We start from the raw sequence: 144,179 nt of genomic DNA, 5'->3' as shown, positions 1-144,179 counted from the left end.
CCTCCACCTCCTCTCCCTCTCTCTGCTTCCCCTCCCTGCTGGCGACATGTCTCCAAATCCTGGACCTTCACAGCTGATGCCTCCAATTAATTTTCCCTTCTATCAGCTCCACCTACTAGAAACTACCGCAATCTCAGCAACATAAAACCTGCTCCTTTGACCCCAACTCTGCCGTTCCATTTGCCTCTAGTGCTTTGGAACTCACAATCTATCTACAATAAGCTCCAATCTCTTTACCTTTCATAACGTTTCCTTCCTGGGCCTCACTGAAACATGGCTGACACCCTCCAACATGGCCTCACATGCTGTGCTGTGTTACGATGGCCTTCACTTTACCCATACACCTTGCCCTGGCAATAGTCATGTTGAAGGAGTGGGTCATCTTATTTCCAACAACTGCACCTTCAGCCCAATTCCACCTTTACCCTCCCTTGTCCCTTCTTCTTTAGAAGTGCTCTCTGTCCATATCTACTCTCTTTTCAACCTCCATTTGGCTGTCATATACCGACCCACAGGCCCGGCCACTGCCTTTATTTAACACTTCTCCACCTGGCTTCTTCATTTTCTCTCTGCTGACATTCCCACCATCAACATGGGTGACTTCAACATCCCCACCAGTCTGCAGCCTCCAAACTCCCGTCGCTCGCTTATTCCTTTGGTCCTACTGACTCAGTGGTCCTCTGTAGCAGGGCTGGACAGGGACTGAAATTCAGCCCTGGCATTTCCAAGAACACAGGTCTACTTCTTGTAACTTCTGTAAGCTTGCTCTCTATATAGTATAACTACTGTGTGATTTGTGCTTTAGACCTGCATAGCTGACAGTCACTGAATTATGGCCAATTTAGATGAGCCAATAATCGTGAAATGTGTTTGTAAGAGCCAGACTTCCTGGTTATTGGCTAATTTATCACATATTTGCAGCCACAATGATGCTTAATCTCTGTAGAAACCTCCAACAATGCTGTGCGCGATGTGAGGCTTCACAAATCTGCAGTCACATGAAGTCACATAGAGTTTTGTGAAAAACCTGGACAACCTCTTTAATGCTCTTGATCACTCCATCTAAAGAGGCCAAGAATCTAAGCTTCTGACATGTTCCTATCAAGCACCTCTCCATTTTAAAGAGCACCTCATAACATACACCCCATCCCCACCTGTTGTCTGGGGCTTCCATCCTTCCCAATCAAAAATACCAAAAAAAAGCTAAGTTTTTGTGCATAAAAAAGGGTGAGTTTTTTTTGTGGTTTCACACTGCAGCGCCCCAGAGTCCTAGTCGTTGCAGTAATGTCGCTCTTCCACCAGGGGGAGTGATCTTACGTCTGATGGTACTAAAGGAGTTCACCTTACCAGGTATCACAAGACACACACTACACTTCACACTCCAGTCCATCAGGGGGAGCCTTGCTTCTATCTATTAGGGCACTCCTCACATATGGGTAAAACTGGTGGGTTGGATAGGAAGTGAGTAAGAAGCTGCCTGGGTTTGACCCAGAGAGGACCTGTCAGGCAGACAGGGGGAAACGAGGAACATCTGAGCTGCAGACAGAGGGTCCCTGTCAGGGGTGGCATCCTGACAGAGGCCAAGCACGAGATAGAAAGCTACGGAGCTGCGCCTGCCCCACGTGCGACAGCATCCTAAGAAAGGACAAGAAAGGAATTGTATTGTGGAGAGTGAGAAACGAAGTCACAGCACAAGGAGATAATACCAGGAGGAGTTCTGCCCCAAGATCGGCAGCCTCCTTCTGAGGCGCGTAGCCGGTGGCCAGAACACCGAGGGAGTAATTGACTCTACGCATTACTTCAGAGACCGGCAGGACAGTCAATTCCAAGTTGGCTGCCCGACCTTAATACCTAAGAAGACACGGTGGCAAATTGTGGGGGTCGGGGCGTCTCTAGGGTCCCTACAAACAAGCCCCAGGCTATCCCAGTCATACAGGTTGTCCTATCCATACCATCTGGGGGACAGAGAGAGAGAGAGAACATCAGAAACATCTACGAGAGTTGTGAGGACTATCCCGTGGTGTTCAGCAGGGAAATACTACAAAACACAGGCGCTAGTAGGAAGGCTACTGATTTCCACCTGGATAAGGGAACTCTGGATGTGCCTTCGGACCGGCCGGATTCTGCCTGCCCTGTGATCAGTGCTCCAGACTGCGGACGCTGAAGCCTTCAGTAAAAGGTAAAGAGACTGCAACCTTGTGTCCTCGTTATTCACCGCGCCTACACCATCACCATCTACACTTCTGGGAAGCCCTGGGGACATACTTCACCTGTGGGAAGGTATACCATCTAGCTGCCATAACATCACCCCAGCGGACCCCTCAGCAGCGTCGGTCACCCTGACCGAATACCACAGGTGGCGTCACGAACACCGTACAAACTACACCTTTAATTGGGCGCCCCTCGAGGGGCCACAGACCGGGTCGGGCTACCGTGACATCCCCAGAACTGAGAAGGACCCGGTACCGAGTACTCCATTGCCCCTTAGGCTAGTTTCACACTAGCGTTAACTGCAATACGTCGCAAATGCGTCGTTTTGCCGAAAATACGCATCCAGCAAAAGTTCTTGCTGGATACGTTTTTTCGTCATAGACTAACATTAGCGACGCATTTGCAACGCATTGCAAAACGTCGCGTCCGTTTTGCAACGCTTGGGCGTGTGGTAGCGGACCGTCGGGAGAAAAAAACGTTACATGTAACGTTTTTTGCTCCCGACGGTCCGCTTTTTCCGACCGCGCATGCGCGGCCGGAACTCCGCCCCCACCTCCCCGCACTTCCCCGCACCTCACAATGGGGCAGCGGATGCGTGGGAAAAATGCATCCGCTGCCCCCGTTGTGCGGCGGAGACCACGCTAGCGTCGGGAACGGCGGCCCGACGCACAGCGACGGGTTGTTCCCGACGCTAGTGTGAAAGTAGCCTTACACGTGGGGGCGCTCCAATACGACACCTGATTCACCGCCAGTGATATTGTATGGCTTTATTCACCTGTTTTTTGCCCAGGTAACATCTAGTGAGAGGAGAGCGTTACTTGGGAAGATTCAGGGGGGTCCCTGTCAGGGGTGGGATCCTGACAGAGGCCTAGCGAAAGGACAGATCGTTACGGAGCCGTGCCTGCACCTCATTGCGGCGGCATCTTAAGAAAGGACACGAAGCGAAGTATATTGTGGAGAAGTGAGAAACGAGATCACAGCACAAAGGCGATAGAACCAGAAGGAGTCGTGCCCCGAGATCGGCAACATCCTTCTCAGGCGCGTAGCCGGCGGCCGGAACGCCGAGGAAGTAATAGATTCTACGCATTATTTTGAACTACGGCAGGGCAGTTAACTCTAGGTTGGCTGTCTCACCTTTTACACCTAATGAAGACAACGGAGGCAATTGTGGGAGAGGGGCGTCTCTAGGGTCCCTATAAAAGAACTCCAGGCCTACCCCATCATACGGGTGCGTCCTATCCATATCATCTGGGGGACGGAGAGAAAGAACAGAAACATACACGACAGTTGTGAGGACTATCCCGTGGTGCTCAGAAGGGAAGTACTACAACACCCAGGCGCTAGTAGGAAGGGTACTGATTTCCACCTGCAAAGAGAACTCTGGATGTGCCTTCGGACTGGCCGGTCTCAGCCAGCCCTGTTAGTAGTGTGTATGTGCCAAATGTGGGCACTCTAGCTTGTAAAATAAAGAGTTAAATGGCAGAAAAAATTGGCGTGGGCTCCCGCGCAATTTTCTCCACCAGAGTGGTAAAGCCAGTGACTGAGGGCAGATATTAATAGCCTAGAGAGGGTCCATGGTTATTGCCCCCCCCCCCCCGGCTAAAAACATCTGCCCCCAGCCACCCCAGAAAAGGCACATCTGGAAGATGCGCCTATTCTGGCACTTGGCCACTCTCTTCCCACACCCATGTAGTGGTGGGATATGGGGTAATGAAGGGCTAATGTCACCTTGCTATTGTAAGGTGACATTAAGCCAGATTAATAATGGAGAGGCGTCAATTATGACACCTATCCATTATTAATCCAATAGTACGAAATGGTTAATAAAACACACACACATTTTTTAATGAAATAAAGACACACGTTGTTGTAATATTTTATTATACTGGTAATCCACCTAATGACCCTCGTCCTGTAACAAAGGAAAAATAAAAACTCAACAATATCTCATACCTTCCGTCGCTCAGGTCTAGTCCCACGAAGTAAATCCATCTGAAGGGGTTAAATCATTTTACAGCCAGGAGCTGTGCTAAAGCAGTGCTCGTGGCTGTAAAACCCCCGGGAATGAATGGATTGCAGGGGAATGACCTGTAGTTACCTTGAGTTGTGGTGAGGCGCCCTCTGCTGGATGTCCTCATGAACTGGAGCCTGGTAAAACTTCCCACGCTCAAGTTCATATGAGGACATCCAGCAGAGGGCACCTCACCACGACACAAGGTAACTACAGGTCACCCTGCTTTCCATTCATTCCCGGGGGTTTTACAGGCAAGAGCACAGCTGCTTTAGCAGAGCTCCTGGCTGTAAAATGATTTAACCCCTTCAGATGGATTTACTTCGTGGGACTTGACCTGAGCAACGGAAGGTATGAGATATTGTTGTTTTTTTATTTTTCCTTTGTTACAGAACGAGGGTCTTCAGGTGGATTACAAGTATAATAAAATATTACAACAACCTGTGTCTTTATTTCATTAAAATACTTGTAAATAATGTGTGTGTGTGTTTTATTAACCATTTCGTACTATTGGATTAATAAAGGATAGGTGTCATATTTGACGCCTCTCCATTATTAATCTGGCTTAATGTCACCTTACAATAGCAAGGTGACATTAACCCTTCATTACCCCATATCCCACCGCTACACGGGAATGGGAAGAGAGAGGCCAAGTGCCAGAATAGGTGCATCTTCCAGATGTGCCTTTTCTGGGGTGGCTGGGGGCAGATGTTTTTAGCCAGGGGGGGCCAATGTTGTGAACTGTGTTTCTGGGCTCCCTCTGGTGGTCACTAACGGTATTGTGTTAGGCATGTCTTGTTGCAGGCCTGAGCTCCAGCTGTGTCGTTAAGCAGCGGGTGTTCCCTATTTAAGTCTCCTCCGGACTCAGTCTCTTGTGTTATGACCCCAATGGCAGAGGGTCTCAGAAATAATTACTAAGTCTGCAAACACAAAAAACCAGCTCATAGGGCAGTGGTAACTGAGCTGACCATATATCTAATCCTAGCACCACAAATAGCAGCAGCCGGGGAACGTGCCTACGTTGGTTCTAGACGTCTCGCGCCAGCCGGAGAACTAACTAACCCTAGAAGGGAAAAGAAAGACCTTTCTTGCCTCCAGAGAAAAGACCCCAAAAGTTGGATACAAGCCCCCAACAAATAATAATGGTGAGGTAAGAGGAAAAGACAAACGTAAGAATGAGCTAGGTATTTAGCAAAGAGAGGCCCACTAGCTAATAGCAGAATAAGTAAGATGACTTATATGGTCAGCAAAAACCCTATCAAAATATCCACGCTGGATATTCAAGAACCCCCGAACCGTCTAACGGCCCGGGGGGGAGAACACCAGCCCCCTAGAGCTTCCAGCAAAGTCAGGAGAATCACATTTAGTACAAGCTGGACAAAAATAAGAGCAAAGCAAAAAAACAAAAAACAAAGAAGCAGGACTTAGCCTAATTTAGCACGAACCAAGACCAGCAGACAGGAGCAAACAGAAAGGATCTGATTACAACGATGCCAGGCACTGGACTAAGGATCCAGGAAGCTTATATAGCAACACCCCTGGACTAACGACCCAGGTGGGTGCCAAACTGAGGAAAGACAATCCCAGAGTCATATCACAAGTAACCACAAGAGGGAGCCAAAAGGTCTAATTCACAACAGTACCCCCCCCTTAAGGAGGGGTCACCGAACCCTCACCAAGACCACCAGGGCGATCAGGATGAGCAGCGTGAAAGGCACGAACTAAATTGGCCGCATGCACATCAGAAGCAACCACCCAGGAATTATCCTCCTGACCATAGCCCTTCCACTTGACCAGATACTGAAGCCTCCATCTGGAGAGACGAGAATCCAAGATATTCTCCACCACGTACTCCAACTCGCCCTCAACCAACACCGGAGCAGGAGGCTCAACAGAAGGAACCACAGGTACAACATACCGCCGCAACAAAGACCTATGGAACACGTTGTGAATGGCAAACGACACCGGAAGATCCAAGCGAAAGGACACAGGATTAAGGATTTCCAATATCTTGTAAGGACCAATGAAGCGAGGCTTAAATTTAGGAGAGGAGACCTTCATAGGAACAAATCGAGAAGACAGCCATACCAAATCCCCAACACGAAGTCGGGGACCCACACCGCGGCGGCGGTTGGCAAAACGCTGAGCCTTCTCCTGTGACAAATTTAAGTTGTCCACCACATGATTCCAGATCTGCTGCAACCTATCCACCACAGAATCTACCCCAGGACCGTCAGAAGGCTCCACATGTCCCGAGGAAAAACGAGGATGGAAACCAGAGTTGCAGAAAAATGGCGAAACCAAAGTAGCGGAACTAGCCCGATTATTAAGGGCAAACTCAGCCAACGGCAAGAAAGTCACCCAATCATCCTGATCTGCCGAAACAAAACACCTCAAATAAGCCTCCAGAGTCTGATTAGTTCGCTCCGTTTGTCCATTAGTCTGAGGATGAAAGGCAGACGAAAACGACAAATCAATGCCCATCCTAGCACAAAAGGATCGCCAGAACCTGGAAACAAACTGGGATCCTCTGTCAGACACAATATTCTCAGGAATGCCGTGTAAACGAACCACATTCTGAAAGAACACAGGAACCAGATCGGAAGAGGAAGGCAGCTTAGGCAAAGGCACCAAATGGACCATTTTAGAAAAGCGATCACATACCACCCAGATGACAGACATGCCCTGAGACACCGGGAGATCTGAAATGAAATCCATGGAAATGTGTGTCTAAGGCCTCTTCGGGACAGGCAAGGGCAAGAGCAACCCGCTGGCACGAGAACAGCAAGGCTTAGCTCGAGCACAAGTCCCACAGGACTGCACAAATGACCGCACATCCCGTGACAAGGAAGGCCACCAAAAGGACCTAGCCACCAGATCTCTGGTGCCAAAAATTCCCGGATGCCCTGCCAACACCGAGGAATGAACCTCGGAAATGACTCTGCTGGTCCACTTATCAGGAACAAACAGTCTGTCAGGTGGACAAGAGTCAGGTCTACCAGCCTGAAATCTCTGCAAAACACGTCGCAAATCAGGAGAAATGGCCGACAAGATAACTCCCTCTTTAAGAATACCAACTGGTTCTGCGACTCCAGGAGAGTCAGGCACAAAGCTCCTTGACAGAGCATCAGCCTTCACATTCTTTGAACCTGGTAAATACGAGACCACAAAGTCAAAACGGGAGAAAAACAATGACCAGCGGGCCTGTCTAGGATTCAGGCGTTTAGCAGACTCGAGATACATCAAATTTTTGTGATCAGTCAAGACCACCACACGATGCTTAGCACCCTCGAGCCAATGACGCCACTCCTCAAATGCCCACTTCATGGCCAGCAACTCCCGATTGCCAACATCATAATTCCGCTCAGCAGGCGAAAACTTCCTAGAGAAGAAAGCACATGGTCTCATTACCGAGAAACCAGGGCCTCTCTGCGACAAAACGGTCCCTGCCCCAATCTCAGAAGCATCCACTTCGACCTGAAAGGGAAGTGAGACATCAGGCTGGCACAAAACAGGCGCCGAAGTAAACCGGCGCTTCAACTCTTGGAACGCCTCCACGGCTGCAGGAGCCCAGCTAGCAACATCAGAACCTTTCCTGGTCATATCCGTCAAAGGTTTAACAACGCTAGAAAAATTAGCGATAAAACGACGGTAGAAGTTAGCAAAACCCAAGAACTTCTGAAGACTCTTAACTGACGTGGGTTGAGTCCAATCATGAATAGCTCGGACCTTGACTGGGTCCATCTCCACAGCAGAAGGGGAAAAAATAAACCCCAAAAAGGGAACCTTCTGTACTCCAAAGAGACACTTTGAGCCCTTAACAAACAAAGCATTCTCACGCAAAACCTGAAACACCATCCTGACCTGCTCCACATGTGAGTCCCAATCTTCAGAGAAAACCAGAATATCATCCAGATAAACAATCATAAATTTATCCAGATACTTCCGGAAAATATCATGCATAAAGGACTGAAACACTGAGGGAGCATTAGAGAGCCCAAAAGGCATCACCAAGTACTCAAAATGACCTTCGGGCGTATTAAATGCTGTCTTCCATTCATCTCCTTGCTTAATGCGCACAAGGTTGTACGCACCACGAAGATCTATCTTGGTGAACCACTTGGCACCTTTAATCCGGGCAAACAAGTCCGACAACAGAGGCAAAGGATACTGAAATTTAACAGTGATTTTATTCAGAAGCCGATAGTCAATACAAGGTCTCAAATATCCGTCCTTCTTGGCCACAAAAAAGAATCCCGCACCAAGAGGGGAAGAGGATGGACGGATATGCCCCTTCTCCAGAGACTCCTTGATATATGAACGCATTGCGGCATGCTCAGATACAGACAGATTAAACAGTCTTCCCTTAGGAAATTTACTACCTGGAATCAAATCTATGGCGCAGTCACAGTCCCTATGAGGAGGCAGAGCACTGGACCTGGACTCACTGAATACATCCTGATAATCAGACAAATACTCAGGAACTTCCGAAGGAGTAGAGGAAGCAATAGACAGCGGCGGGGAATCAGCATGAATTCCCTGACAGCCCCAACTTGACACAGACATTGCCTTCCAATCCAAGACTGGATTGTGGGTCTGTAACCATGGCAGACCCAAAACGACCAAATCATGCATTTTATGCAGAACAAGAAAACGAATCACCTCCCGATGTTCAGGAGTCATGCACATGGTTACCTGCGTCCAAAACTGCGGTTTATTTTCCGCCAATGGCGTAGCATCAATACCTCTAAGAGGAATAGGATTTACCAACGGTTCAAGAACAAAACCACAGCGCTTGGCAAATGACAGATCCATAAGACTCAGGGCAGCACCTGAATCCACAAACGCCATAACAGGGTAAGAAGACAATGAGCAAATTAAAGTCACAGACAAAATAAATTTAGGTTGCAAATTACCAATGGCGACAGGACTAACAACCCTTGTTAGGCGTTTAGAGCATGCTGATATAACATGTTTAGAATCACCACAGTAAAAACACAACCCATTCTGACGTCTATGATTTTTCCGCTCATTTCTAGTCTGAATTCTATCACATTGCATTAAATCAGGTGTTTGTTCAGACAACACCACCAGAGGATTAGCGGTTTTGCGCTCCCGCAAACGCCGGTCAATTTGAATAGCCAGCGCCATGGAATCATTCAGACTTGTAGGAATGGGGAAACCCACCATCACATTCTTAATGGCTTCCAAAAGGCCATTTCTGAAATTTGCGGCCAGAACACACTCATTCCACTGAGTAAGCACGGACCATTTCCGAAATTTTTGGCAATACACTTCAGCTTCATCCTGACCCTGAGAAATAGCCAGCAAGGCTTTTTCTGCCTGAAATTCAAGATTGGGTTCCTCGTAAAGCAATCCGAGCGCCAGAAAAAACGCATCAATATTTGCCAATGCCAGATCTCCTGGCGCTAGCGAGAAAGCCCAATCCTGAGGGTCGCCCCGTAAAAAAGAGATAACAATTTTAACTTGCTGAGCTGAATCTCCAGATGAACGGGGTCTCAGAGACAGAAACAATTTACAATTATTCCTAAAATTCCTAAACTTAAATCGGTCTCCAGAAAACAGTTCAGGAATAGGTATTTTAGGTTCAGACATTGGACTACTGGTAACAAAATCTTGTATGCCCTGCACACGAGCAGCAAGCTGGTCTACACTTGTAATCAAGGTCTGGACATTCATGTCTGCAGCAAGCACAAGCCACTCAGAGATAAAGGGGAGGAAGAGAGGAAAAAACAAAAACAAAAAAAAACTCAGAATTTCCTTTCTTATTATCCCACTTCTGCAATGCATTAAACATTCAATGTTGGGCCTGGCATACTGTTATGACCCCAATGGCAGAGGGTCTCAGAAATAATTACTAAGTCTGCAAACACAAAAAACCAGCTCATAGGGCAGTGGTAACTGAGCTGACCATATATCTAATCCTAGCACCACAAATAGCAGCAGCCGGGGAACGTGCCTACGTTGGTTCTAGACGTCTCGCGCCAGCCGGAGAACTAACTAACCCTAGAAGGGAAAAGAAAGACCTTTCTTGCCTCCAGAGAAAAGACCCCAAAAGTTGGATACAAGCCCCCAACAAATAATAACGGTGAGGTAAGAGGAAAAGACAAACGTAAGAATGAGCTAGGTATTTAGCAAAGAGAGGCCCACTAGCTAATAGCAGAATAAGTAAGATGACTTATATGGTCAGCAAAAACCCTATCAAAATATCCACGCTGGATATTCAAGAACCCCCGAACCGTCTAACGGCCCGGGGGGAGAACACCAGCCCCCTAGAGCTTCCAGCAAAGTCAGGAATCACATTTAGTACAAGCTGGACAAAAATAAGAGCAAAGCAAAAAACCAAAAAACAAAGAAGCAGGACTTAGCTTAATTTAGCACGAACCAAGACCAGCAGACAGGAGCAAACAGAAAGGATCTGATTACAACGATGCCAGGCACTGGACTAAGGATCCAGGAAGCTTATATAGCAACACCCCTGGACCAACGACCCAGGTGGGTGCCAAACTGAGGAAAGACAATCCCAGAGTCATATCACAAGTAACCAGAAGAGGGAGCCAAAAGGTCTAATTCACAACACTCTTGCCTGGCATCATTGTATCCAGACCTATATGGTCTCCTCTGGATTCCTTTCAGTCTGTCTCATGCAAGAAAAGCTAAGTCCGTTTTGTATAATTTGGATCGTTTGCATTTTTCAGTGTCTTTGTCCAGCTTGCTTAATATTTGATTTTCTGGCTCGCTGGAAGCTCTAGGGGGCTGATATTCTCCCTCCGCACCGTCAGTCGGTGTGGGGGTTCTTGAATGTTCAGCATGGATGTTTTTGTAGGGTTTTCTGCTGACCGCATAGTCCACTATCTATTTTCTGTCTATCTAGACTAGTGGGCCTCACTTTGCTGAATCTAGTTCATCTCTACGTTTGTGTTTTCCTATTGCCTCACCGTTATTATTTGTTTGGGGCTTTCTATATCTTTGGGGTTCAATTTCTCTGGAGGCAAGTGAGGTCTTATTTTCCCTCTAGGGGTAGTCAGTTCTCCGTCTGGCTCGAGACGTCTAGAACCAACGTAGGCACGTTCACCGGCTGCTTCTAGTTGTGTGTGTTAGGATCAGGTATGCGGTTAGCCCAGTTTCCACCTCCCTAGAGCAGTATTTATGTTTTTGCTATCTTGCCGGAATATCAGAGATCCTCTACCACTGGGATCATAACAGTATGCCAGGCCGAAAGGAAATGTTTATTGCATCGCAGAAGCGGGATTAAAAAGAAGTTCTGAGGTTTTTTTTGTTTTTTTTTTGTTGCTGCAGTTTGCCTAGCTTCTTCCATCCCCTTTTTCTCTGAGTGGCTGGAACTCTGCTGCAGATATGAATGTCCAGACTCTGACTTCTAGTGTGGATCAGCTTGCTGCTAGGGTGCAAAGCATTCAGGATTTTGTTATCCATAGCCCTATGTCTGAACCAAAAATACCTATTCCTGAGCCGTTTTTTGGAGATAGATCTAAGTTCCTGAATTTTAGGAATAACTGCAAATTGTTTCTGTCTCTGAAACCTCGTTCCTCTGGTGATTCCGCTCAGCAAGTTAAGATTGTTATTTCCTTCTTGCGCGGCGACCCTCAAGATTGGGCCTTCTCTCTGGCGCCAGGAGATCCTGTCCTGCATTGGTGAATGTTGATGCGTTTTTCCTGGCGCTTGGTTTGCTTTATGAGGAGCCTAATCTTGAAAATCAGGCTGAAAAGATGTTGCTGGCTATCTCTCAGGGTCAGGACGAAGCTGAGTTATATTGTCAAAAATTTCGGAAATGGTCCGTGCTTACTCAATGGAATGAGTGTGCACTGGCCGCAAATTTCAGAAATGGTCTTTCTGAAGCCATTAAAGATGTGATGGTGGGGTTTCCTATCCCTACAGGTCTGAATGATTCAATGGCTCTGGCCATTCAAATTGATCGACGTTTGCGGGAGCGCAAATCTGTTAATCCTTTGGCGGTGCTGTCTGAACGGTCACCTGATTCTATGCAATGTGACAGAATTTTGACCAGAGCCGAGCGACAAAATCATAGACGTCAAAATGGGTTGTGTTTCTACTGTGGTGATTCAACACATGTTATCTCAGCATGCTCTAAACGCTTAAAAAAAATTGTTAATCCTGTCGCCATTGGTACTTTTCAGCCTAAGTTTATTTTGTCTGTGACTTTAATTTGTTCATTATCTTCTTACTCAGTTATGGCTTTTGTGGATTCTGGTGCTGCTTTAAGTCTGATGGATTTGTCGTTTGCCAAGTGCTGCGGTTTTGTCCTGGAGCCTTTGGAAAATCCTATTCCTCTTAGAGGAATTGATGCTATGCCATTGGCAGAGAATAAACCTCGGTATTGGACGCAAGTGACCATGTGCATGACTCCTGTACATCAGGAGGTGATTCGTTTTCTGGTACTGCATAAAATGCATGCTGTTGTCGTTTTGGGTCTGCCATGGTTACAGGCCCATAATCCAGTTTTAGATTGGAAAGCTATGACTGTGTCTAGTTGGGGGTGTCAGGGGATTCATGGCGATTCTCCGTTGGTGTCTATTGCTTCTTCTACTCCTTCTGAGATCCCTGAGTTTTTGTCAGACTTTCAGAATGTATTTAATGAGGCCAGGTCCAGTGCCCTTCCTCCTCATAGGGACTGTGATTGTGCTATAGATTTGATTCCTGGTAGTAAGTTTCCTAAGGGACGACTCTTTAATTTATCTGTGCCAGAGCATGCCGCGATGCGGAGTTATATAAAGGAGTCTTTGGAGAAGGGACATATTCGCCCATCCTCTTCTCCTCTTGGTGCAGGATTCTTTTTTGTGGGCAAGAAAGACGGGTCTTTGAGACCTTGTATAGATTATCGTCTTCTGAATAAGATCACGGTTAAATTTCAGTATCCTTTGCCATTGTTGTCTGATTTGTTTGCTCGGATTAAGGGATCCAGTTGGTTCACCAAGATAGATCTTCGTGGTGCGTATAACCTTGTGCGCATAAAGCAGGGAGATGAATGGAAAACGGCATTTATTACGCCCGAGGGTTATTTTGAGTACCTGGTGATGCCTTTTGGATTATCGAATGCCCCTTCTGTGTTTCAGTCCTTCATGCATGACATCTTCCGGAAATATCTGGATAAATTTATGATTATTTATCTGGATGATATTTTGGTTTTTTCTGATGATTGGGAGTCCCATGTGAACCAGGTCAGGATGGTGTTTCAGGTTCTGCGGGAGAATGCTCTATTTGTGAAGGGCTCAAAATGTATCTTTGGGGTACAGAAGGTTTCTTTTTTGGGTTTTATTTTTTCCCCTTCTACTGTGGAGATGGACCCAGTCAAGGTCCGTGCCATTCATGACTGGACTCAGCCCACGTCTGTTAAGAGCCTGCAGAAGTTCTTGGGCTTTGCTAATTTTTACCCTCGTTTTATCGCTAATTTTTCCAGCGTGGTTAAACCTTTGACGGATATGACCAAGAAGGGTTCTGATGTTGCTAATTGGTCTCCTGCGGCCGTGGAGGCCTTTCGGGAGCTGAAGCGTCGGTTTACTTCAGCGCCAGTCTTGTGCCAGCCGGATGTCTCTCTTCCCTTCCAGGTTGAAGTTGATGCTTCTGAGATTGGTGCAGGGGCTGTTTTGTCGCAAAAAAGTTCTGATGGCTCCGTGATGAAGCCATGCGCCTTCTTTTCAAGAAAATTTTCACCTGCTGAGCGGAACTATGATGTTGGTAATCGGGAGTTGTTGGCTATGAAGTGGGCATTTGAGGAGTGGCGACATTGGCTCGAGGGAGCTAGACATCGTGTGGTGGTCTTGACTGATCATAAAAATCTGATTTACCTCGAGTCTGCCAAGCGCCTGAATCCTAGACAGGCTCGTTGGTCGTTGTTTTTCTCCCGTTTTGACTTTGTGGTCTCGTACCTGCCTGGTTCGAAGAACGTGAAGGCTGATGCACTTTCTAGGAGTTTTGTGCCTGACTCTCCGGGAGTCTCAGAGCCGGCTGGTATTCTCAGAGAGGGAGTGATTTTGTCTGCCATTTCCCCAGATTTGCGATGAGTGCTGCAGAAATTTCAGGCTGATAGGCCTGATCGTTGCCCACCAGAGAGACTGTTTGTCCCTGACAGATGGACCAGCAGAGTTATTTCTGAGGTTCATTCTTCAGTGTTGGCGGGACATCCTGGGATTTTCGGTACCAGAGATTTGGTGGCTAGGTCCTTTTGGTGGCCTTCCTTGTCGCGGGATGTTCGTTCTTATGTGCAGTCCTGTGGGATTTGTGCTCGGGCTAAGCCTTGCTGTTCTCGTGCCAGCGGGTTGCTTTTGCCCTTGCCTATCCCAAAGAGGCCTTGGACGCACATTTCCATGGATTTCATTTCGGATCTTCCGGTATCTCGGAAGATGTCTGTCATCTGGGTGGTGTGCGATCGTTTTTCTAAAATGGTCCATTTGGTGCCCTTGCCTAAGTTGCCTTCCTCCTCTGATTTGGTCCCTTTGTTCTTCCAGAATGTGGTTCGTTTGCACGGCATCTCTGAGAATATTGTGTCTGACAGAGGATCCCAGTTTGTGTCCAGATTCTGGCGATCCTTTTGTGCTAAGATGGGTATTGATTTGTCTTTTTCGTCGGCTTTTCATCCTCAGACTAATGGCCAGACCGAGCGAACTAATCAGACGTTGGAGACTTATTTGAGATGTTTTGTTTCTGCTGATCAGGACGACTGGGTTACCTTTTTGCCACTGGCCGAGTTTGCCCTTAATAATCGGGCTAGTTCTGCCACTTTGGTTTCACCCTTTTTCTGCAACTCTGGTTTTCATCCTCGTTTCTCCTCGGGCCAGGTTGAACCTTCTGACTGTCTTGGGGTTGATTCTGTGGTGGATAGGTTGCAGCGGAATTGGAACCATGTGGTGGACAATTTGAAATTGTCACAAGACAAGGCCCAGCATTTTGCCACCCGCCGCCGTGGTGTGGGTCCCCGACTTCGTGTTGGGGATTTGGTTTGGTTGTCTTCTCGGCATGTTCCTTTGAAAGTCTCCTCTCCTAAGTTCAAGCCTCGCTTTATCGGTCCTTATAAGATTTTGGAAATCCTTAACCCGGTGTCTTTTCGCTTGGACCTTCCAACGTCATTTGCTATTCATAATGTGATCCATAGGTCCTTGTTGCGGCGGTACGTGGTGCCTATGGTTCCTGCTGTTGAGCCTCCTGCCCCAGTTTTGGTTGAGGGTGAGTTGGAGTACGTGGTGGAGAAGATTCTGGATTCTCGTATCTCTAGACGGAAACTCCAGTATTTAGTTAAGTGGAAAGGCTATGGTCAGGAGGATAATTCCTGGGTTGTCGCCTCTGATGTTCATGCGACTGATTTGGTTCATGCCTTTCACGCTGCTCATCCTGATCGCCCTGGGGGTCTTGGTGAGGGTTCGGTGACCCCTCCTCAAGGGGGGGGTACTGTTGTGAACTGTGTTTCTGGGCTCCCTCTGGTGGTCACTAACGGTATTGTGTTAGGCATGTCTTGTTGCAGGCCTGAGCTCCAGCTGTGTCGTTAAGCAGCGGGTGTTCCCTATTTAAGTCTCCTCCGGACTCAGTCTCTTGCCTGGCATCGTTGTATCCAGACCTATATGGTCTCCTCCGGATTCCTTTCAGTCTGTCTCATGCAAGAAAAGCTAAGTCCGTTTTGTATAATTTGGATCGTTTGCATTTTTCAGTGTCTTTGTCCAGCTTGCTTAATATTTGATTTTCTGGCTCGCTGGAAGCTCTAGGGGGCTGATATTCTCCCTCCGCACCGTCAGTCGGTGTGGGGGTTCTTGAATGTTCAGCGTGGATGTTTTTGTAGGGTTTTCTGCTGACCGCATAGTCCACTATCTATTTTCTGTCTATCTAGACTAGTGGGCCTCACTTTGCTGAATCTAGTTCATCTCTACGTTTGTGTTTTCCTCTTGCCTCACCGTTATTATTTGTTGGGGGCTTTCTATATCTTTGGGGTTCAATTTCTCTGGAGGCAAGTGAGGTCTTATTTTCCCTCTAGGGGTAGTCAGTTCTCCGTCTGGCTCGAGACGTCTAGAACCAACGTAGGCACGTTCACCGGCTGCTTCTAGTTGTGTGTGTTAGGATCAGGTATGCGGTTAGCCCAGTTTCCACCTCCCTAGAGCAGTATTTATGTTTTTGCTATCTTGCCGGAATATCAGAGATCCTCTACCACTGGGATCATAACAGGCCAATAACCATGGACCCTCTCTAGGCTATTAATATCTGCCCTCAGTCACTGGCTTTACCACTCTGGTGGACAAAATTGCGCGGGAGCCCACGCCAATTTTTTTCCGCCATTTAACCCTGTATTTTACAAGCTAGAGTGCCCACATTTTGCACATACACACTACTAACATTAGTGTGGAATATGCAAAAAAAAAGGGATATGAGATGGTTTACTGTATGTAAACCATGTCTCATATCATGTCTGGTTTGGGAATGAGAAATGAAAAGCCGGCAATTGAATTACCGGCTTTTCACATATCTCGCGCTGAATTAAATATAAACACAGAATATATATATATATATATATATATATATATGTGTCTCAATGACATATATATATATATATATATATATATATATATATATATATATACTGTATATGGAGCGGCCCCCAAACGCAGGGCAGCGGGGCACTCGGTACCGGGTCCCTCTGTCTCGGTTCTGGGGATGTCACGGTGGCCTGACCCGGTCCGTGGCCCTGTTAAGGGGAGCCCAATTAAAGATGTAGGTGATGGTGTAGGTCGCAGTAAATAACGAGGACACAGGGTTGCAGTCTCTTTACCTCTTTAGGCTACTTTCACACTTGCGTTTGTAGCAGCTGCGGAGGGCTGCGGACTTCCTCCGTGAAACCCCGCCCTCCGCCGCTAGCTCCGCCTATTTCTGCTTGCGGCCGGCATGCGGCCTGTGTACCTATATTTAACATTAGGTACGCAGGTCGTGCCGCAGTATGCGAATGCTTCCGCATGCGTCGTTTTGACGATGCAGAAAAAAAAAATTGCTACAAGCTGCGTCCTACGCTGGTCTCCGCATCGTCAAGCATGCGGAAGCATCCGCATACTGCGGCATGACCTGCGTACCTAATGTTAAATATATACCGGCCGCATGCAGAAATAGGCGGAGCTAGCGGCGGAGGGCGGGGCTTCACGGAGGAAGTCCGCAGCTGCTACAAACGCAAGTGTGAAACCGGCCTTACTGAAGGCTTCCGCCATTTAACCCTTTATTTTACAAGCTACAGCGCCCACATTTTGCACATACACACTACTAACATTAGTAGTGTGGAATATGCAAAAAAAAAGGGATATGAGATGGTTTACTGTATGTAAACCATGTCTCATATCATGTCGGGTTTGTGAAGGAGAAATGAAAAGCCGGCAATTGAATTACCGGCTTTTCTATAGAACACTGCTGCGTATTTCTCGCAAATCACACTGCTTGTCCGTGTGTAATCCGCATTTTTCTCGCCCCCATAGACTTTCATTGGCGATTTTTTTGCGCAATACGGTGACAAACACAGCATGCTGCGATTTTGTACGGCCGTAGAAGACCGTATAATACGGATCCGTAAAATACGGCTGATAGGAGCTGGGCCATAGAGATTCATTGGGCCGTGTGTTATGCATATTTTACGGGTGTATTTTCTGCGCTCATACGTCCGTAAAACTCGCCAGTGTGACGCCGGCCTTATATTGTAGGCAGGTTTCCTCTGTGAATCTTACAAATAGGCAAAAAAAAAATGTAAATACAGTTTTCCTCAATTATGTGTGCTATTAAATATGGCCTGACATTGTGAACAGTAGCATAAATTAAAAAGAATAAACTTTTCTAAAGTATATTATTAACACAATTATATTTGGGCAAAGTTTTCCCTTTAGTCCTTTATTTTTTTTTCTGAAATCTGATAAGAGAGGTATAAAAAAATGATATCTTATTACAATACATATAATTTTTGTGTTTTCTAAGTAACCATTTTATTATCTTAACCCTAACCCTTAACCATTACCCTAACATTAGCCCTGAGTCATTTCTAGGCTGCAGACTCAGGCACAAATACAAAGTTATAAAAGTTGAGTTCTTGGCTACAAATCGGTTTAAAGCAGATTATAAAGAAATAAAAATCAGTATAACACTATATAAAAACATATTTTATGTTCCATCGGCTTAAAGTTTCAGTTGTTGTTGTAAACAGTCCTGTATTTTCTGGGAATCCCTGGCCCAAAGGGGGTTGAATTCATGCAAACTCTACTCAAAAGTAGGTTTTCCGAGATTGATCATTCTTGGGAGAACCAGGGGAGAATTGAGGAGGGATTTAAATCCCTTCATGAATGTTGGAAACTACATGTGGTGTGTTTCAGGGATGGTTCTTGGGTATTAAAAGATTAGGGGCACAAGCCCAAAGATGTGTGCCTTCCAATCTATGCAGCTGAGTTTCTTTTGCTTGCTGTTTTTTTAGGGCCCTTGTAACCCTCTACACATATTTTTCATCCTACTGACCCTTATCATTACCATCCTTCTACCTATGTAATACCCGCTTTACTGTACATGCCGAGTAGCAAAATGCTTCCAAATACTGCACTTTAAATATGAGGATGTCATAACTATAGCTACCCACAAATTAATAGTGTCACACTGTAATGTGACACCTCAGTGACATTAATACATTAGTGTGCCATCAGATAGTAATAATGCCCCCTTACTGACATAAGTACAGTAATAGTGCCCCCTTACTGACATCAATACAGTAATAGTGCCCCCTTACTGACATCAATACAGTAATAGTGCCCCCTTACTGACATCAATACAGTAATAGTGCCCCCTTACTGACATCAATACAGTAATAGTGCCCCGTTACTGACATCAATACAGTAATAGTGCTCCTTTGTAATATCAATATAGTATTAGTGCCCCCTTGTGACATCAATGTAATAATAGTGTCGCTTTGGTGACATCAGCACAGTAATTGTGCCCTCTTTGTGACATCAATATAGTAATTGTGCCCCCTTGGTGACATCCGTATAATATTAGTGCCCCCTTGGTGATACCAACATGGTAATAATTCCCCCTTAATAGTGATGGGCGAACAGAACACAAATAAATACTTCTCCAGGAATATCAACCCCCAGCTGTTCTTTAGCTTGACTGGTTGTCAAAGATGGTTGTAAAAAAAACGTTGTGGGGACTCCTCTATTTTTGATAACCAGCAATGATAAAGCTGACAGATGAGGGTTGCAGAGCGCAGCTGTCAGCTTTGCCATGCTGGTTATCAAAAATACAACAGACCCCATGTCATTTTTTTTTTCTTATTTATAGCGCAGACGCCTGCTGATGAATACTACAATCAATGAGGCCTGCTCTTGCTGTTATCAGCGACAGCAGCCGATGCCTCTGTGGCTGTCAGTAAATTTTTTACTGCCACTGACAGTGCTGGCTCCATTTGTCATCTGACAGTGTGGTACTGCAGCTCTCTGACTGGCGGCAATGATCTTACCGCCCATCAGAGGTAGTGTTTGCTGCACTGTCATCTAGTTGATAACGTGGCAAAGAAGCTGATGTTCGGGCCCCCCATTCATCTGAATGGGGTTCGGGTTCAGGTACTGTTCTGGTACCCGAACCAAACTTTTTTTTAAGTGTTTGGCCAAACCTGCTGGACCTGAACATCCAGCGGTTTGCCCATTGCTACCCCTTAATGATATCAATAAAATAATAATGCCCTTTAATTACATTAATAAAGCAATAGTGTCCCTTCAATGACAATACTAAACTAATAGTGCCCCATTAGTGCCATCAACACAGTTATAGGGCTCTCTTATTGACATCAATAAATTAATTTTACCCAATTCATGACTTCAACACATTAATAGTTTCCTCTTGGTGACATCAACACAATAATAGTTCCCCCACTGATTACCATCAATAACGTTATAGTACCCCTTTATTAAAATCAGTATAGTAATAGTGCCCCCTTAGTGACATTAATCAGTAAGAGCCCCCTTAGTGACATCAGCACAGTAGTAGTGCCCCCTTAGTGACATCAACAGAGTGATAAAGCCCCTTTATGATACACTAACCTCTTTGCGTTGTTGACATGACTCCCCTGAATAAATGGATAAAAGTAATTTCAGGGTTATTGCACCTATAAAAAATAAAAATAAACCTGACATGACGGGGTGTGATTGGACGCCATCGACAGATACTGCACGTTGTTCTGAGACGAGATAATGATTAACATAGGACGCCTGCATAAAAGCTGTATTGTTGTATGTAGCACCCCGACAGCATGCACCCACCGATCATCACTATCTGTCTCCTGACACCACCTGGTAAGCTGCGCGATCTCTTGATGAATATGGAGAGATAAGCGGCACAGGTCCCTTCTGTTTGAGCTTTTTTTCTCTTGTATCACCGTCGACATGAGCTGTGGTGTGTAACATATGGATGGTGCGGAATTTTACAATACACACCTCAGCTGCTGCAGAACCTCAAAATATCCACTAACGAGCAAAAGGGTAACAATGTTTTCAACTTTTGACCTTCAGGCTCCACATCTCAGCTTCGAATGTGAGATTACCATCATTTTATAGACAATCATCTTGGATATCTCATACATAAATTTAACTTGCGGCTATTTAGCATAAGATTAGTTATGCAGATTCTTGTCACTGTATGATTACTGTTTTGCTCCTAAAAATCTAAATTTAGAATTGTGTTAGTATTTTGTAAATCCATCTTTGGCTTTCAGCTCAGCCTGAATCCTTCTGGGATGCTCTCGATCAGATTCAATCATGGCTCGCCTAAAATTTGATCCCAGGTCTCTTCTACACGTCCCCCATGTTGGTGCATACTGGTTGCCTCACTTGGGTATGTGTACAGCTTTTTCTCCAACTCTACCTACAAATGTTGGAATGGGTTGAGATCTGGGGATTGTGGGGACAATCCAACACCTCTACTTCATTGTCATTGATGCATTTCTTCACCAATGTTGACGTAGGCTTCATGTTGTAGTCCTGATGGAACACTATGTAATTCTTTCATACCCATAGTACTCGAGAGTACGAAGTAACTCATCTTGTAGGACACTCACATATAGCTCAGTATTGAGACCACCATCGATCCTGGTCAAGTATCCAACACCTTTGGCTTGGAAACAACTCCGTATCAAGAGGCTTCCTCCACCAAACTTCACAGTTCCTTCACTTTCTCGATCCATTAGCCCCATTTTTCCTTGTCTCTTCCAGACCCACCTACACCCATCAGAGCCATCTATTGACTTTCTTCTCATCGCTCCAAATCACCCTCTTCCATTCTTCTACTCTCCACTCTTCGTACTTCTTTTTGCAAACTCAAGTCAATGCTTAATTTTTGAAGTTGAGGCTTCTTTACCTTTTTTCGGGCCACCCAGACTTGTGTAACATATGTTGCACCCTGCTTGCATGGACGTCTGTGATCTCACTATTACAAGCCTCCTCCACTGTCATGTTGTCGCCCAGAACTGATAGACCTTGTGATGAGCCGACTTGTTGACTTCGATATTTTGCCTGGACGTCCACCTCTTGGCTTCTGAATGGATGGACAGATGTCATTTCGTATTCTTCCAGCTGTCATGACGCTCACATGAAGCAGTTTGGGCAATTTTCTTGACTGAGATACCGCTATCGATGAGCTGGATGATGTGGTTTCTCTTTTATTGGGAAATTTTCATGGCTTCTCCTTTATTTGAACCACTGACCTTTCACTTGGGAATCAGCCTAATAATACACTGAGCTATTAGGGAATGTGAGGACAGGTTGTACTTTGTGGTATACAGGAATTAAAAGGTTTTTCCACCACCAGAAGCAAAACAGCAACAATGCAGTGACAGGATAAGAATCTGCATAACTAATCATATGCAAAAAAAGCTGCAAGTCAAATTTATGCATGAGATATCCAAGAATATTTTCTATAACATGATGGTGGTCTCACAGTTGAAGCAGGAGTGAAAGAAGAGATATTGAACCTGAAAGTCAAAAGTTCAAAACATTGTAACCTTTTGCTCAGTGTATTTTAATTGTTGCATAACCTCATCTTACACCTCATCTGCTGCAGAACCTCATCATATACACCTCATCTGCTGCAGAACCTCATCATATACACCTCAGCTACTCCATAACCTCATCATATACACCTCAGCTACTTCATAACCTCATCATATACACCTCAGCTACTCCATAACCTCATCATATACACCTCAGCTACTCCATAACCTCATCATATACACCTCAGCTACTCCATAACCTCATCATATACACCTCAGCTACGCCATAACCTCATCATATACACCTCAGCTACTCCATAACCTCATCATATACACCTCAGCTACTCCACGACCCCTTCATATATATACCTCAGCTACTCCAAAACTGCATAATAGACAAAATAATATTTATGATTGGACTGGCAAATGCTGTGCCATCGTCATATATAAGAGTAGGGATTGGATATGGCGATCACTGTAGATTTTCTGTATTTCCCTTCCAGTGTCCGTCTTGGATCCTCAGAGGGATGGATGGACCAGAAAATATTATAAATCTGCATATAGTGACATGTTCTGTGTCGGGGATGAAAGTTACTGCAGAATGGAAATGAGACATCTGTCCGGTGAGCTCTGAAGTCACTCAGGTCCACGCTGCTGTCACGTGTCATGTTATCAGTCATTTAATTTAGTAATTTTAGAGAAATAAAAACTCAATTATCTAGATCTAGAGGGGAATCTGCTCCCATGTAAGATTGATAGATAATAGATAGATAATAGATAATAGATAGATAGATAATAGATATATAATAGATGTTAATAGATAGATAATAGATAGAGAGATAATAGATAATAGATAGATAATAGATAGATAGATGATAGATAAAAAGATAGATAGATAATAGATAGATAGATGATAGATAGATAATAGATAGATAGATAGATAGATAGATAGATAGATAGATAGATAGATAGATAGATAGATAGATAATAGATAATAATAGATACCGGTAGATAGTTAATTTAACATTGCCTTTTGTCCACTATTATTTTAGGAGAGGCACGTGATTCTCGACTCAAAACCCATTATTGTGTTTACTCAACTGAGGAGAATCATCTGGATCTGGATGAAAAGTCAAAGTATCAAACTGAGGTTTTCTGTGGGAGTGGAATCTCCTGGAGACTGAACTTTCCATCCTTGAATACAATGGGTTTTGCTATTTTATTTCTCCTTGTACTGGGACACTTTTAGTAACAATGCCTTTAATTTGCACTGAGACCCTCCTTAAACAGACGATGATGACAGCCCACTCCTCTGGAGTCCCACCATCATCCAGAGATGCCAGGAAATAAAGTGCTATTGTAGTGGCTTCTATGATGACATCGGTTGAGTACAGAGGAAGTCTCCTTCAACAATATTTTTATTTCCAATGCACCCTTAAACTTTAAGATGCCTTATTCAGTAGTCTAATACCTCCTCATCCACAGTATGAGAGTGATGGACCCCATCAGGTGATGGAGATGTGGGTTAAGCTGTTGATCACATCCATATTGGTTGTGTAAAGTTCAGAGACTCTCGTTTCTCAACCACTTCGCATGATGAGAGTAGAAGTTTCCAAACCAAGGCTGAAAAATGGATAGGATCCTTTCCATATTCCAAAAACATCTTGATTTGGTATTTTTATGAGATTATTCAGGGCTGTCACGACTCTATTGTCGGGTGTCCTGGGACCAGGGTTTCCTTCGCTGTCCCTAACACTAGGGGCACTTTAGCTTGCTCTGTTCCCCAGATTACTTCTGAAGGTGAAGAGGCCAGGGTCACATACCTTGACTTAGCTCTTGAATCCGCCTTCAGTCTGTACCCTTCCCCAACCCATGGACGAGGGGAGTAGTAGTATACCGTAGTACACCAACCAGACCAACAAGGTAATACGAACAGGGATAATGAAAAATACCAAACATACAAATATACTCACATAAACAGCAGAGGGATGCATCGGGGAGTGGAGGATGGGGTTAAACCAAAGTAGGAGCACAAAGAGAATTATCACACACTGAATATCTAGCAACAGTCACAGATAAATCCACCAAATGCCTTCTCCAGTAAGAACCAACAACAAACTCCAACAATGCAGCATAAGCCGTTCTGACATTGAGGGCTAGCCAGGACCCAGATTAAATAGGAGATGGGAGTGGCTAACAGTGAACAGCTGAGAGCCTTAATGCAGTAAAGCTTCCAGGAGCGCTCAACAAAGCAGATTAACCCCTGAACTGCTAAAAGAATTTTACACCATTTAACAAGAAGGTGAAGTGCTTCTAATCAGGTTAGGAGTAGGAGAAATTATACGCTCCTCTCTGTCATGGTAAACCCTTGACAAGGACATAGAGATTGTATGGATTGCACAGGGTCAAATGGATGGCTATCCTTGTTAGGTATGGGCATGGTGTGTCTACCAGAGCAGATCTGTTCCAAGTCATAGAGAGGGTGATGAATGGTGCACCCTACTCTATGTTATCCATAGGTCATCTTTACACCCCAAAACACACAAATACACACATACATCTAAGCCGCAACACATACACACACACACACAACATGCACACTTACAAATTGTGACACACACATTCTGACTGTGACACACACACACATGCATACTGAATGTGACACACACAAATACATGCAAACTGTGACCTACACATATACAGACTGTGACACTGAACAATGCAAAAGTTTTAGCTCTTGGAAGGGAAGAAGGAACAATTAAAAATGGCCCATCGGTATATTGTTGCCCAAAGGCCACATAAACCTGGTGCCAAAAAATAATATTGTCACACAGTGCACACACAAAAGATGAAAAATGGGATCTAAGAGTGTGTCTTCAGTGGCATACTTACCCTATCGCTAGTTGGGAACGGAATGATGTTTGAAGTTTTATATATAGAAACTCTGCACAATCCATTGTTATAACGTTTCTGGTTTGTATTTAATTGATGTTAATTATTTTTAATAAATATTATATATTTTTAAAAATGTTCTCTTGCTTCCTCATCTCTATTTTTGTGGCTGTGTAGTAGATGCCGCTTCTGATTGGCAGCTTTCTACCTATGCACAGTATGCACAGAAAGCTGCCAATCAGTGGTGTGGGCTCAGCATTTCCACTCTGCCTGCAGAGAATACTAGGAGTTGTAGTTCTATGACTGCTGTAGAAGCACGGTATTACCCTCCCCCACAGTAAAATCCTATTTGAGCTCCTGAAACAGCTGCACTCCGGTGCCCGTCTGGCAGTTTGCCCGTCTGTCAGTTTGCCCGTCTGTCAGTTTGCGCACAAACGTTGTCACATGATACAATGCATCAGGATTATTTTAGGAAATGGTCACAGGTCTCAGACCTTTCCCAACCGTGATCTTCCTGGTAATTCTTAGGAATACAACAGCTATATACATACACTATGTAAGCATTATTACATACCCTCCTCCTTCGTCTTTCTACTAAATCCCGGGTTATTATGGGATATCTCTGGTCTCTGGGTCAGCTCTGAGCTCACATCTCTGCCGGTAAGTGTTATGTGCAGATTGTAAATTAATAGATACAACTTGAATTTTTCACAAATGCTGAATATTATAGGGATTATTTCGCTCTAAAGGGAATTGTTACGTTGTTGCAATAGAAGTTTATTGTGTTTTTTGAGTTCGCAGATTTTAGTCTGTTCGCGTTCCGCAGTGTCATTTTCTTCTATAGCTACTTGTCCACCATCAGCAAGCTGCTGTTTATGTATTGTAGGGTTTTGTACACACTCAGCTGCGGTTGAGTTAGGTACATGAATCGGTTTCATTAAAATGTCCTGGCAGATTTATTAGAACTGCATAAACCGCTCAGCCTTTTCCGGCATAAAGTGGAAACAAATAGAAAATAAACAGTCTATATAGCACTGCAGGTACGCCTGCTCAGGTCAGTGTCCTTCAGCAAACACACTGGAGGCCTCCACTCACAGACAATGAACGAGACACTTGGCCTCCATTTTATCTGCCAAACCATGTGTAAGGAGTTAAAAGCACCAGAAGAGTCTGGGGGCGGTTACCTTCTCGGCTCTGTGCCCGGAACCTTTGAGCTGTGCCGCAGGTTCCCTAGGGGAGAGACTTGTAGACTGGGACAGGAGGGAAGCAGCCAGAGAGTGGAAAAGAGACGCATGCAGGAGAGAGAGCAGCTTGCAGAGCAGCGTGCAGAGCCGGGTGCAGCTGCGCTCCAGAAGAGAGAGAGAAAGAGACTGCCCAGAAAGACTGCATCTTGTAGAGAATGCCCAGAAAGACTGCATCTTGTAGAGACTGCCCAGAAAGACTGCATCGTGTAGAGACTGCCCAGAAAGACTGCATCCAGTGAGTACTTAAAGCGGACTCTGCTCTGACTTTAGGGGGGCGCTTTGAGACCCGTTGAGAGACTACTACACCCTGGCCCCTGACTCCTGGTACAGAGACTTAACAGTGCAGAGCCCCTGTTTTCCTGGTACAGAGACTTAACAGTGCAGAGCCCCTGTTTTCCTGGTACAGAGACTTAACAGTGCAGAGCCCCTTGTTTTCCTGGTACAGAGACAACCGTGCGGAGCCCTGATTTTCTGGTTGTGCTATAAAAGTTAAAGACTCAGAGCCTGTGCATACCACATTAACTCCCGAAACCCCAGGCAGCAGGCTCTCAGAGACTACTCTGCTCACGGACCACAGAGGGACGACAAGTGCCACTGATTCTCGGCGCCTACATTGGAGAAGACGACCCTCCAAGCAAGTCCTCATGAGACTGATAAGTGTTCTTTTCTCAAGAAATCCTGCTTAATTCTGTTTTATTGTTTAACTCCCGTATTCTTGCATTGTTTTATTGCTAGTTATTTTCCATTGCTTCCTCCCTGCGAGGAGAACCTAATTCCTGTTATTAAACCCCTCAACTGTTGGTCTGCCTGTTCCGTGGTGACATACTCAGTACCTGCACATTATTACATTTGGCGTGGTCGGCAGGATGTCACACGGTAGTGCGGATAGGGCAGACCAAGCAGCGGGGGAAGTTCCCAGGTCTAGCATTTCCCTGGGAGCCATGTTGAATAATTTGCCAAGGTTCACTGGGAACAATGTAATGTTGTGGAGTTGGACAGAGCGTATCCGGGGAATGATGCGGATGCACCCCATGACACCAGCCCTGGAGGCAGAAATTGCATTGATGGCTCTGGAGGGGGAGGCGCGGGATTCTGTCATGCATAGGTCCCCCCGGGAGAGAGATACCCTGGACAAAGTGCTGCGCATACTTGAGGAAACGCATGGGGACCCCACTGACGTAGGGGAACTTCGCATGCGACTGTTTCACCGGGTACAACGGGAGGGGGAGACCGTGACCCAATTCATGAACACCCTACAAGAGCTTCACACTGCTATCAGACGAAAGGACGGTGTAGGGGTAGGGTCAGTTGATGTGGTGCTCAGAGATCAGCTAGTGACAGGACTGCGTGACGCAATGATGAAACAGGCACTGCGAGAGCGCATGCGAGTAAAGCCAGACATGACTTTCTCTGAGGTTGGCAGTGAGGCGCGTGTGCGAGAACAAGAACAGGGAGTGATGGGGCTGGTAGGAAGTGTGCAGAGCGGGGAGGTAACCACCACCGCAGGCAATATTCCCCAGTGGGTGGAGGACCTGAGAATGGAGATTAGACAGGTCCGTGAAGAAATGGCGGCCTCCAGAAGAACTCTGGCAGAGGGGCCCGGCCCTCTGGTGCGAGACAGAGAAGCTGCCCCCCGAAGGGAGGGTGAAACTACCAGGAGGAGAAGCCCTCTTACATGCTACACTTGTGGAGAGTCCGGCCACATTGCTCGATGGTGTCCCCGGCGGAGCCGACCATCCCCTCATCCTCCTTTAAACTAGGTGGCTCTGGGCTTGAGGGGCGCCGCTCAGAGCGTGAAGAACAGAGGAGGAGGACTAAAAGTCCCCACAGCCTTGTTTCCACGTGCCCTCTGGTCTGGGCAGAAATCAATGGAAGAGCAGTGCGATGCTTGATAGACACCGGCTCACAAGTGACCACCATGCCTGAGAGATATTTCCGCCATCACTTCACAGAGGCGCTACGGCCCGAATGGGGTCCTGTGATCAAACTTATGGCGGCCAATCACTTGCCCATCCCGGTCGCAGGGGTGGTATGGATGAACATAGAGGTCTGCGGAAAAGACCTTGGGAGGAGAGGAGTGGTATTGGTGGATGGAGAGGTAGCTAAAAACCATACCGTGACCCTGGGCATGAATGTGTTAAAAGACCTCGGAAGCCTCATTTTCAACGAGTCCCCGGAACAGTTCCTACAACAATGGAGCGACCAAACTCCCCAGAGAAGGGTCTTCCAACAACTGATACGGACCGCCCAGGTCCGGGAAGCATACAGCGACGGAAAGGAACTCGGCAAAGTCGTCATCCCCGCCTCAGTCAATCGAGTGTTGCCCCCTGGGCAGACAGTGCTTCCCCTGCCTGTACGAGCTGGCATCCCGCTGGAGGGAGTCGAAGTCCAAATTGAGCCCAGCAGAGCCGACCAGCTGCCGTCAGGAATATTGGTCGCACGGTCCCTGGCTACCGTGCGGGATGGAACTGTCCTTGTGCGCTGCATCAATTTGGGGGAGACAGATATAACTTTGCCCCCTAGAAGCAGTCGCTCAAGTCCTGGGCCTTCCAGATGAATTGGTCCCCACTGAGGCGGTACAGCTGACAGCAAGGCCAGAAGATCCGTGGCTGGTGACCGTCAAGGCGGAGGCAGCTCCGGACCCCAGGTTAATGCAAGAAGGGCGCCAGATACTGGAACGCATGAGGGCGGAGCTCTCGGAACTTACTCCGCAGCAGGTACCTCAGGTAGAAGCTGTATTGGGGAAATTTCAGGATGCGTTCGCCAAAGATGAAGATGACTTTGGACGTACCATGGCCATTACCCACGAGATACCCACCGGGGATGCGGCGCCAATCCGGGAACGGTACCGCCAAATACCTCCACAGATGTACCAGGAGGTGAAGGGAATGCTGTCACACATGCTGAAGAAGGGAGTTATACGTGAGAGTCAGAGCCCGTGGGCTGCCCCTATCGTCTTGGTGAGAAAGAAAGACGGGTCCCTGCGGTTCTGTGTGGACTATCGGCGGCTCAATGCTTGCACAGTGCGGGACTCGTACCCACTGCCCAGGATAGAGGAGTCCCTGACGGCACTAGGGAATGCCAGATATTTCTCCACATTAGACTTGGCCAGCGGCTACTGGCAGGTGCCCATGTCTGAGCAAGACCGAGCCAAGACGGCCTTCATCCTTCCTATGGGACTGTATGAGTTTGACCGGATGCCCTTTGGCCTAGCAAACGCCCCAGGAACATTTCAGCGACTCATGGAGAGATGTCTGGGAGACCTGAACTTTGAAGCCACTTTGATCTACTTGGATGATATCATCGTCTTTGCCCCCACCTTTGAGGAGCATCTGCAGAGATTAGAGCAAGTTCTGAGTCGGCTACAGAAGTATGGCTTGAAAGTGAAACCCCAGAAATGTCACCTCTTCCGTACCGAGATTGAATACTTGGGACATGTTGTCTCCGCTGAAGGGGTGAGGCCTTCCCAGGAGAAGATCGCTGCAGTACAAGAGTGGCCAACTCCAAAAACGGTGAAAGATGTGCGTGCATTCCTGGGACTCACGGGATACTTCAGACGCTTTGTAAAAGACTTTACCCGCCTTGCTAATCCACTCCAGGAGTTGTTGAGGGGAGTGCCCTCTTGTGCCAAAAACAGGAACATACAGTGGGGGAAGCATCAGGAGGAGGCATTCTTGGCTTTGAAGAAGGCATTGACGGAGGCCCCCGTGCTGGCCTACGCTGACTTCACACAACCGTTCATCTTGCACACTGACGGGAGCCTGCAGGGCCTCGGGGCTGTACTGTCGCAGATGCAGGATGGGAAAGAGCGCGTCATCACATACGCCAGTCGGTCTCTGCATGACTCAGAAAGGAATCCAGAAAATTACAGTTCATTCAAGCTGGAGTTGTTGGCGCTGGTGTGCGCAATGACTGAGAAGTTCGCGGAATATCTGGCTGGCTCAGAAGTTCATGTACGCACCGATAACAATCCGTTGGCCTATCTCGAGAATGCCAAGTTAGGCGCCCTAGAACAACGTTGGGTAGCCCGAATGGCCAAGTTCCGATACAGAATTTCGTATAAAAGAGGAGCTGAGAATGTACATGCGGATGCCCTCTCTCGAGTAAACTATCGCAAACCAGCACCCAGCCAGGATGAAGAACTGGAAGATGTAGAGGTTCCAGGTTTTGGAAAGACTGCCAGGACGGTGGCAGCGGCGCGGGAAATTGAACAGGAAGAGGCCTGTGTGAATTTGCTGGAGCAGCCCCGCGATGAGTGGGTCCGAGTACAACAGGAGGATCCGGAGCTAGCTCAGTTGAGAAGGTGGGTCGTGTCTGAACAAATGCCCAATCAACGTGAGAGGAGGTCCATGTCACCTGAAGTACTGAAGATGCTACGCCAGTGGGAGAGGCTCGAGTTGCGGGATGGTATCCTGTACCGGAAGGTATTTCTGCAAACAGAACTCAGTCTTGTATGGCAGACAGTGATTCCCTCGTCCATGATAGACCAGGTGGCTAAAGGCCCCGTCTCACACAGCGACGCTGCAGCGATACAGACAACGATGCTGATCGCTGTGTGGTCGCTGTGTGGTCGCTGGGGAGCTGTCACACAGACAGCTCTCTCCAGCGACCAACGATCAGGGGAACGACTTCGGCATCGTTGAAACTGTCTTCAACGATGCCGAAGTCCCCCTGCAGCACCCGGGTAACCAGGGTAAACATCGGGTTACTAAGCGCAGGGCCGCGCTTAGTAACCCGATGTTTACCCTGGTTACCAGCGTAAATGTAAAAAAAAACAAACAGTACATACTCACCATCTGTTGCCCGTCAGGTCCCTTGGCGTCTGCTTCCTGCTCTGACTGAGCCGCCGTACAGTGAGAGCAGAGCGCAGCGGTGACGTCACTGCTGTGCTCTCACTTTACGGCGGCTCAGTCAGAGCAGGAAGCAGACGCCAAGGGACCTGACGGGCAACAGATGGTGAGTATGTACTGTTTGTTTTTTTTTACATTTACGCTGGTAACCACGGTAAACATCGGGTTACTAAGCGCGGCCCTGCGCTTAGTAACCCAATGTTTACCCTGGTTACCAGTGAAGACATCGCTGGATCGGTGTCACACACACCGATTCAGCGATGTCAGCGGGACCTCAACGACCAAAAAAAGGTCCAGGCCATTCTGACACGACCAGCGATCTCACAGCAGGGGCCTGATCGCTGGTACGTGTCACACATAGCGAGATCGCTACTGAGGTCGCTGTTGCGTCACAAAACTTGTGACTCAGCAGCGATCTCGCTAGCGATCTCGCTATGTGAGATGGGGCCTTAAGGAAGCACATGAGAAAGGAGCACACTTTGGGCCAGAAAAGACTTTCCAGTGGTTACAGCGCCTATTTTATCACCCCCACTTAAGGAACACTGTGGATAAAGTATGTCGGCAATGCAGAAGTTGTGAGCTGGTCAAACCACCAGAACAAAGAGCTCCCACAGAGACGGTGAGGTCTTCTGGCCCCATGGACCTACTGGCAATAGATTACTTGACAATTGGACCAGCACATCAAGGTTATGAGCATTGTTTAGTGATGATAGACCACTTTACTAAATTTGCCGTAGTGACGCCCACGCGGGACCAAACTGCCGAGTCTGCGGCTCACGCAATCTGCAAACACTTCATTCAGGTGTACGGGTGTCCCAAGCGCATCCATTCTGATCAAGGGGCCTGCTTCCTCGGAAGAGTGATGGAGGAGCTGCACCAGCTGTACAAAATAGATAAGTCCCGGACCACCCCTTATCATCCACAGGGGAATGGGGCTTGTGAAAGATTTAACCGCACTCTGATTCAAATGCTGAGGACTCTGGAGGAGGACCAGAAGGCGAAGTGGACTGAGTCCGTCCCTGAATTGGTGTGGGCATATAACAATCGTAAACACAGCACTACCGGATTCACCCCCTACTCTCTGTTCTTTGGCCGACCCGGGAAGGGACTGGCAGAGCTGGCGTTGGAACCCGAGGAGGACTACCCACGGACGGGGGTGTACTCCTGGGTTCAAGAACATCGTCGTCGGCTGCGGACAATTCAACGTCTAGTGCAGGACCGGCTACAAGAATTGGAGCATCCCCAGGTAGCTCCTAAAAAGGGGACAGCCCTGTGGCCTGGAGACCGAGTCTTAGTGAGGGAAAAGCGCCCACACAACAAACTGGAGTACCGATGGGAGAAAAGGCCGTACCGAGTGAAGCGGCGGCTCAGCAACGGGGGTCCCGTTTATGAGGTCCAGCCCGAAACGGAAGAAGGGACTCCCACCCGCACGCTGCACAGGAATATGTTGCGTCCATGTTTGTCTCGAGATCCTGAATCAGTCCAATTGGCTCCAGCACCCCCACCGGCTGCGCCAGTGATCAATGTAGATGTGGAAGATGAGGAAGACTTCGAATCTCCTCCAGTGAACCCAGGAACAGGGCTGGTGCCAGATTCTACCAACGTATTGGAGGAAGCCTTGACTCCTCCCACAGCAGCTGACACCACCGCCCCTGCTGGTTTTAGACGCTCTGAACATTCAACGGCTGGTGTACCCCCTGTTCGCTACAATCAGGATGAGTTCATCTGGCAGCAGATTGTGCAAGGACTAGAAGATTGCCAACAGGAGCTCCTGAAGATCTCGCCCGTGGAATGGCGAGCAGAAAGAGGGGGGGAATGTAAGGAGTTAAAAGCACCAGAAGAGTCTGGGGGCGGTTACCTTCTCGGCTCTGTGCCCGGAACCTTTGAGCTGTGCCGCAGGTTCCCTAGGGGAGAGACTTGTAGACTGGGACAGGAGGGAAGCAGCCAGAGAGCGGAAAAGAGACGCATGCAGGAGAGAGAGCAGCTTGCAGAGCAGCGTGCAGAGCCGGGTGCAGCTGCGCTCCAGAAGAGAGAGAGAAAGAGACTGCCCAGAAAGACTGCATCTTGTAGAGACTGCTCAGAAAGACTGCATCTTGTAGAGACTGCCCAGAAAGACTGCATCCAGTGAGTACTTAAAGCGGACTCTGCTGTGACTTTAAGGGGGCGCTTTGAGACCCGTTGAGAGACTACTACACCCTGGCCCCTGACTCCTGGTACAGAGACTTAACAGTGCAGAGCCCCTGTTTTCCTGGTACAGAGACTTAACAGTGCAGAGCCCCTTGTTTTCCTGGTACAGAGACAACCGTGCGGAGCCCTGATTTTCTGGTTGTGCTATAAAAGTTAAAGACTCAGAGCCTGTGCATACCACATTAACTCCCGAAACCCCAGGCAGCAGGCTCTCAGAGACTACTCTGCTCACGGACCACAGAGGGACGACAAGTGCCACTGATTCTTGGCGCCTACGTTGGAGAAGACGACCCTCCAAGCAAGTCCCCATGAGACTGATAAGTGTTCTTTTCTCAAGAAATCCTGCTTAATTCTGTTTTATTGTTTAACTCCCGTATTCTTGCATTGTTTTATTGCTAGTTATTTTCCATTGCTTCCTCCCTGCGAGGAGAACCTAATTCCTGTTATTAAACCCCTCAACTGTTGGTCTGCCTGTTCCGTGGTGACATACTCAGTACCTGCACGTTATTACACATGCCCCCTGGGTGGGGATATGTAGGCAGTCAGTACCACCCATCTCTTTCGACTGCTCATAAAAACCAGTTCTGAAACGCCCTATTAACTCTCACAGTCTGCTTTCCCGGACTTACATCACTAAAGCTACAAGCCTCTATGATACATATCTCCCCTCAAGGACCTGTCCTGTTGTCATCTTGTATTGTAGTATGTATTATGAAACTCTTAACATCACATGTAGTACACATATGTTTGGGTGAACTCAAACTGTAAAGTTAAGGGTCCATATCGAACCCCCACTGTTTGGGCACGGACCCCAAATACCGACTTCTCCAGGAAGTCCATCTTAGGCCATGTGCACACGTTGCGGATTTCTTGCAGAAATTTCCTGAAGAAAACCGGAAATTTTCTGCAAGAAATCCGCATTTTTTTTTTTGCGTTTTTTTTCCGTTTTTTTCGCGTTTTTTTAGCATTCTGCAAGCGTAATTAGCTTGCAGAATGCTAAAGTTTTCCAAGCGATCTGTAGCATCGCTTGGAAAACTGACTGACAAGTTGGTCACACTTGTCAAACATACTGTTTGACAAGTGTGACCAACTTTTTACTATAGATGCAGCTTATGCCGCATCTATAGTAAAAGATAGAATGTTTAAAAATAATAAAAAAAATAAAAAAATGCTTATACTCACCCAGACATCTCATCAGCGGCGTCCGTTCGTCTTCCTATAGCTGGTCTGTGCGCACAGGGCCTTAGGCCATGTGCACACGTTCAGGATTTTTAGCGTTTTTTTCGCGTTTTTTCGCTATAAAAACGTGATAAAAACGCGAAAAAAACGCTAACATATGCCTCCTATTATTTACAAGGTATTCCGCATTTTTTGTGCAAATGTTGCGATTTTTTCCGCGAAAAAATCGCATAGCGGAAAAAAAAGCAACATGTTCATTAAAAATGCGGAATTGCAGGGATTCCGCACACCTAGGAGTCCATTGATCTGCTTACTTCCCGCACGAGGCTGTGCACACCATGCGGGAAGTAAGCAGATTATGTGCGGTTGGTACCCAGGGTGGAGGAGAGGAGACTCTCCTCCACGCACTGGGCACCATATAAGTGGTCAAAAAATAAGAAATAAAATAAAAAATAGTCCTATACTCACCCTCGATGTCCCGCGCAGTGTTCCCGCCTCACCGCTGCACGCTGCCGTTCGGTTCCTGTAGCTGATGTGCGGCGAAGGACCTTGCCGATGACGTCACTGTCCTGTGATTGGTCGTGAGCGGTCATGTGACCGTGACATCACGGAAGGCCCTGTGCGCACAGACCAGCTATAGGAAGACGAACGGACGCCGCTGATGAGATGTCTGGGTGAGTATAAGCATTTTTTTATTTTTTTTATTATTTTTAAACATTCTATCTTTTACTATAGATGCTGCATAAGCAGCATCTATAGTAAAAAGTTGGTCACACTTGTCAAACAGTATGTTTGACAAGTGTGACCAACTTGTCAGTCAGTTTTCCAAGCGATGCTACAGATCGCTTGGAAAACTTTAGCATTCTGCAAGCTAATTACGCTTGCAGAATGCTAAAAAAACGCGAAAAAAACGGAAAAAAACCGCAAAAAAAAAAATGCGGATTTCTTGCAGAAAATTTCCGGTTTTCTTCAGGAAATTTCTGCAAGAAATCCGCAACGTGTGCACATGGCCTTACTGTTCGGGTTCTGCACACCAAACATTGAGTGTTTCCCACAATGTCATATGCATAACAGTGTGAAAAACACTAGTGGCTCGGATTGGCAGTAAGATCACCACGATCGGTCAGATAAATGGGGGCATGAACATCTGCTGTTTGTCAAGCTGTCATCTGCATGACAGAGCAGCAAACACTGCCTCTGATTTGCAGTAAGATTATTACTGCTGGATAGAGAGCTGCAGATCCCCCACTGTCAGATGACAGCGTGAGCTAGAAAGGTGAAAAGTTTACCTCTGGTCACAGAGGTGTCGGCTGATGTAAGTACTACTCCCATCAGCCTATGACTGCTGCTGCTAATAACAGCGAGAGCAGACGAGGCTGATAGTAGTATTCATCAGCCGGTATCTGTTCTATAAATAAAAGAATTAATAAAAAATGACTTAAGGTCTTTCTATTTTTGATAAACAGCATGGCAAAACTGACAGCTGCGGGCTGCATCCCTCAACTGTCAGCTTTATAATGTCTGGTTATCAAGAATAGAGGGGTCACCACACAGTTTGTTTAAATAATTTAAATAAATTATTTTAAAAATGGTGTGGGGTTCCCCCCATTTTTGACAACCAGCCAAGCTAAAGCAGATAGCTGGGGGCTGGTATTCTCAGGCTGGTAAGGGGCCATGGATATTGGCCCCCTAGGCTGAAAATAGCAGTCCGCAGCTGCCCAAGAAAAGGCGCATCAATTAGATGCTCCAATTTTGGTGCTTTACCATGCTCATATTTGTGGTGTTGATTTTCAGGTGACAACAAGCCCAGCAGTTATTAATGGAGAGGCCACATTGGTCATCCATTGTGCACCAAAGGTGATTTCTGAGCCAAACCTTCTCTCTCGCTCTTTCTCTCTCGTTCTCACTCTATCTCTTGCTCTCTCTATAACTCATTTTCTCTCTCACGCTCTCTCTAGTGCTCTCTCCCTATCTCATGCTCTTTTTTGCTCTCCTGCTCTTTTTCTCTATCTTTCACTCTATTGCTCTCTCACGCTCTCTCTCTTACTCTCTCAGTCGGTCTCTCTGTCTCTCACTCTCTCGCTTGCTTTCTCTTGCTCTCTTATGCTCTCCTCTCTAACTCTCTTGTTCTCTCACGCTCTCCCACCCTCTCTCTGTTTCACTCACTCTTACTCTCTCTCACTCTCACTCTCGCATTTTCTATTCTCTCACTCTCTCTTGCTTTCTCTAGCACTCTCTCACTCTCTTGTTCTCTCTTTTTCTGTCTCTCACTCTCTTGCTCTGTCACGTTCTCTCTCACTCTCTGTGTCTCTCTCGCTCTCTCATGCTTATTCCCTTTCACTCTCTTGTTCTCTAACATTCTGTCTCTTTCACTCACACTCTCTTTCTCACTCACTCTTACTCTCTTTCTCACTCACTCTCACTTTCTCTCTTGCTCAATCTAGCATCCCCTCACTCTCTCTTGCATTCCCTAGTGCTAGCTCACTCTCTTGTGCTCTTTTTCTGTCTTTCACTCTCTTGCTCTTTCACATTCTCTCTCTCTGTGCCTCTCTTTCTCTTTCTCACTCAATTGTTCTTTCACGCTCTCTGTTTCACTTACTCTTACTCTCTTTCTTGCTTTCTTTCTTGCTCATTCTCAGGTGTGGCAATTGTGGCCATACTGGTTGTCACCCAGCTTTCTCAGAGACAGAAATAACTAAGAATTGGTTAAATGTTCTATTTGACAGATGAGAAAGTCTCAAGAGCCTGTTTTTTTATTTATTTTTTTATGGAGGGATTTTTTAAAATTCTCTACATTTTTTGAAAGGTCCTTTTATTTTTTTTAGGGGTTGAGAAGCTCTTCAAATTCTGTATATTTTTTGAAGGGTCACTATATATATATATATATATATATATATATATATATATATATATATATATATATATATATATATATATATGTATATATATATACTATGTATATATATCTTTTTTGGAGGGGCTCTTTAAATTCTGTCCATTTTTTGAAAGGTCCCTTTATTTTTTTGGGGGAGTTGAGATGCTCTTTAAATTCTGTCCATTTTTATGAACGGTCCCTTTAAATGAATGAATTGTGTTCTGGGTAGGGCATGTTTGGGGCTCCATAGTCTTTAAACTTCTCGCATTTTTATGCTTCGGATTGTTCCAGGATCCTCCCTCCCATCAGACATCAGTCAGTCCTCCTCCTTCTTCTTCTGTCCTACATGCTGCACAGCGCCGCAGTCTGCGAAGCCCCCAAGATGGGATCCTTAATCTTAACGACCTGCATCCTTTCCACCCTGGTCTCTATGGGTAAGAGAACATCTATGAGATATTTAGTTGTTTTTTTTTTAATATAATGTCTAATTATATTATAAGCCCTTTAATTATCACCATCACCATCATCATCACAATCATCGTCATCACCAGAATCTTCGTGTTATCGATATTTTGCAAATATTTATATTTGTTGTTTATTCTACAGTTCCGTCATTTCTGACCTTTGGTTACATATGTCTCTGTCCTCTCTTCCCACCCCATGTGAATTTTCTTCCTCTCCTTGGTACAGATCCTCCCTGAATACATTGTATCTCCAGTATCCTGAGTCTGACATATTTTTAGCTTTTGCTGTGTGATCACAATTGCTGCTATTCCCCTGCAGATGCTCAGTGCAGTGAAGCTGCTAGGAAGCAGATCTGCAGTATCCTGCACCAAGCAGGGCTGGAAGGGGTGGGAGCACATTATGTCATTTTTTTTTATTGCCCACCATGATATAATTTCATGAATTTTTCTGGGATTTAATATTATTCAGACAATTGCAGATGTAGTAAAACCCAATGTATCAGTTACAACCTAGAACCTGCAGACGATACAATGTATCAGGGCTGTGTTTCATGGGACTGCAGGTAAATCTTCAGCTCTGCTACATCCAAGGAATCAAATTCCATTGGAATTTTTTCTTAGATATTCAGCTGCCTAAGGCCACGCCTCGCTTATGATTTATGACCCTCATCCTCCCAGTGGGCGCTATTAATATTCCTATATGCAGAAATATATTTTTTTTACATCATTTCAGTATCATTTAATTTATAAGTGTCTCTTTTGCTGGATGACCCCGTATTTTATCAACAGATCAATATGTAATGCTTCATTTCTCCTATGTTGGTGCTGCAGGGGAATTAAGCACTTGTTCCAGTTCCATCTGGCATATAGCAGCAAATCACCGGGGTGGGGAGAGGGCGGATCCCAGCACTAAGGGTGGGGGACATTCTAGCAAAAAAATCTACTATATAATTGTCTAAGGGTCACTTCCGTCTTTCTGCCTGTGTTTGTCACGGATATTCATTGGTCACGGCCTCTGTCTGTCATGGAAATCCAAGTCGCTGATTGGTCGTGGCAAAACACCCACGACCATTACCACGACTGGTCAGCGAAGGCCATAGTCTCGCAGCGAAATGGCCACTCCTTTACTGCCCTGCATTCAGCGCTGAGCGCTCACACAGGGTTAATGCCAGCGTTAACGGACCGCGGTGCAACGCACTCCGTTAACACAGCTATTAACCCTGTGTGACCAACTTTTTACTATTGATGCTGCATATGCAGCATCAATAGTAAAACGATCTAATGTTACAAATAATAATAATAAAAAAAGGTTATTCTCACCTTCCGACGTCGCACGCTGTCCTTGGCAGTGCAAGCAGCAGGTTCCTGTGCCAAGGATACTATGCTAGAAGGACCTGCCATGACGTCACGGTCATGTGACCGCGACGTCATCACAGGTCCTGTGCTCATACCAACCCTGGGACCGGAAGCTGCCGCGTGCACCGTACGCAGGCGCCAGGACTTCAATGGGCCTTCGGAAGGTGAGTATATGTTTATTTTTTATTTTAAGTCTTTTTTAACCACGCATATAGTGCCCACATTGCTATATACTATGTGGGCTGTGTTACATACTGCGTGGGCTCTGTTATATACTACATCTCTGTGCTATATACTATGTAGCTGGGCAATATACAACGTGACTGTGCAATATACAACGTGACTGTCCAATATACTACGTGGCTGTGCAATATACTATGTGGCTGTGTCGGTTCTGTTATATCCTGCGTTGACTGTGCAATATGCTACGTGGCTCTGTTATATACTACGTGGCTGTGCAATATACTATGTAGCTATGCAATATACTACGTGCCTCTACAATATACTACGTGGCTATGTTATATACTACGTGGCTCTGCTATATACTACGTCGCTGACCAATACACTACATAGCTGTGCAATACACTACGTGGCTGTTATATACTACGTGGCTGTGCAATATACTACGTGCCTGTGCAATATACTACGTGGCTCTACAATATACTGCGTGGCTATGTTATATACTACGTGGCTCTGCTACATACTACGTGGCTCTGCTACATACTACGTGGCTGACCAATATACTACATACCTGTGCAATACACTACGTGGCTATTTTATATACTACGTAGCTCTGCTATATACTATGTGGCTGTGTTACATACTACGTAGCTCTGTTATATACTACATAGCTATGTTATATACTACGTCAGTTGTGTTATATACTACGTCACTGTGCAATATAGTACGTAGCCTGTGCTATATACTACTTACATATTCTAGAATACCCGATACATTAGAATCGGGCCACCATCTAGTAACATATAATCAGCCTGATTTTAGGGTTTGTTCTATTTTTTTTCACAATGTAAAGCCCCTTTAATTGTCAATATCAATACATACATATGTTGTATGTCTCTAAGCAGATGTATACCATATGATTTGTATATACCAGAGGAACAAATCGATTTGAACGGAATGAAATTCACTTAAAATTTCACAAAAATATTTTTTTATTTTTTTTGCTTTTTTGATCCTTATTTTTGCTTTATTACTTTTAGATTCAGAAAGGAGTTAAACAATAATAAAAATATACATATCTTACTCACCTTATTTATCACCTACCTTAGCATTTCAGCTCACTGACTAATCCTCTGTTGGCTCGCTTCCTCCAATATCCCTTCCGTCTTCTCAATTTTCAATCTTCGGTGCCTACAGCACTAACTAGTCCTTTATTACCTTCATACATTTTTTTTTAACCTCTTCATTTTCTTAAATTCTGGGCTTTAATTGACATTAGAGCATAAAATATTATTTTCACTGGAAATTTGCAGCGAATAAATTTGCATAAATTATATTTTCTTGCCAAATTTAAAGCACAATAACTCCCCCATTGTTTGCGCAGGACACTGTCCTCTTCTTTTTCTTCCCTTATCAGTTATGAGATCTGATTTAATTTTGCAGGAATTAATTAATTGCAGACTATTGTTCTACAGATGCACAGCCGGGATAATGAATATATAAACCACATGAAGCTAATGTGTGCAGATGGAGCAGAGTTTATTGCTTCATTTAACCCATTGGGACTGAGCACTCGTTGGCTTTGTGATGAGAAGATGATGTGATGAGTCCCATCCCCCATGCGAACACTTAGCTCTGCTACATCTGGGAACACGACTTTGTTACTTTTCTTCCTGTATGAAAACGAGTTGTGTAACTAACAAAAAGTCCAAAAGTTCTGGTCCGAAAACTTCTGTGCATAAGATAAATATCATGATTAGCTGAACCATAAATCCAGCTCCTAAGAATAATCACAGAGCTACATGACACCTTTATGAATCACTGATTTATAGGGATTCTACGATTTAAGAAAGGGGTCAAGGAGCTGAGGGCCCCGATTATCAGCCAATCTGACCTCCCGCCGCATACACACAATGCCCCCTATGCAGTTTACCTTCCTTTTCACCATCGGTTCTGCGAGGACTCTCTTCTGAGGGTTTCTTGCAAAAAGAGACCGAATCCAGTTTCAACTCAAAACAAATGATTTCACTTGTTTCCATTCTCAGTACGTCCAGCTTAGTTACAGCAACATCATAGGGAAAATCACAGTACACATCCTTGTTTACTTTTGTGCTTTCCCTCACTTCTTCCAGAATGCCCCGGGTCGTACCGACTTGTCTGGTACTGCAGCATTCCTTCTGTCCAACTTGACTACATTCAGGATTTCCCCTGTCTGTTCCGCACCAGACATGAGGGCATCATCGCACGTAGTTAGCTGCCACATCTTGGTGCTGCCAAGCATTCCTTTGCTGCTGCAACCTTCGGTCCCCAAGCCCTGGATGACTGGGCTCCTATCTTGAACTTTAAGTGGTTAACTGAGTAGTCTGGGCTCTAAGGCCCTCCTGACCTGTCTGGGCTCCCTGGCCCTACTAACTCAAAGCAGGAAGCTCTCTATACCGCATAGAGTTGACCCCTACTAAGTTAACTGTTACCTATCCTAATCTAAGTATGTTAAAATGCCCCCCTCTAATGGGCTAACTTGAGTACTGCACTCTTCCTATATACAATGAACACATAGCAGCATTAAGGTATCTAACCTTATATATACAGAGTAGAACATTTACATTTAACAATATTTAACCAGGATGGGTGTGGATCTTAATACAGTTGGGGTAATCCTTGACACTGATCTCTCCTTCAAACCGCATATCCAAGCCCTTTCCACTTACTGCCGCATTCAACTCACAAATATTTCACGGATCTGTACATTCCTAAACCAAGAAACTACAAAAACCCTAGTCCATGCCCTCATCATCTCCCACCTCGACTACTGTAACCTCCTGCTCTGTGGCCTCCCCTCTAACACTCTCGCACCCCTCCAATCTATTCTAAACTCAGCTGCCTGACTAATCCACCTGTCCCCCCGCTATTCCCCGGCCTCTCCCCTCTGTCAATCCCTTCACTGGCTCCCCATTACCCAGAGACTCCAGTGCAAAAGCCTAACCATGACATACAAAGCCATCCACAACCTGTCTCCTCCATACATCTGTGACCTCATCTCCCGATTCTTTCCTGCACGCAACCTCCGATCCTCACAAGATCTCCTTCTCTACTATCCTCTTATCTCCTCTTCCCACAATCACATACAAGATTTCTCTCACGCATCACCTCTACTCTGCAACTCTCTACCACAACATATCAGACTCTCACCTACCATCGAAACCTTCAAAAATAACCTGAAGACCTACCTCTTCTGGCAAGCCTACAACCTGCAGTAACCAATGATCGACCAAACCACTGCACGACCAGCTCTATCCTCACCTACTGTATCCTCACCCATCCCTTGAAGATTGTGAGCCCTCGCGGGCAGGGTCCTCTCTCCTGTACCAGTTGTGACGCGTATTGTTCAAGATTATTGTACTTGTTTTTGTTATTCACCCCCCTCCTCACATGTAAAGTGCCATGGAATAAATGGCGCTATAATAATAATAAATAATAATAATAATAATACAGTGTTTGTACCCCTTACATGAGGGCACCTGATTTGTCTCCAGCGCCATCACCTGAGCAGGTACAAGATAAGTCTGCAGTAGTATAAGAGATGTGGTATCTGAGAACCGAAGCCCAGAAATGTCATGGAAATCTAAAACTCGTTATTCTATTTTTCTTCAGGTTATTCCATAACTTGTTTTGTCTGTAGAACTGAAACAGAATCTACCTGCACTGGAGAAGAAAGGTCTTGTCCCAAGGACTATGTGTGTGCCTCCACCAGCACTATCACTATTATGGGTATGTTAAGTAGATTATTTTAATTAGATTTTCACATGGAGAATTGCATGGAGTTCAATTTGCATTATTCCCCAGAGCTGCACTCACTATTCTGCTGGTGCAGTCACTGTGTACATACATTACATTACTGATCCTGAGTTATATCTTGGATTACATTCCTGAGCTGCACTGTTGTGAATTCCGTTCTTGAACTCCCTCCTGTGGTCATGAATGATACTTCGGCGAGTTCTGTCCGTGGACTCCCTCTGGTGGCTGTGAGTGGAACTGCTGGTTCTGAGGTTGCTCCCTCAGCTGCCCTCGTTTGCGGCTAGGCTGGCTTCTCTATTTAACTCCACTCAGATCGTTACTCCATGCCAGCTGTCAATGTATTAGCACTGGTTCAGATCTCTCTCGGATCTTTCTGATGACCTGTCTACTCCAGCGAAGCTAAGTCCCTGCTAGTTCATTTTGTTGTTCATTTCGTACTGAATATATTTCTTAGTACTTGCTAAGTTCTTGTCCAGCTTGCTAACATGATATTGCCTTGCTAGCTGGAAGCTCTGGGTTGCAGAGTGGCACCTCCGCACCGTGAGTCGGTGCGGGGGTCTTTTTGCACACTCTGCGTGGCTTTTTGTAGCTTTTTGTGCTGACCGCATAGATCCCTTTCCTATCTTCAGTCTATCTAGTAAGTTTGGCCTCCTTTGCTGAAACCTGTTTCATCCCTGTTTTTGTGACTTTCCTCTTAACTCACAGTTAATATATGTGGGGGGCTGCCTTTACATTTTGGGGAATTTCTCTGAGGCAAGGTAAGGCTTATTTTCCTATCTTTAGGGGTAGTTAGCTCTTAGGCTGTGAAGAGGCATCTAGGGAGAGTTAGGTACGCTCCACAGCTATTTCTAGTGTGTGTGTTATAGGATTAGGATTTGCGGTCAGCAGAGTTCCCACTTCCCAGAGCTCGTCCTGTCTTCTAGTTTAAAGGGAACCTGTCACCACGTTTTTGGAAGATGGGATAAAAATAGCGTTAAATAGGGGCAGAGGTGGGCGTTACATTAGTGTGTGTGTTATGCGTTTATTACCCACCTAAGTTGCCGAAATAACTTTGCAAAGTCTCCGTTTTCGCCTGTCAATCAGGCTGGTCAGGTCACATGGGCGTGGTGTCTTCACCCAGATTTGGCGTAGTTTTCAGTTGGTGGCGTAGTGGTGTGCGCATGCCCAAAGTCCGGAATCCTCTTCCAGGGGATTTAAAATAGCGCGGTGTTCGTTATTGCATTGGTGATCGGTGGGCGCGGCCATCTTCCTTTGGCCGCGCGTGCGCAGAAGCGGCGCTCTGCTGGCCGCGGCTTCAGGAAAATGGCCGCGGGATGCCGCGCGTGCGCAGATGGATATCGCGGCGGCCATTTTCCTGAAGCCGCGGCCAGCAGAGCGCCGCTTCTGCGCACGCGCGGCCAAAGGAAGATGGCCGCGCCCACCGATCACCAATGCAATAACGAACACCGCGCTATTTTAAATCCCCTGGAAGAGGATTCCGGACTTTGGGCATGCGCACACCACTACGCCACCAACGGAAAACTACGCCAAATCTGGGGGAAGACAACGCCCATGCGACCTGACCAGCCTGATTGACAGGCGAAAACGGAGACTTTGCAAAGTTATTTCGGCAACTTAGGTGGGTAATAAACGCATAACACACACACTAATGTAACGCCCACCTCTGCCCCTATTTAACGCTATTTTTATCCCATCTTCCAAAAACGTGGTGACAGGTTCCCTTTAACCATCAGGTCATTGCAGGTGCACCTAACCACCAGGTCCATAACAGTACAGCTGGCCCACAAAGTGTTAATGCATCTCAATAGAGGGATAAGAGAAGTTCTGAGACCATTTTTTTTTCTCTGCAGTGTGTTTTGTCATTCTTTTCCCCTTAACCTCTGGGTGGTTCAGGACTCAGGTGTAGATATGGACATTCAAGGTCTTTCCTCTTGTGTTGATCACCTCACTACGAGGGTACAAAGCATTCAAGATTATGTAGTTCAGAATCCTATGTTAGAGCCTAGAATTCCAATTCCTGATTTGTTTTTTGGAGATAGATCTAAATTTCTGAATTTCAAAAATAATTGTAAGCTGTTTCTTGCTTTGAAACCCCGCTCCTCTGGTGACCCCATTCAGCAAGTAAAAATCATTATTTCTTTGTTACGTGGCGACCCACAAGACTGGGCATTCTCCCTTGCGCCAGGAGATCCTGCATTGCTTAATGTAGATGCGTTTTTTTCTGGCGCTTGGATTGCTTTATGACGAACCTAACTCTGTGGATCAGGCAGAGAAAATCTTGCTAGCTTTGTGTCAAGGTCAGGATGAAGCAGAGGTATATTGCCAGAAATTTAGAAAGTGGTCTGTGCTTACTCAATGGAATGAGTGTGCCCTTGCAGCAATTTTCAGAAAAGGTCTTTCTGAAGCCCTTAAGGATGTTATGGTGGTGTTTCCCACGCCTGCTGGTCTGAATGAATCAATGTCCTTGGCCATTCAGATCGATCGGCGCTTGCGTGAACGCAAGGTTGTGCGCCATTTGGCGGTGTCCTCTGAGCGGAGGCCTGAGCCTATGCAATGTGATAGGACTTTGACCAGAGCTGAACGGCAAGAACACAGACGTCAGAATGGGCTGTGTTTTTACTGTGGTGACCCCACTCATGCTATCTCTGATTGTCCTAAGCGCACTAAGCGGTTCGCTAGGTCTGTCACCATTGGTACTGTACAGCCTAAATTTCTTTTGTCCGTTACTCTGATTTGCTCTTTGTCGTCCTACTCTGTTATGGCATTTGTGGACTCAGGCGCTGCCCTGAATTTGATGGACTTGGAGTTTGCCAGGCGCTGTGGTTTTTTCTTGGAGGCCTTGCAGTATCCTATTCCATTAAGGGGAATTGATGCTACGCCTTTGGCCAAGAATAAGCCTCAGTACTGGACTCAGTTGACCATGTGCATGGCTCCTGCACATCAGGAAGATGTTCGCTTTTTGGTGTTGCATAATTTGCATGATGTGGTCGTGTTGGGTTTGCCATGGCTACAGGTCCATAATCCAGTATTGGATTGGAAATCAATGTCTGTGTCCAGTTGGGGTTGTCAGGGGGTACATGGTGACGTTCCATTGTTGTCAATTTCTCCTTCTACTCCTTCTGAAGTCCCTGAGTTTTTGTTAGATTACTGAGATGTATTCGATGAGCCCAAATCCAGTGCCCTACCTCCTCATAGGGATTGTGATTGTGCTATTAATTTGATTCCTGGTAGTAAATTTCCTAAGGGACGACTTTTCAATTTATCTGTGCCGGAACACGCCGCTATGCGGAGTTATATAAAGGAGTCCTTGGAGAAAGGGCATATTCGCCCGTCGTCGTCACCGTTGGGAGCAGGGTTCTTTTTTGTGGCCAAGAACGATGGTTCTCTGAGACCTTGTATAGATTACGGCCTTCTCAATAAAATCACGGTCAAATTTCAGTACCCTTTGCCTCTACTGTCTGATTTGTTTGCTCGGATTAACGGGGCTAGTTGGTTCACCAAGATAGATCTTCGAGGAGCGTATAATCTTGTGCGTATTAAACAGGGCGATGAATGGAAAACAGCATTTAATACGCCCGAGGGCCATTTTGAGTACCTGGTGATGCCATTCGGGCTTTCTAATGCTCCATCTGTGTTTCAGTCCTTTATGCATGACATCTTCCGAAAGTATTTGGATAGATTCATTATTGTATATTTGGATGATATTTTGGTCTTTTTGGATGATTGGGAGTCTCATGTGAAGCAGGTCAGAATGGTGTTCCAGGTTCTTCATGCTAATTCTTTGTTTGTGAAGGGGTCTAAATGTCTCTTCGGAGTTCAGAAGATTTCCTTTTTGGGTTTCATTTTTTCCCCTTCTACTATCGAGATGGATCCTGTTAAAGTTCAGGCCATTTATGATTGGACTCAGCCTACATCTGTGAAGAGCCTTCAGAAATTGTTGGGCTTTGCTAATTTTTACCATTGCTTCATCGCTAATTTTTCTAGTGTTGTTAAACCGTTGACTGATTTGACCAAGAAAGGTGCTGATGTGGTGAATTGATGCTCTGCGGCCGTTGAGGCTTTTCGGGAGTTGAAACATCGTTTCTCTTCGGCCCCTGTGTTGCGTCAGCCAGATGTTTCGTTCCCTTTTCAGGTCGAGGTTGATGCTTCTGAGATTGGAGCAGGGGCTGTTTTGTCTCAAAGATCTTCTGATGGCTCTGTGATGAAGCCATGTGCTTTCTTTTCTAGAAAGTTTTCGCCTGCTGAGCGTAATTATGATGTTGGCAATCGGGAGTTGTTGGCTATGAAGTGGGCGTTCGAGGAGTGGCGACATTGGCTTGAGGGAGCCAAGCATCGCGTAGTGGTCTTAACGGATCACAAAAATCTGACTTATCTCGAGTCTGCTAAGCGGTTGAATCCTAGACAGGCTCGATGGTCGCTGTTTTTCTCCCGTTTCAATTTTGTGGTTTCATACCTTCCGGGTTCTAAGAATGTGAAGGCCGATGCCCTTTCAAGGAGTTTTGTGCCTGATTCCCCGGGAGTTCCTGAGCCAGCTGGTATTCTCCAAGAGGGGGTATTTCTGTCTGCCATCTCACCTGATTTGCGGCGGGCGCTGCAGGAGTTTCAGGCTGATAGACCTGACCGTTGTCCAGCAGAAAAACTGTTTGTCCCTGATAGATGGACTAGTAGAGTTATCTCTGAGGTTCATTGTTCGGTGTTGGCTGGTCATCCTGGGATTTTTGGTACCAGAGATTTGGTGGCTAGGTCCTTTTGGTGGCCTTCCTTGTCACGGGATGTGCGTTCTTTTGTGCAGTCTTGTGGGACTTGTGCTCGGGCCAAGCCCTGCTGTTCTCATGCCAGTGGGTTACTTTTGCCCTTGCCAGTCCCGAAAAGGCCTTGGACGCATGTTTCCATGGATTTTATTTCAGATCTCCCTGTCTCTCAAAGGATGTCGGTCATCTGGGTGGTTTGTGATCGCTTCTCTAAGATGGTCCATTTGGTACCCTTGCCTAAGTTACCTTCCTCCTCTGATTTGGTTCCACTATTTTTCCAGCATGTGGTTCGTTTGCATGGCATTCTGGAGAACATCGTGTCGGACAGAGGTTCCCAGTTTGTTTCATGGTTTTGGCGGTCCTTTTGTGCTAAGATGGGCATTGATTTGTCTTTCTCTTCGGCTTTCCATCCTCAGACAAATGGCCAAACCGAACGAACTAATCAGAGTTTGGAGACCTATCTGAGATGCTTTGTTTCTGCTGATCAGGATGATTGGGTGACCTTCTTGCCATTGGCTGAGTTCGCCCTTAATAATTGGGCTAGTTCGGCTACTTTGGTTTCGCCTTTTTTTTGTAATTCTGGTTTTCATCCTCGTTTTTCTTCTGGGCAGGTTGAGCCTTCGGTCTGTCCTGGTGTGGATTCTGTGGTGGACAGGTTGCAGCAAATTTGGACTCATGTAGTGGACAATTTGACATTGTCCCAGGAGAAGGCTCAACGTTTCGCCAACCGCCGTCGCTGTGTTGGTCCCCGACTTCGTGTTGGGGATTTGGTTTGGTTGTCGTCTCGTCATGTCCCTATGAAGGTTTCTTCTCCTAAGTTTAAGCCTCGTTTCATTGGTCCTTATAAGATTTCCGAAATTCTCAATCCTGTGTCGTTTCGTTTGGCCCTTCCAGCTTCTTTTGCCATCCATAATGTGTTCCATAGGTCGTTATTGCGGAGATATGTGGCGCCTATGGTTCCCTCTGTTGACCCTCCTGCTCCGGTGTTGGTTGAGGGGGAGTTGGAGTATGTGGTGGAGAAGATTTTAGATTCTCGTATTTCGAGACGGAAACTTCAGTACCTGGTCAAATGGAAGGGCTATGGTCAGGATAATTCCTGGGTTTTTGCCTCCGATGTCCATGCGGCCGAGTTGGTTCGTGCCTTTCATTTGGCTCGTCCTGATCAGCCTGGGGGCTCTGGTGAGGGTTCGGTGACCCCTCCTCAAGGGGGGGTACTGTTGTGAATTCCGTTCTTGAACTCCCTCCTGTGGTCATGAATGATACTTCGGCGAGTTCTGTCCGTGGACTCCCTCTGGTGGCTGTGAGTGGAACTGCTGGTTCTGAGGTTGCTCCCTCAGCTGCCCTCGTTTGCGGCTAGGCTGGCTTCTCTATTTAACTCCACTCAGATCGTTACTCCATGCCAGCTGTCAATGTATTAGCACTGGTTCAGATCTCTCTCGGATCTTTCTGATGACCTGTCTACTCCAGCGAAGCTAAGTCCCTGCTAGTTCATTTTGTTGTTCATTTTGTACTGAATATATTTCTTAGTACTTGCTAAGTTCTTGTCCAGCTTGCTAACATGATATTGCCTTGCTAGCTGGAAGCTCTGGGTTGCAGAGTGACACCTCCGCACCGTGAGTCGGTGCGGGGGTCTTTTTGCACACTCTGCGTGGCTTTTTGTAGCTTTTTGTGCTGACCGCATAGATCCCTTTCCTATCTTCGGTCTATCTAGTAAGTCTGGCCTCCTTTGCTGAAACCTGTTTCATCCCTGTGTTTGTGACTTTCCTCTTAACTCACAGTTAATATATGTGGGGGGCTGCCTTTACATTTTGGGGAATTTCTCTGAGGCAAGGTAAGGCTTATTTTCCTATCTTTAGGGGTAGTTAGCTCTTGGGCTGTGAAGAGGCGTCTAGGGAGAGTTAGGTACGCTCCACAGCTATTTCTAGTGTGTGTGTTATAGGATTAGGATTTGCGGTCAGCAGAGTTCCCACTTCCCAGAGCTCATCCTGTCTTCTAGTTTAACCATCAGGTCATTCCAGGTGCACCTAACCACCAGGTCCATAACACTGCACTCACTATTCTGCTGTGTTCATATATTACATTATTCATCCTGTACGGAACCTGAGTTACATCCTGTGTTTTACTTTTACAGTTACATATTGTGAAGATCTGAGGTTGTGGGTTGTATTAATCACCTTGGCAGGTTAACAATGCAATTAGTTTTAATTCTTCTATCCATGGTCATACAGCAACTGCGAGTAGATGTTGTAAAGAGATGCCATCAGTCCTCAAGGTGCTATACCAGAATCGGTAGTTCCACTTCTCCAGTACCAGGCAATATTCACTGTCTCTTAACTTTTGGTTGATCCACAGCTCTTGTTTCTTTTGCCGGTATAGTCTGCAGTCACAGCTTATGCTCATCGAAATGACGGACACCACGAATATTGCACATGTATCCAGCTCCATGCGACAACAACTTCTCCATTCCCTTGTCAGTGTCCTTAATACCTCCAGCAGCCCCACTCCCGTAATTGAGCCTGCCCCTCAGAAAACACTCTCCTCAAAGCTAACTGTGCATTGGTGGAAGTATTCTCCTGATGCTGAGCGCATCATCTGGGACTTCATGTGAGATCCCCTGTGACACCGACTCCACTGGGTCTACTATCCCCGTCCTCATAATGGGACTGGTGGCTGGTAGAACAATGGCTTAATGCCCCTGTTACACTAAGGCCAGTAACAGAATGATTGCTTTATCTGATTACCAATCTTGTGTCTGGCCTTATGTATGATAAGATCCAGCCCGCACATCTTCCTCTGCTGTCACTGAATGGAAACATTCATACTTGAGGCTGAACTCTTTCCAGGAGATATTTGTGCCCTTAAACTGATGAGCAAGAAAATTTTTTAATAAAACACATCAATAAGATGGACCTAACCGGTGCTCTGTGCTTAAAAAATCTGCATCCCTTAGAGCCGTGGATTCCGCTCTACATGCATTGGTCGTTAGTCTTTAGTCAAAGGCCAGCTCTTCACACTTAGGTTGAAGAAAGAACACGGTCCATCAATTCAACCTTTCTCCATCAAGTATATATTTTCTCACTAAATTATCTTTGTGGAGACTTGGGTGCCACGGTCCGCTAGCCAAAACCGCATGGACCAGGGATTGTCCCATCAAACACCCGCTGTCCTTTTAACGTGGACATAATGCTACTCAGACTACACAGGGTGAGGGTAAACAGTGTGGCAATGCTTTATTGATCCACAAAATATGCAGATAACACATAGAACAGTCCCAGAACAGTACCCATGATGGTGCAAATTTATGGAGTGTCACCCTTACTCAGACTCGCCGGGTTAATAGCAGTTGTTACTTCAGAGCTTCCAGAGTTGACTACCCCACCTGTTGCATGCACACAGAGAGGAGGTAATGACAAGCATAGGAAGATGACAGTCCATTCAGGTACAAGGCCAGTTGACCGGAGGGTCTCAACCTGGTTTCATCTTTCAGAGTCGATTACTCCTGAACATAGAGAGGAGATAGCAACAAGCATAGGAAAATTACAGTCCATTCAGGTACAAGGCCAGTTGACCGGAGGGTGACAACCTGGCTTAATCTTTCATAGCCGATTACTCCTGAACATAGAGAGGAGGTAGCAACAAGCATAGGAAGATGACAGTCCATTCATGTACAAGGCCAGTTGACTGGAGGGTCACAACCTGGCCTTTCTGAACATGGAGCCAGGCGACCGGCAAGCTCCAATCCTGGCTTTCTCCAAACATATCCATGGATTTGCAATGGTCAATGGAGCAGATCTGTATTCTTCTAGCCAGAGCCATCGTCTCCTAACCTGTCATCCTGTAGCATAATAAATCTGTGTCCCTCGTGATGCAATCATGATGTCCTGGCAGCAGTCCTGTAGGGTCCGTGGATGTTTCGATGTCTTGACTGAATCTCTATTTGTCTCTCTCTATATAGGGGCATGAAGCCTCTTTTTATAATTAACAAGTGTCCTTAGTCCAGCACCACAGATAAAGGAAAGTATGGTGACGACCAAGTTGAATTGTTTTATTATGTAATCTATTAGCATAGATTTTCCTCTTTTGTTTGAAATGTCAACAAACTGGCTGGTGTGGATAATGTATAATTAGCATATCAGTAAACATCTCTAGTCATCAAGGATAAGAGCACAATATGTTACATTAAACGTCAACTTACAAGTCAATATTACAGGATTACACATGTAAAGTCTGATTTCTTGACCAACCAGAAAGAAACTCATGAATTCAAAAGTCAACCTATAGATAACAGTCTGTTCTTTCTGGCTGGCCAAAAATAGGTGTCTGGTTAATTAAGATACAATGCTGTGTCTCCACATTCTATAACCCGCAATGTTATGTGTACTGGGGAAGTTATCCAGCCATTTTATAGTGTCTGCCATTACTACCCCTTGTGGTCTGCATTCCACAGTCTGATTGCTCTAACTGTAAAGAACCCTTTCCTATTTAGTTGCAGGAATCGCCTTTTTTCCACCCGTAGGATAAGGTAAAAGCTCTCTGTGAGAAATGCTCGGTCATCCTGACAAGCACAAAGCCCCTGATTATCATTATCCTGCTCTTATTTCTCACCTTATTGTTGTCTTCTTGGTTTCTCAGATGGGATGCAGTCAAAAGTATTTACCAGATCTTGTGAAAGAAGAAACGCTTGTGGAGTAATTGGGACTATCGGCTACCAAAGAGGACAAGTCAAGACAGCGACATCCTGCTGTTATACCGACTCCTGCTTTCCTTCCACCCCTGCATGTAAGATGAATGCTATCATTGGGTACATTCTACGAGGCGTGTTCCGCTCTTCGAGTATTAAATGAGGAAATTATCTTACATGATTAATTCATTGTACACTAACTTTTATTTTCATAGTGCCCGTGAACATAAGGAACTTTGTAATATATCTTGTTACATACAATTGTTTTCTTCTGCTAAACTGATCATTCATTCTAAAAGTTTTCAATTCACAGGTAAAATCCATGATTACAGTTGGTACTTACAAAGTTCAATGGAAAAACTTAACTGTTGTTTGAGGAGGAGGTGCAACAGAATGTCTGTCTGTTTCTGCTACTAGCTCCTCCTCCTCTCTCCATAGAGTTTTAAAAGCACTAACTGTCATCTCCTATCCTTTTAATTTTAAAATCTCTCTTCACTGAGTACTGATTTTGCCACTGAATTGAGAGTGAGCGTTTAGTCCAAGAGGTTAAAGAAGCAGATTTTTTTTCTGATAAGATATATTACAAATTTGCATATTTTCATATGTGCTACTGATTCATGAAAGAAAAATGAAAACAATGATTATTTTTTAAGTGTGGATGTAATTAGGGATCATCACATGGAAGGAGCCTCTTGTGCCAGAGATACGTGCCTCATTAACATGGCTGTGTGCCTTTTCCAGTGCCTCTCGATGAAGCACGTAAGAACGGACTGACTTGTTCTAGCTGCACGGCCCACGATTCCGCATGGTGTATGAGCAAAGAAAAAATTGATTGCACTGGACAAGAAAGCAAGTGTATCTTCATGAATCATGTATATTCAGGTACTTTATGAGCAACGGTCATAGTTTTATCTGTTCCGCCTCCATTCCGAGTCCAAAATGTTGAAAAAATGTTGTCCATTTTTCGCTTTTATACACAATGACACGACTCCTTCTAACAAAAAAATACAGTGTTTCATTGGATAATTTCCATAAAACTCACAATACATGGTGTGGTCCTAGATCATTCACCCATATGACAGTATAAGGTTCTGATTTATCATACTGCATTAATCCATAACAGGGTAATATAACTCTATTTTTTTTTTTTCTTTTATTTTTTTTATTTTACTCACTTACATAGCGCCAATAATTTTACAGTGCTTTACAGACATTATCAAGGAATTTGCCAAGGAATAACACTCCGCTGCCTCCAATCATTAGGACAATACGCAATTGGCCAACGATTGATAGACGAGGCGATGGCTGCTTTCTCTACGAATTCTATTATATTTCCCCTACGCTCACTGCCAAGCTTCACTATAACCCTAGAAAAACTACTAGCTTCCACCATCGCTTTACAGGCCGATTGGACACCTGTAACATGTAGCGTATGGCTTTAGGGAGGGCGGTTTACAGAACAAGAGGAATACAGCTATTACATTTTTATATATTAATCCCAAAAGTAGGCAGTGTTTATAAAAATATACAACAGATTTCACAAAGGGGAAGCAACAATACAGCATATATAATTACATAAAATAAAAAGGAATAACGAAAGAAAATTACTAAACCTGGGTCTTGTAAATGGCTCAGATTCATGGAGGGAAGAACTCCAGTGAAACGTGGATCAATCCTACACAGCAATGTACTTTCCTGGCATTGTATAACTGTAAATCCACCCCTGCTTATTGGCCATTACAATTATATTTGGAGTTTATCCACAAGGAAATAGGCCGGATATCACATATCTGGAAGTAATAGACCCCCATGTACCCTAAAGAGAGAGTGTCCACATTTTTAGAGATTTATTTTAAGAAAAAGTGGTATTGGGTGGGGGTTTAAAAGCAAACCCCAATACATCAGTATGGGCCAGTAGGAAAAACACTAAAATAATGCAACTTCTCTTAAAGGGGTTGTCTACTAAAGACCCCCAGCTATCTATGTTATTCCATGGATAGGTGGAAAGTTATGTTCACTTAAAAATGACCTTTTTATGTTTATGCAGTTAACATATACTTGCTATTATGGTGTTACAATATTGTTACATTTTCATTAAAACAAAATCTGAATCAAAAATAGAAATTCAATTAATCGCAAAATGCTTATGTTTTTCAGGAGCAAAACACAGCAAAAATGCTTTCCGTGGGTGCGGAACTAAAGCAATTTGTGACCTTGGAAGCCAAAGCCATAACTATGGTGGGGTCAGTCTCCGAACAGAAATCACTTGTTCAAACCTTGGCTCTACCATTCATTCCGGTGTTTTCATTTTGCTGGTAGCTGTTGCAATCTCATCCAAATTTATTTTTTAGCCTGCTCCTCATGGTGGGGCTCTACAATTCTATGTTGTGCCGCTGTGTTAACTGAGTGCATTCATATTTTACCAGGTTTGAACAGCGGGAGCACAACCTTTCCTGGCTTTAGAATTTATATTTTTATTAATATTATTTTTATTTTTTAACCTTAAGCACTTTATTGTGTTCATTGATATGAATATGCATGAGGCAAAACTTCACTGCAGGTTACCATATACTATGCTATGGTATGCTATAGTCCCAGCCTCCAGTTATTGTTAATACCATGACTGAAAAAAAATATATTGGCCTATGAGCATGTAATTTAAAGATACCGCACACTAATTAACACCCCAATGCAATTATAATATTTTCTATTACCCATAATGCTATCCTGTTATGCAATTTTCTTACCCTATTTTTTGTAAAGTGTACTGTAGCTCCTCTAAAGTTTGAAACTAATCCTAGAAAAGCATATAATGAGAGTTAGTCATAATCCCAGCCCTAAAAAATAATTAGAGATGAGCGAATCAATTTGAAATAAATCTAATTTGTTACGAACTTTCCCCCAAAAAATTCATATTTGCAAAAATCTGTTTTTTCCATTTGATTTGGGCAAATTTCAGCAAAAATATTGACCAACCAACAAAAAAATCGTCTACAAACCTTTCTTCAGCCCTCCTCATACCTGTCCTGCTTCCGCTAGTCCTCCGCTCTGCTTCTCCTATTTCAGGACCTATGGCACTGCAGTTCTTCACTAGTCCCTCACTATCACGTGGGTTGCAACTTGTGTTAAGGATGAGCATTGAGTTGCTCGCGTTCACGTAGAATGTGATACACATCATTGACTCCAAAGAAGGGCTTCATGCCCAACGTCTAGTGAAAACGACAGTCTCAAAACAACAGAAGGTACAACATACAAGAGGGAAACCAAAGGAGCTGATCTTGTGACTGTGGGAGAGGTATAGGGAGCACCAAGAAAAGAGGAGTGTAAGCATTTTTCCCCCAACCCTCTCCCAGCAGATTTGCACCACATTTATTTGATGCATTACAGATTTTCTCGATAACTTTGAATTAATCTGTTGAATTTAAATTGCGGCAGATTCGCTTATCTCTAAACCTCAAATGTAACTGTATATCCTGTGTTAACCAACTACAGTTAACCTCCAACTCGATTACCTTAAAGGGGGTCAACATTGAGGGCCTACCCCTAGGATAGGTTGTCAATGTCTGATCGGTGACGATGCGACCTCTGTCGATCAGCTGTTTCCGATGTCGTCCCATACTACTCAGTTACGGAGCTGCACAGCTTCGTCCATGGAATAGTGGCTGTGGCCAGGTACCGCACATCTGCCCCCTATTAATTAGAATAGGAGACAAATTTTCAGTACCCTGTCACAGCCACGATACAGTCGACTGTTCTGTGCAGCTCCGTAACTGAGGAGTTCCAGCCACCGCCGACATCGGGAACAGCAACCTTCTTAGTTTGGAAGGAAAGCAGCCACGTATTTCTGAAAATGGACATCAAATTATTTCACTACACCCTACTGTAGGTTGCATTTGCTTTTTGCGAACCATTTCACGTGGATTGTCTTCCCGTTTCAAAATGCCATGTGCCTTTTCATGAACTCAGCATTTGTTTCTGATTGACTGAGATGATGTGAGCCGACATTAACTTTTATTATGAGTTAAGGGGAGGTTTTTATATTTAGAGTCAAGTTTTGATCTTAGTGATTAGTGGGTACCGTACCGTACTGGGGATTAATGGGACAAAAAAGGTGAAAAAATCAAGGTTTACTTAACGCAAAAAAAATTAGATTAATACAACTAGGGTAACAATTTTTTATCGAATGGCTTCTCCACCCTCTTGAATTTGGGAAATCAGAGGGACCACAGAAGAAAATGACTTCATTGGGTCAATGGGGGGGATCATATGCTTCTATTGTACCAAGTGTCTGCTGTCCTACTGTATTACGCTCTACAGACTCACAACAAACATCTATCTTTGCTTCTACTAATCCACAAAAGGATTTAATTCTTTGACTTGTCGATGTTTTATGATTTGACGTTCAGCACATACATTCTTTAATTAAAAGTCTAAAAAATCTAACATCTTTTTGAAATGTGTAATTTTTGTACAATGTCTATAAATCAGAACCCAAATTTCAGATTTTTTTGAGGTTATTAAACCATGGACAATGGGAATGGATTGGCCCACCAAAATATTAGATGGTCTACTGAAAGGTTTAGCCGAAGACAACTTTATTTGGAGATGACTTTGGAGTCAATCACTTTTCATTTGGGTCTTCTTCCATATTAAAACACAGAAAATGTACAAAAAAATGAAAATGTTCCAACACTTGGTTAATCCCCACTTTTCTCTTAAACAGTTTTGTCTTATATTGCAATTAAACTGAGAGATGAAAAAATACATTACTCAGCCATAACTTCATTATCCTCCTTCCTGTGTCCTGCAGCAGGAGCCTCCCCCCACTGCTCTGCCTCCCATTAGACAAAAGCTTTACCACATGGGTAAAGGTGATGACACTGATCAGCAAGAGATTAAACATTTTGTCCTCTGAAGAATCCCTACATTACTGACTTTTAGGATCATGTGTAAAGCGGTTCATAAGTTCTAGCCTTCATAAACATCTTTCCATATTTCCAAGAAATCTTTTATTTCTTTAGACTCGGTGCTTGGTGAAAACCATCTTACTTGCTCTTACGGCCCATTCAGTTGTCCATCAACCATGGACTCAAAGCTTGAAAGCCGAAGAGGAGGCAGTAACTTGGTTTCCATGCTTCTAGAGTGGATCACTTTCTGGAAGAAAGAGCAACACTACTAGTCCAGATGGGTATGTGCTCGAGGAAAGGACTGCTGTCCTGACTTCATGTAAGCAAAAAACCTCAGCACCGAAATGATGATGGAGAACAAAGATCTTGATCCAATAAGTGAATATTTTACTTTGATCTGGCAAGAACAGGTCTAGCGTTTCAACCAACAACAATCTTTATCAAGGACATTTGTATAATAGAGGAGCCGGGTATGACACAGCCACAGTCGCATGTTTCTCTCACCTGGCTCCTCTACTGTATAAATGTCCTTGAAAAAGACTGTGTTAGGGCTAGTGGAACGCACCGAGTAAATAGAGATGTTTATTATAATGGGTGCGTTCGCAGCCCGGGGTCCACCGTGCAGGAGGAACCTGCTGCTAGCGAATGGCGGCACTGTTTGGCGGTATAGACTAGCTCTGTTACTCCACAGAGTAGCCGTGAAAGGGGAAGTACTGCGCCCTGTTAGCCTCACAGGAGCACAAGCTTACTGCCAAGCTGATAGCAGTCAGTGGTTATGCAACATGCAATCTCCTCACCGGAGGTGCCGGTATTCTAGGGGCTTATTTCAGCCGGGTCCCTGAATACACTCATGCATAACCACACTGGCGCAAAGCACATATATGAATTGATACTAGCGCATGGCCGTGCGGCCATGCGAGCCTTATATAGCTGCAGCAAGAAAAAGACCTTCCAAGAAGGACCAATGAGAGACTGCCATACCTGAGCATGTGACCCTAAATCTCCACTGAGAGATCTTGCTGTGGGCATGCTCAGTGTGTGCAAAGCAGGACTTAGTCCTAGCACCTACAGGACCTTCCTGAAGGGACCAATGGACTTAGCTGCAGAATCTGACCATGTGACCCTCGATCTCCACTGAGAGATCTTACTCAGGGCATGTTCAGAATGAGAAAAGCAGGACTTAGTCCCAGAAGCGTCTGCGCGCCGCTGCCCAGCACTGACTTCAATGGCAGAAGCAGGAAAAGCAGCAGTAACTCTTTGTACAGAGTGGGACTGAGCAAGACACTGGGACCGACGTCTCCGCTGAGCAGGCTCCACTGTGGCAGGAGAAGAATGGGAGACTGCAGCGGAGATGGCCCGAGATTCCCCCTGTGCAGAGGTGGGAACTCAACCCCTAACAGACTGTTTCTGGTTGAAAAATTGCACGTTTTCTTTCCAAATATTTGTTTATTGCATCAAGATCTTCTTTTTCCGCCATCATTTTGGTGCTGAGGCTTTTTGCTAACATCTAGAATTGACCAAACTTGACACAATTCAATACACCAAATTTGCTCAAATTTGGCCAAAAAAATTCAATTTGCATTGACTGTACTCATTGTGAATCAAATTGTTGATGAAAGACATTTATTATGTTATGTTATGTTTATTATGTTTCTCCAAACCACAAAGTAAAACAAATAGAGAAGTTAAAACTAAAAAAAAGATACCCGAAACTCAACTGATCTAGTGTTGTACCTTCCTGCCCAATCCTCTGTTGGTTTACTTCTCCACTCTGGTTCCAGTCTTCTCTTTTGCCTTTAGTCTTCTTCACTCTTCTGTGTCTTTTCGGCTCACTAAGCTTCATGGGAGGTCTTAAGCTACTCAAAGACGAGTCAGTGGAAGAGTATAAATGGAAAATAAAATTGTGCCCAGAGTGAGGAAGCGAGCGAGCTGAGTACTGGGTGGAGAGTTTTGATGCCTACACAGCTGAGGATCAAAGTTAAAAAGAGTTTACAGAAAACCCCTCTCCCTCACTTGCCATTTGTGTTAACTCGCACTTGATGAGTTACACCATTGCTCCCAGTGTCTGTTATCGTCTGCAACGTTGACGATAAGTCAAACCACTGCAGCCAATCAGTGATCTCGGCAGCACTGAGCAGCTCATCACACACATCAAGTTGGGCAAAGCTATATGAGTAAATCAAATAACAGTTCTGTGGTATCTAAATTTTTTTTAAAGATAATTCAATTCTGAAGTCCATTCTCCGATCTCGACAGACCACAATTTGTGAATATATGACTAGTACTCAATAATTATAAAGATTGTAAAGAATTGCACTGTGTAAAAAATGGTTATAATTTTTGATAGGATACAAATGGCGCCTATGTTACTTGGATTGGAGTTTGACAATGAAAGTCTATTCCTTCCTATGAACAGTTCATTCATTCCTCATCTGATGACCTAAATGATTGCCACACAAAGCGCCTTTCTGAAGTTGAAGATGTTCATATTACGTTTGACAATTGGATCTCTTGTAATTTTTCGTTATAGGGAATCCCACAATAAAAGAACAAATTTGTCAGGCTTCAAACTAACTTCATCAATCTTTTAAAATATTTTGTTTAATTTATATCCATTCCATGTGGGGCTTTTCATTTTTCTTCTACTTACAGACACATTGAAAAGTGGAAAATGGTCAAAATATATTATTATTTATTATTATAGCGCCATTTAGTCCATGGCGCTTTACATGTGAATATATATTTTATTTATTTTTATTTAATTTATTTATTATATATATATTTTATTTATTGATAATTCCAATTGGTTTGGTGTAAATGCAACATAAAAAAGAAGGAAAAGGAAAAGAAGAAGGAGGAGAAGAAAGAGAAGAAGAAAAACTAAAAGAAAGAAAAGGAAGAAAAAGGAGAAGAAAGAAAAAAGACGACAAAGGAGAACAAGAAGGAGAAGAAGAAAAAAGAGAAGAAGCAGAGGGAGAAGAATAAGAAGAAAAAAAGAAGGAAAAGTTGGGGAAGAAGAAAAAGAAGAAGAAAAAGGAGAAGAAAGAACAAGAAGAAGACGACAAAGGAGAAGAAGGAGATGAAGAAGGAGAAGAATAATAAGAAGAAAATGAAGGAAAAGGAGGAGAAGAAAGAGAAGAAGATGATAAAGGAGAAGAAAGAAAAAGAAGAAGACGATAAAAGGAAAAGAAGGAGAAGAAGAATGAGAAGAAGGAGAAAAAGAAGCAGAAAAAGAAGAAGAAGAAGAATGTAACATCAATGCGGAGATTAATTTTTAGAATGTAATTTTCCATCCAGTCGTCTTTAGTTTTTTCAGTAGGAGAAATATGACAGAGGTCAGTGTGCAAAATCTGCTTTTATTGCCTCATTTAGGTCATTGTGCAAATAAAATGACTCATGCAAAAATGTACAACGGCAAAGAAATATCTATGTATTAAGTGTAAAAATCTAAACAAGAGGGAAACTTCTGCTCATAAAGCATCTATTTGTGTTGCCCATCAATATATTAGGAATCTCCAGGGCTTCAGTACGGTTCCTGCATTGTGGATGTCATCGGCTGGACACATTTTTCTTACTTTGATTCGTCTTGGGCTCAGGGGGTCAGTTAATTTTTCCCCTTTGGAGTTTGGAAAATAGCAGATGGAAGTGATGATTTTTTATTGGGGTGGTCTGGCCTTGGGCTACAAGTCAGGATTCTCCAGAGTGTCACGCACATGACCATAAATATATGATTTGCATTTATACGATCACATGCCAACTAGACGTGCGCAGCCTTTCTAAATGCAAATGTATTGACACAGTCTAGTCTTAATGTGGCCAGAAGTGTGCAAATCGCATACTTGTGGCCACATTACCGCCAAATTCTGACAGCGCACAGTGCGTACAATGTGAGGATTCACAAGTCGGCAGTCACATAAAGACTTGGACAAACAGAAATGGCTAATCTTCTTGGACAAGGCCACTTTAGTAGATGTCTACTCTAATAAGTATTACTCAGGGATCGACAGAAATGGTGAAATTTGGGTTTGATTGTAGCACATCACAGGAGAAAATGAAGAATTACTCTCTTCCCTTTAAAAAACAAAAAAAATCCATAAGAAATGTACTTAATGTGACCCAAGAGATCAGCTATTTTCCCTTTTTTCATTCTCATTAATTTATACCTGCAGCAGGAGCCTCCCCCCTTTTGCCTTGTCTGCAGTAGTATTGGTATAATTTGGTGAACATATATAGGAATAAAATATTATATATTATTTTTAAATACTCTTTTTTATCATTGTGGCAATATTTACACTGGCCCAGTGTTCTTTTTTTTTTTTACAAAACACACATATATTTGAAAACTGCAAGTGCAGCAGTAATAGGAGCGACAAGGCTGATTTTTAGACTTCTAGTGCAGCTGAATACACATGAATACTTGAACTTCATTTTCAGGGTGCCGAATTTAATCCACTGGGTGCCAAGGGAGCAGATACTTTTTGTGGCGCACCCCCGGATAGCTATTGATCTCCTTATGGGGGCTGCAAATACAAAATAAAAATAAAAGCGCAATATTATGTATGGTGAAATAGTAAAATAATATTAAATTGTAGAAAAAATGCATAATTTATAGGTTTGGAAATAAGATTAAAATACACTAGCAAGGGGGTTGACATGCTGTGATGGTCTTCGGTAAGGAATTGGAGCTTCAAACTGTCCTTGGAACTGGGATCCTAACTTTCCCTGTCCCAGGGGTACTCTTGAAGGTAGAGATGCCTGATTCTCTAACCTTCCTACTCTCCTGTTAAACCCTGATCTGTCCCCACCCCATGATGCATGGGACAGAAATGTAATGTAAGCAAGACACAGAGACAAAACAGGGATAACAGAAAACCTCTATCATACAAAAGCACTAACCAACAATAGGGAGGAGGATAGGGACTGGGAGGAAAAAACCAAATAGGAACAGGGACCAGGAGATAAACATACACATACTACAGCAAACCACAGAACACTACTACAACAACTCTACTCCAACCACTCAGCTTTAGCACACAGCACAGGAAGACAAATCTTTCACCGGCAGGGAAAAGAAGGTCTGACCAGTTTTTAATAGGAAAAGGTAATGACCAGATCAGAAGCAGCTGCATATTTCTGACCAGCATAGAAAGGGTTGATATCACTTACCTCTTCAGCAACAGAGGAAACTAAATTCATTTCATATGGGACACAAATCACACCATCTCTAAAGAAAACCTGCGATTCATTACTCGACGTGACCTTCTAAATACAGGTCTTCCAGGGGGATGTGACAACCTCGGGACAGGGGTATGTTTGTGCAATACACTGGCAGCCTAATGATTTTAGTGAGGACAGTGTAATGTCTCCATTCACCTGCAGGAGCATCGCAGGGGAAATGAACACATGGTTCCCGGTCTACCCTCAGATTACACCTGATCTCTGTGGGTTCTTTAGATCTGTTGGACAGGTTAGGGGGGATTCATTTCATGCCAAAGTGGCAGAACTACAGTTTAGTGGAGATCCTGTTGATGAATGTACAGTATATGAGAGAAAAGGTGATAACTGTCTGGATGGATATTGTAAGAGAAGGTGGGTGACTTATCACTGGTCTTCCATTTACCATAGTATTCACTAGTCTGGAGGAGGCAGGCGTCTTCCTCTCCAGTGCAGTCTATGGTTTGCTTAGAGTAACACCACTTGGAATAGACAGATAAGCAGGTTTGGCAGCTCAACCCGTTTGGCTGAAAATTATCATCAGGAACTAAAATAAAAAAATGTAAATAAATAAAATCAGGAAAAATCAGAAGTAATAAACACATAACACATAAAATAGGGACCTATATTAAGCAGAAGGCACTAAAGATCCTGACTTAGCCCCAAGCTTGGGCACAGGGCATCAAATAATATACTTTTTATAAGAACAGCAGCAGTATGAATGGTATTTAGGTATAAGATGCAGGTGGTACAGATAGAAGGTAGGTGGTATTTGCAGTGCTTTGAAAAAGTATTCATGACCTGTGAACTTTTCCACTTTTTTCTACTTTGCAAACTCAAACTTAAATTTCACTTCAAACGAAAAAAGAAAAAAGGAACCTCCGCACTGCTGTTTTTGGGGCTAGGCTCTGTTATTTACACTGCCCTTTATTAGAGAGCCGATATTAGATCCTTTTTATACAACGGGGTGCAACTTGCAAAGTCATACATAACAGTCCATGAGAAAGTAAAAAAAAGTGCACTTATCCATGTATGTAGAAAGTCACAATTTTATTCGGACAAAATTACAACATAAGCAAAGGAGAGTGTAGAAAAATGCGGACAACGGCCGTTTCGTGCCTCAGCACTTCAACGGGTCCAAACACTGAAAGGAAGTAGGGTGGGTCCATATTAGCGTTCGCAGAAAGGTTCTGTCCCTCCCTCTACTCCTGTCAGCGTGGTGCACCATTCACCTGTATCCAAAATGTGAAATCATTAACAACAAAAATGTGTTAAAACCAAAATTAAAAACATAGCAATCAATACATTATATCTGAATCAGAACATTACAATAGGTTTTTAGAGGAAAACGGCCATGTCAATCCTTTCGTTTAGACCTAGAGGACCTACAGCGCCTGCGCGCATAATCCATCTCCCTTCTCTCTGAAGTAATAAGCGCTGTAGGTCTCCGCCTTGTCTTGGTAAGGATACTTGTTCTAGCCCCGCAAAACGTAAAGACCGTATACTACCATCATGCTGATTTCTTACATGGTTAATAAACCCCTTTACCTGTTCTCACAGAATTGAAGTGTTCCCTTATTCTTTTGAATAAGGGCCGGATTGTCTTACCAATATAATAAAAGCCGCAAGGGCAGAAGATGGCATATACGATGTGAGTGGACCTACATGAAATAAAATCTCGAACCACGTGTTGAATGGGACCAATTTTAACGTAAGTGCCCGTCAGATGGTATTTACAAAAATTACAATGGCCACATTTGAAGTTTCCCTTAAGGTACCTTCACACGAAGCGACGCTGCAGCGATAGCGACAACGATGCCGATCGCTGCAGCGTCGCTGTTTGATCGCTGGGGAGCTGTCACACAGACCGCTCTCCAGCGACCAACGGTGCCGAGGTCCCCGGGTAACCAGGGTAAACATCGGGTTGCTAAGCGCAGAGCCGCGCTTAGTAACCCGATGTTTACCCTGGTTACCAGCGTAAAAATAAAAAAAATAAACAGTACATGCTCACCTGCGTGTCCCCCAGCGCCTGCTTCCTGACACTGACTGAGCTCCGGCCCTAACAGCACAGCGGTGACGTCACCGCTGTGCTTTCACTTTCACTTTAGGGCCGGCGCTCAGTAAGTGTCAGGAAGCAGACGCTGGGGGACGCGCAGGTGAGCATGTACTGTTTGTTTTTTTTACTTTTACGCTGGTAACCAGGGTAAACATCGGGTTACTAAGCGCGGCCCTGCGCTTGGTAACCCGATGTTTACCCTGGTTACCAGTGTAAAACATCGCTAGTATCGTTCCTTTTGCTTTCAAACACAACGATACACAGCGATCGGACGACCAAATAAAGTTCTGGACTTTATTCAGCGACCAGCGATATCACAGCAGGATCCTGATCGCTGCTGCGTGTCAAACTAAACGATATCGCTAGCCAGGATGCTGCAACGTCACGGATCGCTAGCGATACCGTTACAAAGTCATTTCGTGTGAAGGTACCTTTAGGTGTATTAGCCGTGAGCCAGTTATCTCGATCTGAAGAGAACCTATTTTGCACTATCAAATCCCTAATATTTCTGCTGAGTCGGCATGCAAACAGCGGTCCTTTGTCTACCATTTCTCTTAAGTCAGTATCCTGCCCCAAGATATGCCAATTTTTGGGAATTACTGACCTAATTTGTGAATCCATTGGTCCAAATTCAAAACAAAAAAACAAATCTTTTTTCCTTTTTTGCGGACCTGGTTCGGGAGGTGTCATTTGTGTTCGAACTTGAAGCCCTATTTAAAGCCCCATCTAGAATCGATTGTGGATACCCTCTTTTTGAAAACCTTTTATACAGTTCTTCTGATTGACGTTTAAATCCTGCTAGGCTATTGTTAATCCTTTTTACCCGAAGGAACTGACTATAGGGAAGGGATTTTTTCGTGTACAGGGGATGGGCACTGTTAAAATGAAGCAAAGCATTTGTTGCAGAAGGTTTTCGATATGTCTCTGTGTGAATTATGCCATCAATGATCGTGAGCTTGACATCTAAAAACACCAGTGTCATGATCTCAATGGCAAGAGATCATAGCATCAGCATATATAGGAACTAGCTCTTGGAAGATGGAAACTGAGCTGACCATGAACTAAACCTAACGCACAACTAGCAGTGGCCGGGTAGCATGCCTACGTTGATTCTAGATGCCCAGCACCAGCCGGAGGACTAAATAAAGCTAGCAGAGGAAAATATTAGTCCTAGCTCACCTCTAGAGAAATACCCCGAAAGGAGACAGAGGCCCCCCACATGTATTGGCGGTGAATCAAGATGAAATAACAAACGTAGTATGAAAATAGGTTTAGCAAATTTGAGGTCCACTTACTACATAGCAGAAGACAGAAAGGACACTTTCATGGTCAGCTGAAAACCCTATCAAAACACCATCCAGAAATTACTTTAAAACTCTGGCATTAACTCATAACACCAGAGTGGCAATTCCTGTTCACAAGAGCTTTCCAGACACAGTAACGAAACTACAGCTGTGAACTGGAACAAAAATGCAAAAACAAACATGGACAAGAGTCCAACTTATCTAGTAGTTGTCTAGGAGCAGGAACAAGCACAGAGAGGCTTCTGATAACATTGTTGACCGGCAAGCAACTAACAGAGCAGCAAGGTTATATAGCGACTCCCACATCTTGATGGGAACAGGTGAACAGAGAAGATGAAGACACCAGTTCAATTCCACCAGTAGCCACCGGGGGAGCCCAGAATCCAAATTCACAACAGTACCCCCCCCTCAAGGAGGGGGCACCGAACCCTCACCAGAACCACCAGGGCGATCAGGATGGGCCCTATGAAAGGCACGAACCAGATCAGAGGCATGAACATCAGATGCATTCACCCAAGAATTATCCTCCTGGCCGTATCCCTTCCACTTGACCAGATACTGGAGTCTCCGTCTGGAAACACGAGAGTCTAAGATTTTCTCCACAACGTACTCCAACTCACCCTCAACCAACACCGGAGCAGGAGGCTCAACGGAAGGCACAACCGGTACCTCATACCTGCGCAATAATGACCGATGAAAAACGTTATGAATAGAAAAGGATGCAGGGAGGTCCAAACGGAAGGAAACAGGGTTAAGAATCTCCAATATCTTATATGGGCCGATGAACCGAGGCTTAAACTTAGGAGAAGAGACCCTCATAGGGACAAAACGAGAAGACAACCACACCAAATCCCCAACACAAAGCCGAGGACCAACACGACGGTGGCGGTTGGCAAAAAGCTGAGTCCTCTCCTGGGACAACCTCAAATTGTCCACCACCTGCCCCCAGATCCGATGCAATCTCTCCACCACAGCATCCACTCCAGGACAATCCGAAGATTCCACCTGACCAGAGGAAAATCGAGGATGAAACCCCGAATTACAGAAAAACGGGGACACCAAAGTGGCAGAGCTGGCCCGATTATTGAGAGCAAACTCCGCCAATGGCAAAAAAGCAACCCAATCATCCTGGTCAGCAGACACAAAACACCTCAGATATGTCTCCAGGGTCTGATTAATCCGCTCGGTCTGGCCATTCGTCTGAGGATGGAAAGCGGACGAAAAAGATAAATCTATGCCCATCCTAGCACAGAATGCCCGCCAAAATCTAGACACGAATTGGGTCCCTCTGTCAGAAACGATATTCTCAGGAATACCATGCAAACGAACAACATTTTGAAAAAACAGAGGAACCAACTCGGAAGAAGAAGGCAACTTGGGCAGAGGAACCAAATGGACCATCTTAGAGAAACGGTCACACACCACCCAGATGACAGACATCTTCTGAGAAACAGGCAGATCTGAAATAAAATCCATCGAGATGTGCGTCCAAGGCCTCTTAGGAATAGGCAAGGGCAACAACAATCCACTAGCCCGAGAACAACAAGGCTTGGCCCGAGCACAAACGTCACAAGACTGCACAAAGCCTCGCACATCTCGTGACAGGGAAGGCCACCAGAAGGACCTTGCCACCAAATCCCTGGTACCAAAAATGCCAGGATGACCTGCCAACGCAGAAGAATGAACCTCAGAGATGACTCTACTGGTCCAATCATCAGGAACAAACAGTTTATCAGGTGGGCAACGATCAGGTCTATCCGCCTGAAACTCCTGCAAGGCCCGCCGCAGGTCTGGAGAAACGGCTGACAATACCACTCCATCCTTAAGGATACCTGTGGGCTCAGAGTTACCAGGCGAGTCAGGCTCAAAACTCCTAGAAAGGGCATCCGCCTTAACATTCTTAGAACCCGGTAGGTATGACACCACAAAATTAAACCGAGAGAAAAATAATGACCAGCGCGCCTGTCTAGGATTCAGGCGCCTGGCGGTCTCAAGATAAATCAAATTTTTGTGGTCAGTCAATACCACCACCTGATGTCTGGCCCCCTCAAGCCAATGGCGCCACTCCTCAAAAGCCCACTTCATGGCCAAAAGCTCCCGATTCCCAACATCATAATTCCGCTCAGCGGGCGAAAATTTACGGGAAAAGAAGGCACAAGGCCTCATCACGGAGCAGTCAGAACTTTTCTGCGACAACACTGCCCCAGCTCCGATCTCAGAAGCGTCGACCTCAACCTGAAAAGGTAGAGCAACATCAGGCTGCCGCAACACAGGGGCAGAGGAAAAACGGCGCTTAAGCTCCCGAAAGGCCTCCACAGCATCAGGGGACCAATCAGCAACATCAGCACCCTTCTTAGTCAAATCGGTCAATGGCTTAGCAATATCCGAAAAACCAGCAATAAATCGACGATAAAAGTTAGCAAAGCCCAAAAATTTCTGAAGACTCTTAAGAGAAGAGGGCTGCGTCCAATCACAAATAGCTTGAACCTTGACAGGATCCATTTCAATGGAAGAGGGGGAAAAAATATATCCCAAAAAGGAAATCCTCTGTACCCCAAAAACACACTTAGAACCCTTCACACACAAAGAATTAGACCGCAAAACCTGAAAAACCCTCCTGACTTGCTGGACATGAGAGTCCCAGTCATCCGAAAAAATCAGAATATCATCCAGATACACAATCATAAATTTATCCAAATAATCGCGAAAAATATCATGCATAAAGGACTGGAAAACTGACGGAGCATTTGAAAGACCAAAAGGCATCACTAAATACTCAAAGTGGCCCTCGGGCGTATTAAATGCGGTTTTCCACTCATCCCCCTGCCTGATTCGCACCAAATTATACGCCCCACGAAGGTCAATCTTAGAGAACCACTTGGCCCCCTTTATGCGAGCAAACAAATCAGTCAGCAACGGCAATGGGTATTGATATTTAACAGTGATTTTATTCAAAAGCCGATAATCAATACATGGTCTCAAAGAGCCGTCTTTTTTTGACACAAAGAAAAAACCGGCTCCTAAGGGAGATGACGATGGACGAATATGTCCCTTTTCCAAGGACTCCTTTATATATTCACGCATAGCAGCATGTTCAGGCACAGACAGATTAAATAAACGACCCTTTGGGTATTTACTACCCGGGATTACATCTATGGCACAATCGCACTCTCGGTGCGGAGGTAACGAACCAAGCTTGGATTCTTCAAAGACGTCACGATAGTCAGACAGGAACTCAGGAATTTCAGAGGGAATAGATGATGAAATGGAAACCACAGGTACATCCCCATGAGCCCCCTTACATCCCCAGCTCAACACAGACATAGCTTTCCAGTCGAGGACTGGGTTGTGAGATTGCAGCCAAGGCAATCCTAGCACCAAATCATCATGTAGATTATACAGCACCAGAAAGCGAATAATCTCCTGGTGATCTGGATTAATACGCATAGTTACTTGTGTCCAGTATTGTGGTTTATTATTAGCCAATGGGGTGGAGTCAATCCCCTTCAGAGGAATAGGAGTCTCCAAAGGCTCTAAATCATACCCACAGCGTTTGGCAAAGGACCAATCCATAAGACTCAAAGCGGCGCCAGAGTCGACATAGGCGTCCGTGGTAATAGATGACAAAGAGCAAATCAGGGTCACAGATAGAATAAACTTAGACGGTAAGGTGCAAATGGAAACAGATTTACCAAGCTTTTTAGTGCGCTTAGAGCATGCTGATATAACATGAGTAGAATCACCACAATAGAAACACAACCCATTTTTCCGTCTAAAATTCTGCCGCTCACTTCGGGACAGAATTCAATCACACTGCATACTCTCTGGCGATTTCTCAGTGGACACCGCCAGATGGTGCACTGGTTTGCGCTCCCGCAAACGCCTATTGATCTGAATAGCCATTGTCATGGACTCATTCAGACCCGCAGGCACAGGGAACCCCACCATAACGTCCTTAATGGCATCAGAGAGACCCTCTCTGAAAGTCGCCGCCAGGGCGCACTCATTCCACTGAGTAAGCACAGACCATTTACGGAATCTTTGGCAGTAAATTTCCGCTTCATCTTGCCCCTGAGATAGGGACATCAAAGTTTTTTCTGCCTGAAGCTCCAAATGAGGTTCGTCATAAAGCAACCCCAAGGCCAGAAAAAACGCATCCACATTGAGCAACGCAGGATCCCCTGGTGTCAATGAAAAAGCCCAGTCTTGAGGGTCGCCCCGGAGCAAGGAAATCACAATCCTGACCTGCTGTGCAGGATCTCCGGCAGAGCGAGATTTCAGGGACAAAAATAATTTGCAATTATTTCGAAAATTCTGAAACCCAGATCTATTCCCCGAGAAAAATTCCGGCAAAGGAATTCTCGGCTCAGATACAGGTGCATGACAAACAAAATCTTGCAAATTTTGTACCTTCGTGGCGAGATTATTCAAACCTGCAGTTACACTCTGAAGATCCATTGCAAACAGGTGGACACAGAGCCATTCAAAGGAGAGAAAAAAAAAAAAAAAAAAATTTCAGCAGACTACTTATTACTCTCCTTTCTCAGCCAAGGATTTTAACCCTTTAGTGGGCCGGTCAAACTGTCATGATCTCAATGGCAAGAGATCATAGCATCAGCATATATAGGAACTAGCTCTTGGAAGATGGAAACTGAGCTGACCATGAACTAAACCTAACGCACAACTAGCAGTGGCCGGGTAGCATGCCTACGTTGATTCTAGATGCCCAGCACCAGCCGGAGGACTAAATAAAGCTAGCAGAGGAAAATATTAGTCCTAGCTCACCTCTAGAGAAATACCCCGAAAGGAGACAGAGGCCCCCCACATGTATTGGCGGTGAATCAAGATGAAATAACAAACGTAGTATGAAAATAGGTTTAGCAAATTTGAGGTCCACTTACTACATAGCAGAAGACAGAAAGGACACTTTCATGGTCAGCTGAAAACCCTATCAAAACACCATCCAGAAATTACTTTAAAACTCTGGCATTAACTCATAACACCAGAGTGGCAATTCCTGTTCACAAGAGCTTTCCAGACACAGTAACGAAACTACAGCTGTGAACTGGAACAAAAATGCAAAAACAAACATGGACAAGAGTCCAACTTATCTAGTAGTTGTCTAGGAGCAGGAACAAGCACAGAGAGGCTTCTGATAACATTGTTGACCGGCAAGCAACTAACAGAGCAGCAAGGTTATATAGCGACTCCCACATCTTGATGGGAACAGGTGAACAGAGAAGATGAAGACACCAGTTCAATTCCACCAGTAGCCACCGGGGGAGCCCAGAATCCAAATTCACAACACACCAGTTCATTTCCTCCAAACTGAGAAGTGAACCTCATATTCATGGTGTTGGAAGTTTCGAGGTATTCCACAAATTGCGTGAAGGTGTCATGGTCCCCGTCCCACACCATGAATACGTCGTCCACAAATCTCACAAAAAACTTTATGTGTCTCAAAAAGGGATTTTTTATGGAATATACATATTCCTCTTCTAATCTGGCTAAAAAGAGATTTGCTAGGGTGCAGGCGACTGGGGTGCCCATCGCCACTCCCTCAATTTGTTTATACCAGGTATCATCGAATTGAAAGACATTATGTTCAAGAATAAAGGAAAGTCCTTCACAGATGAAGGAAATGGTTCCCGTATCTGTAGGGGTATTCCTTAAGGTAGTATTAATGGTTTCTACTCCCAATTTCTGGGGAATTCTAGTATAAAGGCTTTCAATATCAATTGAAGCCAAAGAAAAACCTTCTTGCCAAACAAAATTATTTATTGTACCCAAAAAATCCCCAGTGTCTTTAATAAAGGAGGGGATATCACGTAAAAGGGGACGCAACAACCAGTCTAAATAGGCAGACAAGGGTTCTGTGAGGGATCCCACCCCTGATACTATCGGGCGGCCAGGGGGCTGCGTCAAAGATTTGTGAACCTTCGGGATGTGATACCAGTGTGGTTTTCTGGGATAGTCTGGTAACAACTTATTAGCCTGCTTTTCTGAAAAAACTTTTTTCTCCACATGCTGCCTTAAAAATGACCGTAAAACACCCTTAAATTTAAATGTGGGATCTCCCTTTAATTTTTCATACGTCTGAGACTCAGACAATTGTCTTAAAGCTTCTTCTTTGTAATATTCTCTCGTTAGTAGAACCGTATTTCCTCCCTTGTCCGCAGAACGGATAATTGTGTCCGACCAACCCTGGTGTGGGACGGGGACCATGACACCTTCACGCAATTTGTGGAATACCTCGAAACTTCCAACACCATGAATATGAGGTTCACTTCTCAGTTTGGAGGAAATGAACTGGTGTTTTTAGATGTCAAGCTCACGATCATTGATGGCATAATTCACACAGAGACATATCGAAAACCTTCTGCAACAAACGCTTTGCTTCATTTTAACAGTGCCCATCCCCTGTACACGAAAAAATCCCTTCCCTATAGTCAGTTCCTTCGGGTAAAAAGGATTAACAATAGGCTAGCAGGATTTAAACGTCAATCAGAAGAACTGTATAAAAGGTTTTCAAAAAGAGGGTATCCACAATCGATTCTAGATGGGGCTTTAAATAGGGCTTCAAGTTCGAACACAAATGACACCTCCCGAACCAGGTCCGCAAAAAAGGAATAAAGATTTGTTTTTTGTTTTGAATTTGGACCAATGGATTCACAAATTAGGTCAGTAATTCGCAAAAATTGGCATATCTTGGGGCAGGATACTGACTTAAGAGAAATGGTAGACAAAGGACCGCTGTTTGCATGCCGGCGCAGCAGAAATATTAGGGATTTGATAGTGCAAAATAGGTTCTCTTCAGATCGAGATAACTGGCTCACGGCTAATACACCTAAGGGAAACTTCAAATGTGGCCATTGTAATTTTTGTAAATACCATCTGACGGGCACTTACGTTAAAATTGGTCCCATTCAACACGTGGTTCGAGATTTTATTTCATGTAGGTCCACTCACATCGTATATGCCATCTTCTGCCCTTGCGGCTTTTATTATATTGGTAAGACAATCCGGCCCTTATTCAAAAGAATAAGGGAACACTTCAATTCTGTGAGAACAGGTAAAGGGGTCCCGAGGTTTATTAACCATGTAAGAAATCAGCATGATGGTAGTATGCAGTCTTTACGTTTTGCGGGGCTAGAACAAGTATCCTTACCAAGACAAGGCGGAGACCTACAGCGCTTATTACTTCAGAGAGAAGGGAGATGGATTATGCGCGCAGGCGCTGTAGGTCCTCTAGGTCTAAACGAAAGGATTGACATGGCCGTTTTCCTCTAAAAACCTATTGTAATGTTCTGATTCAGATATAATGTATTGGTTGCTATGTTTTTAATTTTGGTTTTAACACATTTTTGTTGTTAATGATTTCACATTTTGGATACAGGTGAATGGTGCACCACGCTGACAGGAGTAGAGGGAGGGACAGAACCTTTCTGCGAACGCTAATATGGACCCACCCTACTTCCTTTCAGTGTTTGGACCCGTTGAAGTGCTGAGGCACGAAACGGCCGTTGTCCGCATTTTTCTATACTCTCCTTTGCTTATGTTGTAATTTTGTCCGAATAAAATTGTGACTTTCTACATACACGGGTAAGTGCACTTTTTTTCACTTTCTCATGGACTGCAAACTTAAATGTATTTTATTTGAATTTTATGTGATACTAACACAAAGTAGCAAGTATTTGAGACATGTAAAGGAAATGATAGATGGTTTTCTAAATATTTTAAAAATATAGATCTGAAACTTGTGAAGTGCATTAGTTTTCAGCCCCCTGTAGTCTGATACCTCTACATGAAATCCTGAGGGACTGGGGGAACCCTGAGGGAATTGCCTCCAGAAGTTGCATAATTAGTAACTTGAATCCACATGTGTGTAATTTCTTCTTAGTATAACTACAGCTGTTCTGTGAAGGTTTGTGTGAGAACATTTGCGATCAAACAACATAATGAAAATCAAGGAGCACAACAGACAGGTCAGGAATAAAGTTGTGGAGAAGAGTAAAGCAGGGTTAGGTTATAAAAAAAAACAGCGCAATCTCTGAACATGTCACGGAACACTGTTGAATCCATCAACCAAAAATTGAAGCTGTATGGCACAACTGTAAACCTACTAAGACATGGCCGTCCACTTAAAGTAACATCCCAAACAAGGAGAACACTAATTAGAGGAGCAACCAAGATGCCCATGACCATTCTGGAAGAGCTGCAGATATATTAGTCATATACTGCACAAATCTGGCTTTTATGGAAGAGTGGCAAGAAGATACACATTTATCAAAGCCATGAGAAGTCCTGTTTGCAGTTTGTGTTTTCAAAAAGCCATATAGAGGACACAGCGAGCATGTGGAAGAAGGTGCTGTAGTCAGATGAGACAAAAGGAGAATTGTGGGGGCTGAATGGAAAATACTATGTGTGGTGGAAAACGAACACTGCACATTACACTGAAAACACCATCCCCACTGTTCCACATGGTGGTGGCAACATTATGCTCTGGTGAGGCTTTTCTTCAGCAGGAGCAGGGAAGCTGGTCAGAGTTGATGGTAAACTTAGTGGAGCAAATACAGGGAAATCCTAGAAAAAAACCTCTTAGGTGATGTTCATATGTCCAGTAATCATCTGTTAGAACGAATCAAGCAATTTGTTGGCAAAAATACTGTACAGACAAAATTTTTTCGTCCATTTTTTAACAACTGATTTCAGCAAGATCTGCTTTTTTCAACATTGACGTCTATGGAAAATGGATCCTTTCATTAGCCATGTGGTGTTCTCCCATTTGAAACTGGTCCGTTTTTTTACTTACTGTGGGTGGAAAAATAAATATTGAACACTAGATGGTGGCCCGATTCTAACGCATCGAGTATTCTAGAATATGTATGTATGTATGTATGTACGTCGCGCTTATCACAGCCATGTAGTATATAGCACAGCCACGTAGTATATAACACAGCTATGTAGTATATAATACAGCCACATAGTATATAACACAGACATCCACGTAGTATAGAACACAGACAGCCACGTAGTATATAGCACAGCCAGCCACATAGTATATAGCACAGCCACGTAGTATATAACACAGCCACATAGTATATAACAGACAGCCAGGTAGTATATAGCACAGCCACTAAGTATTTAGTACAGCCATGTAGTATATAGGACAGCCACATAGTATAGAGCACAGCCCACACAGTATATAGCACAGCCACGTATTATGTAGCACAGCCAGGTAGTATATAGGACAGCCACATAGTATATAGCACAGCTCACACAGTATATAGCACAGCCCACACAGTATATAGCACAGCCCACGTAGTATATAGCAAAGCCATGTAGTATATAGCAGCCACATAGTATATAGCAGCCACATAGTATATAGCACAGCTCACGTAACACAGACAGCCACGTAGTATATAGCAGCCACGTAGTATATAACACGGCCCACGTAATATATAGCACAGCCCACGCAGTATATAACACAGGGCACATAGTATATAACACAGCCCACGTAATATATAGCACAGCTCATGTAGTATATAACACAGCCCATGTAGTATATAGCACTGCCAACGTAGTATATAGCAGCCAGGCAGTATATAACACAGCCCACGTAATATATAGCACAGCCCACATAGTATATAACACAGGCCATGCAGCATATAACCCAGCCCACGCAGTATATACAGTGGGGCAAAAAAGTATTTAGTCAGTCAGCAATAGTGCAAGTTCCACCACTTAAAAAGATGAGAGGCGTCTGTAATTTACATCATAGGTAGACCTCAACTATGGGAGAGAAACTGAGAAAAAAAAATCCAGAAAATCACATTGCTGTTTTTTTATCATTTTATTTGCATTTTATGGTGGAAAATAAGTATTTGGTCAGAAACAAAATTTCATCTCAATACTTTGTAATATATCCTTTGTTGGCAATGACAGAGGTCAAACGTTTTCTGTAAGTCTTCACAAGGTTGCCACACACTGTTGTTGGTATGTTGGCCCATTCCCCCATGCAGATCTCCTCTAGAGCAGTGATGTTTTTGGCTTTTCGCTTGGCAACACGGACTTTCAACTCCCTCCAAAGGTTTTCTATAGGGTTGAGATCTGGAGACTGGCTAGGCCACTCCAGGACCTTGAAATGCTTCTTACGAAGCCACTCCTTCGTTGCCCTGGCGGTGTGCTTTGGATCATTGTCATGTTGAAAGACCCAGCCACGTTTCATCTTCAATGCCCTTGCTGATGGAAGGAGGTTTGCACTCAAAATCTCACGATACATGGCCCCATTCATTCTTTCATGTACCCGGATCAGTCGTCCTGGCCCCTTTGCAGAGAAACAGCCCCAAAGCATGATGTTTCCACCACCATGCTTTACAGTAGGGATGGTGTTTGATGGATGCAACTCAGTATTCTTTTTCCTCCAAACACGACAAGTTGTGTTTCTACCAAACAGTTCCAGTTTGGTTTCATCAGACCATAGGACATTCTCCCAAAACTCCTCTGGATCATCCAAATGCTCTCTAGCAAACTTCAGACGGGCCCGGACATGTACTGGCTTAAGCAGTGGGACACATCTGGCACTGCAGGATCTGAGTCCATGGTGGCGTAGTGTGTTACTTATGGTAGGCCTTGTTACATTGGTCCCAGCTCTCTGCAGTTCATTCACTAGGTCCCCCCACGTGGTTCTGGGATTTTTGCTCACCGTTCTTGTGATCATTCTGACTCCACGGGGTGGGATTTTGCATGGAGCCCCAGATCGAGGGAGATTATCAGTGGTCTTGTATGTCTTCCATTTTCTAATTATTGCTCCCACTGTTGATTTCTTCACTCCAAGCCGGTTGGCTATTGCAGATGCAGTCTTCCCAGCCTGGTGCAGGGCTACAATTTTGTTTCTGGTGTCCTTTGACAGCTCTTTGGTCTTCACCATAGTGGAGTTTGGAGTCAGACTGTTTGAGGGTGTGCACAGGTGTCTTTTTATACTGATAACAAGTTTAAACAGGTGCCATTACTACAGGTAATGAGTGGAGGAAAGAGGAGACTCTTAAAGAAGAAGTTACAGGTCTGTGAGAGCCAGAAATCTTGATTGTTTGTTTCTGACCAAATACTTATTTTCCACCATAAAATGTAAATAAAATGATAACAAAACAGACAATGTGATTTTCTGGATTTTTTTTTCTCAGTTTGTCTCCCATAGTTGAGGTCTACCTATGATGTAAATTACAGACGCCTCTCATCTTTTTAAGTGGTGGAACTTGCACTATTGCTGACTGACTAAATACTTTTTTGCCCCACTGTAACACTGCCCACATAGTATATAGCAGCCAGGCAGTATATAACACAGGCCACGTAATATATAGCACAGCCCGTGCAGTATTTAACACAGCCCACGTAGTATATAACACAGCCCAGGCAGTATATAACACAGCCCACGCAGTATATAACACTGCCCACACAGTATATAGCAGTGTGGGAACCATATCCCTGTAAAAAAAAATTAAAATAAAAAATAGTTATATACTCACCCTCCAGCGTCCAACGAAGTTGTCCCGATGCGCGTGATGCTGCCGCCAGCTTCCGTTCCCAGTGAAGCATTGCGAAAATACCCAGTTGACTTAGCGGTTTCGCAAGACCGCTAAGTCATCTGGGTAATTTTGCAGTGCATCACTGGGAATGGAAGCTGGCAGCAGCATTGCACGCATCGGTGGACGAAGGTGAGAATATTTTTTTAAATTATTTTTTACATGATATCTTTTTGCCTATGCAGCATCAATAGTAAAAGGTTGGTCCGGGATGGGGCGACACACTGGCACTGACCTGTAGGGGGCACTGACTGGAGGAGAGTAGGGAGGGGCCAATTCGCAGCCAGACTAATCAGCAACGCGGGGTTTCCGTTACAGACCAACAGACAGAAAGACAGACAGACAAACAGACGCAAGTACCCCTTAGACGATTATATAGATAGATGTACTACTGGACATGTGAGCTGTCAAGTAATCATCTATTTTAAACTGATCCAGTAAGCAAAAAAACAGATCCGTTTCAAACGGAAGAACAACAGATGGCTGATTAACAGGAAAACCTGTTAGAGGCTGCAGAAGACTTGAGACTGGGGCGTAGGCTCACCTTCCAGCAGGACAACAACCCTAAACATCCTGCCAGAACTAAAATGGACGGTTTACAGCATTTTCGTGTGTGTGTGTGAATGGCCTAGTCAGAGTCCAGACCCAAATCTAAGAGAATCTGAGACAAGACGTGAAAATTACTGATCATGGACGTCTCCATCCAACCTCACTGAGTGAGTGTGCACAGAAGACCCATATGGAAAGCAGGGGATACTTACTTATTGGGTGCGGTGGAGTACAGTTATCGGTGTAACAACAGGTTGTGCTTCTCCGGATCCTTCCATTGGATGCGCTCATACTGCCGGGGGCATCACAGTGATGTTTAGGGGCACAGGACAGGTCAAATACGGACCCATCTATAATAAAAGTGCAAGATAAGCAAACCCTATAAGTGACATTGTAATCATCCCTTTGTTCTTTAGAATATTCTACAGGGTGGGCCATTTATATGGATACAACTGGGCAGGCCATTTATAAAGTTGGATCCAAAATGGCCGACTTCAAAATGGCCACCATGGTCACCACCCAGCTTGAATATATTTCCATCTCCCATATACTAATGTGCCACAAACAGGAAGTTGATATCACCAACCATTCCCATTTTATTTAGGTCTATCCAAATAAATGGCCCACCCTGTACAGCCACAAGTAAAGAATTTCTGGTTGACTTTAATCCAAACATGTCGCCTCTTTTCTCATTTCTAAGAGCTCATCCTGATCTTCATGAATATAATTTCATACTGATACAAAGATTGAGAAGCAAAAGTATTGATAAAAGTGTAATATATCAATATACTGATGACACACGGGTTAGTCCAGGTAACTACAAAGTAAGGTCAGGAAGGAAATGAGCGGAATGATGATATCTTGTTACAAAATGCTTATGATGATGTATCATACGTGTGTTGGTCAGGGTGTACGAGGAGGCGCAGACGTAGCCTTCAGGGCAGACCAGGCTGGATGCGTTGCAGAGTTGAGCGCTTGTACTCGTACACACTTTACAAGACAGAAATTCACCTAGAAAGACCCAGAGAAAAAAACATGATTACAGAATATCCCACAGAGCAATCACTGGATAGTTTTCCCAGCACGTAATGTTGAAGAAAAGAATGATAGATTTGCTATTTCCTCGCCACAAACAGCATTTTCTGGCTATTAAATAAGTCAAGTCGGCACAAAATCTGCTTTGTGTTCACTGATCCATGTCAGATTCTCATCATTTTTGTCATGTTTGTAACATATTTTCTCCGCCCTGGATGCATTTTAAAACAAGAATAAAAGAAAATGAAATAAATATTTATAAATGATGCAAATATGATGCATGCAACCTGAAGTATCAGGCTGAGGCTGTGAACCCCAACATACACTCGCAGTGTCAAAAAAAGGACCTGCCCCCCCCTCCCACATGTTGGTTAAATGTGTGGGCCATGTAGTGTCCTAAATCCTCCAAACACAGACATGTGCCCCCCCTCGCCTATTATGTAGTAATGTCCCTCCTCCTGTGCTAAGGTCTCCCATCCTGGGCCCCTCGCAGGTATATATGTCTCCCATATTGATATATGTCCTGCATCCTCATGTGCATGCCCCATTCTAGGCCCATGATGGTATAAATGTCCCCATCCTTTTATGTATCTCCCCCATCCAGGTATATATGTCCCTCATCAAGGCCAAACTTGGAATATATTTTCCTCATCCTGGTATATATGTCTCAAATCCTGGGCCCATCCTGGTATACACTATATGTCCTCCATTCTGGTACATATGTGCCCATCCTGGTAAATATGCCCCCCATCCTGGTATATATGTCTCCCATCCTGGAATATATGTCCCCATCCTGGTATATATGTCCCCCAATCTAGCATACATGTTTCCCATCCTATTATATATGTGTCCCATCCAGGTATATATATCCCCATCGTGGTAAATATGTCCCCCATCCTGGTATATATGTCTCACATCCTGGTATATATGTCCCCCATCCTGGTATATATGTCCCCCATCCAGTTATATATGTCTCCCATCCTGGTATATATGTCCCTCATGCTTGTATATATGTCCCCCATACTGGTATATATGTCTCCCATCCTGGTATATATGGCCCCCATCTGGGTATATATGTCTCCCATCCTGGTATATATTTCTCCCATCCTGGTTTATATGTCTCACATCCTGGTATATATGTCCCCCATCCTGGTTTATATGTCTCGCATCCTGATATATATGTCCCCATCCTGGTATATATGTCTCCCATCCTGGTGTATATGTCCCCCATCCTGGTATATATGTATCCCATCCTGGTATATATGTCCCCCATCTGGGTATATATGTCTCCCATCCTGGTATATATTTCTCCCATCCTGGTTTATATGTCTCGCATCCTGGTATATATGTCCCCATCCTGGTATATATGTCTCCCATCCTGGTATATATGTCTCCCATCCTGGTATATATGTCTCCCATCCTGGTATATATGTCTCCCATCCTGGTATATATGTCCCCCATCCTGGTTTATATGTCTCGCATCCTGGTATATATGTCCCCATACTGGTATATATGTCTCCCATCCAGTTATATATGTCTCCCATCCTGGTATATATGTCCCCCATCCTGGTATATATGTCTCACATCCTGGTATATATGTCCCCCATCCTGGTATATATGACCCCCATCCAGTTATATATGTCTCCCATCCTGGTATATACAGTATGTCCCTCATGCTTGTATATATGTCTCCCATCCTGGTATATATGTCCCCCATCCTGGTATATATGTCTCCCATCCTGGTATATATGTCCCCCATCCAGGTATATATGTCTCCCATCCTGGTATATATTTCTCCCATCCTGGTTTATATGTCTCACATCCTGGTATATATGTCCCCCATCCTGGTTTATATGTCTCGCATCCTGGTATATATGTCCCCATCCTGGTATATATGTCTACCATCCTGGTGTATATGTCCCCCATCCTGGTATATATGTCTCCCATCCTGGTATATATGTCTCCCATCCTGGTATATATGTCCCCCATCTGGGTATATATGTCTCCCATCCTGGTATATATTTCTCCCATCCTGGTTTATATGTCTCGCATCCTGGTATATATGTCCCCATCCTAGTATATATGTCTCCCATCCTGGTATATATGTCTCCCATCCTGGTATATATGTCTCCCATCCTGGTATATATGTCTCCCATCCTGGTATATATGTCCCTCATGCTTGTATATATGTCTCCCATCCTGGTATATATGTCCCCCATCCTGGTTTATATGTCTCGCATCCTGGTATATATGTCCCCATCCTGGTATATATGTCTCCCATCCAGTTATATATGTCTCCCATCCTGGTATATATGTCCCCCATCCTGGTATATATGTCTCCCATCCTGGTATATATGTCCCCCATCCGGGTATATATGTCTCCCATCCTGGTATATATTTCTCCCATCCTGGTTTATATGTCTCGCATCCTGGTATATATGTCCCCATCCTGGTATATATGTCTCCCATCCTGGTGTATATGTCCCCCATCCTGGTATATATGTCTCCCATCCTGGTATATATGGCCCCCATCTGGGTATATATGTCTCCCATCCTGGTATATATTTCTCCCATCCTGGTTTATATGTCTCGCATCCTGGTATATATGTCCCCATCCTGGTATATATGTCTCCCATCCTGGTATATATGTCTCCCATCCTGTTATACACTCAACGGCCACTTTATTAGGTACACCATGCTAGTAACGGGTTGGACCCCCTTTTGCCTTCAGAACTGCCTCAATTCTTCGTGGCATAGATTCAACAAGGTGCTGGAAGCATTCCTCAGAGATTTTGGTCCATATTGACATGATGGCATCACACAGTTGCCACAGATTTGTCGGCTGCACATCCCAAAGATGCTCCATACAAGGCAGGATGGATCCATGCTTTCATGTTGTTTACGCCAAATTCTGACCCTACCATCCGAATGTCGCAGCAGAAATAGAGACTCATCAGACCAAGCAACGTTTTTCCAATCTTCTACTGTCCAATTTCGATGAGCTTGTACAAATTGTAGCCTCAGTTTCCTGTTCTTAGCTGAAAGGAGTGGTACCCGGTGTGGTCTTCTGCTGCTGTAGCCCATCTACCTCAAAGTTCGACGCACTGTGCGTTCAGAGATGCTCTTAGGCCTACCTTGGTTGTAACGGGTGGCGATTTGAGTCACTGTTGCCTTTCTATCAGCTCGAACCAGTCTGCCCATTCTCCTCTGACCTCTGGCATCAACAAGGCATTTCCGCCCACAGAACTGCCGCTCACTGGATTTTTTTTCTTTTTCAGACCATTCTCTGTAAACCCTAGAGATGGTTGTGCGTGAAAATGCCAGTAGATCAGCAGTTTCTGAAATACTCAGACCAGCCCTTCTGGCACCAACAACTATGCCACGTTCAAAGGCACTCAAATCACCTTTCTTCCCCATACTGATGCTCGGTTTGAACTGCAGGAGATTGTCTTGACCATGTCTACATGCCTAAATGCACTGAGTTGCCGCCATGTGATTGGCTGATTAGAAATTAAGTGTTAACAAGAAGTTGGACAGGTGTACCTAATAAAGTGGCCGGTGAGTGTATATATCTCACATCCTGGTATATGTCCCCCATCCTGGTATATATGTCCCCCATCCAGTTATATATGTCTCCCATCCTGGTATATATGTCCCTCATGCTTGTATATTTGTCTCCCATCCTGGTATATATGTCCCCCATCCTGGTATATATGGCCCCCATCTGGGTATATATGTCTCCCATCCTGGTATATATTTCTCCCATCCTGGTTTATATGTCTCGCATCCTGGTATATATGTCCCCATCCTGGTATATATTTCTCCCATCCTGGTTTATATGTCTCGCATCCTGGTATATATGTCCCCATCCTGGTATATACACTCACCGGCCACTTTATTAGGTACACCATGCTAGTAACGGGTTGGACCCCCTTTTGCCTTCAGAACTGCCTCAATTCTTTGTGGCATAGATTCAACAAGGTGCTGGAAGCATTCCTCAGAGATTTTGGTCCATATTGACATGATGGCATCACACAGTTGCCGCAGATTTGTCGGCTGCACATCCCAAAGATGCTCCATACAAGGCAGGATGGATCCATGCTTTCATGTTGTTTACGCCAAATTCTGACCCTACCATCCGAATGTCGCAGCAGAAATCGAGACTCATCAGACGAAGCAACGTTTTTCCAATCTTCTACTGTCCAATTTCGATGAGCTTGTACAAATTGTAGCCTCAGTTTCCTGTTCTTAGCTGAAAGGAGTGGTACCCGGTGTGGTCTTCTGCTGCTGTAGCCCATCTGCCTCAAAGTTCGACGCACTGTGCGTTCAGAGATGCTCTTAGGCCTACCTTGGTTGTAACGGGTGGCGATTTGAGTCACTGTTGCCTTTCTATCAGCTCGAACCAGTCTGCCCATTCTCCTCTGACCTCTGGCATCAACAAGGCATTTCCGCCCACAGAACTGCCGCTCACTGGATTTGTTTTCTTTTTCGGACCATTCTCTGTAAACCCTAGAGATGGTTGTGCGTGAAAATCCCAGTAGATCAGCAGTTTCTGAAATACTCAGACCAGCCCTTCTGGCACCAACAACCATGCCACGTTCAAAGGCACTCAAATCACCTTTCTTCCCCATACTGATGCTTGGTTTGAACTGCAGGAGATTGTCTTGACCATGTCTACATGCCTAAATGCACTGAGTTGCCGCCATGTGATTGGCTGATTAGAAATTAAGTGTTAACAAGAAGTTGGACAGGTGTACCTAATAAAGTGGCCGGTGAGTGTATGTCTCCCATCCTGGTGTATATGTCCCCCATCCTGGTATATGTCTCCCATCCTGGTATATATATCTCCCATCCTGGTATATATGTCCCCCATCCGGGTATAAATGTCTCCCATCCTGGTATATATTTCTCCCATCCTGGTTTATATGTCTCACATCCTGGTATATATGTCCCCCATCCTGGTTTATATGTCTCGCATCCTTGTATATATGTCCCCATCCTGGTATATATGTCTCCCATCCAGTTATATATCTCCCATCCTGGTATATATGTCCCCCATCCTGGTATATATGTCTCCCATCCTGGTATATATGTCCCCCATCCGGGTATATATGTCTCCCATCCTGGTATATATTTCTCCCATCCTGGTTTATATGTCTCGCATCCTGGTATATATGTCCCCATCCTGGTATATATGTCTCCCATCCTGGTGTATATGTCCCCCATCCTGGTATATATGTCTCCCATCCTGGTATATATGTCTCCCATCCTGGTATATATGGCCCTCATCTGGGTATATATGTCTCCCATCCTGGTATATATTTCTCCCATCCTGGGTTATATGTCTCGCATCCTGGTATATATGTCCCCATCCCGGTATATATGTCTCCCATCCTGGTATATATATGTCTCCCATCCTGGTATATATGTCTCCCATCCTGGTATATATGTCTCCCATCCGGGTATATATGTCTCCCATCCTGGTATATATGTCTCCCATCCTGGCATATATGTTTCCCATCCTGGTGTATATGTCCCCCATCCTGGTATATATGTCTCCCATCCTGGTATATATGTCTCCCATCCTGGTATATATGGCCCCCATCTGGGTATATATGTCTCCCATCCTGGTATATATTTCTCCCATCCTGGTTTATATGTCTCGCATCCTGGTATATATGTCCCCATCCTGGTATATATGTCTCCCATCCTGGTACATATTTCTCCCATCCTGGTTTATATGTCTCGCATCCTGGTATATATGTCCCCATGCTGGTATATATGTCTCCCATCCTGGTATAGATATGTCTACCATCCTGGTATATATGTCTCCCATCCTGGTATATATGTCTCCCATCCGGGTATATATGTCTCCCATCCTGGTATATATGTCTCCCATCCTGGTATATATGTCTCCCATCCTGGTGTATATGTCCCCCATCCTGGTATATATGTCTCCCATCCTGGTATATATGTCTCCCATCCTGGTATATATGGCCCCCATCTGGGTATATATGTCTCCCATCCTGGTATATATTTCTCCCATCCTGGTTTATATTTCTCGCATCCTGGTATATATGTCCCCATCCTGGTATATATGTCTCCCATCCTGGTATATATGTCTCCCATCCTGGTATATATGTCCCCCATCCGGGTATATATGTCTCCCATCCTGGTATATATTTCTCCCATCCTGGTTTATATGTCTCGCATCCTGGTATATATGTCCCCATCCTGGTATATATGTCTCCCATCCTGGTGTATATGTCCCCCATCCTGGTATATATGTCTCCCATCCTGGTATATATGTCTCCCATCCTGGTATATATGGCCCTCATCTGGGTATATATGTCTCCCATCCTGGTATATATTTCTCCCATCCTGGGTTATATGTCTCGCATCCTGGTATATATGTCCCCATCCCGGTATATATGTCTCCCATCCTGGTATATATATGTCTCCCATCCTGGTATATATGTCTCCCATCCTGGTATATATGTCTCCCATCCGGGTATATATGTCTCCCATCCTGGTATATATGTCTCCCATCCTGGTATATATGTCTCCCATCCTGGTGTATATGTCCCCCATCCTGGTATATATGTCTCCCATCCTGGTATATATGTCTCCCATCCTGGTATATATGGCCCCCATCTGGGTATATATGTCTCCCATCCTGGTATATATTTCTCCCATCCTGGTTTATATGTCTCGCATCCTGGTATATATGTCCCCATCCTGGTATATATGTCTCCCATCCTGGTATATATGTCTCCCATCCTGGTATATATGTCTCCCATCTTGGTACATATTTCTCCCATCCTGGTTTATATGTCTCGCATCCTGATATATATGTCCCCATCCTGGTATATATGTCTCCCATCCTGGTATATATGTCTCCCATCCTGGTATATATGTCTCCCATCCGGGTATATATGTCTCCCATCCTGGTATATATGTCTCCCATCCTGGTATATATGGCCCCCATCTGGGTATATATGTCTCCCATCCTGGTATATATTTCTCCAATCCTGGTTTATATGTCTCGCATCCTGGTATATATGTCCCCATCCTGGTATATATGTCTCCCATCCTGGTATATATGTCTCCCATCCTGGTATATATGTCTCCCATCCTGGTACATATTTCTCCTATCCTGGTTTATATGTCTCGCATCCTGGTATATATGTCCCCATCCTGGTATATATGTCTCCCATCCTGGTATATATGTCTCCCATCCTGGTATATATGTCTCCCATCCGGGTATATATGTCTCCCATCCTGGTATATATGTCTCCCATCCTGGTATATATGTCTCCCATCCTGGTATATATGTCTCCCATCCTGGTGTATATGTCCCCCATCCTGGTATATATGTCTCCCATCCTGGTATATATGGCCCCCATCTGGGTATATATGTCTCCCATCCTGGTATATATTTCTCCCATCCTGGTTTATATTTCTCGCATCCTGGTATATATGTCCCCATCCTGGTATATATGTCTCCCATCCTGGTATATATGTCTCCCATCCTGGTATATATGTCTCACATCCTGGTATATATGTCTCCCATCCTGGTATATATGTCCCCCATCCTGGTTTATATGTCTCACATCCTGGTATATATGTCCCCATCCTGGTATATATGTCTCCCATCCAGTTATATATGTCTCCCATCCTGGTATATATGTCCCCCATCCTGGTATATATGTCTCCCATCCTGGTATATATGTCCCCCATCCGGGTATATATGTCTCCCATCCTGGTATATATTTCTCCCATCCTGGTTTATATGTTTCACATCCTGGTATATATGTCCCCATCCTGGTATATATGTCTCCCATCCTGGTGTATATGTCCCCCATCCTGGTATATATGTCTCCCATCCTGGTATATATGTCTCCCATCCTGGTATATATGGCCCCCATCTGGGTATATATGTCTCCCATCCTGGTATATATTTCTCCCATCTTGGTTTATATGTCTCACATCCTGGTATATATGTCCCCATCCTGGTATATATGTCTCCCATCCTGGTATATATGTCTCCCATCCTGGTATATATGTCTCCCATCCGGGTATACATGTCTCCCATCCTGGTATATATGTCTCCCATCCTGGTATATATGTCTCCCATCCTGGTGTATATGTCCCCCATCCTGGTATATATGTCTCCCATCCTGGTATATATGTCTCCCATCCTGGTATATATGGCCCCCATCTGGGTATATATGTCTCCCATCCTGGTATATATTTCTCCCATCCTGGTTTATATGTCTCGCATCCTGGTATATATGTCCCCATCCTGGTATATATTTCTCCCATCCTGGTTTATATGTCTCGCATCCTGGTATATATGTCCCCATCCTGGTATATATGTCTCCCATCCTGGTATATATGTCTCTCATCCTGGTATATATGTCTCCCATCCGGGTATATATGCCTCCCATCCTGGTATATATGTCTCCCATCCTGGTATATATGTCCCCATCCTGGTATATATGTCTCCCATCCTGGTGTATATGTCCCCCATCCTGGTATATATGTCTCCCATCCTGGTATATATGTCTCCCATCCTGGTATATATGGCCCTCATCTGGGTATATATGTCTCCCATCCTGGTATATATTTCTCCCATCCTGGGTTATATGTCTCGCATCGTGGTATATATGTCCCCATCCCGGTATATATGTCTCCCATCCTGGTATATATATGTCTCCCATCCTGATATATATGTCTCCCATCCTGGTATATATGTCTCCCATCCGGGTATATATGTCTCCCATCCTGGTATATATGTCTCCCATCCTGGTATATATGTCTCCCATCCTGGTGTATATGTCCCCCATCCTGGTATATATGTCTCCCATCCTGGTATATATGTCTCCCATCCTGGTATATATGGCCCCCATCTGGGTATATATGTCTCCCATCCTGGTATATATTTCTCCCATCCTGGTTTATATGTCTCGCATCCTGGTATATATGTCCCCATCCTGGTATATATTTCTCCCATCCTGGTTTATATGTCTCGCATCCTGGTATATATGTCCCCATCCTGGTATATATGTCTCCCATCCTGGTATATATGTCTCTCATCCTGGTATATATGTCTCCCATCCGGGTATATATGTCTCCCATCCTGGTATATATGTCTCCCATCCTGGTATATATGTCCCCATCCTGGTATATATGTCTCCCATCCTGGTGTAGATGTCCCCCATCCTGGTATATATGTCTCCCATCCTGGTATATATGTCTCCCATCCTGGTATATATGGCCCTCATCTGGGTATATATGTCTCCCATCCTGGTATATATTTCTCCCATCCTGGGTTATATGTCTCGCATCGTGGTATATATGTCCCCATCCCGGTATATATGTCTCCCATCCTGGTATATATATGTCTCCCATCCTGATATATATGTCTCCCATCCTGGTATATATGTCTCCCATCCGGGTATATATGTCTCCCATCCTGGTATATATGTCTCCCATCCTGGTATATATGTCTCCCATCCTGGTGTATATGTCCCCCATCCTGGTATATATGTCTCCCATCCTGGTATATATGTCTCCATCCTGGTATATATGGCCCCCATCTGGGTATATATGTCTCCCATCCTGGTATATATTTCTCCCATCCTGGTTTATATGTCTCGCATCCTGGTATATATGTCCCCATCCTGGTATATATGTCTCCCATCCTGGTATATATGTCTCCCATCCTGGTATATATGTCTCCCATCCTGGTACATATTTCTCCCATCCTGGTTTATATGTCTCGCATCCTGGTATATATGTCCCCATCCTGGTATATATGTCTCCCATCCTGGTATATATATGTCTCCCATCCTGGTATATATGTCTCCCATCCTGGTATATATGTCTCCCATCCTGGTATATATGTCTCCCATCCGGGTATATATGTCTCCCATCCTGGTGTATATGTCTCCCATCCTGGTATATATGTCTCCCATCCTGGTGTATATGTCCCCCATCCTGGTATATATGTCTCCCATCCTGGTATATATGTCTCCCATCCTGGTATATATGGCCCCCATCTGGGTATATATGTCTCACATCCTGGTATATATTTCTCCCATCCTGGTTTATATTTCTCGCATCCTGGTATATATGTCCCCATCCTGGTATATATGTCTCCCATCCTGGTATATATGTCTCCCATCCTGGTATATATGTCTCCCATCCTGGTGTATATGTCCCCCATCCTGGTATATATGTCCCCATCCTGGTATATATGTCTCCCATTCTGGTATATATGGCCCCCATCTGGGTATATATGTCTCCCATCCTGGTATATATTTCTCCCATCCTGGTTTATATGTCTCGCATCCTGGTATATATGTCCCCATCCTGGTATATATTTCTCCCATCCTGGATAATATGTCTCGCATCCTGGTATATATGTCCCCATCCTGGTATATATGTCTCCCATCCTGGTATATATGTCTCCCATCCTGGTATATATGTCTCTCATCCTGGTATATATGTCTCCCATCTGGGTATATATGTCTCCCATCCTGGTATATATGTCTCCCATCCAGGTATATATGTCCCCCATCCTGGTTTATATGTCTCGCATCCTGGTATATATGTCCCCCATCCTGGTATATATGTTTCCCATGAAAACCACAAAAAGAGGAAATATCCTCCAATATTCAAGAAAACAAACCAAAAACAGGCAGAGATGCTTACCTGTCTAAATGGGCTTCAATACAATTGCACTGTATGTATATGTCTCCCATCCTGGTATATATGTCCCCCATCCTGGCATATATGTCTCCCATCCTGGTATATATGTCTCCCATCCTGGTATATATGTCTCCCATCCTGGTATGTATGTCTCCCATCCTGGTATATATGTTTCCCATTCTGGTATATATGTCCCCCATCCTGGTACATATGTCCCCCATCCTGGTATATATGTCCCCCATCCTGGTATATATGTTCCCCATCCTGGTATATATGTCTCCCATCCTGGTATGTATGTCCCCATCCTGGTATATATGTCCCCCATCCTGGTATATATGTCCCCCATCCTGGTATATATGTCCACCATCCTGGTATATATGTCTCACATCCTGGTATATATGTCCCTCATCCTGGTATATATGTCCCCATCCTGGAATATATGTCCCTCATTCTGGTATATACAGTCATGGCCAAAAGTTTTGAGAATGACACCAAAATTATATTTTCACATGATCTGCTGCCCTCTGGTTTTTATTAGTGTTTGTCTGATGTTTATATCACATACAGAAATATAATTGAAATCATATTATGAGTACCAATAGGTTATATTGACAGTTAGAATGAGTTAATGCAGCAAGTCAATATTTGCAGTGTTGACCCTTCTTCTTCAAGACCTCTGCAATTTTCCGTGTCATGCTCTCAATCAACTTCTGGACCAAATCCTGACTGATAGCAGTCCATTCTTGCATAATCAATGCTTGCATTTTGCCAGAATTTGTTGGTTTTTGTTTTTCCACCCGTCTCTTGATGATTGACCACAAGTTCTCAATTGGGATTAAGATCTGGGGAGTTTCCAGGCCATGGACCCAAAATCTCTATGTTTTGTTCCATGAGCCATTTAGTTATCACCTTTGCTTTATGGCAAGGTGCTCCATCATGCTGGAAAAGGCATTGTTGGGTGCCAAACTGCTCTTGGACGGTTGAGAGAAGTTGCTCTTGGAGGACATTCTGGTACCATTCTTTATTCATGGCTGTGTTTTAGGCAAGACTGTGAGTGAGCCGATTCCCTTGGCTGAGAAGCAACCCCACACATGAATGGTTTCAGGATGCTTTACAGTTGGCATGAGACAAGACAGGTGGTAGCGCTCACCTCTTCTCCGAATAAGCTGTTTTCCAGATGTCCTAAACAATCGAAAAGGGGATTCATCAGAGAAAATGACTTTGCCCCAGTCCTCAGCAGTCCACTCCCTGTACCTTTTGCAGAATATCAGTCGGTCCCTGATGTGTTTTTTCTGGAGAGAAGTGGCTTCTTTGCTGCCCTCCTTGAAACAAGGCCTTGCTGAAAGTGTCTCCGCCTCACAGTGCGTGCAGAAGCACTCACACCAGCCTGCTGCCATTCCTGAGCAAGCTCGGCACTGCTGGTAGTCCGATCCCGCAGCTGAAACAGTTTTAAGATACGGTTCTGGCGCTTGCTGGTCTTTCTTGGGCGCCCTGGAGCCTTTTTGCCAACAATGGAAGCTCTCTCCTTGAAGTTCTTGATGATGCGATAGATTGTTGACTGAGGTGCAATCTTTGTAGCTGCGATACTCTTCCCTGTTAGACCATTTTTGTGCAGTGCAATGATGGCTGCACGTGTTTCTTTAGAGATAACCATGGTTAGCTGAAGAGAAACAATGATACCAAGCACCAGCCTCCTTGTAAAGTGTCCAGTGATGTCATTCTTACTTAATCATGACTGATTGATCGCCAGCCCTGTCCTCATCAACACCCACACCTGTGTTAATGGATCAATCACTAAAACGATGTTAGCTGCTCCTTTTAAGGCAGGACTGCAATGATGTTGAAATGTGTTTTGGGGGTTAAAGTTCATTTTCTGGGCAAATTTTGACTTTGCAAGAACAGTAATTGCTGTTAAGCTGATCACTCTGACATTCAGGAGTATATGCAAATTGCCATTAGAAAAAATGAAGCAGTAGAGTTTGGAAAAATTGATATTTGTCTCATTCTCAAAATTTTTGTCCATGACTGTATGTCCCCCAATGTGGTATATATGTCCCCATCCTGTTATATATGAAATGTTGGAATCTTCAGTAACATTAAAGAAGGTTTTCTCTTTCAGGAAAATGGACCCCAATCGCTGAAAAATACCAAAAAAAGTTCCTCACTCTTGTCCCAGAGTTATGACTGCAGCGATTCCATCATGTCGAGAGCGCTCAATCACTGAGCTCAGCATCATATTGGTGACCTGTTTTATACTCACCAATAAAGAGCCTTTACTACTTCAAAGACCCATGTGGGAGCAGGTTTCCTGACTTCCCAGATCCCATCTTACCCTGCAGATGCCTGTCCTAGTTAAAGACAACCTGCTACCATGTCAAAGTTTTGCACACATTTTATTCTTGCTGCTCCCCTGGGTAACACTTTTTTCTCAATCCACCATACGATTCCAGAGATTTAAGCTTTTTTACATAGAGCTTTGTTGTATTATCTTCTAAGGGGGTGTGTCTCACAGGATCCTCAGGGGTGTGTCTTTAAGTTGTTCTGCATAATTATCAGGTGAGCCACGCCCCCTAAATAAATCCAATAACATTTAGCACTGAAAAAACGCTCCTATGTCTGAGACTTTAAGGTGGATTTTCAAAAAGAAAAAGGCGGAATATTCAGGGAAGCAGAAGGAATAAAATAAGAGCAGAAATGTTGCACATTTGACCTGGTGATGGGATCTCTTTAAATCATACAGGACAGAACCGCAGTAGTTATAACACCACCGGGATCATCGAGGTGAGCGTCTCTCCTGCAAGTACTACTACACCCATTCCATATATTAAAGTCCTTCCAATGACAGCGCCACATCCCTTGCTCTGATCTATTGATCAAATATTTATCTACTTCTTATTTTATTAATAATAACAATAATTGGTTTTGTATAAATCATAAAGGCAACAACTTCATCAAAACCAAAAACCCTATGACCTCCCTCCCCCCCGCTGATCTCTGACGTCACCTGTATACTGCACATTGTAGTACATAGTTCTGCCACCAGATGGCGCTCAGTAACACCATAAGAAAAAGGAAATTCTTCATTCTTCTACAGTAACAATGTATCAGATGTGCTTCCTCTGCAGCAGCTCCTCCTATATATATATATATATATATATATATATATATATATATATATATATACTGTATATATACTGTGTATGTCCTCATCATATGGGGCACATCCTTCTATGAGGAGATGATTCTCAGGGGGTATACATGTATATACTGTATATAGGGTCACGGCGCCCTCCCTGCTCAGATCTTCTCCCTCCTCCTCTCTTGGGATGGAAACATCTGCTACAAACATCTTTCATCATTGGAGTCAGGGCGAGGTCAGGAGGAAAGTTGTGTCCCAGCAGGACAGCTACTCCCATCATTATTCTCTATGGAAACCTCATAATCTTCAGATCCATGCAGCACTACAACCCCCAGCATTCAGATTTTAACTTATTATGTATTTTCCTATTGTATGTTAATAATGCAACAATGTAGCAGTACCGAGTTTGTTATTTAGTATCTGTGACTACAGCTTAAAGGGGTGTGCCAGGTAAACATGCTGCCTGCATCCATTGATGTTCTGCTACTGCTTAAAAGTCACATTCCCTTATCTTTGCCGTCCCTATGTCAACACTTCTGGTCGCAGGAATCCAGGACTGTAATTAATGTCCACATTGCCTCTCTGATCTATAAAAGGGGCTACATGGATGCAATTGCCCCCTTTACAGGGTGACACCCTGTTATGGGGACACATAATATTATAACCCTGTAAACAAGTGAATACAGATTGTCTTAAAGGAACAGTACACACAGTGTTACATGTAGCTGTCAAGAAAACTTACCGGGGGTCACGAGAGCAGAAAGAACCCACAGAAGTCCGGGAAGGGGTCCGGTTCCCATCCTGGGATCTGCAGTAAGTGCAAACTGGACCTTGAATCCTCATGTACAGCCTGGAAGTGTTCACATGTCAGGGGCTGGGGTGGGGTGAGATGACGGGAACATCACATTTGGCAGTGCATTAACAATAAACAGTAAAGTTGAAGCCTCCAGGGGGTTTCAGCTGAGGACAATCCCTTTTTTCCTGACGGGGCCCCCTGATATGAGGCTGTTTGGGATATCGATCTTAATGATCGGCTGTGGGAAATCCTAATCTCATTTTTCTGCAGCGCCACCAAAGGTGAAATTGGGAATTACACTTATCTAATTAAAGGGGTGAAAAGAAGTCATCAGTTTTCCACAGCATATGTTGAGGTCTGACCACTAATCAGCAAAACAAGGTGGATCCATCCCTGAACGATACTCCAGTCATTCTCTAAAGGACTGCTAGAAAAATCTCTGCAGAAACATAGGTAATGAAAGGAGTGATGTTCGACTGGGGTAAAAGTTCCCCGTTTCCAGGGGTCGGACCCCCACCAATTTATAAGATATGACCAATCCACTACTGTTCACTGAATGATCCCTTTAATATCTGTCCATATAATACTGGGGTCTCCATGGATGCTCTAACCTTCCCTTTGGTTGAAGGGTGACCCCATTTCCATAAAAAGTATCAAAACCAAGCACCCCCTTAACCTTTTCATAAGTAAAACTTCCGCGACTTTTGACTAAACTTTCCGTTTCAATTCACCGTTTTCAACATCTCTGCTTACTGTCAGTAAAAAAGTCCACACCCTGTAGCTGAAAACTTCACAACTTTATTACTTTACACAGCTGAAGGTTTGTTACAAATGTACAGACTATGCTCAATGAACTGCACAATTATTGTAAGTTCAAGATCTCTGCTTGCTGTCAACCGATAGTTCACATCCAGAGGCTAAAATCCCTTCATGATTTATTACTCTTACAGAAAATGCTCAACACATCAGCTGCACAGCTCTCTCTCTGTTTTGTCATCTTTTTATGATATATTACTTTTCCAGAAATTGCTCAACACATCAGCTGCACAGTTCTCTCCCTGGTTTGTCGCCTTTTTATGATTTATTTTCCAGAAAATGCTCAACGCATCAGCTGCACAGTTCTCTTCCTTGATTGTCGCCTTTTTATGATTAATTTATTTTCCAGAAATGCTCAACACATCACATTGCACAGTTCTCTTCCTGGTTTGTCGGCTTTTTATGATTTATTACTTTTCCAGAAAATGCTCAATGCATCAGCTGCACAGTTCTCTCCCTGGTTTGTCGCCTTTTTATGATTTATTTATTTTCCAGACAATGCTCAACACATCAGCTGCACAGTTCTCTCCCTGGTTTGTCGCCTTTTTATGATTTATTTATTTTCCAGAAAATGCTCAACACATAACCTGCACAGTTCTCTCCCTTGTTTGTCGCCTTTTTATGATTTATTTATTTTCCAGAAAATGCTCAACACATCAGTTGCACAGTTCTCTCCCTGGTTTGTCGGCTTTTTATGATTTATTACTTTTCCAGAAAATGCTCAACGCATCAGCTGCACAGTTCTCTCCCTGGTTTGTTGCCTTTTTATGATTTATTTATTTTCCAGAAAATGCTCAACACATCAGTTCCACAGTTCTCTCCCTGGTTTGTCGCCTTTTTATGATTTATTTATTTTCCAGAAAATGCTCAACACATCACATTGCACAGTTCTCTCCCTGGTTTGTCGGCTTTTTATGATTTATTACTTTTCCAGAAAATGCTCAACGCATCAGCTGCACAGTTCTCTCCCTGGTTTGTCACCTTTTTATGATTAATTTATTTTCCAGAAATGCTCAACACATCAGCTGCATAGTTCTCTCCCTGGTTTGTCGCCTTTTTATGATTTATTTATTTTCCAGAAAATGCTCAACACATCAGCTGCACAGTTCTCTCCCTTGTTTGTCGCCTTTTTATGATTTATTTATTTTCCAGAAAATGCTCAACACATCAGTTGCACAGTTCTCTCCCTGGTTTGTCGGCTTTTTATGATTTATTACTTTTCCAGAAAATGCTCAACGCATCAGCTGCACAGTTCTCTCCCTGGTTTGACGCCTTTTTATGATTTTTTTTTTTTTCCAGAAAATGCTCAACACATCAGCTGCACAGTTCTCTCCCTGGTTTGTCGCCTATTTATGACTTATTTATTTTCCAGAAAATGCTCAAAACATCAGCTGCACAGTTCTCTCCCTGGTTTGTCGCCTTTTTATGATTTATTTATTTTCCAGAGACGCTCAACACATCACATTGCACAGTTCTCTCCCTGGTTTGTCAGCTTTTTATGATTTATTACTTTTCCAGAAAATGCTCAACGCATCAGCTGCACAGTTCTCTCCCTGTCTTGTCACCTTTTCATGATTTATTACTTTTACAGAAAATGCTCAACCCATCAGCTGCACAATTCTCTCCATGGTTTGTCGCCTTTTCATGATTTATTACTTTTCCAGAAAGTGCTCAAAACATCAGCTGCACAGTTCTCTCCCTGGTTTGTTGCCTTTTCATGATTTATTACTTTTACAGAAAATGCTCAACACATCAGCTGCACATTTCTCTCTCCCTGGTTTGTCACCTTTTCATGATTTATTAATTTTACAGAAAATGCTGAACACATCAGTTGCACAGTTCTCTCCCTGGTTTGTCACCTTTTCATGATTTATTACTTTTCCAGAAAATGCTCAACACATCAGCTGCACAGTTCTCTCCCTGTTTGTCACCTTTTACTTGCCCTGTTACATTGTATCATTCAGGACACAGCTGGAGTTTTTGTAGACTGGATACTTTTGTAGCAAATTCTCAGCTTTGGAAGATTTCGGTAACAAGAATATTTCTGCACAGTAAGATTTTCGAAAAAATAAAGTGTTTTAAAAAAGTTGCATAACTTTTGTTACGATAAATGGAGCTTTATTTACATAAACCTGTAAATTCTCTTTTTAATTCCAATACAACAGTAAATAAAGTCATTTAGTCTCCCACATGTAACTCCGCCAGGTCCTAGTTGTGTCCGATTCTTGGGTGAGCTGGGAGTAAAGTTCTATAATAAAGTAAAATACATGGAACTTTTTGTCTTTTTTAAGTTGGATTTTCTTATTTCCACCATTAATATAAATGTCGGTGACATTCTGTGACACCATATAAGGGCAGAAAAAAGAAAACATATTCTTGGAAAATCCCATTAAAGGATGAAGAATGAGAATTTTAAAACAATGCTGAGAGGAGAGTGAAGGGAGGAGGGTGATAGCGTTTCTGTGACGGGAGGAGGGTGACAGCATTTCTGGCATCTCAACGAATCAAAGATCTTAAAAACTGCAGAAAGAGGAGAATGTGCGGCTACAAAGTTTGGTATAGTTGTAATCGTACTGACTTGGGAAATCCTGTTGCTGGATCTTTTTTATTGCACAATGAACATCTTGAAGGGAACCTGTCAGCAGGTTTTTAGACCCCGTAGTAACGTCATCACAGTAGAGTACCTGTGCTGATTGTTCTGTCTTCATACACGTTGATACGGTGTGTGATCCAACATACAGCATAAACCACTTCTGTCTTCCAAAATAAGCAGACTGTTCTCTGTAGTCTAACTTGCTTATTGGTAACAGGTATTGAAGTGCGGTAAAACTATAAGAATATAAATGATACGTATAAGTATTGCGCCAAATAACAATACAGCTGATACTTTACAACTAATAGAAAAGTATACAGGATGATGCAACTTCTACATATAACTACATACAGCAAGTGACTGGTAATAGATTTCCTAAGTACTAGCTGCTATGCAATAATCACATTAGTAGAACACTATATTGCAAGAACAGAGATAACAATCTTACCGGATAAACTTAACCGGGGTGGCAAGTAAGTGAAGTAGTTCCAACACAGCAGATTAACACGAGTGTACAGGAAAATACACAGAGAGAAAAATGGGGCATTCCCCTATCCCATGATGCTTTGGTGCAACCCAGAATGCAACACTCTAATAATTACTAAGAAAAACACAGGTAATAAATTTATCCACCACTGGGTGGTGCTATAACACAGCAAAAAAACAGAACTATGGTACTAAAACTCTTTAATGGATATATGAACTATTAGAAGGACAGAACACTCCCCGCTTAGCATCAACCGATGCCACCTACAGGTTCCTTTGGCGAAAACAGTAAGACAAGTTCTGCAACTGGTCTGAGGAATAGTTTACTCTCCCCGGACTTGCCTACTTTGACCTCAACCTTGCGCACCCTCCCATCTTTGCTTGGGAATATTTTAGTGATGAGGCCTAGTGGCCACTCATTGCGGTGAGACTGGCTGTCTTTCATGAGAACGACATCACCGGTTTTGATGTTTGGTCTGTCGGTCTGCCACTTCTTCCTTGGTTGTAAGGTGGAGAGGTACTGCTTCCTCCATCTGTCCCAAAAGGTATTGGAGAGACTTTGCACTTGTCTCCATTGTCGTCTGTAGAGATCCTTGTTGCTAAATTATCCAGGTGGAGCGCTGAGAACGCTGGCTTTCTGAGTAAGTAACATGGCAGGAGTGAGAATGGTCAGATCCTCAGAGTCACTAGAAAGTGAAGTCAATGGTCTGGCATTAATGATGGCCGAAACTTCTGCCAGGAATGTGGTCAAACTTTCATGTGTGAGTCTTGCGTTACCTGCTTGCAAGAAAATGGAATCAAGGATTCTGCGTGCCATTCCTATCATCCTCTCCCAAGCACCTCCCATGTGAGAAGAGTGTGGAAGATTGAAGGTCCAGGTGCATCTCTGCTCACTCAAGTATCTTTCCACACTGGTGGTGTCTAGGTTGGAAGGAATTTGAAGTTCTTTCACTGCTCCTACGAAGTTGGTACCTCTATCGGAGCGTATGTGCTTCACGGGGCCTCTGATGGCGATGAAACGTCGGAGTGCATTTATAAACCCTGAAGTGTCCATGGACTCAATTACTTCGATGTGGACTGCTCTGATGGACATGCAGGTGAACATAACCGCCCAGCGTTTTGCGTTGGCTTGAACTCTTCTAGTGTGCCGCGCAACCACAGACCATGGCCCGAATACGTCCAGTCCGACGTTGGTAAAGGGAGGTTCTGTACTAAGTCTGTCCGATGGGAGATTGGCCATCTTCGGCTTTTGAGTCCCGCCACGGAATTTGCGACAAATCACGCAATTGTAAATAAGTTTACTCACGCATCGCTTTGCTCCAACTATCCATAGTCCAGCAGTTTGTAGATTTCCTTCAGTAAACAGTTGGCCCTGATGTTTCACCAAGACGTGGTGGTGTTGCACAAGCAGGGTCGTGACATGATGATGTCCAGGAATTATTACAGTGTGCTTCTCCCCAAATTCCACTTCAGCTTCTTGAAGACGACCTCCAATTCTTAGTAGCCTATCTTGGTCGATGATTGGATCAAGTTTCTTCAAAACACTGTCTCTAGAAACAGGTTGACCTTTATTGAGGTTATCTATTTCTTTGGCATAACACTCACGTTGTATGGTGCGAATTATAACATTCTTGGCATTTTCCATATTTGGAACGGTAAAGGCAAGCTTGCAGTGATGCCAACCCTTGCAAGGTTTCTGAATGGCAGGTGACGTTGACTTATAGGACCGAGCCACATGAATCAAACAAACAAGGGCACGAACAAGCGAGTTCCAAGTTGAGAACTTATTGAAATGGTTGGATTTGAGGTGATTGTCTTTAGTCACCGTACGTAGAACGGATACCTGAGGGCGGATTTCCTCATCTGCCTCTGGATCTACCAGTTCAAAGATGTTTGACTCATCCACGTATGGCGTCGAACGGTATAAGAATGTAGGTCCAGTAAACCAGGTTGTGTCCTTAAGGTGTCTTGCTTCAACGGATCTGGTTGCGTGGTCCGCCGGATTGTGGTGCGTGGACACATAGTGCCACTGTTTAGGGTCGGTGGATCTCCTGATCCTTAGCACCCGATTGCTGACATAGACATAAAAGCGACGAGTTTCATTGCCAATGTACCCCAACACTACCTTGCTGTCTGTGTAGAACTCAACTTCCTTGACCTCCAGGTCCATCTCTGTCGAGATAAGCTCAGCTAACTCTACTGCTAGCACAGCTGCACAGAGTTCCAGTCTGGGTACTGTGTGTTCACGGAGTGGGGCCAATTTTGTCTGGCTCATAACAAGCCTTACGTGGCACTGTTCGTTGATGTCAGCAGTTTTCAAATACGCCACTGCTGTAATTGCTTTGGTTGAGGCATTGCAGAAGATACAAAGCCTTTGCATCTTGATTTCTGTTGATGGCACAGAAGCATATGGTCGTGCCATGTAGAGACTTGACAAGGCTTCTAAAGAATTTTTCCATCTTTCCCACAATTCTCTTTTCTCGCTGGGAAGCGGGTCATCCAAATCGGACGTCTCTTGGGTGAAGTCTCTCAACATCATTTTACCTTGGATAGTTACAGGGGTTACAAATCCCAAAGGATCATACAAGCTGTTTACCACGGACAGGATGCCTCTACGCGTGAAGGGTTTCTCTTCTTCGCTGATCTGGAAGGTGAATGCATCCTTTTTCAAATCCCAGAGTAAACCCAGGCTCCGCTGCATGGGAAGGGAGTCCGTGCTTAAATCCAAGTCTTTTAAATCGGTTGAGTAATCTTGAGAGGGAAAGGCTGCCATTAGTTGTTGGCTGTTGGAAGCAATTTTGTGCAACCTCAAATTGGATGAAGCGAGCATTTCTTGTGCCCTTTTCAGGAGACTGATTGCCGACTCATCTGTGGGTGTGGATTTCAGGCAGTCATCTACGTAGAAATCCTTTTCCACAAACGATCTTACATCCGATCCATACTTTGCTTCACCCTCTCTGGCTGAATGTCTAAGGCCATAGATAGTGACAGCAGGGGAAGGGCTGTTCCCGAAGATGTGTACCTTCATATGATATTCCACGATGTCCTTGTAGGGGTCATTATCGCGGTACCAGAAGAACCTCAAGTAGTTTCTGTGTTCTTCTTTAACAAGGAAGCAGTGAAACATCTGTTGTATGTCGGCCATAAATGCTACTGCATCTTTGCGGAAATGAAGAAGTACTCCCAGAAGTCTGTTGTTGAGGTCTGGACAAGACAGGAAGACGTCGTTTAAAGAAACACCTTCGTATCTGGCACTTGAGTCAAATACCACTCTTATCTGACCTGGTTTCTTCGGATGATACACGCCGATCATAGTTAAGTACCAACATTCCTCGGAATCTTGAAGTACAGGTGCAGTTTCCGCGTGGCCACTCTGGAATATTCTCTCCATGAAGGTAAAGAAGTGTTCTTTTGTTTCTGGTGCCTTCTGCAGTTTGCGTGTAAGGGAGACAAATCGACTGTAGACAAGTTCTCTGTTGTTGGGTAAGCGTTGCCTCTGTGGTTTGAATGGTAAAGGTGTGACCCAACTCTTTGATTCATCTCTTACTATCTCTCGCTCCATGATGTCCAAGAACAGTCTGTCCTCTATGGACGTTGCTACCTGGTTGTCTTCTCTTGTCCTGTGGAAAACTGTGCACCCTATATGATCTTGCTCACCTTCGCATGCATGGTCTTCACGGGAGGGATCAGCTAACGGACAAGATGGAGGGATGTTGTGTGGCAATTCTTTAATCAGGAAACTGCTCTCGCATGGCTGGAAGAGAGATGGGCGTCCATTCTCGAGGGTATTGGTGAGCATGCTATTGACTGATGTCGGCCTGTGTGCTCCACCCAAACAGACATCTCCCACAATGACCCATCCTAGGTCAAGTCTCTGAGCATATGGGGCGTTTTGTGGGCCGTTAATCTGTCCTCTAGCCTTGTGGACCCGTAGTATGTCTCTTCCGAGGAGTAAGACGATAGGAGCTCCTTGGTCAAGCTCCGGTATCAGGTGAGCTATACATCTCAAGTGGGTGTGATGAGCTGCTACCTCTGGTGTAGGTATCTCAGACCTGTTGTCGGGAATCTGGTTGCACTCCAGTATTGATGGCAAGGATAAGCAGGTTTGACCGTCTATAGACTCTACTTTGAATCCGGTCGCTTTTCTCCCCGCCGTCTCGACAGTACCTGCACGTCTTCAAGGAGTACAGAGAGCCGGGTCCAGCAATGTTGAAGGTGTCGAAGAGAAAGGACTTAGCTAGAGACCTGTTGCTCTGATCGTCCAAGATTGCATATGGAGCGCCCCCACACCGCCGCAGGGCCGAGGGGTACCCGGAGCCGGGCCTCTGGGTCTCAGTCCTGGGGTTGTCACGGTGGCTAGACCCGGTCCGTGGCCCTGTCTGTCAGTGGGGGACGTCCGGTGCAGTAAGTGGTGTTGTAACGGTGCAGTTGTGGGGTGCAGGTCGCGGTAAATAACGAGGACACCAGGTTGCAGTCTCTTTACCTCTTTACTGGAGATCTCTGAGTCCTCAGTCCAGAATACGGTTCACCAAGCTGCGCAAGTCCGGCCGGTCCAATGGCACCTCCAGAGTTCTCTTCACAGGTGGAAATCGGTGCCTTCCTTCTTAGCGCTATGTGTTGTAGTCCTTCCCTGCTGTGCTTACAGAAAGTACCCCACAACTGTTGTGTCTGTTTCTTAAGTTCCCTCACAACTCGATTAAATGATGTTCTTCTAATCGTCCGTCCCTTCCTGATGTTCCAGTTAGAACGGCACCCATTTGTCGGGTAGGCCTGGAGTTCTTCCGGGACCCTAGAGACGCCCCTCTCCCGCAATTGCCTCCCAAGACTTCATAGGTGATATGTGTTAGACAGCCCGCCTTAAACTGACTGTCCTGCCGCTGTTTAGAGTATTGCTTGAAGCTGAATGTTATAATACTCCCTCGGCGTTCCGGCCACCGGTAGTGCGCCTCAGTAGGGTGTTGCTCCGGTCTTACAGCACGACCCCTACTGGAATTCTCCTATCGCTTGATCTCGTTTCTCACTCAGCACAATCTATCTCGCTTCTAGTCCTTTCTTGGGCCCCGCCGCTTCCCGGAGCTGGCGCGGACCCGTTACGTTCTTTCCAATGCCAAGCCTCTGTCAGGATCCCACCCCTGACAGAGACCCTACTGTCTCTTCCTCCACAACACCCTCTGCCACTAGGTGTTGCTTCGTCCAATCCAGTCAGCTTTCTGATCTAACTTCCTGCCTGACCCCCAGTTTACCCACTATGGTGGGGAGTGGCCTAATGAATAGCACCCTTAGCTCCCCCCGGAGGCCCAGCTGTGAAATGTATTGGTGTCTGTGATACCTGATCAGATGAACTCCTTCAGTGCCATCGGACGCACCGTAGCTCCCCATAGTGGCGGAGCCACAGTACTGCAACGACCAGGACTCTGTGGCGCTGCACTCCCCCCTGGTTAAACACAGTACTCCGGGACTGGGAAGAAAACAACAATACAAGTTAGCAAAAAGACATACAATTTTGTTGAGTGCAATAACAATAAGCATATTTGAACAGAGCTTCCCTTTATGGGAGGTGAGGACACTTGAACGTTACAAACATAGTTAACATTATAAATTACAGGTTATAAATAACTCCCGTTACCCAACCGGGTATTCTACTAAGTGCAAGATTGTTGAACAATAATTTAACTTTGCCTTTAAGGACATACACTCTTAATCCACTAAAGACCTTCCTATAATCACATTATAAGGCATTTTAACTTTCTCATTCTCCTTCTTTAAATCTGCAGGACCGCCTGTCCTATCGGCACCAGACCTACTGCCTCTCCTTTCAGTTACAGGACCGCCCCGTTCAGCCAGGGCCTACTGCCTTTTCAACTACTATACACAGTATAGAACATAACATTACTTTCAGTTTTAGAGCACTGAGCCATCTCTTCTTGACTCCTATGAGAACTCAGGGTTTACCTTCTATCCCCATTAATTATCCATCAGCATTATCAAAAACATTTTCTATCGAACATTAGCCTTCTCATTATCTTTCTGTCTACTATGCATGCTGGACACCACGTCTATCTCTACGGGTCCACTGCATCCTTCTTCTATCTTTTACTTCTCAAAGCACATTATCAATATTTCTTCACATTTAACCAGTTAAACACATATAACTTTTCTCATATAAACATTATCATCATTTCCTTTGGTCAAGACATTATTGCTACTCATCTTAAGCAATATTACTATCGAAGCGTGACAAATGAACATCCCCTTTAAGAGAGGACCAAGTCTCTATGAGGTAGCGTATCTTCTCAAGCTACCAGTCTATACTCAACAAAGGTTCCAGTGCGGTATCTTCGCAAAGAGTCTTTCTTTAAGTAAAACCAGTAGGGAGCGCCTTTAATAAGGTGCAAACTATATACAAAAAGTTCGGATCATGCACTGTTCATGATTTCAGCAGTTCTGTAAACTTTTGTGCAAAAACTTGAAAGACAAACAAGAAAACAAAACAATAGGGATCCCAGGTCCATAGAAGGATCCCTTTAAGAGTTTACCCTGAACGGGTTTAGCAAAACACAGGAAAACAGTAACTATTTACAGATTCATGGTATCGAGGTTTATTCTCTTGGTAGGTTGCCAAACATCAGCTGATGGTGGACACCTCCCGACCGTGCAGGCTTCAGCCCTTGGTCCACGGCTGATGCAGCGGTAGTTTGTTCCCTTTCTTTCCAGTCTTTCCATTGTAGGATCAAGTACCGCTTATATTGTTCCCAATTCAGCACGGCAATGGTGTGACCTTCTCGCCGGACTCCATCCAGCCCAATTCGGGGGGCCTCCCACCGGAGGATAACTCCCTCCGGGCTCACATCTACGAACTCCCCCGTCTGGGTCGGTGGCAGAGGTATCAGCCTCCCCGTTGCGCCGGGGGATAATACCCCTAGCCCCGCCAAGAGGAAACGGTTATTGTGGGGGCGGGGATCGATCGCAGGATCGGGATCGGTCGGGGGAGCAGGGACGCTTTCTATACCTGCGTCTGATGTGATTCCACCGATGTCGGTCCGTTCCATTAACGAGGACGCTGGAGTCGGCTGCAGCCCGGACCGCGGCTCCTCCCCGGCAGTCTCCGGATACGGCTCCGCTCCCCATAGCTCTTCTTCGGCTAGTTCCGAGATCGGGATAGGTAGGCTCAGCTCCGCTACCGGCTCCGAGGAACTCAGGTCCTCCCGCTGCGGTGGACGCGGGTCCTCTTCTGATGGATGAGGACAAGCCGGGTTCACCTCGCCGTTGTTCGGGCCCCCGCTGTTCATCGTCGCTGTCCGGCATTCGAGGGCAAGGCATGTATCTGACTCTGCCATTTCTCCAAGGTCGAGCTCCTCCTTCACCTCGTTCCCGCCATCGCAAGTCAGGGGGCGGTTCTCTGCTTTGAGGCAGGTCATCGCTTTGCAACAAGAGGCGCAGGGGGCGATCACCGTTTCTGGCGCCACTTCGGTAGTCTCCTCCCATGGCACGCCCTCCTGCTTCTCTGACGTAGCAATGGCGGCGGTTTTTGGCAGGAAATTTTGGCGGTAAATGGCGTAACACAGTCTTTGCAACAAAGTACAGTCCAAGCACAGTAAATCACAGTTCCTAGGCACACATGACCTGATTCTTCAGGCTTAAGTAGATCCTGTTCGTGACGCCAAGTTGGAGCGCCCCCACACCGCCGCAGGGCCGAGGGGTACCCGGAGCCGGGCCTCTGGGTCTCAGTCCTGGGGTTGTCACGGTGGCTAGACCCGGTCCGTGGCCCTGTCTGTCAGTGGGGGACGTCCGGTGCAGTAAGTGGTGTTGTAACGGTGCAGTTGTGGGGTGCAGGTCGCGGTAAATAACGAGGACACCAGGTTGCAGTCTCTTTACCTCTTTACTGGAGATCTCTGAGTCCTCAGTCCAGAATACGGTTCACCAAGCTGCGCAAGTCCGGCCGGTCCAATGGCACCTCCAGAGTTCTCTTCACAGGTGGAAATCGGTGCCTTCCTTCTTAGCGCTATGTGTTGTAGTCCTTCCCTGCTGTGCTTACGGAAAGTACCCCACAACTGTTGTGTCTGTTTCTTAAGTTCCCTCACAACTCGATTAAATGATGTTCTCTTCTAATCGTCCGTCCCTTCCTGATGTTCCAGTTAGAACGGCACCCGTTTGTCGGGTAGGCCTGGAGTTCTTCCGGGACCCTAGAGACGCCCCTCTCCCGCAATTGCCTCCCAAGACTTCATAGGTGATATGTGTTAGACAGCCCGCCTTAAACTGACTGTCCTGCCGCTGTTTAGAGTATTGCTTGAAGCTGAATGTTATAATACTCCCTCGGCGTTCCGGCCACCGGTAGTGCGCCTCAGTAGGGTGTTGCTCCGGTCTTACAGCACGACCCCTACTGGAATTCTCCTATCGCTTGATCTCGTTTCTCACTCAGCACAATCTATCTCACTTCTAGTCCTTTCTTGGGCCCCGCCGCTTCCCGGAGCTGGTGCGGACCCGTTACGTTCTTTCCAATGCCATGCCTCTGTCAGGATCCCACCCCTGACAGAGACCCTACTGTCTCTTCCTCCACAACACCCTCTGCCACTAGGTGTTGCTTCGTCCAATCCAGTCAGCTTTCTGATCTAACTTCCTGCCTGACCCCCAGTTTACCCACTATGGTGGGGAGTGGCCTAATGAATAGCACCCTTAGCTCCCCCCGGAGGCCCAGCTGTGAAATGTATTGGTGTCTGTGATACCTGATCAGATGAACTCCTTCAGTGCCATCGGACGCACCGTAGCTCCCCATAGTGGCGGAGCCACAGTACTGCAACGACCAGGACTCTGGGGCGCTGCACATATACCTTGATTGCCTTATCCCAATGGCTCGCTGGGAATACTCTGACAAGACAGATCTTCGAGCAGCATCTTCCTGCTACGAGTTCCTTGCAGATCTCTGTACACTGAGAAGTGACGTGACCACTGGGGTGTCCATGTCAGTGTCAGTGTGTTTTTCGGCAGTCTCTTCTAATCGCAACGATACCCCTGAGGGTGGTCCAGGATGTAAGGCCGTGTTGTGCTCCACACTACTACATTCTGTGCATTTCACACTGGTTTCACAGTTATTGGCGAAGTGTGAGGTCTTCCCGCAGCATCTGAAGCATATCTTGTTTTCCTTTAGGAAACTCTTACGGTCTTCTAGAGACTTCTCCCTGAAGGCTCTACATTTTAGTAGAGGATGAGGTTTCTTGTGTAGGGGGCAGTGTTTGCTGAGATCCTGCGGTTTGTCCTCTTCTGGAGAGGACTTACTTGCCCTGTAAGGAAAACCTGTGGAGGTAACATTAGTTTTGTGGACTGCCACTGGTGTTTTACTGGGTTTTACACCGGAGGCAGTGGTACATAACATAGTGAAATCGAAACTGGGGTCATTTCTAACTTTAGCTTGCTGAGCAAAAAAGTCTACAAACACCCTGAAAGGAGGAAATGGTACCTTATGAGCCTGTTTGTAACGGGACCCGTGACTGACCCACTTTTCTTGTAAGTTGTGAGGGAGCTTTTGGACAATCGGGATGACACCTCTGGCAGTGTCCAGGAATGCCAACCCTGGTAGGTCACCTTCTGCCTGAGCAGCATGTACCTCCATTAACAAGTCGCTCAGTTCCCTGAGCTTTTGATAACCCTTATTTGCTATCTTGGGGAAATCATCAATTCTTTTATACAAAGCATTTTCTATAGCTTCTATTGACCCATAACATTCTTCGAGTCTCTCCCACACCATGCGAAGTCCTGTGTGTGGGTACTTTCTGTTAATGTTCCTGATTCTTTTGGCGTGTTCAGCTGACTCGCTCCCAAGCCACTTAACCAGTAGATCTAACTCTTCACTACTGGAAAGATGCAAGTCTCTGATGGCATTCTGGAAAGAGGCTCGCCATGCTCTTTAGCTTTGAGCTCGATCAGTGAACTTTACAAGTCCCTTGGTCACCAGCTCCCGGCGGGTAAAGAACCTTGCAAAGTTCATAGTGGCTGAGTCAGTGCCAACGTGAGCTGGTGTGCTGTTGTCATGCGGTGTGTGTGGTGCATCCTCATACCTGGTAGGAGCTTCTGGCTTAGGAAAGTCTGTATAAAACTGTTCCGAAGCGAAGGGTGTCCCTGTCAGTCTGGGAGGAGGCCATACCTTCTGTTCTGTAGGATGGTACTGGTGGTCAACGTCGTTTCGCAGTATACCTTCCTGCTTCCAGTACGGTGTTTGGAGGAAGGATCTCTGGTAATCTGTATAGGCTGGTTGGTGTCATGCTCAGACTCAGGAAACTCCACGGCTTCCAAGAACTCAGCTTTGGCTATTGCGGCTGCTGCTTCTTTTTCAGCAGAAAGCCTTTCTAAAGTTGCTCGCAGGCGTGCTGTATCTGCATCTCTATCGGCTTGCAGGCGGGCTCTTTCTGCTTCTTGCTCTGCTTGCAGGCGGGCTCTTTCTGCTTCTTGGCGGGCTCTTTCTGCTTCTTGCTCTGCTTGCAGGCGGGCTCTTTCTGCTTCTTGGCAGGCTCTTTCTGCTTCTCTATCTGCTTGCAGGCGAGCTCTTTCTGCTTCTTACTCTGCTTGTCTTAACTTTAACTGCATCTCTTGTGCAGCGAAGGAGGATCTTACTTTCACCGCCTCAGCTTCTGCTCGGGCGAGGGTGACAGACCTTTTCGAGGAAGACTTGCTAGAGCGGCTTGTTTGGGACCTCGTCCCGAGTGAAGATGCTCGACTTGCAGACATTTCGTGTCTGTTTGCAGGCGGTAGGACGTCTCAGAGCGGGTAGGGATGACTTCAGCATGGACTGAGACGTGTTGTGCTTGGTGGGCTGCGCTCTCAGTACTTGTGACTGTATGGCAGCCGCTGCGGTAACTGCAGGCAGTGCGGTGTGGTACAAGCGGCTGCGTAAGTGGTATTTGCTATCGCTGGCATCTAGCCTCCTTTACTGTCATCACCGGCGTCTAGCATCCGTTTTACTGCTCTGTCTTCATACACGTTGATACGGTGTGTGATCCAACATACAGCATAAACCACTTCTGTCTTCCAAAATAAGCAGACTGTTCTCTGTAGTCTAACTTGTTTGTTGGTAACAGGTATTGAAATGCGGTAAAACTATAAGAATATAAATGATACGTATAAGTATTGAGCCAAATAACAATACAGCTGATACTTTACAACTAATAGAAAAGTATACAGGATGATGCAACTTCTACATATAACTACATACAGCAAGTGACTGGTAATAGATTTCCTAAGTACTAGCTGCTATGCAATAATCACATTAGTAGAACACTATATTGCAAGAACAGAGATAACAATCTTACCGGATAAACTTAACCGGGGTGGCAAGTAAGTGAAGTAGTTCCAACACAGCAGATTAACACGAGTGTACAGGAAAATACACAGAGAGAAAAATGGGGGATTCCCCTATCCCATGATGCTTTGGTGCAACCCAGAATGCAACACTCTAATAATTACTAAGAAAAACACAGGTAATAAATTTATCCACCACTGGGTGGTGCTATAACACAGCAAAAAAACAGAACTATGGTACTAAAACTCTTTAATGGATATATGAACCACGCTGTCCTATTAGAAGGACAGAACACTGATGATTATTTCTATACTTTTATATTATACGTCTGTGTCTCATAATCCAGCTGCAAATTCTAGTGCAAATGAGGTCTCACGTTCAGGAGGTCAGTCTGCACTCACAGCAGGTCCCACTTTCTCCTCTTGTCACTGGCCTCCTGCCATTGATTGACAGGTCACTCTTCTCTGGACCTGTAGCCTTGCACAGGCTTCGTAATTCCAAAAGATGGTGCAAGTGTAGCAATGTCTTGATGATTATGTGAGAGCCTCATTCTCCATTTGCGCATGTGCCAACCCTGGGAATGATGGTGCTTGTGCAACATCTCAAAATGGGAGCAGATCACACTGACTGACATCTCTCACAGGTTCCATAATTCCTAGGGGCGTTGCATGTAGAGTGACGTCCTGGTGATATTGCGAAAGCCTACCTAACTCTCTGCGCATGCGCCAACCCTGGGAATGATGGTGTTTGTTCAACATCTCAGGCGGGCAGCAGGTCACAAAGACTCACATCTCTCACTGGCTCCATAATTCCCAGGGGCGTTGCATGTAGCATGATGTCCTGTTGATATTGCAAGAGTCGGACTATCTATCTGTGCATGCGCCATCCCTGGGAATGATGGCACTTGTTCAACATCTCTGACAAGCAGCAGGTCAAAAAAATTGACATCTCTCACAGGCTCCATAATTCCTAGGTGTGTCTCATGTAGAGTGACGTCATGGTAATATTGAGAGAGCCAGACTATCTGTGCATGCACCCAATGATGGCACTTGTGTGAAATCTCAGGCAGGGGAGCAAGAAATAGAAAGATTACTGGTGCCATCATTCCCAGCATTCCATGGTTCCATGAAGGTCTCAGAAGTCATGACAGTATTTTAAGGTCCAAACTGAATGCAAATAGTGGCAGAACAGGAGACATAAAGACCAAAACACAGATATTTTCCAAACAATGTTCAAGACATTGTTGAGAGAGTCAATAAGATCAATACAATGAAGGTATATAAGATGGAAGCTCGATGAAGACCACCACCTCCTCCAGTGCAAGAAATCCGAACCTCAACGCTTATGCCATCAGTGATCACCGATTGGTTGCCAATGTTACATATGGTGGGGGTGGCACAACCGCGAAGGATGGAGTCTCTCGACAAAGTTCCTGTTGAAGACAAGAATGACTAAGAGTTAATCAAAGGAAGGCAACTGCTGGTGAGACGTCTCCGAGTTACCAGTGGAGTCCTTGATCTCCTCCTGATGGGATTGACATAATGTGCTTAGTACATACTTTATGAAACTCTTAACCAATAAGACAATTTTATGGTAGGGCTTCTGAATTTAAGCCTTCGAGAATCCCACTAAGTCATTTAAGAGTTTTCGACAGAACCTGTCAATTTCTTTTAGTTTCTGAAGAAATGAAGTAAACTTTTCAGAAACATTCAACATGCTATGGCTGCGAATCTAAACTTTTGAACAGTGTGAGGCTGGGTTCTGTTTTGTTTCAGTTTTGTTTGACATGTAGTAACCATGACATTTTGATCATAATTTCATGGTTTACAGATGTCAAAAGTTGCATATGATAGTAGCCCTTATGTTGCCAGGCTCATCCTCAACTTTCTTGAGTTCGTTGCAACCTTCTTGCTGGTTTTTAGTGACATACCCGACATTTTTGAATGTTGCACAATGCACAATGTCTCGTCCCCAGTACACTCCATAGTCATCCCAGTTTCACACCAGTCCACGTCATTTCCAGTACAGGATGGACAAGTCAGGCCGTTCTGTACAGTGTTGTCCGGAGGCACTAATGGAGAATGAAGCCTAGATGTCACCAGGAAGACATTTTATATCAAATTATTACTGAAAACTAAATCCTTTACCACTATCAATGCCATCTTCAGGTTCTCCTTTGATTTACTGTACACCTTGGAAGTGAATATTCCAATTATTGCTGAAGGTAATGGCGGTGCCCTGGTACTTACAGACTGGTGGGGACGGCGTGCAGTTGTCTGTGTAGCAGCATGAAAAGCCCTTCTTGGAGTGACTGTTGTGGGTACTGAAGCTGCCGGGACCCTGACACTGGTTCTCGGGGACACAGGATCTGCCAAAGAATTCACTTTTCTTTATTCCATCTAAAGTAAATAAGTTTAATAAGTCACTAAATATTTTATATTTACTGGGAGTTGTACTGCTACTATAACCGTTACACCAGTAATAATAATGTCATTTATCCTGCCACAACCATCAACTACTGGAGACATCTGAATCCCTATATTAGGACAAATAAAAATAGCTAAATTCATAACGAATACTCCATTACGGTCATTACATGATGGCTATTTGTGGCATAGGTTGAAAAAAGCCCCCGGTCTATCAAGTTCAACCTTTCTCCACCAAATGTTCAATTTGGCACTAATCTAGCTATAACCCACAATGTTATGTGTATCAAGGATATTGTCCAGCCATTGTATAATAACTGTTATAGCGTTGGCCATTACTACCTCTTGTGGTCGGCATTCCACAGTCTGACTGCTCTAACTGTAAAGAACCCTTTCTTATTTAGAATCACCTTTATTCCCCCTGTAATGAGAGCTCCCTGGTCCTCAATACAGTCCTTAGAAGTAATGTGCCGTTCTCTGTGCTGACCACACATACAGGTGCTTCTCACAAAATTAGAATATCATCAAAAAGTTAATTTATTTCAGTTCTTCAATACAAAAAGTGAAACTCGTATATTATATAGAGTCATTACACACAGAGTGATCTATTTCAAGTGTTTATTTGTGCTAATTGTCATGATCCAGTCCGGGGTTTGTTTCTGAGTATATTCTCCCCGGGATGGTCATGCGGGGGTTAATCTTCCCTGCCTCATTTTGGGATCTGTCTGGCTATTTCAGTCTGCTGTTACCTGCAAGCAGTGTCAGTTATAGTTCCTGCCTTTGGCTTAAGCAGCTGACCCAGTTATACCCTGATTTTTCCTCTGCCCATTTACCTGTGTTCCCGTGACTTCGCTCGTTGTTGTACTCGCTCCCCGCATTGTGAACCCTTGGTATTTGACTCGGCTTGTCCTCTGACCTGTTTGACTGTCTTGCGTCTCTGGCTATCCTGCTCCTGATCGGCTCTGACTTATTTGCCCTGTTTCTGACCACGTGTATTGCTGTGATCTCTGGTACTTCATTCCCTCTCTTTTGCTGACCCGGCTTTTTCTGACTACTCTTTCGCCACCTAGTGGCTTCTGCCTGCTGCTCTGTGATTTCACTGTGAGTGTACCTGTTTTCCTTCACCCGCTCCCCATGGTGGAGGTTGTGTGCTACTGCTCTGCAGCAGGCATTACACTAATGATAGTGATTTATAAAGTGGTAATAATACATTGTGATAGCAGGATTTTCTCTCTCTCTTTTTATACATCCTAAAATCTTATTTGCTTTTGCAGCTGCTGCCTGACATTGAGTGCTGCTGAAGCCCAGAATCACATGTCCTTCTCCAGTCCTGTGGTCCTACTGTATATGCAGCTATTATTACTGCTATTTCTATTACAATAATACTAATCTTTCTTCAATTACTTCTAAACCACTAAAATGTTAATCCTACTATCACTGCAGATGCGACTGTGACTACTACTATTTCTACTGCTAGTATCAGTACTACCACTACAATATTATTACTACTACTTCTACAACAGTATTTCTACAACTATTACTGCTATTATTTCTACTACTACAGTATTACCAGTACATCTCTACGCCGATGACACGCAGATCTACCTATCCAGACCTGACCTCACCTCCTTACTTCCCAAAATCCCACACTGTCTGTCTACTATTTCAGCCTTCTTTTCTGCTCGCTTTCTAAAACTGAACATGGACAAAACAGAATTCATCATCTTTCCCCCATCTCACTCTACCCCTCCACCAGACCTATCCATCAATGTCAATGGCTGCTCGCTTTCCCCAGTCCTATACGCCCGGTGCCTTGGGGTGATCCTCGACTCTGCCCTCTCTTTCAAGCCACATATCCAAGCTCGTGCATTCCTTGACCGCGACACCACAAAAACACTAGTGCATGCCCTTATCATCTCCCGCCTTGACTACTGCAACCTCCTACTCTCTGGCCTCCCCTCTAGCACTCTGGCACCACTCCAATCCATCCTACACTCTGCTGCCCGACTAATCCATCTATCTCCCCGCTATTCCACAGCCTCTCCCCTATGCCAAGACCTTCTCTGGCTTCCTATCACCCAGAAACTCCAGTTCAAAACCCTCACAACGACATACAAAGCCATCCACAACCTGTCTCCTCCATACATCTGTGACATGGTCTCCCGGTACTTACCCACACACAACCTTTGATCCTCTCAAGATCTCTGCTTCTCTACTCCCCTCTCATCTCTTCTTCCCACAGCCGCATCCAAGACTTCTCCCGTACTTCCCCCATAATCTGGAACTCTCTACCCCAACACATCAGACTCTCGCCTACCACAGAAACCTTGAAAAGGAAGCTGAAGACTCACGTCTTCCGACAAGCCTACAGCCTGCAGTGATGCTCAACCTACTGAACCGCCGCACAAGCAGCTCTACCCCCTCCTAGTGTATCCTCAACCATCACCTGTAGACTGTGAGCCCTCGCGGGCAGGGTCCTCCCTCATTATGTACCTGTTAGTGCCTTGTTTTTTGCTCATGTTTAGGTGTATTTGTCCCCTTTTCACATGTAAAGCGCCATGGAATAAATGGCGATATAAAAATGTACAACAATTATAATAATAATAGTATTTATGCTTCCTACTGTTACAGTTTACTACTACATCTACTGCCACTACATTATTACTACTATTATGATGACTACTGCTGCTCCTTACAGTAAAGTGTTACTGCTACTGATGCTGCAGTAATAAAGCTACTTTAGCTATTACCAACTTTTTCTGCAAATTATGAATCAAGTGTAATAGCTCTACTCATTAGCACTCCTTCACAGGGGCCCACCAGAGGATTTTCCTGTTCTCCAGTGGGCCAGTCCCAATCTACACTTACCCCTTCGTTATTTGTTACTAGTGACTTCTACTGATAAGATTTGCATTAGGAGGAATACTGCTACTATTATAAATACACCATCTGTATTATTAGTACTATTTGTGCTTTACAGAAATCATTGCTCCCTGCCATAAGTCAATGACCTGCGTACCACAAACCTTCCACATTTATTGTGTGCGTCGAGGCGCACACCCTCCCGGCAGGGCAGGTGACATTATTCCCAGTACAGAATGTCGCACCCTGGGTGAGGCACACAGTGCACGAGAGCGAAGAACCTGAGCAAGAAAAAAAAAAGATTGTACATTCCAGTCTACTTTGTACTTCTACATTTAAAGGTGCTTTACGGGGGACACATTTTCGAGATCTTCTCTCAACATTTCCATTCCTGCACTTGTTGCTAGGGAAACTCCGCTTTTTTTTTTCGTCTTCTGCAAGCTTACAGAAGTCCGTAACGTCACTTCCGGTGACGCGCTCTATTCATAGTAAGGTGGTACCAATACACTCTGCATTTAGTACACGGAGGAGTCTTTTTTCTCCTGGACGGCCCTGCCGTGTCACTTCCTGTGACGGCATATCACCGACTCCTTCCGGTTTCGCGGTCGTATGGCGCCAGAAGCGCTGATTATATCGCCTATATAAATAAACACCCCGACACCACATACATGTCGCCTTCTTCTCCTGCATGTAAAGTGCCATTATCCTCTGTGCACCAGTGTGCGACATCATTTGGTGAGTCCGGTTCTCCAGCAGGACCCCGTGTTTTTTATATGCTTTTTACATGTTTCACGTGCTTCTTAAAATTATGTTATATGTGCCTTTGTATTTATCCCTTACTATACTGATTGCATGTATATGTGTTTTTTTCTCTCCTAGCTTTATACCTTGATCAAGCGATCCATACACACTGAAGACAAATGTATGTTATTATATGTATACATTAGGTTTATTTATTTATTTTTTTCCTGTTTTTTTTGCTATTATCCTATAGACGCTATCTGTTATACATTTACATTTATGGTTGTTATTAGATACAATTTTGGAAATCCCACATTATCTTATGGTGTATAGCCATACTTTTGTAAAGTATATTGTATGTAATTTTGATGTCCTACTGTCCGCCGTTCGAACACTCTTATGATTCTAAACCAACAAGGATAATCCTGACATTTTGTTCTACATTATTCCTTTGAATTTATCCTCTCCACTGTCGTAAACGTTTTATTTTATTATCTGGGGGGGGCAGAGGGGGCCGTTGCCCTGGGCCCAGTCACCTGAAGGGGCCCTCCGGGAGATCCACTGCCGAGTCTGAGGTGTCTGGGAGAGAGCAGCACAATGCCGGCTGCAGAGCCTCCCTCCGTGCAGAGTGTAATGTGGTCTCACCCAAGGAGTCTCTTCCTGGCTGGCAGCAGCAGCTGCAGTTACTTTCTGGCTGTGCAGTGTGTGCACGCTTGGTTTGGCTGGGGCACGCTGGGTCCTAGTGCCCTCCTTGCATCTATCTAGACACTTCCTGGTTCTCCTCACTGTCTGCCTGAAAAACTTCATCAGTGGGGATGGAATTTATTAGAGCAATTCGATTTAGGCATATCATGGTCACTGTGGGGGTGAATGTGAGAGGATTGTGGTATTGTAGGGGCTGAAGTGGGAGAGGAGGACAGGGCACTGTGGGGTAAATGTGAAACGATGGGGGTTATTGTGGGTGTGCATGGGGACAGGGCACTGTGGGAGTGAATGAGAGAGGATGGTGGTATTGTGGGATGGGGACAGGGTACTGTGGGGGTGAAAGAGAGAGGATGGTGGTATTGTGGGAGGGGGACAGGGTATTAAGGGTGAATGGGAGAGTTTGAGGGTATTGTGAGGCTGACGTGGGTGAGGGGGCACTGGGGGGCTGATTATTATTATACTGTTTAATGTTATGAGATATTCCCTCCATCATATGTGAGGGTATGTGTCCTCGAGGTGTATTGGCAGCGCTTTGGACGTGGCAGATACCCCGCTCCACCCAAAGTGCCGCCCCCTGTTGTACGCGCCGTGATTCCGCATATATTCATTGAACACAGGTGGAATCACCGCATCCTATTCATAGACTGTTTATTTATCTTGTGGAGATGGAGCATCTCCACAAGATAAATAGACTTGCTGCTGTCTAGAAAGGAGCGCAACATGTCCGGTTACGCAGGTTTGCCACCTGCATCTATGCACGCATAGTGGAGATGGGATTTCATAAAATCCCCTCCACTATGCTGTAACATCTGGAAGCTGCAGTTTTGACGCTGCGGATGTACAGAGCATCCAATCCCCAGCAAAAACCCAAGCAATACGCCCCTTGGAAACATACCCTAATAGTTGCTGTCTTGGGGGCTGGAGATGGGGAGGTTGAGGGCTTTTTATTATTGCGAGCTGGGTCTTTTATAAGTATTAGTAAAACAAGCATAGCAAAGAAGGTTAATATTACTATAACAAGGATAAGTATTATCATAAGGGCGCAGACAGACACTGTATAACTCATGCGACGATCGCATTGCAATCCTCGGACTGGTCCTGACATAAGCTTGACAGCGTGATAAATTACTATGCAACTGTCAGCCTCAGGTCAGGAGAGCCGACGGTCAGTCCGAGGATTGTGATGTGATCCTCGCATGAGAAATACGTCCGTCTGTCTGCCCCCTAACAAGTATAACAATACTGTAACCACGGGCTGCATTCTATGTTATAAGAATAAATTGCTTATAATTAAATTATTAAAGGGAACCTGTCACCCCCCAGGGCCTATTAAGGTAATAGAGCCAGCCACCTTCAGCAGCACTAAGGCTGCATTCTGAGAAGGTGGCTCTTATGTTTTGATCCCTAACAATGCTGAAATATTCACTTTTCTAAATTGCGTGCCATACCTGTATTGAGTCTGGGGGGTACGTCTTTTGTCCCCGGACACAACCGCCTCCCAGCCGTCCATCATCCCACCGGGCGCCGATGCCTGGGCTGGGCTCTCATTTTTCGGGCATGTGCCGTGTGCGCTGCCCTGGAACTCACATCAGCTGATGTACTGATATCACGCCCTTATGATTTATTCACACTGCGGGGCTGGGAATCTGGCGCTGTGCGCAGGTGCGATCTACTTAAATCACTTGATATGAGTTCCAGGGCAGCGCGCACTGCGCATGCCCGAGAAATAATTGCAGAGCGCCTGTGACGGCACAAGACAGAAAGGAGGCAGTGCTCGGTGGGATGATGGACGGCTGCGAGGCGGCTGAGTCAGGGGGAGAAAACGTACCCCCGGACTCTATACAGGTATGGCAATTTATAAAAGTGAGTATTTCAGCGTTATTAGGGATAAAAAACATAAGAGCCGCCTTCACAGAATGCAGCCTTAGTGCTGAAGAAGGTGGCTCTTTTACATTAATAGGCCCTGGGGGGGGTGACAGGTTCCCTTTAAGTTATTAAAGGCTTGGGATAATTGTCTGCAGTCACTCTACAGACTGCCAAATCATGATGGGGTGCACCTGCCGTCATGAGACCCCAAGACCACTGGTGTGATCAGGCGGTCATGTGACCACGTTTGCTATTTGCACGTGTTGACTAGACAAGTTTGACTTCTCTCAATAGAAGAAAATCGTCACATGACCTCCTGCTCTCATCAGCGATGCTGGGGCCATTATTACTGTACATAGGGGGACTCCTAAATATTAAGTAGGCACTTACGAAGCATTGAAGCCTAACTACTGGGTGGCAGATAGGGCTGTACCGGCTGTCAGTCCGTCCCGGGGCATCAGTTACAGCCGCCACTCTCTATACACAGAGCCGTGACTGAAAAATGCTGAAGTAATAGTATACACAGTTTGTCAGTCTGGGCCAGTTGGAAAAGATGGGAAAAGTGAATGGCTCCACCAGAAAGAACGTCCTCTGTAAGTCACCATATATAACTGTGCTGTGATCTCTCTATGTCATGCAGGACTGGGATCTACCACTATATGGTATTACCGCATGGCGATAATATCAGTGCTGGTTATTGTATAGAGATTTATTTTCAATAACAGTGTGGTCATCTCCTGAGGTTCCCCTATACCCACCGTAGTTACAGTCATGGTTACCTGGTTAAGGGCCACAGGTGGACACAGACAGAAAAGGGACCATGTGCAAGAACAATATATGGGCCCTTTGCAGCCCAAGAACTTTTAAAAATATAAAATTGCACCTTATTTAGAGGTAGAAATGGGCCCCCTTAACTCTTGGGCCCATGTGCTGCCGCATAGTTTGCACTAATGATATGTCCGCCTGTTAGGGGCCCACTCACATGTTTCACCCCCCCTGAGCTGAACCCCTAGCTACGCCTCTGATGGTTCCTGAATACTTATTATAGTATATTGATACACTTTTTTTGGTCATTTATTAGAGTTCTGATGAAGGCCTAGGTATTGGCCAAAACGTCAACTTGTTTTTGTTAACAGTGGATCAATAATAAAACTTTAACTTTTTGATTTCAACACAAGACTTGAGAGTGCCGGATTTTTTTCTTCTATATTGGGAGTGGTACCCTATTCGTGCACCTCTTTAAACAGGAGTGCCGTGCAATTCTTCTCCATTCCAGCACTAGAAACATTGTATACAAAGATTATATTTTTGACATGCCTGTCATTCCAGGTGACATTTCCAATAACCTATATTGTGTGAGGAATAACACTATTTATTTCCATTATTCGACCTTTATCCTGCACTTTTCACCAGTTTCCCTTCTGCAGTCTCTATCTCTAATTTCCAGTTGTCTCTGAGCTAGTAGGTAGAGATTAACTGATCTGTCTCCCATATACAGGACACACAGACATGAGGGATTCCTGCTCTACTGTCACTCTATACAGCAGCATTCAGCTGTGTAACTGTGAATCCAGCACTAGAGTGAAATAAACATTTACTAGAAATCCAAACCTCCATTCTTGGGCCTCTCTTGCTCACGCTCTGCTCCCCATCCATAAACAGCTGTAATTTGACCTCTCAATGATCTGACGGTCCGACTATTTTTCAGTAGGATGGATTTTAATAGTTTCACATAATAAATAGGGAGATTAGAAGATGAGAATTGAAGAGGTGTCTGCCAAGTGGAGAAAATATGGGAGTCGATATATTGAAAAAATGAGACTATATAGAACTTTCAAAAGTGACAAAGTAGAGGGAGAAGAACGTAATCCAGCCCAACATCAGATGGATCTATGCTTAACATCCCACCTAATCCTACACCTTCAAGTCATTTCCACAAGGGTCTGACGAAGAAGAAGCTGAGATCGAGGCTGCTATTTGCTGGCTTTTTGCACTGTAGGACAGATAACATATATTTCCTGGGCATCCCCCTATATGAACATCCCACACACAGTTTTTTTTTAACATCTGCTAGTGAGGAGTAAAAAAAATAATTTATTGACTCCTTGTTGGGCAAAGGTTAATATTTACCTTCTCTGCCAGTATTAGGCATGGATAGGATAAATGTTTAATATGCAATAGCTAAAGGATTTTTTTTACCCTATAAAAACATTTCGGATTTCTCCTTTGCACTCACCCTGTCCGCAAAAAATTGAGAAAACCCAAAGGAGCCTGATCAGCTTCATGGCGTCCGATCCTCAGTCTGTCGCAGTCTCGTGTGTTGACCGCAGTCTTATAGCATCCCTCGGTAAACATTAGCCAGACCTGTCCCCAGTTATATTATTTCTCTGCAATGAGGTTGGGATGATGGGAGTATAAAATATGAACTTCGGACAATGTAGTCCTGCTGATCTTGGTTTAATATTAATTAACTCCTTCACAGGTGCAGCAGAGCTAATCGAAAGGGACATAATTACTACACGGGGAATGAAAGAGAAATTATTACAGCATCTCTGTACAGATGGTGGAGGATAATGCTAGGGGTTTTTTTTATCAGGGCACGGCCTCAGCCTATTAGTCCCATTAATGGGAAATCTTAATCTTCAGCACAAGACATTGTGAACAATTGTAGCTTAAGCTTTGTGGGAACAGTTTAGAGAATACTCTTTTTCAGTTCTCCATGACCACAAGGTTCAGACAGACAAGAAATGTCATACCAGAGCAAGAAAATACCCGGCATGAGGTGCAAATGAGGGAGAGAATATAGAAGGTGCCCTGGCAATAGGGAAAGAAGAGAATAGACATTCACTAGAGACTGCACCCCGTGCTCCCTAACGTCCTTTGTCGGGTCCTTCCCCCCCTGTGAGCGATCACATGCCTAAGCCCTAGCTGGCCGTGAGCTAGCACCAACTGATTAGTAGGGCAGCAAGAAGACACATGGAGGGAGACAAACAGGGAGAAATCAAATGAAAACTGGAACTCCACAATTTATACTGGAACAACTTCTCCAGGGAGGTCAGCATAGAAAACCTGTAACCCTCAAAGGAGAGAACTAGGAGTAAGTTTTAAGTATTAGAAGGGAGTGGCAGTAAGATGGAGCATCTGAGATTAGAGCCATGTGGAAACCAAACAAGATAAAAAAGGAACTCTTAACCGTTTCCACATCAAGTGAAAATAAATCTGTACCACTCAAGTTAAACGCGGAAAGAGGACTCCAAAGAGGACCTGCCATTTGCCAAAGGCTGCGACCTTCAGATCGCCTATACCCCAAAAGTCTCAGCAGGATGTCCATCACATGGAGTGGGAGAACATGAGTGGACACGCAGAGCCCGGACCTCAGCTCCATCCAACTTTTGAGATATATTAGGGTGTCCTCTCTCCAACACAAATACAATCTAAGTTATATCATCCACCACAAGTTGCACTTTCTTGGGTTCAATATTCTTAGGTGGGCAGCTAACAAAACATCTGCTCTGGTCATGGAAGTTTGAGCTGCATATTACACTGCATAAAAAGATCCAAGATTGGCAGATAAAAATGGCATTGGGATTCCGGAATAATCCATAGGCCAAATAGTCCCCTAATATAAATCCTGCAGAAGAGGGTTGGGCTGAGCTTGATCATTCAGTCGGAGAAATTACTTCTGGTGAAGAGCATTGAGATTGTTTTCTTGCGAAGTGGGCGAACGTTCCACAGGTCAAAGAGCAGAATTCAATAATTCTGTGTCGGCTGTATCTTAAAATTAAATTTAAAAAATTAAATAAAAATAAAAGATGGATATTTCCTTTAAGTTGGACTTTTTGGGGGACTAATAGAGGACCTGTCACTTGCCATAAATACAGTACACACCTCATTTAAAGATTTTTCTGTATTTTCATGACAATGAAATTGTACATTCACAATGAAGGCATCAAAACTATGAATTAACACATGTGGAATTATATACTTAACAAAAAAGTGTGAAAAAACTGAAAATATGTCTTTTATTCATGGTTTTTCAAAGTAGCCACCTTTTGCTTTGATGACTGCTTTGCACACTCTTGGCATTCTCTTATTGAGCTTCAAGAGGTAGTCACCGGGAATGGTCTTCCAACAATCTTGAAGGAGTTCCCAGAGATACTTAGCACTTGTTGGCCCTTTTGCCTTCACTCTGCGGCCCAGCTCACCCCAAACCATCTCGATTGGGTTCAGGTCTGGTGACTGTGGAGTCCTGGTCATCTGGTGTAGCACCCCATCACTCTCCTTCTTGGTCAAATAGCCCTTACACAGCCTGGAGGTGTATGTGGGGTCATTGTCCTGTTGAAAATGAAATGATGGTCCAACTAAACGTGAACCGGATGGAATAGCATGCCGCTGCAAGATGCTGTGGTAGCCATGCTGGTTCAGTATGCCTTCAGTTTTGAATAAATCCCCAACAGTGTCACCAGCAAAGCACCCCCACACCATCACACCTCCTCCTCCATGCTTCATGGTGGAAACCAGGCACGTCGAGTCCATCTGTTCACCTTTTCTGCGTCGCACAAAGACACGGTGGTTGGAACCAAAGATCTCAAATTTAGACTCATCAGACCAAACCACAGATTTCCACTGGTCTAATGTCCATTCCTTGCGTTCTTTAGCCCAAACAAGTCTCTTCTGCTTCTTGCCTGTCCTTAGCAGTGGTTTCCTAGCAGCTATTTTACCATGAAGGCCTGCTGCACAAAGTCTCCTCTTAACAGTTGTTGTAGAGATGTGTCTGCTGCTAGAACTCTGTGTGGCATTGACCTGGTCTCTAATCTGAGCTGCTGTTAACCTGCGATTTCTGAGGCTGGTGACTTGGATAAACCTATTCTCAGAAGAAGAGGTGACTCTTGGTCTTCCTTTCCTGGGGCGGTCCTCATGTGAGCCAGTTTCTTTGTAGCGCTTGATGGTTTTTGCCACTGCACTTGGGGACACTTTCAAAGTTTTCCCAATTTTTCGGACTGACTGACCTTCATTTCTTAAAGTAATGATGGCCACTTGTTTTTCTTTACTTAGCTGCTTTTTTCTTGCCATAATACAAACTCTAACAGTCTATTCAGTCTATCAGCTGTGTATCCACCAGACTTCTGCACAACACAGCTGATGGTCCCAACCCCATTTATAAGGCAAAAAATCCCACTTATTAAAACTGACAGGGCACACCTGTGAATTGAAAACCATTCCCGGTGACTAACTCTTGAAGCTCATCAAGAGAGTGCCAAGAGTGTGCAAAGCAGTCATCAAAGCAAAAGGTGACTACTTTGATGAACCTAGAATATAAGACATAATTTCAGTTGTTTCACACTTTTTTGTTAAGTATATAATTCCACATGTGCTAATTCATAGTTTTGACGGCTTCAGTGTGAATGTACAATTTTCATAGTCATGAAAATACCAAAAAAATCTGTGAATGAGAAAATAAGAAGGTGTGTCCAAACTTTTGGTCTGTACTGTATATATATATATATATATATATATATATATATATCCCCCCACTGTAGTAGGGCAATGGGGTACTCGGCACCGGGTCCTTGAGTTCAGGGGGTGTCACGGTGGCTGACCCGGTCCGTGGCCCTCAGGGGGGTGTCCAGTAAAAGAGTTTATATATGGGGAAAGGTCTTTAAAGGGATAATGTTCGTGATGCCACCTGTGGTATTCGGTCAGGGTGACCAACGCTGCTTAGGGGTCCGCTGAGGATGAAGTGATGGCAGCTAGATGGTGTACCTTCCCACAGGCGAAGTGTATCCCCAGGGCTTCCTAGAGTGTAGATAGTGGATGGTGAGAGGCGTAGTGAATAACGAGGACACAAGGTTGCAATCTCTTTAGCTTTACTGAAGGCTTCAGTGTCCACAGTCCAGGGTACGGACCACAGGGTAGGCAGAGTCCGGCCGGTCTGAAGGCAAATCCAGAGTCCCCTTATCCAGGTGGAAATCAGTAGCCTTCCTCTAGCGCCTGTGTGTTGTAGTACCTCCCTGCTGATCTTCTCGGTAAGGTCCTCACAACTGTTGTAGATGTTCTAGATGTTATGTCTTCCTCTCTGTCCCCCAGATCGTATGGATAGGACAAACCCGTATGACTGGTGGCCTGAGGCCTTTTACAGGGACCCTACGATGCCCCGGCCCCCAAAAGTTGACACCGTGCCTCCTGGGTATATGGTCGGGCAGCCAACGTGGAACTGACTGTCCTGCCGGTCTCTGAAGCAAGACTTGGAGACAATTGCTTCCTCAGTATTCCGGCTACCAGATTACTGCGCCTCAGAAGGAGGCAGCCTGTTGCAGGGCAGAACTCCTTCTGGATTCCTCTCCTTGTGCTATGACTTCGTTTCTCACCCTCTACAATACAATTCTCTTCGTGTCCTTCCTTAGGATGCTGCCGCACGTGGGGCAGGCGCAGCTCCGTGGCCTTTTATCTAGGCCTCTGACAGGATCCCACCCCTGTCAGGGACCTCTCTGTCTGCAGCTCTGATGTTCCTCCTTCCCCCTGTCTGCCTGACAGGAACTGCCTGGGAGAAGCCCCGTCAGCATCTGACTCCTGGATACTGCCTGGGTGAAGCCCAGTCAGCTTCTGACTAACTTTCTATCCAGCCCACCAGTTTTACCTAATTGTGAGGAGGGCCCTAGTAGATAGGAGCAAGGCTCCCCCTGGTGGACTGGAGTGTGAAGTGTGGTGTATGGTTTGTGATACCTGGTAGGAAGATCTCCTTCATTGCTTTTAGACGTAACATCACTCCCCCTGGTGGAAGAAAGACATTACTTCAACAACCAGGACTCTGGGGCGCTGCATATACAGGGGTTGGACAAAATAATGGAAACACCTGGAAACATCAACAAAAGTTAGTTTAATATGGTATAGGTCCACCTTTTGCGGCGATTACAGCCTAAATTCTCTGAGGTATGGATTCATACAAGGTGTGAATTGTTTCCACAGGAATTTTAGCCTATTCTGCAGTTAAAACACCCTCCAGGTCTTTGAGCGACGATGGCGGCAGAAATCGACGTCTAACTTGAATCTCTAAAATCGACCATAAATGCTCAATAATGTTGAGCTCTGGGGATTGTAGGGGCCAGATGAGATGCTTAACTTCATTACAATGTTCCTTGTGCCATGCTTTAACGATTCTAGCTGTATGAATTGGTGCATTATCATCCTGAAAGATGGTGTTCTCCTCCAGGAACAGTGCTTGAACCATTGGATGCACTTGGTTGCCCAAAATGCCTAAATAATCTCGGCTGTTAATTCTTCCATGAAGGGATATTATTGGCCCGGTGGATCTCAACGAAATAGCACCCCAGATCATCACAGAACCTCCACCATGTTTTATGGTTGGGAGAAGGCAGTCTCGATGGAATGCTTCTTTCGGCTGTCTCCAAACATACATTCGGCCGGAGGTCGGAAATCGGGTAAATGATGATTCGTCTGAGAATATCACATGTTTCCACTGCTCGAAGGACCAATTCTGGAGGTTTCTACACCACTCTAAACGCTTGGAAACATTTGTCATTGAGAGCAGCGGTTTTCTAATTGCAGCTCTTACGTGGAATCCAGATTTGTGCAGCTCCCGACGAACAGTTTTCGTGGAAACTGGGTTCTGTAGGTGTTCATTGTGCTCAGCAGTGATTTTCGGAGCTGTGGTCTTGCGATCCTCTCTCACAATTCGCTTTAGAGTCCGACAGTCTCTCTCAGTCAACTTTGCCTTTCGGCCAGACCTGTGCTTTGCTGCGGACGTTTTTCCTTCTCTTTCAAACACAGTCATTACTTTGGAGACAGTACCTCTTGACACGCCAAGCATTCAGGCACTTTCTGATACACTAGCGCTTGCCATACGAGCACCAACAATTTGGCCTCTTTGAAAATCCGAGACGTCTGCCATTGGTATCAGGTTCTCATCAATGTTCTTACAATTTTGCAAAACAAACAGTTAATTTACATACACATATCACATAACACAAATTATCAACTACAAAACATTACCATATGTCATGGTTTTAATGTTTATCACACGTTTGAAGATTATGATGCCAACATGTTAGGTGTTTCCATTATTTTGTCCAACCCCTGTGTATATATATATATATATATATATATATATATATATATATATATATATATATATATATATATATATATACTGTGTATAAAATGAGTCACCCGCCAGGGCCGTTGGGTTCTCGGGATGTGTCTGTCCCCTCCAGGCTTGTAAGACAGAGAGAAAAGTGCAATACTGTCTTATCTGGTTAAAATAATGAAATTTGATACTAATTTCAAAGAAAAAATTGACCACATTCGACAGGAAATCATCTCCCAATCTCTTCATACCATGCACTGTCCTCCCTCCCCCACTACATCTAGCTCACTCTCTGAATTTGAACCAGTTACAGAAGAAGAAGTAATCAGGCTCCTTGCATCTTCTCGCCCCACCACTTGCACCAGTGACCCCATTCCGTGACATCTCCAGTCCCTTTCCCCGGCTGTCACCTCTCACCTAACAAAAGTATTCAACCTTTCTCTCACTTCCGGTATTTTTCCATCCTCATTTAAGCATGCCATCATACATCCATTACTTAAAAAACCATCCCTCGATCAAAACTGTGCTGCTAATTATAGACCTGTCTCTTATCTTCCCTTCATCTCTAAACTCCTCGAACGCCTGGTCCACTCCTGTCTTACCCACTATCTCTCAGATAACTCTCTTCTCAACCCTCTTCAATCTGGTTTCCGCTCTTTACACTCTGCCCTCACTAAAGTCTCTAATGACCTACTAACAGCTAAATCTAATGGTCACTACTCCATGCTAATTCTCTTGGATCTCTCCACAGCATTCGACACTGTGGACCATCAACTCCTCCTCACTATGCTCCGCTCCATCGGCCTCAAGGACACCGTTCTCTCCTGGTTCTCCTATCTCTCTGACCGATCCTTCACTGTATCTTTTGCTGGTTCCTCCTCCTCTCACCTTCCCCTTACTGTTGGGGTTCCTCAAGGATCAGTCCTAGGCCCCCTCCTCTTCTCTTTCTATACTGCCCCTATTGGACAAACAATCAGTAGATTTGGTTTCCAGTACCATCTCTATACTGACGACACCCAATTATACACTTCTTCTCCTGATATCACGCCGACCTTTTTAGAAAACACCAGTGATTGTCTTACCGCTGTCTCTAACATCATGTCCTCCCTCTATCTGAAACTGAACCTGTCAAAAACTGAACTACTCGTGTTTTCTCCCTCTATTAACCTACCTTTGCCTGATATTGCCATCTCCGTGTGTGGTTCCACCATTACTCCAAAGCAACATGCCCGCTGCCTTGGGGACATACTTGATTCCGAGCTTTCATTTACCCCCCACATCTGATCTCTTCTTATCTGCATCTCAAAAACATTTCTAGAATTCGCCCTTTTCTTACTTTCGACTCTGCAAAACCTCTTACTGTTTCTCTTATTCATTCTCATCTGGACTATTGTAACTCTCTACTAATCGGCCTCCCTCTTACCAAATTACCAAATTCTCCCCGCTCCAATCTGTCCTGAATGCTGCAGCCAGGATCATATTCCTCACCAACCGTTACACCGATGCCTCTACCCTGTACCAGTCATTACACTGGCTACCCATCCACTCCAGAATCCAGTACAAAACTACTACCCTCATCCACAAAGCACTCCATGGCTCAGCACCACCCTACATCTTGTCTCTGGTCTCAGTCTACCACCCTACCCATGCCGTCCACTCCGCTAATGACCTCAGGTTAGCATCCTCAATAATCAGAACCTCCCACTCCCGTCTCCAAGACTTTACACATGCTGTGCCGATTCTTTGGAATGCACTACCCAGGTTAATACGATTAATCCCCAATCCCCACAGTTTTAAGCGCGCCCTAAAAACTCATTTGTTACGATTGGCCTACCGCCTCAACGCACTAACCTAACTATCCCTGTGTGGCCCATTCAAATAAATAAATAAAAAATAAAAAAATAAACAAAACTATAATCAGGTTCCTCGCATCATGTTCTCATACACTTTATGCAGTTAATAGCTCTCTGTGTCTGTTCTGCTACATACTTAGGCAGTTAACTGGTTCATGCAGCTTTACATGAACACCCGATCCTTACACTATGGCTGGTCCAAATAACTAAAGCAATTGTTACCATCCACCTCTTGTGTCTCCCCTTTTCCTCATAGTTTGTAAGCTTGCGAGCAGGGCCCTCATTCCTCCTGGTATCTGTTTTGAACTGTGATTTCTGTTATGCTGTAATGTCTATTGTCTGTACAAGCCCCCTCTATAATTTGTAAAGCGCTGCGGAATATGTTCTATATAAAGCGCTATATAAATAAAATTATTATTATTATTATTATAACTTGATAGTGTTGTGTTCACACAACAGTTATGTGAGCATGTAATCCAAGCTGCAGAAGATCCACAAGTCCAAAGACTGAGTAGTAGTATGTGGAAGGAAATAAGTGGAAAATTTCCCTCTGCTGGTAGAAGGTAACAAATCCAGGTCCACACTTAGATAATAAGCATTTTTATTATTTTGTCTACGTAATTCGAAGCACCGCTCCTCCTTGACAGTAGACAAAAAACATATCTATATTTTTTTTGTCCTGGGGAGGAAGTGCCTCGAAACGCATAGACAAAATAATTAAAAAAAAAATTATCCAAGTGTGGACCCAGATTTGTTACCTTCTACCAGCAGTGTGGAATTACCACTTTTTTTCCCTCAAGACTTCTGGCAGTAACTTATCTGCAAGGAGAACAAAATGATCAGCCATACAATTAGAACAAGCTGGATCCTTCTTTCTTTGACTAGAGATGAGCGGTGTTCGAGTCGCACTGTTCGCCAATTTCAAATTCGAGCTGTTTTGAGTGGTGTTCGAGTCGTTCGACGAACCTGAACAATTTGCTTAAAATTTGGCTGTTCGAGTTTCTGTTCGATAACTGTTCATTCACCAAAAGCCTAGCTCGATTTGCACATTAAAACTGTTTATCATTGTTAATGGACTGTTTCAGTGTATAGTGGGCGGGGGATAGATCTGTGCTGAAATAATGCCCACAAGCAAGGGCAAGTGTCATTGGCTGTGTATGTCACATGTCCTTGCCCTATAAGAACCAGCCATTTGCCCCGTCGCCACCATTTCCTCACTGCTGCAGCTTAGTGTTAGACGGCACCGCTGCTGCTGTGGGCGCTATACAGACTAAGAGTGTTTTTTTGGAGCGAATTGTCAGAGAGATAGGTTTAGGGAGTCGGGAGGAGTCGGGACTAGTTGTAATATCAGCCCTTTTCAGGGTAGGTTACAGCAGTTCATAGCACTGTTTGCCAGGCAGGTCTCAGCCTGTGCTGTGCAAGTGTTAGTCACAGCATTTGGTGTAATCTAGCTCAGGAAATCCTTTTGGGCTAGTAGCATTGTCTGATAGTCATCTGAGTAGCCCGCCTGTGAAGCTAGCTACACCGCCTGTGTATCTCAATATTTAGTGCTTCTAACCCAGTTAATAGTTTTGGGGTTTTGGGCTTAGTAGCGGTGTCTGCACGTCAGCAGAGTAGCCCTCCTGTGAAGCTAGCTACACCGCCTGTGTATCTCAATTTTTACTGCATCTAAGCCAGTAAATCGTTTTGGGGTTTTGGGCTTAGTAGCAGTGTCTGCACGTCAGCAGAGTAGCCCTCCTGTGAAGCTAGTTACACCACCTGTGTATCTCAATTTTTACTGCATCTAATCCAGTTAATAGTTTTGGGGTTTTGGGCCTAGGAGCAGTGTCTGCACGTCAGCAGAGTAGCCCGCCTGTGAAACAAACTATACCGCCTGTGTATCTCAATTTTTACTGCATCTAATACAGTTAATAGTTTTTGGCCTAGGAGCAGCGTCTGCACATCAGCAGAGTAGGCCGCCTGTGAAACAAACTATACCGCCTGTGTATCTCTATTTTTACTGCATCTAATCCAGTTAATAGTTTTGGCCTAGGAGCAGTGTCTGCACTGTCCGACGAGCCCTGGTGCAATACGTTATGACGTATAGCCTGGGCCAACGAGCTCAAGAGGTGGGGCTAATCACGCTGCAGGAGTGGTCTCAGATCAGGGACCTATGCACCCTTCTGCACAATTTTGAAATAGCAACGAAGATGTTTAATGCTGACGATTCCATTATCAGCATGACCATTCCGGTGATTTACATGCTGGAGCACACCTTACACAGTGTTCGGAGTCAGGTGGTGAAACAAGAGGAGGAGGAGGAACAGGAGGAGTCGTATGCGGAAGGGATCATATCTCCAAGGTCAAGAAGGTTGGCAGCACCAAGGCGGCTGGCATTGGAGGCTGGGGGAGAGGGTTTACCGACGTTGCAAGGTAGCAGCCAAACTGTTGAGGAAGGTGCAGGAGGCGAGGAAGAAGTGGAGGACGAACTGGCGCTGGGCATGGAAGACTCATCAGATGAGGGAGACCTTGATCAAATTTCTGTTGTGCGAGGTTGGGGGGAGAGGGTAGACAAAGGAAGCATGATTCTCACCTCGCCACCACCAAGACAACAAGGACTTGGTCCTCCTGGATGCTTAAGACACATGAGTGCCTTCTTGCTGCACTACCTGCAACATGACCCTCGGATTGTCAGAATCCGAAGTAATGCCACCTACTGAGTTGCCACACTCTTAGATCCCCGGTACAAAAGCAAATTTGGTGAAATAATTCCTGCCATAGAAAGGGATTCACGCATGCAGGAGTATCAGCAGAGACTGTTACAGAATCTAACATCTGCTTTTCCACAAAACACCAGTGGTGCACGTAGTCAATCTCTGAGTTCTAACTTGCCAACCGTGGGACTATCGAGTCATCACTCTAACCGTAACAGTAACATTGTATCTGGTGGTAACAGCAATTTTTTCCAATCGTTTCAAGATATTTTTTTAGACCATCCTTTGCAAGGCCACAGGAGACAAGAAGTCTGACGCACAGCCAACACCTAGAGAGGATGGTACAAGAGTATCTCCAAGTTAACATCGATTCCATGACTGTGGAACTGGACCCTTGCTCATTTTGGGCTTTCAATCTTGAAAAATGGCCTGAGCTCACCACTCACGTCTTGCAGATGTTGTCGTGCTCCGCAGCCAGCGTTCTCTCTGAACGTGTGTTCAGCGCTGCTGGTGGTGTGCTGACAGATAAGTGCACGCGGCTGTCCAGTGACAATGTAGAGAGACTAACTTTCATCAAGATGAACAAATCCTGGATCCGCAAGGACTTTTCTACCCCTGTGTCATCTTGGGGAGACTAAAAGCTTGATGATTTTTGAAAATCACCTCACCAACCGTTTTAAGAAACTCTGGCAAAATTGATGCCACTTAAGTGGTGTCTGTGGCCGAATTTTTTGAAAAAATGGAGACTCTTTGATTTAGTCTCCTTGCTGAGTTTTACATGACGTTGCCATCGTCAGTTCCAGGTGGGTGGGGTCGTCTGCAGAGTTGTTTACTCATACTATGGCCTGGGATTCAGAGGTCTGCTCCAAAGCTTCAGTGTCTGCTAGTCAGCAGAGTAGCCCAGCCACCCACCGCCTGTTTACCTAAGTACTATTTTTAATGGCATCTGGCCCAGGAAATCCTTTTGGGCCTAGTAGTATTTGGTGCTACTCAGCAGCGTAATTCACCCATGAAGCAAGCTACACCGCCTGTTTACCTAACTACCATTTTGTAGCGGCATCTGGCCCTGGTAATCCTGTTGGGCCTAGTAGAATTTAGTGCTACTCAGCAGTATATCCCACCCATGAAGCAAGCTACACCGCCTGTTTACCTAAGTACTATTTTGTAATGGCATCTGGCCCAGGAAATCCTTTTGGGCCTAGTAGCAATTTCTGCTACTAAGCAGAGTACCCCACCCATGAAGCAAGCTACACCGCCTTCTTTCTTTCTCAATCTAACCCCTCAGCTCTGGGGTGTCCACTCTCCCTCCAGCTCTCTCCTTCTCACAGGTAGACTACCGCGTGTTTTCACACTGTGGCGAATCTTTTGGGCCCAGGCATAAGAAGTCGTCGAGGTAATGGATAATATGTGCCGCCTTACAAACGTCCATGACGACACATTCAAGGAAGCAACTAAATGCCTCAAATAGTGAGCAGGACTTGGAGCACCCCATGGGCAAACGGCGATCTATGTAGTATGCTCCTTCACAGAAGCAGCCCAATGGGAGGACACTATTCGGAGGCACAGGTAGTAACCGGAACGCCCCCTCAATGTCTATTTTGGCCATTAGGGTGCCCCTTGCCAACTTCTTGACCCGCTTGATTGCCTCATCAAAGGAGGTACACTACATAGTACTATACTTGGTTCCGAGTCGATGTTGTCGTTTACTGACCTGCCCCTTGGATATGACAAATGGTGGATTAGTCTGAATGTATTGGGTTCATTTTTTGGCACAACTACCAACGGGGGTACCCCTACTTCTTCTAAGGAAAGTGTTCTGAATGGACCCGCCGCCATTCTACCTAAAGATATTTATTTTTATATTTTTTGTCCAGACGACTGGGTGTTGGTAGAGTGAGTTTAGATTTTTACTCCAGCCTTTCTTGATTTTAGAAGGGCATGACATGCCTATATCTGTGTCTCCTCCTCCTTTTTCTCCTCCACCTCTTTTCTTTTCGCATGACTATATGTAGTTGTGACTTTTCCATGCGTTTGTCAGCTTTTGGACACCTTTTTAAGGTGTTTTCTATGTGTTTTCCATGTGTTTGTATGTGTTTGTGTTTGCCTGCCATTGGTTTCAATGGGGTTCGATGGTGTTTGTCGAACGTTCGACGAATAGTTCGTCGAACATCTCCCTGTTCGACAAACCGAACCGAACCCGAACACTAGGGAGGTGGTTCATCACTACTTCTGACATCATCTGTGTGAGAAAAGTCATGATGCCCTCATAAAAATTAGATGGTCAGTAAATAGTGTTGAGCATTCCGATACCGCAAGTATCGGGTATCGGCCGATACTTGCGGTATCGGAATTCCGATACCGGGATTCCGATACTTGCCGCGTATCGGATACCGGAATCAGAAGTTCACAGATTCAAACTGCACAAATTCATCCAATGAGAATGATTCCAAGTGTGGGCACATCCTGTTCAGCATGGAGGGCATGAAACTACTGGCATGGCTGTGATTGGCTGCTGAAATGATGTCATGATGCAGTTTAAAAGTCGCTGGCGCCATTTTGCGGTCACTCTGCTGTGAATTCAGTTAGTGACAGGACGCTGTTTGCTGACTGAGGGCCAGTTTAGAGATAGCGATTTGCTTCTTTGTGCTTTCCAAAGGCTAATTTAGCAACCGCTGTGTTCACCTACTATTCACCTTGCTTTTGCCTTGTAGCGCTGTTTTCACAGCGATCTGCAAGGTCTGTGTGTGTGTGTGTGAGTGCAGCCCACTCTCTAGTCTGAGTGCAGCCACATAGGCCATCCATAGCTGGTTGTATTCAGTTCAGGGAGGGTGGTTCATTGCCTCATACTGTTCTTTTTTTTTTTTTTTTTTTCCAAGTAGTGTAGTCTGCTGCTAATTTTTTCAAAAAAATCCTATTAGTGTCTTTCCACCCGTCTCCAGCTAATTTGTGGAAAAACACTACATAGGATAACGTAGAGGAGGGTTTTTGGGCCTTGCAGCGCCGTTTACGGCTGTCTGCACGGTCTCCGTGTAACTGCAGCTCGCCCTGTAGTCTGTGAGCAGCCATAGCCTGGTTGTCTCCAGCTCAGGGTTCTTCACTGCGTCATACCGCAAAATCAATTTTCATTTTGTTTTAAGTAGTGCAGGCTGCTGCACATTTTTTCCAAAAATTCCTATTAGTGTCTTTCCACCCATCTCCAGCTAATTTGTGGAAAAACACTACATAGGATAACATAGAGGAGGGTTTTTGGGCCCTGCAGCGCCGTTTACGGCTGTCTGCACGGTCTCCGTGTGACTGCAGCTCGCCCTGTAGTCTGTGAGCAGCCATAGCCTGGTTGTCTCCAGCTCAGGGTTCTTCACTGCGTCATACCGCAAAATCAATTTTCATTTTGTTTTAAGTAGTGCAGGCTGCTGCACATTTTTTCAAAAAATTCCTATTAGTGTCTTTCCACCCGTCTCCAGCTAACTTGTGGAAAAACACTACATAGGATAACGTAGAGGAGGGTTTTTGGGCCTTGCAGCGCCGTTTACGGCTGTCTGCACGGTCTCCGTGTGACTGCAGCTCTATCTCTTGTCAGTTCAGCCCCCCAAAAAAAAATAAATAATAAAGTTCACCAAACACACCAGTGACACCACTTTACATTTGTGTAGGCCACATTAGCTCATATTAAAGTCTAGTCCACACTTTAGAAAATTAGTGTTTCTTATACCTGTTAGGAGGAGTTGTCCAGGGATAAGCACACAAATCCGTTAGTACTTTTCTGCTTATCTTTATCAGTCAACCAAGATGAAGAAGGCAGTGAGTAAGGCACGTGGGCGTGGGCGTGGGCGTGGAGCAGGGAGGGGACGTGGGGATTCTGTGCCTGCTGCGGGCACCGGTGACTCATCAGCACCCACTTTCACCAGGGAACAGTCATTCATGCGCAGCTTTGTCACAGAGCGCCGTAGACCGCTGCTGCGTGAAGAACAAATTGAAGCCGTTGTCGGATGGATGGCAGCTAATGCATCAACTTCAATTAGTGCCACATCCTCTCAGACACAGAGCACTGGAGAGCAGCCATCTGTCTCTTCACCACCTGCCGAATTGCCCAGGCAGAGAGCCCAGGACAGGAGCCGTCTCTACTTCTGTTCTCTGAATCTCTTGGCTTGGAAATAGGGGGCCAGCCAAGCAGCATTGGAGAAATGGAAGAAGAGGCAGGGTGCAGTGATGCCCAACAGCTTTTTCTCTCTTCCTCTGAAGAGGCGGGTGGGCCAGTGGCTCCTTTCACCACATCGCAGGCCGCATCAGCTGATGATGACACTCAGGTGCCACTTACTGGTGCGTGCTCTGCTGCTGAGACTACCCAGGAGGAGCAGTTGGGGCAGAGGGTAGTGTAGATGATGAGGTCCTTGACCCATCTTGGCGTGAGGGACAGGAAGGTGGTGGGAGCAGCTCTGAGGAAGAGATTCCCCGTACGGCCCAAAGAGGGAGAGGGAGGGGGAAGACTGCGGATCCTGCAGCCTCCGCTTTGGCACCCGTTAGGAGCATGTCTCTTCCAAAAGCCAAAAAGGGCGCTCCCAAGACTTGCAGTGCCTGGTCCTTTTTTGACACAGTTGCAGATGACATTTGCTATGTCAAATGCAAGGTATGTCATCACAAAGTCAAAAGAGGGAAAAATGTCAGCAACCTCAATACCTCCAAAATGTGGAAACATGTGCGCACCAGGCACCCGGCGGAGTTAGAAAAACACACTGAAGAGCTAGGCCAACCAACAGCGGCAGCTACCACCTCTTCAGCTCGTGTTGCCTCTTCCTCCAGCTCACACGCAGCTGGTTCGGCTTCCTCCCAGGATCGCCGTGGAAGAACCTCTGGCCCTGTTGTCCAGAGACCCGCTGTAATTCCACCCGCAGCACCACTTTCCCAGTCATCCACACACTCCCAGCCCAGTCTACAGCCATCGGTAGTACAGGCATGGGAGAAAAGGTGGCCTTTCTCGTCAAACCACCCACGAGCACAGGCTCTGACTGCAGGCATTGCCAAACTTCTGTCACTGGAAATGCTGTCATTCAGGCTGGTGGAGACTGACAGCTTCCGTGACTTGATGTCATTGGCAGTCCCACAGTACAATGTGCCCAGCCGCTTTTACTTCAGCAGGCAAGCCGTCCCTGCCCTGCACAAGCATGTGGAGGGACACATAAAACACGCGCTACTGAACGCCGTCAGTAGCAAGGTCCACCTCACCACCGATGCGTGGACCAGTCAACATGGACAGGGGCGATACCTTTCCCTCACTGCCCATTGGGTTAATGTCGTTGAGCCGGGTACAGACCGTGCGAGTGGCGCAGGACGTGTCCTGCCCACTCCAAGGATTGCAGGAATCCATTCTGTACGCATTGACTCCTCCTCTTACACCAGTTCCTCAGAATCATCGCTGCAGGAGCCGTCACAGTCCACCTCCACATGGACCCGTGATGAACGTGTACCTGTTACGACCGACATGAGCACAGCCGTGGCCAAACGTCAACAGGCCGTCTTGAAATTAATTTATTTGGGGAATCGAAGCCACACAGCGCAGGAGCTCTGGAATGCCATCAAGCAGGAGAGCGATGTGTGGTTTGTGCCAGCGAATCTCCAGCCAGGCATGGTAGTGTGTGATAATGGCCGAAATCTGGTGGCAGCTCTGGGCCTCGGCAACCTCACTCACATCCCATGTCTGGCACATGTGCTCAATTTGGTTGTGCAGAGTTTTTTGAGGGACTATCCGGATCTTGATGCACTGCTGCACAAGGTCCGCCTAGAGTGTGCTCACTTGCGGCGTTCCAGCATGGCAAAAGCGCGCATTGCGGCTCTGCAGCGCCGACACCGCCTGCCGGAACATCGCATCATATGTGACCTACCTACCAGGTGGAATTCCACGTTACATATGTTGGAGCGGTTGTGTGAGCAGCAGCAAGCTGTAATGGAGTACCAGCTGCTTCAGGCGCAAAGAAGTCGCACTCAGCGCCGTACAGACTTCACAACCACAGAGTGGGCCACTATGAATGACGTCTGCCAGGTTTTGCGTCCCTTTGATTATTCCACGCGGATGGCGAGTGCAGATGATGCACTAGTCAGCATGACTGTCCCCCTTATCTGCCTGCTTGAAAAATCACTGCAAGCGCTAAGGGATGATGTTGTGGAAGAGGTGGAGGATGAGGATTCAGCATTTCCATCATCTTCTGGACAGTCAGCGCCACGTGGTTCCTCACAAACGCGTAGGGAGGGGACAGTTTGTGAGGAGGATGAGGAGGAGTCAATGGAGGAGGAAGACATCCGTCCAGAGGAGGGAGTTACACAATTGTCCAGTACTCAGTGTGTACAGCGAGGGTGGGGTGATGACGAGCGGGCAGAGATCACGCCTCCAGCAGGGGACAGCGTTTCTTGGGCAGTTGGCAGTCTGCAGCACATGGTGGATTACATGCTGCAGTGCCTGAGAAACGACCGCCGCATCGCCCACATTCTCAACATGTCTGATTATTGGGTGTTCACCCTCCTCGATCCTCGCTACCGGGACAATGTAGAAAGCCTCATCACACCGTTGAACCGGGAGCGAAAAATGTGGGAGTACCAAGACACACTGGTGAATTCCATCATCTTCTCCATTCCAACTGAGAGAAGTGCTGCTAGTGCATTACAAAGCAGCTCAGTGTGTCCAGGCAGTGGTGGAGGCTCTGCACAAAGAGGGAGCAGAAGCAGTGCCTCTGCCCAAGGCAAGACCAGTATGGCCCAACTGTGGCACAGTTTTCTGTGCCCGCCACAAAAGTCTACACCATCACAGACGGCTCCAGTCAGCAGGAGGCAACGGTTCCGTCAGATGGTGACAGACTACATGTCTTGCCCTCTTGCTGTACTCCCAGACGGCTCTTCACCTTTCAAGTTTTGGGTCTCAAAGCTGGATACATGGCCAGAGCTAAGCCAGTATGCATTGGAGGTGCTGTCTTGCCCTACGGCCAGTGTATTATCGGAACGTGTCTTTAGTGCTGCAGGTGGTGTACTAACTGACCGTCGCATGCGACTATCCTCCGATAACGTTGACCGGCTTACTTTCCTGAAAATGAACAAGGCCTGGATCTCGCAGGAATTTGCCACTCCTCTTCCTGATTAAATAATTAGGTCACTGTCTACATTATCCAGGTCTCCTGTTGTGTTCATCTTTCTACCACCTGAACTTAAATTCCTCGGCTCCAACACCACCAGTTGAGGCTCAGAAGTGCCGTCTGCACAGTCAAAACATACGACCCAGTGTTATTGGGTTTCAGTAACGTCAGCTGATCCCCAGCTGTGTAGCCGGCAATGTGTCCTGCGACCGCCACGCTGACACAACAACTGAAATGTAAGGGAATCTGTCCCCCCCCCCCAAGGCGTTTGTTACTGAAAGAGCCACCTTGTGCAGCAGTAATGCTGCACAAGGAAAAGGTAGCTATTTTTGTTTAGCTCCTTGCACACGCAGAACTTAACACTTATAAAATGTGTCCACTGATACCGTAAAACCGTCCCGGAGGTGGGACTTTCCTTCGTAATATGACGCAGCACAGCCGTCATTCCTACCCCCTTGGCGCCGTGCCCCGGCTCCTCAGTGTTGTTTGATTCCGTCCCGGAGCCTGCGCTGTTATGTTATCCCGTGGCCAGGCACAGTTAGCGCTGCCCGTCTTCTGACATCATTTGGTGTCAGGATGGCTGCGCCTGTGCGGCCGCGCTGGCCGAGAGCCCGCCTCGCAGTGTCTTCTGATTTAATCCCACTGGGGGCCTGAGATCCATGGACATGCGCAGTGCATATCTGAACCTCCACCTCTCACTCATCTCCCTACGGCTTCTTCAGACTGTTCGGTGTCAGCTGGTCCCTAATAGCATGCCACGGCCGTGACACCGCACAGTCTTAAGAAGCCGTAGGGAGGGGAGTGAGAGGCGAGGATATGCACTGCGCATGGCCACGGATCCCAGGCCCGCGGTGGGATTACATTAGACGACACTGCGAGGCGGGCTCTCGGCCAGCGCGGCCGCACAGGCGCAGCCAGCCTGACACCAAATGATGTCAGAAGACGGGCAGCGCTAAGTGTGCCTGGCCAAGGGATAACATAACAGCGCAGGCTCCGGGACGGAATCAAACAACGCTGAGGAGCCGGGGCACGGCACCGGGGGGGTAAGAATGACGGCTGTGCTGCGTCATATTACGAAGGAAAGTCCCACCTCCGGGACGGTCTCACGTTTTCAGGGGACACATTTTATAAGTGTTTAGTTCTGTGTTTGCAAGGAGCATAATGAAAAGAGCCACCTTTTCCTTTTGCATCTTTTGTGCTGCACAAGCTGGCTCTTTCAGCTACAAACGCCTTGGGGGGGGTTAAAGGTTCCCTTTCGACTTTCTCCAATCAGGCTTCGGCCTACATTGTGTTCCTCTGCTTTTCCACCTGTCCCTGGGCTCCAACACCGCTAGTTGCCGTCCAGAAGTGCTGTCCGCACAGTCCCAACAGTCGCTCCTCTGTTATTGGGGTTCAGTAACGTCTGCTGTTCCCCAGCTGTGTGTGTGGCAATCCCTCCTACCTCCTCCTACCTCCTCCACCTCCTCCTCCTCCACATGTCCCTGGGCTCCAACACCTCTAGTTGCCGTCCAGAAGTGCTGTCCGCACAGTCCCAACAGTCCCTCCTCTGTTATTGGGGTTCAGTAACGTCAGCTGTTCCCCTGCTGTGTGTGTGGCAATCCCTCCTATCTCCTCCACCTCCTCCTCCTCCACCTGTCCCTGGGCTCCAACACCGCTAGTTGCCGTCCAGAAGTGCTGTCCGCACAGTCCCAACAGTCCCTCCTCTGTTATTGGGGTTCAGTAACGTCAGCTGTTCCCCTGCTGTGTGTGTGGCAATCCCTCCTATCTCCTCCACCTCCTCCTCCTCCACCTGTCCCTGGGCTCCAACACCGCTAGTTGCCGTCCAGAAGTGCTGTCCGCACAGTCCCAGCAGTCGCTCCTCTGTTATTGGGGTTCAGTAACGTCTGCTGTTCCCCAGCTGTGTGTGTGGCAATCCCTCCTACCTCCTCCTACCTCCTCCACCTCCTCCTCCTCCACCTGTCCCTGGGCTCCAACACCGCTAGTTGCCGTCCAGAAGTGCTGTCCGCACAGTCTCAACAGTCCCTCCTCTGTTATTGGGGTTCAGTAACGTCAGCTGTTCCCCTGCTGTGTGTGTGGCAATCCCTCCTATCTCCTCCACCTCCTCCTCCTCCACCTGTCCCTGGGCTCCAACACTGCTAGTTGCCGTCCAGAAGTGCTGTCTGCACAGTCCCAACAGTCCCTCCTCTGTTATTGGGGTTCAGTAACGTCAGCTGTTCCCCTGCTGTGCGTGTGGCAATCCCTCCTATCTCCTCCACCTCCTCCTCCTCCACCTGTCCCTGGGCTCCAACACCGCTAGTTGCTGTCCAGAAGTGCTGTCCGCACAGTCCCAACAGTCCCTCCTCTGTTATTGGGGTTCAGTAACGTCTGCTGTTCCCCAGCTGTGTGTGTGGCAATCCCTCCTACCTCCTCCTACCTCCTCCACCTCCTCCTCCTCCACCTGTCCCTGGGCTCCAACACCGCTAGTTGCCGTCCAGAAGTGCTGTCCGCATAGTCCCAACAGTCCCTCCTCTGTTATTGGGGTTCAGTAACGTCTGCTGTTCCCCAGCTGTGTGTGTGGCAATCCCTCCTACCTCCTCCACCTCCTCCTCCTCCACCTGTCCCTGGGCTCCAACACCGCTAGTTGCCGTCCAGAAGTGCTGTCCGCACAGTCCCAACAGTCGCTCCTCTGTTATTGGGGTTCAGTAACGTCTGCTGTTCCCCAGCTGTGTGTGTGGCAATCCCTCCTACCTCCTCCTACCTCCTCCACCTCCTCCTCCTCCACCTGTCCCTGGGCTCCAACACCGCTAGTTGCCGTCCAGAAGTGCTGTCCGCACAGTCCCAACAGTCCCTCCTCTGTTATTGGGGTTCAGTAACGTCTGCTGTTCCCCAGCTGTGTGTGTGGCAATCCCTCCTACCTCCTCCTACCTCCTCCACCTCCTCCTCCTCCACCTGTCCCTGGGCTCCAACACCGCTAGTTGCCGTCCAGAAGTGCTGTCCGCACAGTCCCAACAGTCCCTCCTCTGTTATTGGGGTTCAGTAACGTCAGCTGTTCCCCTGCTGTGTGTGTGGAAATCCCTCCTATCTCCTCCACCTCCTCCTCCTCCACCTGTCCCTGGGCTCCAACACCGCTAGTTGCCGTCCAGAAGTGCTGTCCGCACAGTCCCAACAGTCCCTCCTCTGTTATTGGGGTTCAGTAACGTCAGCTGTTCCCCTGCTGTGTGTGTGGCAATCCCTCCTATCTCCTCCACCTCCTCCTCCTCCACCTGTCCCTGGGCTCCAACACCGCTAGTTGCCGTCCAGAAGTGCTGTCCGCACAGTCCCAACAGTCGCTCCTCTGTTATTGGGGTTCAGTAACGTCTGCTGTTCCCCAGCTGTGTGTGTGGCAATCCCTCCTACCTCCTCCTACCTCCTCCACCTCCTCCTCCTCCACCTGTCCCTGGGCTCCAACACCGCTAGTTGCCGTCCAGAAGTGCTGTCCGCACAGTCCCAACAGTCCCTCCTCTGTTATTGGGGTTCAGTAACGTCAGATGTTCCCCAGCTGTGTGTGTGGCAATCCCTCCTATCTCCTCCACCTCCTCCTCCTCCACCTGTCCCTGGGCTCCAACACCGCTAGTTGCCATCCAGAAGTGCTGTCCGCACAGTCCCAACAGTCCCTCCTCTGTTATTGGGGTTCAGTAACTTCAGCTGTTCCCCTGCTGTGTGTGTGGCAATCCCTCCTATCTCCTCCACCTCCTCCTCCTCCACCTGTCCCTGGGCTCCAACACCGCTAGTTGCCGTCCAGAAGTGCTGTCCGCACAGTCCCAACAGTCGCTCCTCTGTTATTGGGGTTCAGTAACGTCTGCTGTTCCCCAGCTGTGTGTGTGGCAATCCCTCCTACCTCCTCCTACCTCCTCCACCTCCTCCTCCTCCACCTGTCCCTGGGCTCCAACACCACTAGTTGCCATCCAGAAGTGCTGTCCGCACAGTCCCAACAGTCCCTCCTCTGTTATTGGGGTTCAGTAACGTCAGCTGTTCCCCTGCTGTGTGTGTGGCAATCCCTCCTATCTCCTCCACCTCCTCCTCCTCCACCTGTCCCTGTGCTCCAACACCGCTAGTTGCCATCCAGAAGTGCTGTCCGCACAGTCCCAACAGTCCCTCCTCTGTTATTGGGGTTCAGTAACGTCAGCTGTTCCCCTGCTGTGTGTGTGGCAATCCCTCCTATCTCCTCCACCTCCTCCTCTTCCACCTGTCCCTGGGCTCCAACACCGCTAGTTGCCGTCCAGAAGTGCTGTCCGCACAGTCCCAACAGTCGCTCCTCTGTTATTGGGGTTCAGTAACGTCAGCTGTTCCCCTGCTGTGTGTGTGGCAATCCCTCCTATCTCCTCCACCTCCTCCTCCTCCTCCTCCTCCACCTGTCCCTGGGCTCCAACACCGCTAGTTGCCATCCAGAAGTGCTGTCCGCACAGTCCCAACAGTCCCTCCTCTGTTATTGGGGTTCAGTAACGTCAGATGTTCCCCTGCTGTGTGTGTGCCAATCCCTCCTATCTCCTCCACCTCCTCCTCCTCCACCTGTCCCTGGGCTCCAACACTGCTAGTTGCCGTCCAGAAGTGCTGTCTGCACAGTCCCAACAGTCCCTCCTCTGTTATTGGGGTTCAGTTACGTCAGCTGTTCCCCTGCTGTGTGTGTGGCAATCCCTCCTATCTCCTCCACCTCCTCCACCTGTCCCTGGGCTCCAACACCGCTAGTTGCTGTCCAGAAGTGCTGTCCGCACAGTCCCAACAGTCCCTCCTCTGTTATTGGGGTTCAGTAACGTCTGCTGTTCCCCAGCTGTGTGTGTGGCAATCCCTCCTACCTCCTCCTACCTCCTCCACCTCCTCCTCCTCCACCTGTCCCTGGGCTCCAACACCGCTAGTTGCCGTCCAGAAGTGCTGTCCGCATAGTCCCAACAGTCCCTCCTCTGTTATTGGGGTTCAGTAACGTCTGCTGTTCCCCAGCTGTGTGTGTGGCAATCCCTCCTACCTCCTCCACCTCCTCCTCCTCCACCTGTCCCTGGGCTCCAACACCGCTAGTTGCCGTCCAGAAGTGCTGTCCGCACAGTCCCAACAGTCGCTCCTCTGTTATTGGGGTTCAGTAACGTCTGCTGTTCCCCAGCTGTGTGTGTGGCAATCCCTCCTACCTCCTCCTACCTCCTCCACCTCCTCCTCCTCCACCTGTCCCTGGGCTCCAACACCGCTAGTTGCCGTCCAGAAGTGCTGTCCGCACAGTCCCAACAGTCCCTCCTCTGTTATTGGGGTTCAGTAACGTCTGCTGTTCCCCAGCTGTGTGTGTGGCAATCCCTCCTACCTCCTCCTACCTCCTCCACCTCCTCCTCCTCCACCTGTCCCTGGGTCCAACACCGCTAGTTGCCGTCCAGAAGTGCTGTCCGCACAGTCCCAACAGTCCCTCCTCTGTTATTGGGGTTCAGTAACGTCTGCTGTTCCCCAGCTGTGTGTGTGGCAATCCCTCCTACCTCCTCCTACCTCCTCCACCTCCTCCTCCTCCACCTGTCCCTGGGCTCCAACACCGCTAGTTGCCGTCCAGAAGTGCTGTCCGCATAGTCCCAACAGTCCCTCCTCTGTTATTGGGGTTCAGTAACGTCTGCTGTTCCCCAGCTGTGTGTGTGGCAATCCCTCCTACCTCCTCCACCTCCTCCTCCTCCACCTGTCCCTGGGCTCCAACACCGCTAGTTGCCGTCCAGAAGTGCTGTCCGCACAGTCCCAACAGTCGCTCCTCTGTTATTGGGGTTCAGTAACGTCTGCTGTTCCCCAGCTGTGTGTGTGGCAATCCCTCCTACCTCCTCCTACCTCCTCCACCTCCTCCTCCTCCACCTGTCCCTGGGCTCCAACACCGCTAGTTGCCGTCCAGAAGTGCTGTCCGCACAGTCCCACCAGTCCCTCCTCTGTTATTGGGGTTCAGTAACGTCTGCTGTTCCCCAGCTGTGTGTGTGGCAATCCCTCCTACCTCCTCCTACCTCCTCCACCTCCTCCTCCTCCACCTGTCCCTGGGCTCCAACATCGCTAGTTGCCGTCCAGAAGTGCTGTCCGCACAGTCCAAACAGTCCCTCCTCTGTTATTGGGGTTCAGTAACGTCAGCTGTTCCCCTGCTGTGTGTGTGGCAATCCCTCCTATCTCCTCCACCTCCTCCTCCTCCACCTGTCCCTGGGCTCCAACACCGCTAGTTGCCGTCCAGAAGTGCTGTCCGCACAGTCCCAACAGTCCCTCCTCTGTTATTGGGGTTCAGTAACGTCTGCTGTTCCCCAGCTGTGTGTGTGGCAATCCCTCCTACCTCCTCCTCCTCCTCCTCCTCCACCTGTCCCTGGGCTCCAACACCGCTAGTTGCCGTCCAGAAGTGCTGTCCGCACAGTCCCAACAGTCGCTCCTTTGTTATTGGGGTTCAGTAACGTCTGCTGTTCCCCAGCTGTGTGTGTGGCAATCCCTCCTACCTCCTCCTACCTCCTCCACCTCCTCCTCCTCCACCTGTCCCTGGGCTCCAACACCGCTAGTTGCCGTCCAGAAGTGCTGTCCGCATAGTCCCAACAGTCCCTCCTCTGTTATTGGGGTTCAGTAACGTCTGCTGTTCCCCAGCTGTGTGTGTGGCAATCCCTCCTACCTCCTCCTACCTCC

The 144,179-nt window shown here is 45.5% G+C and overlaps 3 protein-coding genes across 4 annotated transcripts; 1 reads left to right on the top strand and 2 right to left on the bottom strand.

Moving 5' to 3' along the window:
• The first annotated feature begins 31,848 nt into the window (after positions 1-31,848).
• On the top strand, positions 31,849-57,153 carry LOC143770475 (uncharacterized). The gene is made up of 6 exons (XM_077260117.1): positions 31,849-33,366; positions 37,775-37,917; positions 43,135-43,251; positions 52,662-52,808; positions 53,452-53,592; positions 54,868-57,153. Exons 1-6 carry the CDS (start codon positions 31,880-31,882, stop codon positions 55,059-55,061), a joined length of 2,229 nt encoding a protein of 742 aa, XP_077116232.1. The 5' UTR covers positions 31,849-31,879; the 3' UTR covers positions 55,062-57,153.
• A 3,801-nt stretch (positions 57,154-60,954) lies between these two features.
• Positions 60,955-94,130, bottom strand: LOC143770476 (phospholipase A2 inhibitor gamma subunit B-like). The gene is made up of 5 exons (XM_077260119.1): positions 93,955-94,130; positions 79,217-79,333; positions 78,535-78,672; positions 63,238-63,378; positions 60,955-62,137 (listed from the first exon to the last, which is right to left on the bottom strand). Exons 1-5 carry the CDS (start codon positions 94,010-94,012, stop codon positions 61,935-61,937), a joined length of 657 nt encoding a protein of 218 aa, XP_077116234.1. The 5' UTR covers positions 94,013-94,130; the 3' UTR covers positions 60,955-61,934.
• A 15,296-nt stretch (positions 94,131-109,426) lies between these two features.
• Positions 109,427-120,100, bottom strand: LOC143770474 (phospholipase A2 inhibitor gamma subunit B-like). Of its 2 annotated transcripts, XM_077260115.1 has the most exons (5): positions 120,030-120,100; positions 114,646-114,762; positions 111,443-111,592; positions 111,124-111,264; positions 109,427-110,625 (listed from the first exon to the last, which is right to left on the bottom strand). In XM_077260115.1, exons 1-5 carry the CDS (start codon positions 120,076-120,078, stop codon positions 110,426-110,428), a joined length of 657 nt encoding a protein of 218 aa, XP_077116230.1. In that variant the 5' UTR covers positions 120,079-120,100; the 3' UTR covers positions 109,427-110,425. The 2 variants fall into 2 exon arrangements, with proteins under 2 accessions (XP_077116230.1, XP_077116231.1); XM_077260116.1 differs by lacking the exon at positions 114,646-114,762 and having other exon boundaries at positions 109,429-110,625.
• Between the last annotated feature and the right edge of the window lie 24,079 nt (positions 120,101-144,179).

Source organism: Ranitomeya variabilis, chromosome 4 (assembly GCF_051348905.1).
Source record: "Ranitomeya variabilis isolate aRanVar5 chromosome 4, aRanVar5.hap1, whole genome shotgun sequence".
Taxonomy (NCBI): domain Eukaryota; kingdom Metazoa; phylum Chordata; class Amphibia; order Anura; family Dendrobatidae; genus Ranitomeya; species Ranitomeya variabilis.
The sequence above is the reverse complement of the archived record's forward strand: the minus strand, read 5'-3'. Positions and strand labels throughout refer to the sequence as shown.

What these genes read in the sequence shown, in the direction of transcription:
- LOC143770474 (XM_077260115.1), bottom strand. Translation starts at nt 120,078, where the DNA reads ATGAAGCTGATCAGGCTCCTTTGGGTTTTCTCAATTTTTTGCGGACAG. An exon ending in CTCAATTTTTTGCGGACAGG is followed by an intron (nt 114,763 to 120,029) that starts GTGAGTGCAAAG and finishes TTTCTTGCTCAG; the next exon opens with GTTCTTCGCTCTCGTGCACT. An exon ending in GCACACAATAAATGTGGAAG is followed by an intron (nt 111,593 to 114,645) that starts GTTTGTGGTACG and finishes TATTTACTTTAG; the next exon opens with ATGGAATAAAGAAAAGTGAA.
- LOC143770476 (XM_077260119.1), bottom strand. Translation starts at nt 94,012, where the DNA reads ATGGGAACCGGACCCCTTCCCGGACTTCTGTGGGTTCTTTCTGCTCTC. An exon ending in GTACACCCTGACCAACACAC is followed by an intron (nt 78,673 to 79,216) that starts GTATGATACATC and finishes CTTTTATTATAG; the next exon opens with ATGGGTCCGTATTTGACCTG. An exon ending in CCAGACTAGTGAATACTATG is followed by an intron (nt 62,138 to 63,237) that starts GTAAATGGAAGA and finishes TTGTATTTGCAG; the next exon opens with CCCCCATAAGGAGATCAATA.
- LOC143770475 (XM_077260117.1), top strand. Translation starts at nt 31,880, where the DNA reads ATGGACCTACTGGCAATAGATTACTTGACAATTGGACCAGCACATCAA. An exon ending in TTCCACCCTGGTCTCTATGG is followed by an intron (nt 37,918 to 43,134) that starts GTAAGAGAACAT and finishes ATTTTTCTTCAG; the next exon opens with GTTATTCCATAACTTGTTTT. An exon ending in CTTTCCTTCCACCCCTGCAT is followed by an intron (nt 52,809 to 53,451) that starts GTAAGATGAATG and finishes TGCCTTTTCCAG; the next exon opens with TGCCTCTCGATGAAGCACGT.